Here is a 134,810-nt window from a genome sequence, read left to right as displayed (position 1 = left end):
CTCTGTGGGGGGAAACTCCCACTAGGTTTAAATCTGGGACTCCCCACCATTTGACCTTAGAACTGAAGAAGCTTCTCGGATGAGAGGTGAAACGTCTTCAAGCAACTTAAAGAAGTCCAGACACTTTTCTTTGCAAGCTCCTTTGACTATCTGAAAAAGGTTTCTCTAGTAAACAAACAATGAGTGTTAATAGGATAACCTGTTTAAATACAGGTTAAAAAAATATTTAGGTCAGTGGTGATTTCTTGCACATGACGATGGCAAGGTGCACTTTTGTTCTTATTATACCAAGATTACTACACTCCTCAGTGACAATAATACCCATGAAGCCCTAAGGAGAGATCCCACAAACAACTACAAAAAGAAAGTCGTCAGTTGGGTTCGACAACTTGAAAAGGAAATGCCATTGTCCCCATTGAACTTCTGCAGGGAGCCACCATATTATTGACACTAGCTCTTTCGCAATGTCAAATACCTTGTTTTTGCACACATTTTTAAAAGTTATTTCCAACTTTACATAAAAATGCCTCAGCCAATGCCTCAGGTGTTGTTGGGGTTTTTTTGTACAACTATTTAAAACTATTTACAGAATAATCAGCTATCATGCATTCAATACAATTCAATTCTACTTATATAGAACCACATCACAACAGCAGTTGCATCGAGGCACTTTATATTGTAAGGAAAAGACCCCAAAAATAATACAGATAATACATTTGCCTTATCATTGTCTCTTCTCTGCAGAGGAATCCTGCGTGCTCTGAATGAGTTACAAACTGTTTTCCCCTGTAGCTCAGGATCTGTAGCTCACAATTCCCATTGTTGGCATTATTGAATTTTGCTTCAGTCTATATAAATGCAGTGTCAGTGCACCAGTGCTGCATATTGAGTCTACCCAAAAAAAAAACTATTGTTGATTGTTGTGATGAGTTCCGGTGAATTTGGTTTCACTTAATTCATTTAGCTTACTCATCAGTTGAAAGAAATAAGTACAGCATGGAAAAGTCTTCGAAACATTCAGAGTCATTATTCACAACTCTGTGTTGAGGTCTTTTAGTAAAGCTACAGTAAAAAGTAGACATGAAATATTTGAATGCCTTGAAGTAAAATGCCACTTAGATAAAACTTATAATAAATGCACTTAGGTTTTGTCACAGCGGGACTGAACAGACTCACATGCAGGCTCTAGGTCTTGAAAGCACAAGAGTCTTTATTACGATACACCAGGTGATTATTTACAAAAGCGAGGGGAAAGCCGGGCTCCGGGGGTCCACACACGAACGGGAAAGACGCCGAAAGTCACACACACACACTCCGTCCACTCACGCTCCTCTTCACACTCCAATCACTCAGGTAACACAGGGGTTGGTCCAGGGAATCTGTACACAGAGACACGAAGGGATTATAAGGCAGATCGCTGTGAAAACACTCTAGAAGTAACTCTAGAAGTAACGGTTACACTGACCCTCGTCAGTGTAACGGTTACACTGACGAGGGTCGGCAACGGTCCAGCGTTGAGAAACACAGAGCTGCGATCTTATAAAGGAGCTGGAACACTCGTGATGAGCCACAGGTGCGTGATTGCGACCAGGTGCGTGGGCCAAGGGCAGGAGCCCACAGGTGAGCTCCGCCCAGGCAGAGGGAGGAGGGAAAGAGGGGGAGGGAGAGAGCAGGAACAAAAGAAGAATATAAAAACATATGTAGCCATGCTGAGCCGACCGGGTAGGCACAGGGACCCTGACAGGTTTGGCCTTTTTGTTCAGGTTTGATCTATAAATGAGTTTGAAGCTTTGGTACATTTGTCTGAGGCTGGGATGTCTACATGACTGATTCAACATAATAATAGAGAAAACAAAGCACCATCACAATAAACTAGCTAGTCATAGATATCAGTATTTACTAAGTAATAAACGATATTGTGCAGCACGCAAGATAGACAGCGCACAGTGTGCTTTGAGGCAGCAGCCAAGAAAGCTTTAGTCCGCGTCTGTGAATACCCATGTGTGCATACCTGTGTGGATCAGCATGCTTGCATTCCAAAGGTTTCTCCATGTAATGATCTGCTAGGGAGTGTGGGGGGGCCACAGCCCCGTCCTCCAGGGTGTGAAGTGGGTATGGAGGAGATCAAAACTCCAGACATCCAGAGGCCCCCAGAACACAAGAGACCATGGAAGACCAACAGAGGGGCAGCCGCGCCACTGTCCCAGTAAGAGCTGAGGAGAGTCCCAGATGAGGGCTCGCCCAGCAGCCGCGGAGCAGAAGTCAGGGGGAGTTGCAGTGACGCGCCCGTGAGCTCCGCCGGCCCCCAGCCGCGCCTGAGTGACCGAGCCCTAGGCCGAGAGGCCGGGGGCACCCCACCTCCAAAGGGGCCCGAGCGAGCCCCAGGCCCCAGGCCCCGACAAGCGGCCGCCAAGGAGTGAGCCGGTGTGTACCCGGACGCCCACCCCCAGACACAAAGAACCACCAACACACCGACACCTGAGGGAGTCCGCCACCGGCAGGGGAAGTGGTGGTGGGTGGAGATAGGCCTCCAAACCTTGGAGGGCCTGAGGTGTCCCCAGAGAGGTGGCGTCTGATACCCAACCTGACATATAGACACAGACATACAGGCACACACAGACACAAACATCCATTCCCACCCTCATGCTCTCATATGCACTTACTCCACACTCAACCAACGTGGAGACAGACATAAAGAGACGCTGTACACACGATCACACTCCCCAAGCGTACTCTACAAACCGGGTCTAGGTACCCTTGCCCCTGGAGGGGGGAATTGCACCCAGACCCAGGTGGTGTTACCCTTTTCCCTGCGGTGGGGAGAGGCAGACCACCCCGACTCCGCAGCAGCAGGGAGGCCCCACACCCCAGACCGCAGTCGGACGGCCAACTCCTCCTACTAGCCCTCCCGCTCCAGCAGGCCGCAGAGAATGGGGGTGGGAGAAGACTCCAAACCTCCCTCCACCCGCTCATTGTAGTGTTGATGCATATGTGTTCTAAGGTGCAATTAAAACCCAGGAGGGCATGGAGCTACCTGCCAAGGAGCAGCAGGTAAGCGCATAGTCCCTCCTGCTAACCCTCAATGACTAAGTGTATTTAAAATTGAGAGGTGGGCAACGACGTCAGGGGTGAGGTATACACCCTGATGGTGATTTGGACTCCGTGATTGTGCCCACCCCCAAGATCCTATATGTATGTGTAATGAGAGTGTGAATAATGTGAATGTCTAAGTTGTGGGATAAAATTGAGGCAGAGGCAGCCAGAAGGGGACAGGGGGGGGGTAGCCTCCTCTGCACCCTGGTGACATACCCCCACTCCAAGGCCCTGCATGTGTGGGTGGTTGTGGAGGAGCGGGAAGAGGGAGGCAGCTGGAGATGGGGAGGGAAGGAAGGGAGGGGCAGGTAACCCCTCCCTGGGGCCAGCTCCCCCGCTGACCCCAGTAGGCACTCCCACCCTCCGCGACCCGCCAGGGAAGGGGGGCCCAGGCCCATCAGACCGGGGCCCAGTGCAGTAGCGCCCCCCGGCTCCACAGAGCCCTGGACAGTCCACCCAACCCCACCACAGAGAAAACTGCACCCACCCCACCAACCACACATCTTCCAGACTACATAAGACGGTAAACGCCCAGGCTGAGATCTTCCTCCACCTCTCCTGTATCTCCCCCTCCTGCAGAGAGTTCCTGAGAGAAGAAAGCTCCTGCCAGATGTGACCATCCCCCCCACCAGTTGAAGAGCCCCCCAGGCGGCTCGATGCACCGGCGGCACCCTGCTCCAGGGCCGGGCCCCCATGCACCCACCCGCCCACAACCCCGGCAACACACCAACCAGGACCCGAGCCCCCGAGGCCCGGCCCGGGCCCCAGCCCAGAGACGGAGCGCCCCCAGAACCTCACGCCCATCCCGGACCCACCCAGGGGCAGCCAGGTTGCCAGGTCAGTAACCCACGTCCGTCAGCACAGACCCTCCCCTAGCCCCGCTGCACGCAGCCGCGAGGAAACAGTCACCTGAGAGCCAACAGAGCCCTCAACCGGACGTGACCGCTACCCCGGGTTGAGCCCCCCAAGGAAGATGCCTCCGGGGAACCCCCCGACGCCCTAAGCCTGTCCCTACCCCCTCACCAATCACAACAGTGAAGGCGGGACCAAACTATGACCCCCCACCCCCACTAGGTGATGGAGCTGATAAAAGGGGCCCAGAGCAATTGATCTAATGTGGTGGCAGAGGCTGTGTCAAGACTAATGTAATCTAATAGATAATTTCTATATTGGTTAGAATTAAGATTATTTTTATTTTTCCAGTTCATGAGGACTGTTTTCTTGGCTATGCATAGGGCAGTGAAGATCATATGGGCTATATTCTTTTCTGAAGTGACATTATCTAAGCTGCCCAACAAACACACTAAGGGGGAGGTTGGAATGTTACATTTCAGACATTTTGATAAGTCTTCACATATCTCGTGCCAAAACTTTTGCACTGGTGGACAGAACCAAAGAGCGTGGATGTAATTGTCTGGTGTATTGCCTTGACAGTGTGAGCAGTTGTTGGAAGATGTAAAGCCCATCTTGAACATCCGATGACCTGTATAGTGCACTCTATGAAGTATTTTGTATTGTATTAATTGCAGACTGGGATTTTTAATTAATTTAAAAGTTTTTAAGCAAATCTGAGACCAGAAGTTTTGGTCTAGGTTGACTGATAAATCTGCTTCCCACTTTGCAGTAGGAAGGGATATTGATTCATCTAATTTAGAAAGTGTTCTGTATATTTTAGATAATAATTTGGGGGATTTAAGAGTAAGAAAATGTGCCGCACTTAGTGGTGTTTGTAATTCAACTTGACTGAGGTTAAATTTCTTTTTTACTATGGATTTAATTTGTTGATATTCTAAAAACCTTGTCTTGTTGATCCCATATTGTTCAACTAGTCTGTCAAATGGAATAAATTCTGTTCCCTCTAATATATGTTCTAAGTATTTAATTCCTTTACAACTCCATTCTGGGAAATTAATCATATTATTGTTTTGTAATATGTCAGGGTTATTCCAGATAGGTGTACGTTTGCATGGGATTAATGAAGACTCCGTTATTTTTAGAAACTCCCACCATGCTGTTAGAGAAAAGCTGATGTTGATACTTTTAAAGCATTCATGTCTTTTGATGTTTGAGCTAATAAATGGTAGGTCTGAAATCTCTAGATCCTTGCATAGTGCCTGTTCAACATCTAGCCAGGGCTCAACTAAGAAGGTATGTTTTAACCATTCTGAGATGAACTGAAGCCTGTTGGCTAAGAAGTATTGGTGAAAATTAGGCAGATCTAATCCTCCTCTATCCTTGGTTCTTTGTAGCGTTTTTAAGCTGATGCGCGGGGGTTTATCTTTCCAAAGGAATTTGGAAATATATGAATCCAGAGATCTGAACCAATCTTGTGATGGTTTGTTAGGGATCATCAAAAATAAGTAATTTATTTTTGGCAAGATCATCATTTTTATAGTGGCGACCCTTCCCATGAGTGATATGGGTAAAGATTTCCATCTAGTCAGATCGCCTTCTACTTTCTTTAGAAGTGGGATGTGGTTTAGTTTAGTTAAGTCTGAAAGCTTAGGAGAGATATTAATACCTAAATATTTAATATTTCCGGATTGCAGTGGGGCAGAGGAAGAATTATGGAAGGAGCAGTTAATGGGGAGAACTGTAGATTTTGGCCAGTTAATTGAATAATCTGAAACTCTTGAAAACCAGTTTATTAAAGTAATTACCTCAGAGAGGTTGGTTTGTGTGTTTTGCAGAAAAAGCAACACATCATCCGCATAGAGACTGATTTTATGTTCTATGTTCTTACATTTTATGCCCTTAATTGTTGTAGCCTGTCTAAATGCTGCTGCTAGAGGTTCGATAAAAATTGCAAAAAGTGAGGGGGAGAGTGGGCATCCCTGTCTGGTGCCCCTCAGGAGACAGAAGCTGGAGGATGTCTGGTCATTTGTTCTGATACGAGCCGTTGGGGAATTGTATAATATTCTTATCCAGTTTATGAAAGAGTTTCCAAAACCAAATTTGTGTAAAGTTGCGAATAAAAATTTCCAATTAACTCTGTCAAATGCTTTTTCTGCATCTAGAGATAATATTATGGCTTCGATGTTTTTATCGTATGAGTAGTCTATTAAATTAAGTAATCTACGAGTGTTTGTTGAGGAGTGCCGACCTTTTATGAAACCAGTTTGGTCAGGATGAATTAAGAGGGGGGTTATTTTCTCTAATCTCTTTGAGAGAGCTTTGCAGATTATTTTAAGGTCTACATTTAAAAGAGAAATTGGACGATAGCTTGAGGGAAATAAAGGGTCTTTGCCTGGTTTTAGCAGGAGACTAATGTTGGCAGAATTCATATTTGGTGGTAGTCTGCCCTTTTCCTCGATTTCCTGCAACATGCTGTGGAATACTGGTGCCAAAATTGTCCAGAATTCTTTGTAGAATTCTGCAGGGAAGCCGTCTGGACCTGGAGCCTTATTATTGGGCATACTTATCAGGGCTTCCTGGAGTTCACTTGGCGTCAGTGGCGAATCCAGTTCCATTGCTTGACTGTCTAGTAATTTTGGAAGAGTTACGTTGTCAAGAAACAGATCAATTTCATTTTTAGATGGGTTTATTTGTGGTGAGTATAAAGTTTCATAGAAATCCCTAAAAATGTTGTTTATTCTTCCAGGATCATATATTGTGTTCCCTGATAAATCTTTAGCAGCACATATAGTTGTTTTTTCTTTATTTATTTTTAGCTGGTTAGCTAGAAATCGACCTGATTTGTTACTGTGTTCAAAATTCTGCAAGTGAAGTCTTTGTATAAGGAATTGTGTTTTTTTATTAATAGTTTCATTTAATTCTAGTTTTGTTTTGCATATTTTGTTCAATGTTTCCTGATCTTGGTGGGACGCGTAGGCTTCTTCTAGTGATTTGATGTTTTTTTCTAATTCCTGAATATTTTTGTTTTCTTCTTTCTTTTTGTGTGATGAGAAAGAAATTATTTTACCTCTCATCACAGCTTTCCCTGCTTCCCATAGAACAGAAGCAGATATTCCGGGAGTGTCATTAAAGTCTAAATATGAAGTCCATTCCTTTTTAAAGTATTTAATAAAGTCTTCATCTTTAAGTAGTGATATATTAAATCTCCAGTTTTTACTTGGCGTAGTATTATTCTTGTGCATTAGTGTTAAAGATACAGGAGCATGATCGCTGACAGCTATAGGATGAATCTCAGTGTCTGAAATGTCACACAGCAGTGAGCTGCTGACCAAAAAATAATCCAGACGAGAGTAAGAGTGATGAACATGCGAGAAAAAAGTATATTCCTTACTGGTGGGGTGAAGAGAGCGCCATGCATCGCAAAGACCAAAGTCGTTCATATACTGTTTGATTATATTTGTGGACTGCCAATTACGCTGAGTTCCTGTTGTGTTGAGCCTATCCATTTCTTCATTTAGTCCAAGGTTGAGGTCACCGCCAAGAATGAGTGTGCAATCAAGGTGTTCAGAGAGTGCACTAAAAAAACCGTGGAAGAATGAGGGTTCATCAACATTTGGACCATATATACTAACAATACATAGGAATCTGTACACAGAGACACGAAGGGATTATAAGGCAAATCGCTGTGAAAACACTCTAGAAGTAACTCTAGAAGTAACGGTTACACTGACCCTCGTCAGTGTAACGGTTACACTGACGAGGGTCGGCAACGGTCCAGCGTTGAGAAACACAGAGCTGCGATCTTATAAAGGAGCTGGAACACTCGTGATGAGCCACAGGTGCGTGATTGCGACCAGGTGCGTGGGCCAAGGGCAGGAGCCCACAGGTGAGCTCCGCCCAGGCAGAGGGAGGAGGGAAAGAGGGGGAGGGAGAGAGCAGGAACAAAAGAAGAATATAAAAACATATGTAGCCATGCTGAGCCGACCGGGTAGGCACAGGGACCCTGACAGGTTTGGCCTTTTTGTTCAGGTTTGATCTATAAATGAGTTTGAAGCTTTGGTACATTTGTCTGAGGCTGGGATGTCTACATGACTGATTCAACAGCTTTCACAATTTTATAAACTGAACTAAAACTAGTTTTTCAATAAAAACAATAAAAAAAACTTAAAGAAGAAATCTGGAAACTAACTGAATCCAATACAATTTTATTTGTAAAGCACTTTAAAATTAAAATAGCCCTATATTAAAAAAAGAAAACAAGATAAAACAACATAGAATCAACTAAAATAAAAATAAAAAATAAAAACCAACATCTCACGTGGTGTCAAAGGCCAGGGTAAAGAGGTGGGTTTTCAGGAGTGACTTTAAAACAGGTATGGAAGTGGCCTGTCTAATCTCTAAAGGGAGATCGTTCCACAGTTTGGGAGCTGCTACAGAAAAAGCACGATCTCCTCTAAGTTTACGCCCAGTCCTAGGTACATTCAGGAGCAGCTGATCAGCTGACCTGAGAGAGCGGGTGGGTGTATAAGGCTGTAACATGGGGCTAGGCCATGGAGAGCTTTAAAAGCAAATAAAATAATTTTAAAATGAATCCTAAAAGAAATGGGCAGCCAGTGAAGTGAAGCTAAAACAGGGGAAATGTGCTCAAACTTTAGAGTGCCTGTTAAAAGACAAGCTGCGGTATTTTGCACCCTCTGTAGATGGGTAATATATGATGTGCTGAACCCTATATAAAGTGCATTAAAGTAATCCAGCCGAGTGGTTAGGTTTAACTGAAGCTAGACCAAAGTGATTTTTTTAAATAAAAATTAATAAACTGAACTAATAATAAACTTATGACCCAGTATTGTAGGCCTCTTTTTGTTAAAAGGGAGTTTTTCCTTCCTATCATCGCCAAGTGCTTACTCACAGGGGATATTTTCAATATTGTAGGTCTTTACAACTGCTGTGAATTGGTGCTATATAAATAAAGCTCAGGTGAACTGAATTAGGTAATGTCATGTTTCGGCTGTGTGGCAGGCAGGAGAGGACCCAAACGCAAACTCACAGAGACAAAAGGTAAACTCAAAAAACACAGCTTTATTGCTGGCGTGAAGTGGGACACGAAAAACAATACAAAATAAACTAAACTGGGAAAACTAAAGCACAAAGAGCCACAGGGAAAAATCACACAGCTATGATGGAGACTACGACACTGACAAAGAGAAACACAGGGCTTAAATACACAGAGGGATAACGAGGGAATGAGACACAGAAGGAGGGCACAGCTGGGAGAAATCAGGACTGGACGAGACAGAGACGCAAAACTAGAAACACTCACATGAGGCATGGACCTTCAAAGTAAAACAGGAAGTATCACACAGAGACGCGAACTAGACACAGTGGAGACAGCAACTAAGAAACAGAGACAAACCATAAGGCAGAGGTCTAAGAACCAAAATACACAGAGGGAAATACTCAGCTTTGAACACAAGAGACTAGACTAGAGGGAGTAACAAAAGACCAACCATGAGAACATAATGCACAATGCAGGGTGACAGAAAACAAGAAACTCAAACATGCAAAGACACACCATAAACAGAACAGAGGGGGCACAGAGAGACATGAAGGGCAGGGCAGACTTAACATGGGTTGAAACACAAGGGGGAACTAATAAGCAAATCAACATAGGAGGCCTAATGAGCTAAACATACTATAAACATCAAAATGAACTAAAACTCAAAACACTGGGTCCTAAGACCCAGGATCGTGACAGGTAAACAGCAATCAGCATTAGTTTATCATCAGGAGCTCTGTGTAGCTCTGAGCATGCTCACATGCTCTCAGAAATTAGGCAGCATATCAGTTTTTTAGACCCTTCATTTCAGTCGAGTCTCAGAAACTTAGGTGTTATATTTGACAGTTCAATGTCTCTTGAGAAACACTCTAAACAACTTGTCCGGAACTGTTTTTATCATCTAAGAAACATTTCTAAACTCAGGCTACTGGTGTCAAAGGCAGAACTTGAGATGATTATTCATGCTTTTATCTCTTCTCGTTTGGATTATTGTAACGGTCTTTTTACGTGTCTTAACAAATCAGCTCTGGATCGCCTTCAGTCTGTACAGAATGCAGCGGCAAAACTTTTAACTGGTACAAACAAGAGGTCACACATTACTCCAGTTTTGGCTTCTCTTCATTGGTTGCCTGTAAATTTTAGGGTTCATTTTAAAATTTTAGTTGTAACTTTTAGAGCTCTGCACGGTGAAGCTCCCCAGTATATCTCTGACCTGTTGAAACCTCATGCTTCATCCCGAGCACTTAGGTCTTCAGGTCAGAGGCTACTGGTGGTCCCACGTACTAGATTTAAAACACGTGGGGATCGGGCTTTTCAGGCACTGGCACCTAGGCTGTGGAACTCTCTGCCGTTGTCTTTACGCTGTCTAGACTCTACTGACTCCTTTAAAAAGCAGCTGAAGACATTTTTATACAAACAGGCTTTTAACTAATTTAATTAATTTTAACTTGTATGTCTGATCTTACTGTAAAGCACTTTGTGATTTTTATCTGTGAAATGTGCTATATAAATAAATTTTACTTACTTACTTACTTAGCTTCTTGTAATTGGTGGTTTGCTTTAGTCACACAGGAATGTGCTCCCTTTCTGTCTGGAAGTTCAGAATATTGTAACAGAGTAGATACAACATTGGCTCAGTGAATGTGTACGTTATTGCTAAGATCAAGTACTTGATACAAGAAAATGTTCTTTCTACTTTTTTACAAGTGTGAGACGATCGCTTTCATTTAATTTGCCAGGCTGCAGAATTTAAAACATTATATATACACAATATACTCTGCAATGTCTTGAATTATAATTAGTTAACCCTAATCCAGCCAACAATTATTGTAATGTTTCATTTAAACCTTAAGTATGCATAATATTAGCAGATTCAGCTGTAGCTGGAGGGCATTTGCATGTTAGTTTCAGGGGCCATAAAGCTCAAATGTGTGCGTGCTCTGAGCTCTCTTCCTGTTGCTGCTTAAGCTCCTGCTGTACCTGACTGAACCTGCCTAGATGAGGGATGTCTTCAAAGAGTCTCAGAGCAAAAAAGAAAATAAGGTTCTTGTAAATACGGTATACTTGGAACTTGCATTAACCTCCTTTTTACAATGCTCCAGGAGGGGTAAAAAGGAGGCCACATGATTGAATGAATGAATTGCATGTATGACCCTGCTCATTCTCTCTATCAGTTGGACTCTGCTTATCACAGAGCTTTAAAATTTATAACTCACAGCAAAACCTTCAAGACACTGCTGTACTTTATATTCTCTAGCTGACTTGTCTTTAACTACACAGGATGGTTCACTGGTATTTTATCTATAAAAATATGGTTTACTCACCTCTTATCAGATTACATGTTTAGTCATGCTGTGGTCTCCATGACTTCATGACATTCGTTGTAAACAGTTCATACAGAGTTTAGAAAGAGGGCTTTCCCCTTACCCTGCAGAAGGATTTACAGCTCTTTTAACTGATTTTTGTAAATATTGTGCAATTTTCATTATTTTACTCTTTCTAGTTTATTGCTGTAATTATGCTAAAACATCTCTCCTGTAAATGAAACATTGAGTCTTAAGTGTTATGGCTGCGGCGGCAGTTGTGTGGGGCTAAAGGGAAAAGGACCCAAAAGCAGGCATTGACGTAGATGTGATGAGTGAGCTTTATTTATATGATGTGATAATTCAGACAGAAACAGAGGTGGCGAGGATAGAAACTAAGATAAATAAAGTCAAAGGAGCTTGCAAAGAAACGTCTTCAAGTAAATGGCCTGTATTTATATAGCGCTTTACTAGTCCCTAAGGACCCCAAAGCGCTTTACATATCCAGTCATCCACCCATTCACACACTGGCGATGGCAAGCTACATTGTAGCCACAGCCACCCTGGGGCGCACTGACAGAGGCGAGGCTGCCGGACACTGGCGCCACCGGGCCCTCTGACCACCACCAGTAGGCAACGGGTGAAGTGTCTTGCCCAAGGACACAACGATCGAGACTGTCCAAGGCGGGGCTCGAACCGGCAACCTTCCGATTACAAGGCGAACTCCCAACTCTTGAGCCACGATCGCCCGTATGTAACTTAAAGAAGTCCAGACGCTTTTCTTTGCAAGCTCCTTTGACTACGATGACCTGGATGACTGAGAACCTTCACAGACATAAGATAAATAAACTAGGAAAACTACACAAACTTGAAACCATGACTCGCAGAATGATATGCAGGATGACACATGGAGGTAAAACAGAGTGCAACATGGGAAGATGCACGGAGGTAATACAGAGTGACTCAGGGAGTCAAACACAAAACACTGGATCACTCCCAGTACCTTGACAGAAACCCAGGTGGGTGGTGGGGGGCCCAGGACTTGAAACAAAATCAGAGCTCACAAAAACAGTTCAAACACAGTTCAGGGGGTCGCCCTGGGGGTCGATGGCTCAATAGCTCATAACAGAGCAGGTCTGGAGGCCAGCCGTGCGGAAGGCAGCGACGGTGAAAATACTGTATAAATGCTTTTTTTTTTTTTTTTTTTTTTTTTTAAATTCAGCAATTTAGCCTGGTGGTGTTGTAACATTTTGGGCCCAACTTAGTACCAACTGAGCCTTGTAGCCACAAGTTACTTGAATATTGTTTCTGGCTATGTCGTTTCCTTTACAACTGCAGTGCACCCATCTTTTGATGGGTGCCTTCAGCAGATACAACAAAGAGTTTTAATATGACAATGACTTCACAGTATGAAAATGGTCACAGTTATCAGATTCAGCTATGATGAATGGTGAAAGATTGAGAACCCAAATGTAGGACAGGGTAGATGAAGGTTGAACTTAAAGTTGAGCATTGTTTCCAGGAAAAGAGCCGACGGTCCAGACACTGGAAGCCAAAATAAAACAGGAAGGAGAAAATCACTGGTCGAGACTTGACCCATAAATCTAGGAAAAAATATAATATACAAGACTAAGGACTGAGAACAGAACTAGCGCACTAAGTTAGCACTAAGGGAACATGAATATAAAGCCAAGAAAAACCAAGAATTAGAGATTTACTAGATATTTACTAAAAAAAAGTCCAAACAACTCAACACCGCTGAATAACATAACAAGACCCATAACTATTGTCACCAGTGAATGTGGGAGTGAATGTGAGTGCGAATGGTTGTCTGTCTCTGTGTGTTAGCCCTGGCAACCCGTGCAGAGTGTACCCTGCCTCTCGCCCTTTGGCAGCTGGGATAGGCTCCAGCAGCCCCCGCAACCCTAAGAAAAAGGATAAGCGGAAGCGAATGGGTGGATGGTGTTAAATGACGCTCTGTATAATGCAAAGTCATATTATAGTAATGAGAGCTGACAAGATACCATACAACCCCCCCCCCCAAAAAAAAAAAAAAAACTAGAAAATAATTTCTACAACGGAAACCAGAAGTGTAGGATGGCCAACATTAAACAACAGCCACTGTAGAGCGGGAAAAGATTAACATAGGATTTACAGGATGTGAGAAACGAGTAAGAAAAACGTGTCTGTAATGCTATGAATTCCATCTGTGGTCATACACACACACTGTCACAAAAACTCGAAGGAAATCCAAATACAGTGAGAGGTCTTCACAGACACAGAGTTTAGCTCCAAAAAATAAACTAAGGGCCAAAGGGCAGAGCACAATCTAATGATGGCTGAGTATTTACTTTAGCCTTAAGAAGCCAGCTTGATAACCAGATGAGGAACAGGTGAGTTAATTAGTAGAGCTTTGGCAGGTGAGCATTTTACAGGGAGACAGACAAACACAGATTGATCAACTCTGAGGTAAACAGAACATGCCCTCAAACATACACATGCATATAAGACAGAAGAGAGACATATTTCTAAAAATAAATAAATGTCTGTATGGTAGAAATGCAGGAGTTCTCTCAATTTTTTTTAAGCCAAAAAAGCTCAGAGGCTGAGACTTCTTTAAGACAGACTTTAACAAAAATCAATCACTAAAAAAAGTCATGATTTGTTCACAATAATATCAGTTTTCTTTGACATGTTTTTTTCTGACTGAAATCCTGTGAAAATATCTCTTACCTTTGTAAATGAGACGAGGAAGTTTCTTAGAATAACTGTTCTGTCAGAACTTGCCCCTACAATTTCTTTTTATTTACTCAGTTTAGTGGGAGTGTCCAGTCAGTTGCATCAATCATGTATTGTGATGAAATGCCAGATAAGGTTATCCAAATAATAAAATCTGAAGGAAGTGTTATCTTATTCATGTTAAATTAGCTCTGCCACTGTGGAATGTTGACTATAAACTGCACCACTCTTTTTATTGAGCTGTCAAAGCCCTTGACACTGCTGATTTGTCATTTTCCTAGAGGTTATTGGAACTAGGCCTTTCAGATGAAGGCTGGTTTACTAATTACCTTTCTGACTGCAAGCAGTGCGCACAGTTTAACGGTCTCTCTTTGAGGTTTTAAAGTGTCACTAATGGAGTGATCTGTCTTACATTATTTGATATTAATGTTAAGGCAAAAGCTAAATATATTTTATCATTTATATGTAGATGACACAATTATTTTTGTGCTCATACCACCAACATGGTTTTCCAACAATTACAATTAGCTTTTGATGAAAAACAGATGCATTTGCATGAAAAATCAATCACTAAAAAAAGTCATGATTTGTTCACAATAATATCAGTTTTCTTTGACATGTTTTTGAATGGATGGGACAGTTTATTGAAAATCAGAAGAGGTTTTAAGTTTCTAATCTATAGAACACATCACAGCAGATGGATAAAATTCACAAATCAGCATACAATAATTAGAAACGTTAAGTTCTATTTCAGCTATTTCATCAGTAAAAGTCAGAACTTTCTTTGGCTGCTTTTATTTGAAGAGGGAACTGAATTTTATCTCACAGCTGAGTCTTCTAATATTCAAATGGCCACGCTGTTTTCTACCTCTGCTGGATCCATGTAGGTGTATGGCACTTCTAAACGCTTGTTTCTGGCTTTAATGACTAAACTCAAATCTTCCAGCTCCATCTGAAAATCCTTTAATATCTTGCGGGGAATCTCCTCAGTGAAGTGGTCCTCTGGGTACTGGCCAAGGGGAACCTAATAAGAACAATGATACATTCAGTTTTTCTTCAACAGCATTCAAATTATTTATGAAATTAGCCCCTAAAAATTATTGCATACATATGTATTTTTTTTTTCACAAAACTTGAATTTAAACATAATTTCTGTCATTCTTAATGAAATCTTTGCTCCTTACAAAGTCACTGGACTGCTTGCTGAGCAGCCACATGGTGGCCATGCCCTGAGCTGTTACATTGACATCAGGGAAGGTGGCCAACATCGTGGCCTCGCTTGTCGTCCCTTTTGTGGTTGGTGGTGGGAGTTGCAGGGAGATGGGAGTGTTGGGCATCCAGCCACCATAGTCATACTGCATTTAATCAAGGAGTAAAGGATAACTGATTAATAAGAGCAATAATCATGGTGTTTCATCTATCAGAAGATCATGGCTTCATAATGCAGGCCTTTCAACAGTTGAAAACACATTTGATGCATCATGAAATGAAACACTAACACAGTAGACCCAGGACTGTTTAGCAGCTAGAATCATATATCAGACGAGAATGGGACACTCCTCTCTCAGATCTCCTCAGTTCCCAGATGTTTGTGGACTGTTGGTAAAAGAAGAGGGGATGCTACAGTGTGTCAGAGTAGTACACAAAGCCCCGTCCTACCTTTTTTAAATATATTTTTCTGCCATCAAATACAAAATGAGGCATTATTTTTCTTGTAAGGTTACATTTTCTCAGTTTAAACATTTCATATGTTTACTATGTTCTATTGTAAATACATCTACAAATCAATGAATGATTCTGTTTTTATTTACATTTTAAATAATTAGGTTGAATTAGGTTTTATATACCTGTCCACTGTTCACAGCTGCATGCTGGGCTGAGCAGGTGAAGATCACCATGGTGACAAATTTGGCCAACGCAGTCACACAGGTAAATCTCTGAGGAATTCCTGTTAAACACAGAAAAATAACTGCGTCACTTAAATATATTTAGGCGAACAAACAAAAGTTACTTATTTTTGCAATATAATCCTAAATGGATAAATCACCATTATCATCATCATCGTAAATATTCAAATATTGTATAAAGCCCACCTGTTTCTGCTTGAGAAAGGAACCCGTGTTCAAAAATGTCCAAAATCCACTTCTGAAGTTCAGAGTCCTCCTGGACCTCACGGTCACTCTTGTAGTAGTAGCCGAGCATTCCCTGCACAAACCTTTGAGAAATGGGAATACACTGAGTAAAATATATTTTCGATTCTTCGATACCCAAGATGGCAAAACAACTAATAGCTCAGTGTTCCAACATTTGAAAGAAGGGACTGCTCTCACAGCTAGAGATTGACGAGGTACAACATAAATGCTATGGCAAGGGGGAGCCAGGACGCCAGGTCAGGGGGGAGATATCATCACCCCCACCCGAGATTGGGTACAAAGCCCCAAGTGCGATAGGAGAAGGATTGTTGAGTGCGAGAGGAACTGACCTGAAAGATAGGATTACAGCCAAGCTTGAATAGCCGGTTACCAAGATTACGTGAAGTACCCTCAGAAGGTCTGCTAGATGATGTTAATGCAGCACTACGGACGATACCTACAACCACGATTACTGACACTAACAAGCTGATCTACAATACGGCAGCAGTGATCAGTGAGATGCTTGGCTACAAGTTGAACAGCCACAAGGGGCAGTACCCTCCATGGAGAAGGAGGCTAGAGGGCAAGATCAAAGTAGCACGGAGGGAGGTTAGCCAACTAACGGAATTGCAGAAAGGTGCGACAAAGAAGGTGCATAAAAAATACAGCAAGCTGTCCATACCTGAGGCCTTGGAAACTGCCAAGCAAAGACTCACAGCCTTGGCCAGCCGCTTGAGGAGGTACACCAGAGAGATAGAAGGCAGGAGAATAAACCAGCAAAGGTGTACTCTCAGTGGCAAGGGAACAATAAGAGAACAGCACCACCAAGGCTGGAGATGGAGCAATACTGGAAGGGCATATGGGAGAAGGACGCAACCCATAACGGCAATGCTCAGTGGCTAGTGGATCTGAGGGCAGACCATAGCAACCTCCCTGAACAGGGTCCAGTAACCATCATGGTGGCAGACATCCAAGCAAGGGTCTCTAGTATGAAGAGTTGGACCAGGCCCCGATATGGTTCACGCCTACTGGCTGAAGAAGCTGACTGCACTAGGAAAGCTGCAACCACCAAGTACCTGCAGAGGGTCAGGCAAGTCCTGAGGAGTCAGCTGAATGGTAAGAACAAGATCCGGGCCATCAACACGTACGCCCTGCCCGTGATCAGGTACCCTGCTGGGGTAATAGGCTGGCCAAAGGAGGAGATAGACGCCACTGACATAAAGACAAGAAAGCTCCTTACCATGCATGGAGGGTTTCACCCCAAGTCCAGCACCCTGAGGCTGTACGCTAAGCGGAAGGAAGGGGGCCGGGGACTGGTGAGTGTCAGCACCACAGTCCAGGATGAGACAACGAACATCCACGAATACATTGGGAAGATGGCCCCAACTGACCGAGTGCTCAGTGAATACCTCAGGCAGCAGAAACCCAAGAAAGAGGAGGGAGACGAGGAACCATCATGGAAGGACAGGCCCCTGCACGGTATGTACCACCGGCAGATAGAGGAGGTGGCTGATATCCAGAAATCCTACCAGTGGCTGGACAAAGCTGGACTGAAAGACAGCACAGAGGCACTAATCATGGCAGCACAAGAACAAGCTCTGAGCACAAGTTCCATAGAGGCTGGGGTCTATCACACCAGGCAAGACCCCAGGTGCAGGCTGTGTAAAGATGCTCCAGAGACAATCCAGCACATTACAGCAGGGTGCAAGATGCTAGCAGGCAAGGCATACATGGAACGCCATAACCAAGTGGCCGGCATAGTGTACAGGAACATCTGTGCCGAGTATAACCTGGAAGTCCCGAGGTCAAAATGGGAGATGCCCCCAAGGGTGGTGGAGAATGACCGAGCTAAGATCCTGTGGGACTTCCAGATACAAACGGACAAAATGGTGGTGGCTCACCAACCGGACATAGTGGTGGTAGACAAACAGAAGAAGACGGCTGTAGTGATCGATGTAGCGGTTCCGAATGACAGCAACATCAGGAAGAAGGAACACGAGAAGCTGGAGAAATACCAAGGGCTCAGAGAAGAGCTCGAGAGGATGTGGAGGGTGAAGGTAACGGTGGTCCCCGTGGTAATCGGAGCACTAGGTGCGGTGACTCCCAAGCTAGGCGAGTGGCTCCAGCAGATCCCGGGAATAACATCGGAGATCTCTGTCCAGAAGAGCGCAGTCCTGGGAACAGCTAAGATACTGCGCAGGACCCTCAAGCTCCCAGGCCTCTGGTAGAGGACCCGAGCTAAAACTAAACCAAAAAATAGGCACGCAAAACATTTTGGTGAACTCACATAGAATAAACATGAAAGAAAAAAAAATCTATTTAGGCTTAGTATTTTTCTGTTATTGATCTGATTTGATGAATACAATAGTTTGAGAAGGCACTGGTGCATTTTGGTGCATTGATGCTGGGATGCTTACATTACTGCGATTCAGCTGCTTTCAATACTGAAATAAAAATCTAAAACTAGTTCTTCAACAAAATAAACTGAAAGGAGCAATTTGGAAACAAAAAGAAGTTACACCAAACTGAAAATAAATTTTTAGATTAAAGTAACTAAAATAAAAATAATATGTAAAATTTTGACCCAGTATCATAGGTAAAGTAACAGATGCATTTGCATTATTTACAAACTTTGAATTGCAGCAGCTTGATGGAAAAAAAAGAAAAATATATTAATGATACCTGTGGATGATATCCCAAACCTTTAGGCCATCATCCCCGTAGAAGAAGTTTGGCACATCCTCTAGGCCACGTTCAGCAATGTCATCTGGCATACAGAGGGAGCTGTAGGTTAATGAGCACACTGACCTCTGCAGGATCGTAAACATGCCCTCTCCACCTGACCCTGCAAACTACACAATAAGCAGCTCCTGGTTAAAGACAAATGTTAAACATGAAATAAAAAAACAAAACATTCTTTAAGTAAAGGTCTAGTGCTGTTCTTTGCATACCTGAGTGAAAGCGCCAGTGTCAGAAATGAGAAGGCGTCGAGCTAAGAAGTTGATCTGCAGAGTGTAGCGTGTGTGTGGTTTGAGGAGCTGAGGGAAAGAGGGAACTCTGTTAGTGACATGATTGGGGCAACACTTTAGTATTTATTATGCTGAGGTACTCTGTTGCACAATCAGTGGTCCTCTGTGGACACATTGATAAGAGACTCAAATTTTATTCATCACACACATAATCATACAAATTATGACATGTAGTGAAATACCTATTAAAGTACAATAAAGAAATTTACAAAATTTACAGATTTTAAATTTTAAAATTTACAGTTAAAAAAAAAAGAATATTTAAATAACAATTTAAGAAAGAAATTATAGGAAGAGTTCAAGTAAACAGTGCGTGCAGTGACATGATTTATGAGAGAAAACGGAGTTTCAGCAAACGTCAGTTACCTTGTACAGAGGATGCACCATGGGCACGTTGCGCAGCAGTGACACTGCAAAAATCTCGGCCAGCAAATGTGTGCGCAGCAGGTGAGCATTGAGCTGATGCTCATTGAAATCTGCACTTCTCACAAAAGTCTTGGCGATCAACCAGTCGTACTCAGAATCAGTAGGAAGAAAGATCGGATTGTCATCTGATGGAGTCTGCTTCAGCTACAGATGGACAGGGCAGAGTAGGCCATATTAGCGTATTTTGAGTTGTATTATCTCTGTCTGCTACGTAAATACGACACCTACTGCTTGGCTGTTGTGACTTTTGGGGTTTATAAATTAAACCTATTTGATATATTCATATGTCAGACTCTGGTCTCAGCAATGTGGGTTAAACTTTTCCACAAGGTTATGGCTCAGGAAGGGGAAAAAAATTAGGTTGCACAGTAACCTACACAGTAGTGTAATCATCAGTTAATAATCAATTATGTAATTATTTGAATTACAAAAGTTAAGGTTGAAAGAACATAAACATCAAATGAACGTGTGTTTTTAATTCTCCCTGCACTCATGCTACAATTTCCCTCCCTGTGTGGGAGGAGTAAAATGGTGGAGCGGTACAGTAACACAGCTTTTGAGGAGTGGCGATATGGATCAGGGGCGTAATTTCCAGGGGGGGTTATGATCCCGCCCAGTAATCAGACCCAACAAATACAACCCCTCCAGTAATATTATGAATTATCTTGCATAAATAGGCTGTTGATTTTCTTTATTCATTTCAGGTATTACCAGCAAAATAGTTGCATGTCTATCCAGGACAGAAACAACCGTGTTAATTATTATGAATTACCTGAATAGCAATCGGCATTAGCTTATCATCAGGAGCTTTGTGGAGCAGGACGAGAGGAGCCATCAAGTACTGCTTCTTCCCATTGATGGTGTTTGTTTTCACCCCTTCCAGATGCTTGTAGTCACACAGGAATATGTTCCCTTTCTGTTTAAAAGTTCAGGTTATTGCATCAGTGTGGATATAATATTTAGTCAGTGACTGTAAAAGTACAATTATTTGACAAAACATCAAGTCAATCTAAGTTGGGTGGTTTTATTGTCATTTCAGCCATGTGCAGTGGTACAGTATACAGTAACATGAGATAACGTTCTTTCAAGACCATGGTGCTACATAAAACATATAACAGACAATCAACACAGGACTACTTTTTAAACTGTGTGACTTGCTCGCTTATCATCTTGACACATCAGCAGCAGTTCTGCGACAAACTGCTCTTTTGCAACCCCGAGCAAAACATGATTAAACTTCCACCTATAAATGATTCTCTTTAACTAAGTGTGTGTGTGTGTGTGTGTGTGTGTGTGTGTGTGTGTGTGTGTGTGTGTGTGTGCTAACCACAATTGTACCCTATTTCACCTCGCCGACTAGCTCCTGACCTCTCACCAGACAGAGAGACAGAAGCCACTCTCATATATGTAATAACCGAACTGAAACTATGTATATGTCATCTACTAAATAAACGTTTTAATCAAGAACCTCTACTAAAGGCTTAATACAAGAATATGACCTTATAAACGATAATAAAAATGACCTGATATAAGTGTTTTGTAAGCATGTATTGCAATTCCTTTAATATGATAACAGTATGCATAAACATCTTAAGGCCATCTTAAAGCTATCTCTTACATTGTTAAAAGCAATGATCACACCGCAGATTATATTGTGCTGGTAAAATACTTTTGTTCATCCCCACACTACATAAAGTACAAGTTTGCAAAAATTGCCAAACCGCCCCCCCCCCCCCAAAAACAAAACAAAGAAAGAGCAGGCGCAAGACAGTGCAGACATAATAGTGCAGTAAAAAGTGCAACAATGACAGTGGGTCGTGGAAAAACGTGCATTTATTATAAAGAGTTCAGATGATCACCTTAATTTCATCTCTCAGGCTGCACTGGCCACGGGGAAAGACCAGTGACAGGGAAGTTACTGGGCAGGTTTGCACAACACTGGATCAAAATGGGGTTGACACCATTTAGAAACTGGTAGCCAAAGAAAGCATCTTCTTTCCAGTGTTCCTGAACATATTCTGTTTAAAAGAAACATTTACCTTCACGATTTACAGTTCATCATTCAGTAAAATCTACCTGGTATAGTGGTATAGGGAAAATTTTAGGGTAAGAGTTAATTACACATTACTATGCTATGATGTTAGTACAGTACCTGATATTTCAGTCTTTTTGCAGCAAAACACTCGATTGATGCTGTCAATATTATCCCACTTCTTCTTACAGTTATCCAGTCCCTTCAGCTTCAGCTCAGTCAGTCTGAAACACATTCATCTTACTTCATTATGATACTTAACATACTTTTGATAAGTAAAGAGAAAAATATGTGTAACAGAACTTCACCCTGTGGAAGCAGTGTAGAGAAACTCTTTAGTTTTGGTGAAGGAGAACTGAACCTCATACGGGAGTGAAAATGGGTTTTCTGCCTTCATGGAGTGAGGTATTTTCTCTGCATATGCATCCCAGCTGATGAGACAAAGAAACAGCAAAGTGATGAGGAAGTTAGTTACAGTATGACATGATATACTTTTTATCTGCAACATATGTAATAGTTTAATTTCTTTTCATTAATGCCAGCAGACAAAGAATATGCTGCAATGCTTAATTTTAAGGTTAAATATCATTAGTATTAGGATATTCAGCTATAACTGGACAGCATTTGTATTCTAGTTTCAGGAGCTGTAAGGCTAAAATGTGTATAAGCTCTGAATTCTCACCGATAGTCTTCCTCTCGCTGCTGAATCTCTTGCTGCCGACTGTACCTGCCAAGATGATGGTTGTCTTCAAAGACTCTCAGAGCTATAAAAAAAAAAGAAAACAAAGAAAGAAAGAAAAATGGTTTCAAGTTGTTCTTGTAAATATGGTATATACTGTATTAGGAAACTGCTTCAGCCTCATTACAACCTTTGTTTTACATCTTCAATGGTTTGAACAAGATTTAAGATGAGCACAGTTTCCCAAACCTTTTCCATCCCTGAAGCGGTGCACCTTGCTATCAGCAATCCAGCGGTAGATGGGAAAGCTGTAGATGTCTCCTTCAGGGGATTTCACTTCCACCTTGGCACAAAACCAAGCGTCCTCCGGGAACAGTGGGAGAGATTGTTTGTCTAACTCTATCAGCACAAGATTTCCAAGCGAAGTGGGGCAGGACACCTTAAACTTTGATACCTAAAGAATGACATAGCAGTTTGTGCTGAGCTGTAACACTCGAGCATACAATTCCTGTTATAATTTACTGTGGTCCATGAAGTGAACTGTTTGCTTTGACCATCTTCATGGTGATAGATTCCCCTTATTTCCACAAAAATGATTTCATTTGTGTATCATCTCATACAGGAAACCTGAGATACATTTAATCATGAAGATGCATATTTCAGACTTACGGCTCCTATAACGAAGGATGTAGCCCCTTTCAAGCCCATGAGCCATGTGCGATCACTCTCCCCATCTGTGCCCACCAGCTTAATGAAGACATTGTTAAGAGTAGTGGAATTAAGGCGATCACCAGTTGTACTGGAACTGTTTGTATGTTATTTCTCCAGGCCTATAGGGGGCGCAGGTTTGCACAGTTTGCTATGTTGAGCCAATTAGTCACTAAAAGAAGTGTGATAGGAAGTGTTTGCTCATGAGTGAAGCAAGACATGGTGTGTTTTCCTCCGATCCAAAGCCATCCACTCCGTTAAATCCCTTTGAGTGGCAATATGAGTAAGTTTCTTAATTGTGTTTACCTTTAAGAGAGGGTATATGACATTATTGAAGTGATTTGGAAACTTTTGATGTGTTTTATATGTCCACTTAAGTTCAACCCAAGCTAATGTTTATGTGACATTTCTGTATTCTGTATCATTTCAGTTTCACACTTTTTGCATTAAATCCTGTCCAAATACAACACGTGCCTGTTCCTTGGAGGAAGTGATGCAAGAGAGAGTTTAGCTGGCTGTGAATCTCAATATAGGACACTGGGTCACATTGGGTGCAACAGTACAGTGAAATCATAGCGCTCTGCGAGGGACGTCGAGTGATAGATCTACTCTAACATGGAGAAATCAGAGGCTGAAGGTCAAAACGACGAGGAAGCAAGGTCCACTCGCTCAAGAAGGTCCTCAAAGTCTTCAGGAAAACTGACTGTTAGATCATCTGCAGCATGTTCAAGCAGGTTGTCAGCATCAACCCGAGCCAGTATGGCAGCAGCGCGGGCACAAGCAGAAGCTCAAGCAGCAAAAGCCAGATTAGCTTACGCTGAGAAGGAGATGAACATTAAAGTAGAAAAGGCCCGTCTAGAAGCAACTCTGGATGTAATCAACCTCCAAAAGGAAGCAGATGCAGCCTTGGCTAAAGCAGAGGTAATGGAGTCAGCAGCAGCTCAATTTGACAAAGCTGAATCAGGGGAAGAGTGGCCATTGTCACCCCTACAAGTAACCCCAGAGCAAAAAGTGAGTGAATACATAAATAAACACAGCCACACTGACCTGGTTCCAGACATTACATCTCACCATGATGACAGTAAATATCAGAATGAACAATCCAAACAACCAGTAATGTACACACCTCTTTGTCCCAAACAAGAGCCAGTGCAGTACTCATTCATGCCACAAGATGGGGCAGAGAGACGACTACAAAGAGATGTAAGTCCACAGACTCTCCATGATGCATTACAACTGCAGCACGGATTAAGCTCAAATGATAATGCAGACACCATAGCAAGCGACCTCGCCAGATTCTTAGCCAAGAGTCAGCTAATAACTGGAGGGCTGTCTAAATTTGACGACAAGCCAGAAAATTACCTTAGTTGGAAAGCCACATTCCAGAGCACTGTTAGGGACCTTGGTCTAACAGCCACTGAAGAAATCAACCTACTCATTAAGTGGTTAGGCCCAGAGTCTTCTGAACACGCCAAGAGATTAAAAGCAGTCAACATAAAGCATCCACCTGCCGGTCTGAACATGATATGGTTGAGACTAGAGGAATGTTACGGCTCACCAGAAGCAATAGAAAACTCCCTGTTTGCCCGAATACGAGACTTTCCAAAGCTCTCCAGTAAAGAACCACACAAGCTTCGCGACCTATCAGATCTGCTGTGTGAACTCCAAGCTGCAAAGCTAGATGGTTATTTGCCTGGTTTAAGTTACCTCGACACAGCTAGGGGAGTACATCCAATTGTGGAGAAGCTGCCCTTCCATCTTCAAGAGAAGTGGACAATGGTAGGGTCAAAGTTTAAAGAAGACCACAATGTTAGCTTCCCACCATTCTCATTCTTTGTCGAATTTGTGAAACGTCAAGCAAAAGCAAGGAATGATCCAAGCTTTACCACACCTTTCAACACGACTCTTTCCTATGCCAACCACATGTCCAGCTACAGAAAAGAAAAACCGTTAAGTAACCACAACCAAAGGTCATCGGTTACAGTGCACAAGATGGACATATCATCAGAGGGATCAAAGGTAAAAAAAGCAGACGAAGACATTGAAAGACAGTGCCCCATACATCACAAACCCCACCCACTCAAAAGATGCAGGGGCTTTAGAGCTATGCTGCTTGAGCAGAGGAAGAGGTTCCTCAGAGACAATAGCATTTGTTACCGCTGCCTTGCTTCCACCGGCCACCAAGCCAAAGACTGTACAGTCATGATTAAGTGTGAAGAGTGCAATAGTGAGAAACACCTGGCAGCTCTTCATCCTGCCCCAACACTGCAAATGCTCAGACCTCCTTCATCTCCTGAAGTGCACGGCGGGGAGCAAGCAAATCCACAAGACCCGGATGTTACTGCCACATGCACAGAGGTATGTGGAAATAAAATCACAGGGAGATCCTGTTCTAAGGTTTGCTTAGTGCAAGTCTATCCCAAGGGTCAGCGAGACAACGCCAGAAGGATGTATGCAATAATTGACGATCAAAGTAACCAGTCACTTGCAAAGACAGAGTTTTTTGACATATTTAACATACAAACCACACCTGAACCATACATGCTGAAAACTTGTAGTGGTGTAACACACACGACTGGTAGAAGAGCATGTGGCTACATGGTTGAGTCATTAGATGGAAAAATGAGTTTCCCTCTCCCCGCGCTCATTGAGTGCAATGCCATCCCCAACAACAGGGAAGAGGTGCCAACTGCAGAAGCTGCCTTACACCACCCGCACCTGAAAGCAATAGCTGCTCAAATACCACCTCTCGACCCAAGTGCAGACATTCTGTTGCTGATAGGACGCAACCTTCTGAGAGTTCACAAAGTGAGGGAGCAAATCAATGGCAGAGATAATGACCCATTTGCACAGAAGCTTGACCTGGGCTGGGTTATCATTGGCGATGTGTGTCTTGGTAATGCCCACAAGCCAAGTAAAGTGAATGTTCTGAAAACCTATGTATTGGACAATGGGCGCCCAAGCTATCTCACTCCCTGCGACAGTCACCTTAGTGTAAAGGAGGACTTCAGTCTGAGCCAAACCAAAGCCATCTCCAGTCAACCGCCATCTGCTCTCTCACACCAAAAGCCCACGGCTGAGAATTTGGGAGACTCTGTGTTTTGTCACACCAGCAACGACAACCACCTTGCTCATTCAGCTGAAGATGTAATCTTTTTGAAAAAGATGGCAGGCTTCTTCAAGGACAATACAAACAGCTGGGTTGCACCACTCACGTTCCGAACCCCCAGACGCAAACTCCCGGATAACCGGTCCTACGCCTACCAACGGCTGATGTCGTTACGACGTACGCTCGACAAGAAACCAGAAATGAAAACACATTTTGTGGAATTCATGCAGAAAATGCTAGATAACCAACATGCAGAGCTCGCACCACCTCCCAATAGAGACAAAGAGAACTGGTATCTCCCCATTTTTGGTGTGTACCATCCCCAAAAGCCAGGGAAGATACGCGTTGTGTTTGATTCGAGTGCACAGTTTGATGGAGTGTGCCTCAATGAGGTGCTGCTTTCTGGCCCGGACCTGAACAACACACTTTTGGGTGTGCTGCTTCGCTTCAGGAAAGAACCAGTCGCAGTCACAGCTGACATTGAACAAATGTTCTACTGCTTTGTGGTCCAAGAAGACCACAGAGACTACCTTCGCTTTCTTTGGTACAAAGACAACGACCTTGGCAAAGACGTAGTAGACTACAGAATGAGGGTGCATGTCTTTGGTAACAGTCCTTCCCCTGCAGTGGCAATTTACGGGCTGAGACTGGCAGCAAGGGAAGCAGAAAGCGAGTATGGAACTGATGCCCGAGACTTCGTAGAGCACAACTTCTATGTCGATGACGCATTAAAGTCTTTCCCAACTGCAGCTGAGGCTGTTGATGTCCTACAGAGAACTCAGAAAATGCTTGCCCTCTCAAATCTACGTCTCCACAAGATTGCTTCCAATAAAGTGGAAGTGGTGAGTGCATTCCCCCCTGAGGATAGGGCCAAAGATATCAAAGATCTCGATTTAACAACAGATGAGCTTCCAGTCCAGCGCAGCTTGGGGGTAAGTTGGAACCCCACAACAGACACGTTCACATTCCACGTTCCACAAGAGCAAAAACCCTTCACTCGCCGGGTCGTACTCTCAACAGTGAACAGCTTGTTTGACCCTCTTGGTTTGCTTGCACCTGTAACCATCAAAGGCAGACTTCTTCTCAGAGAGCTCTCCAGCGGCAACCTTGAGTGGGACAGTTCCTTACCCCAAGACATGTACGACGGCTGGAGAAGGTGGCATGACTCGCTACGAAGTCTCACAAACCTGCACATTCCCCGCCCCTACGTCACGTTCTCCATCTCACAAGCCACATTCATCGAACTTTGTGTTTTCTCAGACGCTTCAGTGAAAGCCATCGCTGCGGTAGCTTACCTGAAGGTCACACATGAAGATAGGCACAGTGAGGTCGGATTCGTTATGGGTAAGGCCAAACTAGCTCCTGTACCAGAACCGACCATTCCTCGATTAGAGCTGTGCGCTGCAGTGCTTGCTGTGGAGATGTCAGAGCTTCTCACAGTAGAACTAAACGTAAAGATTGACAAGACAACATTCTACACTGACAGTAAAGTGGTGTTAGGATACATTAACAATCAAAACAGAAGATTCCATGTATATGTGAACAATCGTGTACAGAGAATCAAGCAGTCTTCCCTACCAGATCAATGGAGATACGTCCCATCAGAGCACAATCCTGCCGATCATGGCTCTCGGTCTGTACCAGCAGACAAACTCTCTGGTACTTCATGGTTGTACGGCCCAGCATTTCTTCTCAATCACGAGACTCTCTCCCCAGAAAAGGGTCCATTTGAACTCGTCGATCCAGAGTCGGACATTGAAATTCGACGTAACGTCAATGTGCTTGTGACCACAACTGCTCCAGGTGCCTTGGGTTCATCACGCTTTGAAAGATTCTCAAAATGGACTTCCCTTGTCCAAGCGGTGGCCTACCTTTGCCACATCTCCCACAGTTTCAAGTCTAAAGATGGTGGTGCCTGTAGCGGCTGGCATCTTTGTAAGGCTAGTCTCACAGATGAAGCGTTATATGAAGCAGAGCACACAATCATCAGGTGTGTCCAGCGTGAAGCCTATGCAGAAGAAATAAAATGCATCATGGCGAAACGAGACTTACCTCGCAACAGTGCTCTTCACAAACTTCATCCCATCGTCGATGGCAAAAACTTATTGCGAGTAGGAGGTCGACTTGCAGAGTCTGGCTTGCCGAGTCATCAGGCTAACCCTCTTCTGATACCAGGGAAGCATCACATTGCAACACTGCTCATTCGACATCACCATGAAGCCACCCAGCACCAAGGAAGACACTTCACTGAGGGGGCTGTGAGAGCAAGTGGCTTATGGGTAGTTGGTTCTAAGAGGTCTATCAGCAGTGTAATCCACACCTGCAGAAAGCTTCGAGGTAGAACAGAGCAGCAAATCATGTCTAACTTACCTGCCGAACGCCTTCAGACGGACCCCCCATTCTCTTATGTTGGCCTCGATGTATTTGGACCGTGGGAGGTTTCAACACGCCGCACCAAAGGTGGTCATGCAAACAGTAAGAGATGGGCAGTCTTGTTCACTTGCATGTCTACACGGGCTGTTCATATTGAAGTGATTGAAACTCTCAGCTCTTCCAGTTTCATCAATGCTCTTCGCAGGTTCTTTGCGATCAGAGGCCCTGCCAAACAGTTGAGGTCAGATTGCGGAACCAATTTCATTGGTGCCTCCAAGGACCTAAAGTTGCATTCCCCAAAACCTGGTGATACAAGTGTGGATGACTACCTACGCAAGCAGAGGTGTTCCTGGGTGTTTAATGCTCCTCACTCATCTCACATGGGTGGCGCCTGGGAGCGTATGATAGGCATCTCACGACGCATCCTGGACTCAATGCTCCTACAAGCAGGAAACCCTACTCTAACTCACGAGGTCCTGACAACGTTAATGGCAGAAGTCACGGCTATTATCAACGCAAGGCCACTTGTACCCGTTTCCTCGGATCCAGACGCTCCCTTAATCCTGACCCCCTCACCTCTGCTCACCCAGAAGTTCGATCCGATTCCAACTCCACCTGGGGAATTCACCAAGGCCGACATATATACACGGCAGTGGAAGAGAGTTCAAGCCCTTGCCGACACATTCTGGGCCAGGTGGCAGAGGGAGTACCTCCACATGCTCCAAGGTCGTCAGAAATGGCAGCGCAGCAAACCAAACTTGAAGGAAGGAGACGTTGTTCTTCTGAAGGACAAGCAACTAAAAAGAAATGAGTGGCCTATGGGTGTCATCGTGAAGACACTTCCAAGCAGAGATGGAGTTGTCAGAAAGGTGGAAGTGAAGGTGACACGCGACAAGATTGCAAAGACATTCTGTAGACCCATTTCGGACTGTATCCTTCTTCTGAGAGATTGGTCTCATGTGTAAATAGGGTCTAGTGGCAATCTTAAAATAATGCCAGGCGGGGAGTGTACTGGAACTGTTTGTATGTTATTTCTCCAGGCCTATAGGGGGCGCAGGTTTGCACAGTTTGCTATGTTGAGCCAATTAGTCACTAAAAGAAGTGTGATAGGAAGTGTTTGCTCATGAGTGAAGCAAGACATGGTGTGTTTTCCTCCGATCCAAAGCCATCCACTCCGTTAAATCCCTTTGAGTGGCAATATGAGTAAGTTTCTTAATTGTGTTTACCTTTAAGAGAGGGTATATGACATTATTGAAGTGATTTGGAAACTTTTGATGTGTTTTATATGTCCACTTAAGTTCAACCCAAGCTAATGTTTATGTGACATTTCTGTATTCTGTATCATTTCAGTTTCACACTTTTTTGCATTAAATCCTGTCCAAATACAACACGTGCCTGTTCCTTGGAGGAAGTGATGCAAGAGAGAGTTTAGCTGGCTGTGAATCTCAATATAGGACACTGGGTCACATTGGGTGCAACAGTACACCAGTGAATACGGTCACTTTATACTGCACCATTTTCCCTCTTGAATGTGGTCAAATCCTGGTAGGGGGAGAATTCCAATTATTCTTAGCACTGATTTGGAAATGTAAACATTTAAAATTATTGCATTACAGTGAAAAGGACAATGTAAACAATTATTTTAACTCATTATGCTAAATGACCCATAATTTCTGACTGAAATCCTGTGAAAACATCTCTTACCTTGAGATGAAGAATTTAGGTTAGAGAAACTACTCTGTCAGAAGTTGCCCCCCCAAATTTTTCTTTTTATTCACACAAATCAGTGGGAGTGTCCAGTCAGTTGCATCAATCATGTGTTGAGATGAAATTCTTGATAAAGTTGTGCAAATAATGACGTCTATCCTATTCAGGATAAATCAGATACTGATAACTGTTGTGTGTTTTTGGCCAGTCACTTCGGTTTTTGTCCTCCAGTTTCCTGAAGGGCTTTTGGAAACACCTCACACCATGCTGATATCTGCCAAATGTTTTGCTAATTTGAAGCTATTTGGAAATACCTTTGTTGGTATTAAATACTATTTTCTGTCTGTAAAACTTTGAGTTAGGTGCCTTTTTCAGTTTTAAATTGCTTAACAAACAAAAAAACATTCTTCTGAAATTTATCAGGTACAAGAATTGCACTGAAAATGAGTGAAAAACCAGCCAATGGCCAAAGAAAAACTTTAAAATAACCATCAGAAAGCACTATTGAACTATTGCTCATCACTTAAAAAAAATTAGAAGTCTTGCTGTTTGGTTGCAAAATACAATTAAATAAGGGGTGGCTCAAGCCTTTTGCACAGCATGGGTCAAATGAACGTAGAAAAATATGAAGAAAATTCATTAATAAGTAACTGCAAAACTGTTGTATGTGTCTTTTTTATTGTTTCTCACACAAACACAGTGATCACAGGCAGCTAAATTATTAGTGTAAACTAATACACTACATACAGTAGCAGCTGCTCTAAACAAGCAGGTTTTGATAAAGGCTGGTTTAGGGCGCCAGCAGATTTATAAGCACATTTTTAAGCACATTTTTTCAGTCTGTGTAATGCACTTCTACATGGGATCATTACCTTGTTAGTCAGTTATTCTTGTTTAATAAGCCAGAACAATAACCACATAATGGCTCTGTGAGCATGATCATGAACCCAAAATGAATTAAAAAAAAGCAGATCATTTCAATGCAGTTAGTCATTTTGCAACAATTAACAGTTAGATTATATAAAAAAGTCCAAATGCAATGGTGATGCTTGTTCACTAATTTCCCTTTTTACTTCAGTGTCAGCTCAAAGTACTATTTACAATCTTTTCATTTTCCCTTTATTTTAAAGTCAAGCTAAGGCAGAGGCTCAGATCTGCGGGGAAGGGACCGTCAGGAGCCCGGTGGGCTTCAGCTTGTTGATCCCTCCGTCCAGGTTACAAACACGTGGAAAACTCATCTTCACTAGATGTGCAGCAAACTGCAGAAAAAAAGAGAAAGTTCCCATCAAAAACTGAATACTTCAGATTTATTGGTTTTGTTCAACTTTTTCTGTCTGCTGTATTACTAATATTTAGGACTTAAACAAACCTCCAGGTTCATTATGACATTTATAAAGAGAAACTTCACAATTATAATTTACAACTGAGGAATGCAAGGAGGTCCTACTTCTCTGACATCATCACTAAAAACAGCCATAATGCTCGGGTCTTATTTTCTACAGTTGACAGGCTAACAAACCCTCCTGTGTCAGTGGCAGCTGAACTTCATTCGACCATGGCCTGCAATGACTTTGCCAAATTCTTCACTGAAAAAATCCAAAAAATTAGACAAGCAATTGGTACATCAACAGCAGATCCAGGATATGTACTGTGTCCACCAAAAAACTGTTTAAACACCATGAAACAGTTTCAACCTATTAACAGCAAAGACCTGGAGGACATCTTAGGTCAACTGAACTCCTCCTCCTGCTGTTTAGATGTCCTGCCAACAAGTTTTTTCAAAAAGGTCTCAAAGACTTTAGAGTCAGACCTGTTACAGATCGTCAACTTTTCTTTATTATCAGGTGTGTTTCCAGAATCACTAAAAACTGCTGTAATCAAACCGATACTGAAAAAGGACAATCTTGACAAGACACAAATGAACAACTACAGGCCGATCTCAAATCTCCCGTTTTTAAGTAAGATCATTGAAAAAGCAGTTTCTCAACAGCTCAGTTACTTCTTAAAACAGAATAATTGCTACGATGCCTTCCAGTCAGGTTTTAGACAGAACCACAGCACTGAAACTGCTCTGACCAAAGTGTTTAATGACATATGTCTGAATACAGACAGTGGAAAAATGTCAGTCCTAGTTTTACTGGATCTCAGTGCAGCATTTGATACAGTTGACCACAACATATTACTCAAACGACTGGAGAACTGGACAGGTCTTTCAGGAACTGTACTAAACTGGTTCAAAACATACGTAGAAAACAGGAAATACTTTGTATCAATAGGTAACTTCACATCTGAGCAGACAAGTATCACATGTGGAGTTCCCCAAGGTTCCATCTTGGGACCCCTTCTGTTTAACATCTACATGCTCCCACTGGCACAGATTATAAACAACAACAAAATAAACTATCACAGCTATGCAGATGACACACAAATATATATCACAATGTCACCAGGAGACCGAGGCCCTGTACAGGCTCTTGGTAAATGCATTGAGGAAATCAATGACTGGTTGTGCCACAATTTTCTCCAGCTAAACAAAAACAAAACTGAGGTAATAGTCTTTGGCGCCAAAGAAAAACGATTACAGGTCACCAGAGAACTTCAATCTATACATCTAAAAACCACAAACCAGGCGAGAAATTTGGGTGTAGTGATGGATGCAGACCTAAACTTAGAAAAACACATTAAGACAATAACAAAGTCAGCTTACTATCACCTCAAGAATATATCAAGGATAAAAGATCTGATGTCTCAACAGGACCTGGAAAAACTAGTCCATGCATTCATCTTTAGTAGGCTTGATTACTGTAACAGCATCTTTACAGGTCTACCTAAAAAATCAGTCAGACAACTACAGCTCATTCAGAACTCTGCTGCTCGAGTCCTCACTAAGACCAAAAAAGTGGACCACATCAGTCCAGCTCTGAGGTCCTTACACTGGCTGCCTGTCCGTCAGAGGATAGACTTTAAAGTTCTGATGCTGGCCTATAAAGCTCTGAATGGTTTAGGACCAAAATACATCAATGACCTCCTGACCCAGTATGAACCATCCAGATCCCTCAGGTCATCTGGATCCGGTCTTTTATCAGTTCCCAGAGTCAGAACCAGACACGGAGAAGCTGCATTCAGCTTTTATGCTCCTTATATCTGGAACAAACTCCCAGAAAGCCTCAGATCAGCTGAAACACTCAGTTTATTTAAATCCAGGTTGAAGACTCACCTGTTCTCAGCTGCATTTGAATAAAGCACCAAATCCACACTTTAAGCTTAAATTTCAAAACTTACATTTAACTACTGATTTTATCTACTGTTCTGATTTTATCTGTTTTGATTTTATATACTGTTTTGTTTGTTTGTTTGTTTGTTAATTAGTTAGTTTATTTGCTTGTTTTAATCAATTTTAAATCATGCTTTTTATTTGTTCTTGTTTCTAATGTCTCTGTAAAGCACTTTGAATCACCTTGTTGTTGAATTGTGCTATACAAATAAACTTGCCTTGCCTTGCCTTAAGTAGTTCTAGTTTCTCTGTAGTTATAAAAGGCAAATCCACCACTGCAAAATACTCCAATGTAAAATTGGTTTATCAACCTCTCTGAGACAAGCTCAGCATAAATTTACACATCAGACTGCGGGATTACGCCTTAACATAAAAATGCACTAATTCAGTACATTTTTAAGTTTAAGAATTAAACATTTTATATTTCTCTGTGACTCCTCATTGAACCTTTGTTGTGTCAGTTACATGGTGAAACCAAGGAGGGGAATATGATTGCAAAACCTCTTCCTCTGCTACTCATGCAATTATAAAAAACAAACAAACCCTGATACCCGCTGAACTGGGGTTGACCTTATTCTAACCAAATTATTAACCACAGTAAAATGGTAAGGAAATTAAATTTTGATAATTTCATTTCATAACCTAGGTGATTAAAAGGCCTTATGGATTTCTTATGTCTCTGACATTAAGTAGTGTGTCTCTGACATTAAATCCACAAATTCTTCAAAAACAGCTTCTTAAAACCTCCTAATTAAAAATTTCAGGTGATCCTGTCACATGAATAATTGTCAAATCATATATATGATGATAATGACAAAAAAATCATTATGTTTGATACTTGGCTTGAAATGAAAGAACATGATTATCACCATGCAAAACACGACAGGGATAAAGCCACAGCCACACGACTGTATACTGATCATGTGGACCATTAAAAGGTTAAACGCAGCAAAGTTCTGATGCTTCCCTTTAATAAAGAAAATGCAGGATTGTCTTCTCAGTTAATAAGAACTATTTCTTTTTCACTTTCTAACATATGGAAGGGGGACATCTTTTCTAATGTGTGTGTGTGTGTGTGTATATATATATATATATATATAACAGTTCTGTAACTGTAACTTCGGTCGTTGCTGTGCTTTTTTTGGAAGTCGAATTTCCCAGAGGAACCCACCCGAGGGATTAATAAAGTTCTATCTTATCTTATCTTATCTTAAATTGGGATTTTGCCTGAAGCACTATCCCTGCTGAGTTTATAAATGCCAGCTTGGCTAATTTATTCCAAGAAGAGCACGAAAGGAGAATGTACGATGATCAGTGTAGTTCTCTCTTGTGTTATGCTGAAGTGGGCAAATTTATTTTTGTTCACTGAAATATCAGATGGTGATTTATGTAAAATATAATCTGCTAATGTTCAAAATGTTCCAATGAACTATTTATTACATTGTACGCCAGACCAATAATCTCAGTGTGGCTTTATATAACAGATGGCTGAATTTTACAAGACAGAGGCCTGAATTTAAAGATTATTGCCTTCACAAAATATTTAATATCGACAAGACTAAGTATAAATTTTTAGTAGTCGTGAAACAGAAGATTGATTGTTTTATCTTATTAAATATATGCTCAAACAAATGCTCCTATGAACAAAAACAAGTTGTCAAAATGCTTGCATCAGTTCCAGAAAGCAGTTTTTAAAAAACTAAAAACTGGACCATAATGTTAGCGATGTAGTAGCTCATCTCACTCACAATCCATCACAATTCACAGGTTATTGTAATGTGTGAAGGACAGAAAGAAATTGATAAATGTTGTAATTGGTTAACTTTATTGCACAACTAATGAGAAATTAGATCCACTTAGAAGTCAAGGAGGGTCACAAACAGTTAAGGACAAATTAATTTCATCCACCACTAAATTAAAGTTTAAGTTCAGGACTTTTTCTGACTCCTGGTGATCGACATTTTCATGGCCATGAAAACCATGAATATAGTTAGTTACTTTGTTTGTTTATTTGTTTGTTTTTGTTGCAAGGACAAGACCGTTACTAGTCTATCCCCATTATAACCTAACAGTTATACATAAGGATCTATACACTTTTACCTCAAAATTTCTTAAAAGAGTAGTTAGAAAACTGCTAACTGATCATCTGCGAAGGAACGATTTATTTGAAGGGTTTCAGTCGGGATCCAGAGCTCATCACAGTATAGAAACAGCTTTAGTGAAAGTTACAAATGATCATCTTATAGTCTCTGACAGTGGACTCATCTCTGTGGTTTTTCTACTAGACCTCAGTGCAGCATTCGATACTGTTGACTGTAATATTTTATTACAGCAATTAGAGCACGCTGTACATATCAAAGGTACTGTGCTGCAGTGGTTTGAATCCATCTATCCATTCTCTTTTGTTTATCCTTATCTGGGTCACGGAGGGCTGGAGCCTATCCCAGCTAGGTTAGGGTGAGACGTGGGGTGCACCTTGGACAGGTTCTGAGTCTGTCACAAGGGCTAATACACAGGGACAGACCAACCATTTGCAGTCACATTTACACCTGCAGTTGTTTGCATATTTGTCACACTTACATGTTTCAGATCATCAAACAAATTGAAATATTATTGAAAATACTCTCTGGACTGACGAGACAAAAGTTAAACTTTTTGGATGGACCAGTTCTGTTTACATTTTACCTGCTTCATACATACATTTTCACTGCTATGCAGATCATACCCAGTGTTATCTTTCTATAAAGCCAGAGACACACACACAGACATAAAGACCTGGATGACCTCTAATTTTCTGCTTCTAAATTGAGATAAAACAGACATGATTGTACTCAGCCCCCAAAATCTTAGATATATGGTGTTTAACCAAATACTTACCTTGGCCTCCAATAACACTGTGAGGAATCCTAGAGGTGTTTTTGACCAAGATCAGACCCCATCTTATCTTAAAGAACTCATAATAACATATCATACCAATAGAGCTCTTCGTAGTATGAGAGGCAGAGCCTACAGCTTTCAGGCCCATCATCTGTGGAACCAGCTCCCAACTTGGATTCAGGAGTCAGATGTCCTCTCTGCTTTTAACATTAGGTGTAAGACTTTTCTTTTTGACAAGCATATAGTTAGGGCTGGATCAGATGACCCTCCTTAGTTACACTGCAATAGACTTAGGCTGCTGGGGCTTCCCATGATGCACTCTTTCTCTCATCCCTTTTCACTTGCCATGTGTTATTCACCACTCTGCATTTAATTATGAGTTATTATTTATCTCTGGCTCTCTTCCACAGCATGTCTTCTGTCTTGTCTCCCTCCCCTCACCTCAAACCAGTCACGGTAGATGGCCGCCCCTCCCTGAGCCTGGTTTTGCTGGAGGTTTCTTTCTGTTAAAAGGGAGTTTTTCCTTCCCACTGTCACCAAGGTGGTTGCACACAGGGGTCATCTGATTATTGGGGTTTCTCTGTATTATTGTAGGCTCTTTACCTTATAATATTAAGTGCCTTGAGGTGACTGTTTGTTGTGATTTGGCACTGTACAAATAAAACTGAATTGAATAACCAGAAAAGTCAATAGTGATTTCAGCCCTTGAAACATTATGCTTCTGTGTTAATTCATATTTTCTTCATGTAAAAATACTGCGCATACTGAGGTGCTGCACACATATACGTGGATGACTGCTTTCTCACCATAGCAGCACTCTTCATGTTGTGGCTGATGACCACAATGACACGCCCTCTATAGCTCTGGAGGCCTCCTGCAGCGGGACACTGCACCACCTCATTTTCCGAACCAAAAGTCGTGTTGAAGGGAATGTTGATGCTTCCAGAAATGTGGCCTCTGTTGAAGCTGGAGGCAGAGGAGTTAAGGAATAATGGCGAAGAAGCAAGGCCAAAAATGTGTTTGTGTGTAGTGTGTGTGCTTGTGTGTCATTTCATGGGAGTCGCTGTATTACTGAAAAACAGCAGATACACCAGTACATAACAATATTGCGTAAGTTCAGTGAGTGCTTGTTATAATTCTGATCAGGCTGACTTTTAGTACAAATCATATGTAAGACAAACTTTAATGCAGAGGTGTGGAAAAGCGAAGAGGATGTGAAGAATAGAAAGGGCGAAAGATGAGAGAAATAAAAAAAGAAACGTAATAATAAGGATATAAAAAGAAGAAGAAAAAAACAGAGGAAAGGTCCCTCATTGAACAACCCCAGATTGATATACTGAATAAAAACCAGACAACGAACTTTTTCTGAGTGCATTAGCTTTGTTGCAATACGTTTCTACGTTTACCAAATCAAACCATACCATTTGCAACTACATAAACACACAAAAAGGGTTTGCCAAAGACCATAACAGAGGTGAAAAAGGTTTGCCAAATCCTGTAAAGTGGCCTAATCCCTTTTGACCATGTGAGCTGGGCTGTGGAGCCTATCAGTATGCTCCAGAGAAGAAATTTTTGTCACAGAAACTGCCAATTCAAAATCTCTAATCTTGCCACTAATCCTTATTGATTAATGGCTCTTTAACCTCTTAGCCAATCAGCCTTTCCACTGATGAGCTGAACCGTTGAGCCTCACTCTTTCTGGTGCTTTGAATTTTCTGTGTTTGAGGGTTTCTGTGTCTATTGTACTGCATCCTGTAACAACAAAACGAATGCCTTTATGCAATTCTGTAATTATATTCAGAGCAAAAAACAAAAACAAAAAAATAGAAAAGAGGGCATTGATTGTGACAAGCTTCATTTTTAATCTGCCGGGGATGTTTTATATAGACGACTGCGTGCATTTATGCACATCAAGGCCATGGATACGGCTGCTGTTCTGGGAAAAGGCTGCATCTCTAAAACATCAACTTTTCATGAAAGAAACAACCCAGGTTTCAGCTTTCTCTTTCATTTAGCCCAGTGGGTCTGTAAAATGATTATAGCTTAAGAAGGAAGAGAATTTACACATAAAATGTGACATACAACATTAACCAGGGTAAACAATCTATTGTGCAAAATACCTAAAATAGCTTCTGCTGCTGCCCTTAGGGCACAGCAGATCATCTGCCTCCATCTTACTCTATCCCTTCTAAATTTTTTTGTCAGACTTCTCTGTGGTCTTCCTCTTTCCGTGTTGCCTGACAGCTCAATATTCAACATCCTTTGTCCACTGTATTCACTACCCTCCTCCGTTTAAACCATTCTTCACCCTCTTCATACCTAGCCTCACTCCCTCCTTACTAATCCCTCTGCACTTCATCTGTCCTCCTCTCTCTGTAATGTTCTTTATTCATGAGCTCCTTAAAGTACTCCTTAAATCTTATCAATACACCTACTTCACTTGATAACAAATTTCCATCTCTATCCTTAATCATTCTAGCTGCTGCACATCCTTTCAAGAAAAAAAAATCAAATCTACTACTTAAGTAAGAATTTCAGGAAACATGAATGTCAGTAGGTCATCCAGCTCACAATCCATCATAGTTCCGAGGTTATTGCTCCTCAAGGCTGCTAACAAGACTTTGACTACAATTCAGGTGACGACTTAATGGATGATCACTGCATGTGAGTTTAACTTAATTATGATCAACAGTATAGGAGGAGTAGTGATTGTCGTGAAATGTGGACTGATGGAGAGAGGCCTTGCCATGGCATAAACCCATCAGTCCTTAGGCCAGATGAGCTAATAAAGTGGAAATGATCATGTAGCCAAAAGGCCAGATGAATGCATTTTACTTAAACTAAACGCTGCTGCTTTAATAGCTCGTCACTTCTGGATATGGTGGGGCAGTTTGGAGGAATTTCAGGGGGCCAGCTGAATGTTGCAGAGCCTGGATGAACTGCAACTGATGGGGACCAAGCTGTTTTAATCTCTTTGCCTGTGGTTTCATTAAAAACAAGGAAAAGCAAAGCACTGCCACCACATAAATAGGTAACCAAAATATCCAAGGCACTGAACAGAGAAAGACAAAATGTTTCTTCATGTCACAAATTCAAAGTCTTTTGCATATCATTCACATAGGAAGTGAATCTTACATTTATCAACATGGCACAGAAAGCAGGTCACTGTTCAAGGCACAGGTATTAAATAATTTGAAATGACACCCTGTGTAAATTCAAAGATGCTGTCACACTGGGCTCTGCCAAACCCTCCGACTCCCCCTCAACATCACATTCTGGGTCAGGCTGAACTATCATGACTCCTGGATTTGCACTTTCTTTCTTTTCTTCCCCTGTGTATTGTGCTGAGTGTCTTCATCATTGTAGAGAAGCACAGACAGGTGTGATGAAAACCGCCCTTACCAGCTGCACCTTATGTCATCATGCCTTTGAAAATACCTGGCATCTCTGGTGCTCTACCAGATCGCAGACCCTGCTAACTCTCAGTGTGTTTACATTTCCAAGACAACCCCATCTCCAGTCACCCAAGCTTCCTGCACACCCTCTCCCACGGCTCTTTAGCTGCCAGCAGGAAGTATTCTCCAATCACCTTGCCACTCTCAGTTGCTAATAAACCAACTTTTGCTTTTAATTTGCATCAGCTTATTTGTGGTTTCTTTTGAGTTTATTTATTCAGTGTGTGGTGTTAAACAGATGCATGAATCAGAGCTTTTGCAGGAGTCAGCCATGAACTAAAGTACTTGAAATCTGCCTTTACTAGAACCAGTGTGGTATACGTTTGACACTGAATAACAGCAGTGGAATATTTACATGTTAAAACTGATTTCCCAGCTGCACAAAAATGGTAAGGATACTCTTCCGCAGTGCGGATATCGACTGCAACAATTTTGGGCTTGCCAGTTTTGTTCCTTTTGGAGGACCCGGACAATGACAGCTCACAAAGGTCAATTAAGTCCTCCGCTGAGATCCTGGGAGATACTTCTGCTTTCAGGTCAACCAGTGACAGAGGCTCCCGAGACTATAAGAGGAGATGAGATAAAGAGAGAGAAAACAGCAGTATATGCGGTCAGAGAATTTATGGAATAATGATTTTGCAAAAGTTACTGTAATGAAATAACACAAGAGAAAGAAAAACAATTTTGTCAAGTTGGATATTTATTTAAATCACACCAACAAGCTTTCATTAAATAAATCCCCTCTCGATTAGTGCTTAATGTCTTCCTATAAAATGAGCCCAAACTACCATTATGAATTTCCATATAAACTATATTACAGCGCCACAGATGAGCAGCAGTAGTGGCCAGAACCTGGTCCTTTGCCAGTTTCTACCTGAATTGCCAAATAGGTTCATTAAAGCACCCAGCCTGAGGCATGGCTGCAGGAGGCTGAACTCTGCTCTGCAACAGTGACCAAATGTTATACAATTCCCAGAATCCCTGAAATACATTTTAAGTATAAAGTGGGGAAAACCGAGGGTGCCAAGAGTTTTGACCAACTCCTTTAAAAAGACTAACAAACAAAAATATTGTCTTGATGATGAGAGTTCATTTGTAGTCTGCAACTTCTGTTCACTGATATGCAAATTAAACTGAGGAGAAATACTAACCGCATTATCTAGGAATTTCAGCACACTGTGCAGGATAAAAAGAGCCGACTGCAGGACCAGTAGGTTAAATGCCAAAGTGCTGCCAACCATGAAATAAAATGCTTGAAAGCAGCTCACTAAAACTGGTCAGAAGAACAATCTATGGCCCACCCCAGAGCAATAACTCAGGGCTGCAGACCACGGGTGTTCTGTTAGCTCAAAAGCGATTTAAAAGATTTTTTTATTCTCCTGTTTTTTTCTTTGTAAAAGGACTATGCAAAAAAATTTGCGGTTTACTTACTGTTGTTAAATTACAGCGTTATTATTTAAACAGTGAATATTAACTAAGTGTTTCTGCTTAACATCCTAAGAACTTGCAATTTTCAAGTATGTGTGCTACAGTTTAATAATTTCTATTTTATGCTCATTTACATAGTAATTATTACACTTTTACTTCACAGAGACAAAGAAATGGTCCACCACAGATTGTAGAATTAAATATGAGGACAAACTTATTACCCCCCCCCCCCCCAATGAAAGTTTCTGTCAAACATTTCCCCAAGTGCTTTTTTAACAAGGAAGGAATTTTTAACATAGCAATTATAAACATACAAGTTTTCTTTAGAAAGAATAAATGATTTCTATATGCACACAATAACAGATTTATTTCAGAAAAAAAAAATCCCTGGGTCAATTTTAGCCCCCTGAAAAACTAACCACTGACCAAAGCATAAACGACTGTTGTTCAATAACGTGCTAACTTTGAAATGGTCAAAAACTTTAAAATTAAGTGAAAACTGAGGGTTACCTTTGAATTTGCACACAGTATAAAAACCTCAACAGAAGAAATCAGTTTAGATTTGAGAAAAATAATTGTTGATGCTCACAAAGCAGGAGATGGATATACATAGTTATCACAGCGCTTTCAAGTGTCAAGAACTGGAGTCAGAGCTGCCATCAAGAAATTCAAAGAAAGCCACACAGTACAGAACACGCCTGACAGAGGTAGGAAGTGAAAGATTTCAAATACTTTGGAAAAAAGAAACTAGTGAGAGATGTGTCTAAAGACCCTAGAACAACTGCCAAGACAGCAGTGAGTGACTCAGCCAAGTTGTATTGTAGTCTCAAAGACGACAATCACTAGAATACAGCATAGGATTGGACTGCCAGGTTGCAGACCAAAAAAACCCATCCATATCTGGAAAGCTTCAGAAAGAGAAAGCTTCAGGTCAGAATGGTCAGGTAAGCTAAAGACAGCCTGAAGAAAGATACCGGAAATGCACCCTTTGGTCAGATGAGAGGAAACTAGATCTCTTAGGCCACAGAGATGTTGCTTATATTTGGAGAAAGAAGGGAGAGGCATACAACCCAAGGAGGTCATGTGAAGATTTGGAAAGAAAATGTTGAGGAGTCAGCAGCAAAACCGAGTCTGGGTTTCCCCTTTGCCTTCTAAAATGATGGCGACCCAAAACAAATGTCCCTCCTGGTAAAGAACTACCTCCAGATGACAAAACTGACTAACATGTCTGTACAAAGCCTGACTTGAATCCCCCTGAAAATATGTGGGGTCAAAGCCAGAAAACCATCACATTTTGTTTATTTCTCTACTTCCCTAGGCTATTTTGGATTTTAGCTAATTTTGCTTTGATTTTAGCTTCTAACTTTTGATGGAACGACATCAGTTTATTAATTTAGTATTTCTGCTTCTATCTCAGCAAATGATTTGGATTCAGGAATATGCAAAACAAACAAAAAATGTATCTGTTCTAGCATCTGTCAGTTGATATGTATGTATATCAATCAGTCAGACAGGAATATGGACGACTGCCTGACAACTACTGGTTGCTGGGGAAAAACAAGTATTCCTCCTGTTGAATCAACCTGCTGTGAGTGGTCGTTCGAGGGTACTGGGAGTCACTATGAAATCAATCGTTAGGCCACAGCAACCAACTGGTTTCTAGACCTATGTGACTGAGGCTTTGAGACAAAACAGTGAGCTGCCACAAAGTAAATAATTTATCATACAGGGCAAATTAGTAATCGGTAAAACATCCTCAGAAATTCTGCCCAGTGAATTATAACAAGGTGTAAACATTTTGGCTCTACAGTCTCATTGTGGGGTGTAACAGGAGACATTCAAAGCTTTTCTACTTCAACTTTTTAATATTTCTGATACAAGTGGGCTGTTTTTGTTCTTAATAAATATTCATAGTTTGATTATTTCAAACTAGGTACCTGATTTCAAATATAATAAAGGCTAGTGTAACAATACCTATTTGTTTGGAGTTTTCAAAAGGTGCATACTCACTGTGTTGCATCAACACATGATGAGGACTGGGAAAGTGGGAGAGATTTGGGGAGATGTGCATTGCTTCCAATAAATAACTTTGTTCTGCTCTTTTAAATTATCTAACAAGAGCCTGACAGCTGCAATTTGAAGAAACATACAATAAGAGAGTCTCAGCAGGTAGGAATCTACATACTAATGAAATCTCGCACCATTTTGATTTGCTGCAAAGAAAACTGTCATGGTCCTGGGTCGGTGACCCAGCGCTTTTAGTTTAGTTTAGTTATCATTTTCTAGATGATGATTGTTTAAGTTCTGTGTTATATTCGGTCTGCCTCTGAGTCTGCGTCTGTATCTGTCTGTCTATGGTGTCACCCCATCTGTTTGTGAATCTGTCTGTTTAGTTCAATGTCTTGTCTGGTTCCATGTGTCTGAGTTTCCTGTTTTATTGTGAAGGTCCGTGTCGTATGTGAGTGTGATCAGTTTACGTTTCCCCGTCCCGTCAGCCCAGATTCCTCCCAGCTGTGTTGCCCTCCTGTCTCTCATCCCCTGATTACTGGTGTGTGTATTTAAGCCCTGTGTGTTCTCCTGCCTGTTGCCGGTTCGTCTGTATTACTCAGTGTCAGTCTGTGTATCCACCGTGTCTTCTCCCTGCTGTTCATTGTCATCCTCCTCTGCTCGTTTTCATTCAGGTTTGTGCTCTGTAGTTTAGTTGTTTCCCAGTTTAGTTTAGTTCGAGCCCCGTTTGCTGTTTGTCCACATTCTTTTTGTGTTCAATAAATCACCTTCACTTCTCCACGACTGCCTGCGATTGGATCCTCATTTATTCCACACGGCTCGCCTCGGCAGCCGTGACAAAAACATGACTAACACTCTGGATTAAAAAAAACAAAAAAACTTTTAATCTTATATCCACCAACAACAAATAATGTACAGACAAAAAATGCCATGGCAGTGAATACTATAGTAATAGGTAAATACTTTTACCAAATAAATAATATATTCTGTGTGAATTGCTGTATTGAAATGTATACAAAAGTACTGTGGCAGACAACCTCAAGAATTTTACCTTGAAAGGGTTGTTGTGCCCTAACAAGCCATCCAAATTCTGATCCATGTTATTGCAGTATAGTAACATGTTATAGTAACTCTATTATTAGATGCACAGCTTCAACAACGGCCACACTGATTGAATATATATATTCATATTTTCCCCTGATAATTTAATTACCAAATACCCCCAAGCCAGGTACATTTTCCAAGCCTACCACAAAATACAGTCAATCTTAGTCAATATGATGCAAGGAAACGATATACAAACAGCCACACAATGGGACTCGATCAAAATCTCTAAGTGATAGTGACAGCATGCGACCAAAGAAAATACTGAATTATTCTAATTAAACTAAAAAAAAGAATGAAGAAAGCAAAAGTAAGATTAGTCTAATCTGTGTAAACCACTGTAGACAATAACTGAAGTAACTATCGATTACTACATTTATGTAGAGGTTAACACGTGAGGAGCGGATCGAAATTGTGTTGATATCTGGTGACTGCAGTAACCGGGTCATTGCAGCAGATTTCAATGCAAGACACCCTGCGAGTCCACCCATCTCCCATGCTACAGTCAGCAAACTGCTTGCTAAGTTTCGTGAAACTGGTTCAGTGTTGGATTTGCCAAAATGTGGATGCAAGAAAACTGTTACTAATGAAGAAACATCAGTGGCTGTCCTAGCTTCATTCAGCAAGAGCCCACAGCGTAGCACTCGCCGCATGTCACTGGAGAGTGGCATTAATCGAACATCCCTTCGGTGGATATTAGCTACTCACAAATGGCACCCTTACAAACTCCAGCTACTGCAGCATCTCAACGAGGATGACCCAGATCGGCGCACAGAATTTGCAGAATGGGCAAAACAAAAATTGGAACAGGACCCACAGTTCATGCAGAAGATTTTGTTCAGTGATGAGGCAAACTTTTATGTAAATGGTGAAGTTAACAGACAAAACCACCGCTATTGGTCTGACACTAACCCACATTGGATGGATCCCTCCAAGACTGTTGGAACAACAAAAGTGATGGTTTGGTGCGGTATATGGGGTACAATGATAGTGGGTCCATTCTTCATCCATGGAAACCTCAAGGCCACTGGATATTTGAAATTGCTACATGATGATGTGTTTCCCTCTCTATGCACTGAAGCTGGCACGTTCCCTGAGTTTTTCCAGCAAGATGGTGCACCACCACATTATGGTGGATTGGTCGTCGTGGGCCAGTTGAATGGCCCCCAGGGTCTCCCAATCTGACCCCCTTAGACTTTTATCTTTGGGGTCATCTGAAGGCAATTGTCTATGGTGTGAAGATACGAGATGTGCAGCACCTGAAACTACGGATACTGGATGTCTGTGCTGGCATTTCTTCTGCGGTGTTGCTATCAGTGTGTGAAGAGTGGGAGAAGAGGGTTGCATTGACAATCCAACACAATGGGCAGCACACTGAACACATTTTATAAGTGGTCAGAAACTTGTAAATAACTCATGACGTTGAAACCAAGCACACCATTGTTTTTCTTGTGACATTACCAATAAGTTTGATGTGTCACATGTAGGGATGGGTACCGGTGTCCGGTGCCATGATGGCACCGGTTCTGACATAAACGGTAGTAACCAGACCGAAAAGCAGCGCACATTTCGGTGCTTTATTTCGGTGCTTTATTTCGGTGCTTTTTTTTTCCTGAGCTGTGATACACTTTAGATTCTAGCCAATCATTTTACGTTTCCGAGGATAGTAGGCGGGGCCAGGTACGTGCGTTCTTTTAGAGCAGAGCTACAGATTAAAAATGTCCAAGGCGAAGCGGTCAAAAGTCTGGCTGTACTTCACAGCAAAATATGCAAACTCAGCAGCCTGCAACAAGTGCTTTAAGCTGATACTGTGATACTGCCAAAGGAGGTAACACCTCAAATCCGATGAAACACCTGGCGACGCATAGCGTTTTTTTTAAAAGCCCAGAAATGCGCCGTATTTGATAGCTTGCTGCGAGACCTCACACCGTGCACATCTACTGCGGGTGGGTTGCCTGTTATCGGACCTGGAGAAACATCCCCCAAAAACACGAAGAGGAGAGTCCTGGGCCCTAGCCCTGCCAGTGTAGCAGAAATGATGACGGATGATAATGGCAGCAGCAGCCGTTCTTCTCTGCGTGAGTAGCTTAATGTTGTTCGTGTGTAATTTACGTTGAGTAGGCTAACCACGTTATTACATTAATGCATGTAAGGTGAACTAGCAAACATCATCATAGCTACATGCGGCTGTCTTCTTGTTTGATGGCAGATACTCCCTTCACCCTGGCCAAAAAGGCTAAAATGACCAAAGAAAAAGTGGAAAACAGCTAAACATGAGAGGTTTGTGTTTTTTCCATTGTTTAAGCACTGCTTCCAGCCAAGAGTGATACCATATATGCCCCATAGCTGCAGAAAAGGCTAACATTGTTATCTTTTTACAAAAAAACAGCTGAACATGGGAGGTTTTTGGACCAATTTTGTGTTCTCCAGTCTTTAAGCACCGGTTTGAGCACCGTTTAAGCACCGGCACTGTTTCAAAAGTACCGGTTTGGCACCGGTATCGGATAAAACCTAAACGATACCCATCCCTAGTCACATGGCCCTCTTCCTATTGAAAAAACAAAAGTTGTATCCAAGATGGCCGACTTCTAAATGGCCACCACGGTCACCACCCATCTTGAGGAGTTTGCCCCCTCACACATACTAATGTGCCACAAACAGGACTTTAATATCACCAACCATTCCCATGTTAATAAATGGCCTACCCCTATATATATATATATACACATACACGCAATGCATATGAACTAATGACTCACAAAATATAGTGTTGTTCTTTATCATAGTGTATCAATCAGTGCAATATTCATAGTGTAGTGTAGGCTGCAAAAAGTATGTGCATTTTCCTATTCACAAGAAGCATCTGCTCATGTAAATCAGATCTCAGGACAAAGAACTGTTGATTTGCATAAAGCTGGAAATTTCTTAGACAGTCACCTCAAAGAGGTCAGGTATTTGTCAGTGTAGAGTTTAACAAATTCTCCTAATGGAAATGATTGAGTGCTGTGCCAGGCAGCCAATGCCCAGCTAAGGTGACCCAAAGCCACTGGCAGAATGCTAAATCAGAGGGGGAAAGGAAGAAAAATGAAAATGCGAGAAACAAAAACAAAAAAACCCAAACAAAAATCAGAACAAAACAAAACCAGAGAGTAACAGCTAAAGGCTAAAATGAATCTTTGGAGCTGGTTAAAATCTCTGTTCATAAAGTTATTGAACTGGCATGTTGCCCATGACTTTAGAAAGACTGGCACACTAAAAACAAACAACACTGCATGCCTAAGGTTACCAAAGAGCACCTTGGCAGCTCACACACAGCAGGACTGAGAAAATATTTTGTAGATAAGGTTGAAAGTTGAAAACACAGCACCACATAAATGGTGTAAATGTGCCAATGTATACCAAAATGATAACATCATCCCAGAGGTAAGGGAGAAAGGACTTTGGGTTGTTTTTGCTACCTCTGGTTATGGAGGGGTTGCCAATAGACGGCAGGAGGGAATTAACTGTGCCTTTTGGAGATTTTGTGGAATGACCTTAAGTCAGCCATTCACACCAGAGAGTGTGGCTGAGCTGAGGCAGTTTGGCAAGGAAAAGTGGTCCAAAATTCCCCCTGAATGTTGGACATGTCTGATCTGCTTTTGCCTGTTTGAGGTTACTGCTGCCTGGCCAGTTTCAGTTGCAAGTCATCAACTATACTCCCCACAAGCACTGTGAATGTTTGATAGGTATGCTTAATAAGGAGCTTAAGCCGACTGTGTTTGTCTATACTTCTTAGGTCAAAATCTGATGACACTGTATGAGCAGGTCCTGCAGGAAATCAGGTGCAATGGTCATGCATATATCATTAACAAGGTGCAGTAGATGCACACACACACACACACACACACACACACACACACACACACACACACACACACACACACACACACACACACACACACACACACACACACACAAAGTCAGTTTACTTCTTTTCCAATGCAGACAGTAACTACACTGCCTACATTTTTGGATAATGAAACACTTTTGTAGTATTCCCTCTGTATACCACCACAGAGGATTTTAAATCAAACAATCAAGATGTGATTCAAGTGGATACTTTTGAGGATTTTAATGGTTTATGAATTACAGTCAGAACTATAATTGGACAAAGTAATATTATTTTAAGTATTACATTTTTTTATTATTTAGACAGAAATCCTTTTCAGGCTACAATCTCCACGCTTCTGTGTTTCCTCCCTTGAGATTCTCTGCTAGGTCTTTACTGTGGCTGCCTTCAGTTTCTCAGTAACTGAAAAGGATGCTCTGCTAGGCTGAGATCAGATGACTGACTTGGGCATTTCTTTGCTTTGAGAAAGTTTCTTTTGTAGCTTCCTCTGCAGTATTCTTTCGGTGTAGCATTTAAGATAAGATAAGATAAGATAGAACTTTATTAATCCCTCGGGTGGGTTCCTCTGGGAAATTCGACTTCCAAAAAAAAGCACAGCAACGACCGAAGTTACAGTTACAGAATTGTTTATGTTTCTATATATACATACATATATATATACACATATACATACATATATATATACACATATACATACATATATATATATACATATACATACATACATATATATATACATATACATACATACATATATATATACATACATATATATATACATACATATATATATACATACATATATATATACATACATATATATATACATACATATATATATATATATATATATATATATATATATATATATATACATATATATATATATATATATATATATACATATATATATATATATATACATACATACATACACATACACACACACACACACACACACACATATATAAATACAGAGACAAATATAAATAAAGTATACAAAGGGGATAAATAGAATAAATAGGAATAAAAAATAAAAATACAAGTGAATTGCACATTTCAAGTATTGAGTCTATTGCACTGTTGACTATTTACAAAAAGTATTGCACAAGGTATTGTACAGTGAGGTGAAGAGGCACTACAGCTTAGTTGTTCCCCCCTCCTTTGTCCTCCTGTTTCCTGTTTCCCCTCCCTCTCCCCTCCAGAGAGGAGTTAAACAGTTTGATGGCGTGTGGGACAAAGGAGTTTTTAAGTCTGTTAGTTCTTGTCTTGGGGAGAAGCAACCTGTCACTGAACAGACTCTTCTGGTTGTTAATGGCCGTGTGCAGAGGATGCCCAGCATTGTTCATAATGTCCAGCAGTTTCTTTAATGTCCTTTTCTCTGCCACTGTCACCAGAGTGTCCAGCTTCATCCCGACCACATTTGTCCAAATCTGAGCAATACAGCTTCAGAATTTATCCTGATTTATACATTTATAAACTATCCGTTAATACTGCCTCCTCCATGTCTGACAGATAATGTGGTACACCACATTTCTTCATTTGTTTTTCTCCTTCATACTTTTCCTATCATTCTGCTGATGCTGATCTTGGTTTCATCTGTTAAAATATTTTTTTCTTTTCAGGCTATTTTGTTCAGCAAAGTTTAATCTGACCTTCTTATTCTTGAGTGTAACCAGTGGTTTGCAACTTGTGGTCAACCTTCTGTATATTCAGGGTTCCATATTAGGACCATTGCTATTTTCTCTTTACATAAACAACCTTTGTGATAATTTGTCAAATGCAGCATTTCATCTTTATGCAGATGATACAATTATTTATTGTTCATCCCCTTCAGTAGCACAAACCCTGCAATTTCTGCAGTCTGCCTTTGATGTCTTTCAGTCCCATTTAACTCAAGTTGGTGTTAAATCCAGAGAAATCCAAGTTCATGTTATTCTCAAATGGCAAAGAGTTGTTAGCTACGTCTCCTAAGATTAAAACAATTCAAGGATCTGAAATTGAAATGGTCACATCTTACAAGTATCTAGGGATCATTATAGATCAGAATTTGTCATTTAAGACTCACATTCAAAGGCTTGTGTCGAAGTTAAAACTAAAACTAGGTTACTTTTTTAGAAACCACCTTTTTACCTTTATTGGATTATGGTGACCTGCTTTTTATGAATGCACCTGCCCAATACCTAAAGAGGTTGGATACTGTGTACCATTGTGCTTTACGTTTTATTACTGGCTATGGAAGTCGTGTACATCATTGTTCTTTGTATGCTGCTACTAAATGTCTATCTTTGCATATTCGTAGACTCTCCCATTGGTTGATTTTTATCTATAAATCTCTCCTTGGGCTGGTTCCATCTTATTTATGTGTTTATATGTGTAAAAACCACAACCAATACAACCTTCGTTCGAACAAAATCATACAATTGATTGTCCCAAAAATCAGAACAGAATTGGGCAAAAGGGCTTTTAAATACGCTGCCCCTGCTTCCTGGAATAATCTGCAGAAGGAACTGAAATTATCAGAATTGGTTACCTTGGGAGAGTTTAAGTCTGTCTTAAAGGAACGAGAGAACAGCTCTTTTACTCAGTGTGATTGTTTTTAATGTACTCTTAATTTGATCTGTTATTGTATATTTTACACATGTTTGTATGGGATATTGTATTTGTTTTAAATGTTATATACCTATGTGGTATGTGACTTTTGTTGCTATGATGCCAGGTCTCTCTTGTAAATGAGATTTTTAATCTCAATGAGATTTTTACCTGGATAAATAAAGGATTAATAATAATTAAAAAAAATTCAATCAAATTTTATACAGCGCCAAATCACATATTGTAAGGTGGACCCTACAATAGTACATATAGAGAAAAACCCAACAATCATATGACCCCCTATGAGCAAGCACCTTGGCGACAGTGGGAAGGAAAAACTCCCTTTTAACAGGAAGAAACCTCCGGCAGAACCAGGCTCAGGGAGGGGCGGGGCCATCTGATGTAACTGGTTCAGGGGAGAGAAGGAAGACGGGACAATATAGAGTGCAGATGTTAATGTTATGTTTAACTCCTCAACTGTTTTCTTAACTCAGATGTTGTGAAGTTGTTATTCTGGAAATAATTCTGCCATTATGCACTTTAGTGATCTTTTGTGGTCTTTCAGTGGTTTTGATGTCTCTCTCTAGTGTATTCATTCTTTTTAATAATGGTCCACATTTTTCATTTGATCACTCTTAAAGTTTTTGCTATCTCTCTGATAGGTTTATTTGAGGTTTTCAGCCTAATAATGGTTTTCTTTACTTTTATCAACATCTCTTTGGATCTCAGATTATGAGTTCCAGTGAAAAGGAATCAAACGCAAGGTCAGTATGTGGAATCAACAATCTTTAATCTGCTTAATTTGTAATGAAATGCTAAGGGAAGATGCCTCACCTGCTATGACCATTAAACTGCTTGCCAGTCAACTTTCCAATAATATTTGAGCATCTACAATCAATCAATCAATCAAGGCTTTATTCACCACATGCAGATTGCCCCTAAATGGGGTCTATGCACAAAAATGGCTGTAATCCCTAAACAGTTAATCCAGAACGTTTGTTAAACCCCTTAAATTCAAGCTGAAAGTCTTGCTGACAGCTGAAAATTCACTGCCCTGGTGTACCGAGGCAAGATTGCAAAAGAGCAAAACTGTCTAAAACATAATAAACAAAAAGTACAGAAAAAAAGTAGTGAAAGGACAGAGTCTGCTTTTAAGGAATGATTTTTAAAGATTAGTCACTGGATTAAAATGCCCTTTAAGCATAGGCTTTATAATTCAGAGAAGATTGCAGACCTGTAGCTATGACAACCCAACAATGCTAAACTCTCCTGTGCACGTCACAATGAGCGCCCAAATTGCTGTGTATCGTAACAAGACACTTTCTGTTCTTCAGAGAGGGTTGGAGTTAACTTTAGAAAATGTGGTTTGGTCTTCGATAATCATCCCCCCCCCAAAAAAAAAAAAAAAAAAAAATGGAAGCGACTGAATGAAACCTTAGCCTGACAATACTGCTGTATATCCAGACATACAGACATACAATACAGTGGCAGAAATAGAAATTAATATGGAGCCCGTCTTTGGTTTGGGCTGATGAACCACACTGTGAGTTAAATGTCACAGTGAGCAATGTGAGGCATCCAAGAATGGCTTAATGACACTTTGGCATTTCACTGGCCTGGCAGTGATGAGCCTAAACCTGAGCCACAGGAAAACTTCAGCACTGGATTTTCATGCTCATCTATCCTCTAACAGTTATGGTACAAGGCTGGAGAAAACAAACAAGGAAACGCCAACGCCCACCCCACCCTCGCACCGCCGCTTAATATACTCACTTCAGAACAGCAGCGTTGTACATCTTGGAGAAAGCTTGATGACAAGGTCAGTGAGTGCCTTGACTGAACATGATTATTACTGTGCTGGGATGCTCACATATCAACCGACAGTCTGTGGTGTTTGAGCATAATTTCGAAAAGAGAATCTCATTTCATCTGCAAAGTCTGCACTCAGACAAAGAAAAGACAGGCATAATTGAGGTCATGATCTGAGAAAAACACTGACAACAAATACCCAACAGAGCAGACACACACATACACACACACACTCAGAAGATTTTAAAACGGAAACTTTCCAGCTTCTCACGTAATTCCTGTTTGAATTTTGGCGACACAGCAGTTGCCATCATTACTATTGCGCTATTTGTGCTGACACATCTAGACGTGCACTTTAACAACTGACCCGACCAGACATAATGCATTATGACCACCTGCCTAACAACTACCAACTTAGTTTATGTGCTAATGCTGCAGCACTGAAGGTCAAAATTTAGACATAACATAATTTGTCAACAACTGATTGCAACATCCACATTTCTAATTGTTTCATAATCTAAACTTCCTTAAAGTTGTTAAGTGCACAGCAAAGTTCTGAGTCTGCAGTGACATTCACTATTAATGAAACTTTTGCATAAGTCCAATAATAATAATAACAATAATACCAATAGAAATTTAATTTTCCTCAGCTTGAGAAGTTGAAAAGTATGTGTCAACAGTGGCCCAGTTAGAAAGTAACCTCAGGAAACTGTGTGAGAAGAGAAGTAGAGCTTGTTTTCCCCTATTCAGTCACTCAGACCAAGCTGACTGGACAGCAGCTGTCGAGTGAGATGGATGTCTGTTCACTATGAGGGCTGAGAAACTGCTGACAGAGCCTCCTGCTCTCTTACTAAAAAAAAAAGAAAAAAGAGGGCAACAGAGAAAATCATATTTGGAACTGCAGGTTACAACCAGGAAACCGCCAAACTGACTGCATGCATCATTTTTATTAGATTTTAAGAGTTTTACTTTGGATTTGGAAGAGATTTGGGCTTGAACTTCCCTCCATTCAGACTGTAAACTTGGTTTGGCATGTACTCAAAGTGTTAGCAGTCCCTTCATTTATGAGAGTGACATTTCAACACAATGCACTCACGCCTGAATGTTTTCAGAGCAAGAGGTGGGGTACGCGTAGATGCGGTCACAGATCAATGCCACCACCCATACAAATGAGCCTGGGCTGAATGAGAAAGATTAGAGCAATCACTTGGGCACACAGCAGATAGGGCTGACAAGAATGTTTGTGAGCTTTCTGGACATGATGCATTCATGTGTGAAAGGCAAACAGGATTGCTCCACAAATACTAAACAAAGACAAAAGACCCACGTGAAACACAGGATCACATCAATAAACACTCGTCAGAAAAGCATCAACACTTTTTATGGTGAACACGACTGGTATACGCTCACTGGCCACTTTGTTGGGAACACTGTACTAGTACCAAGTTGGATTCTCTTTTGCCTTCAGAACATGATGGAGCCCTCCTTGGATGATGTTTACACCATATTCTGACCCTACCACCCTAATGTGGCAGCAGAAATTGGCAAAATGTTGCCTAATCCGCTGAGTAAATTTTTTAATTTATTATTTATTTATTTTGGTGAACATGTGTGAATTTTAGCCTTAGCTTCCTGTTCTGACAGGAATTGCACTCGATGTGGTCTTCTGCTACTGTACCCATCTGTTCCAAGGTTTGATGTCATTTGTCGTATTTTCAGAGATGATCTTCTGGTTGTAACGAGTGCTTATTTGCATTATCAGCTGGAAGTAGTCTGCCTATTTTCCTCTGGCCAGAGAACTGCTGCTAGCTGGATATTTTCTCTTTCTCAGAACAGCCTGTCTAGCTTCAACAACTATGCCATGATTAAAATCACTTAAGCCACTTTTCTTCCCCATTCTGATCTTCATTTTGAACTCCAGCAGGTTGACCTTGTCTGCATGTCTAAATGCACTATTGCTGTCATGTGATTGACTAATTAGAAACTTCTATTAACAAGCAATCAGACAACTGTAATAAAATATTAAAGTGCATATGTTTCATGTTAATTATCCATACCTGTGTTTTCCTATATCCAAGAAGAAAAATAACATATAGCACATGCTCCTGGGTAAAGTGAAAGAGTTTCGTTTGAGCCTAATATTGTGTTGGTCTCCCTTTTGCTTCCCAAACAACCTTGGTTCATCGAGGAATGGACTACATTAGACCACTGAAGGTGTGTAGTGGTATCTGGCACTAAGATGTTAGCAACAGAACTTTTAAGTCGTGTTTGCGAGTCGGGACCTCCATGGATCAGAGTTGTTTGTCCAGCACATTTCTCAGATTCTAGATCACGGTTTCACCACTGTTCCTTCCTTGGAACGCTATTAATAGACCATTGCAAACTGGTAAGACCCCAAAACAGCCACAGTTTTGAAGATGCACCAGTAGTCTAGCCATCCCAGTTTGGCCCTTTTCCAGTTTGATCAAATCCTTCCGTTTGCCTTTTTTCCTGCTTCTAACACATCAATTTTTGACTAAATCTTTACCTACTACCTAATATATTCCACTCACAAACAGGTACCATAATGCAGAGATAATCAGTGTTGTTCACTTCACCCATCAATGGTCATGTTTTGCCCAATAAGTAAATACTGCAAGACAGTTTGTAACAACATTTTAAAAGGAATCCTATAAAAAAGCTGTTGTGAATCATGCATCAAAATGTATTCATAACTTTGGGAGAATCTGGATATCAAAGATTGGGTTGTCATGAACTCTTTCTGATCTTAAAATAATTCCAGAGGGCCTTGCAGTTGATATGAAAAATCACACCAAAGGCAAGAGCTCCAACTTCATGTCCAAGGTGTAGAGGCAAAAAAGCATGGACATGACTGAGAGGTTCAGGCTCAGTGTCAAACTGCTCTACTGCCATTTGAGTCACTGTAGCCAAAATGTTACTATTTGTCAGTGCTGGTAAGATAAGTTCATGTCGGGAACCAAGTTGCTTAAAATGATGTGCAAAATATAAAGAAAACCTGCATCCTATGATTGTCTCACAATAAAGCAAAACGAAAGAACAACAAAATAAAGAAAAAAAACAACAGCTGAAAATAATAAAGAAATATACCAATTATTTAATCTTAGTCTGGGAAATAGAAAAATTTAAACATTATTATAATGTTTTTTATATTTCACAGGATAACCTTTACATTAATGTCACAGAGCGGACAGTAATGATTAAAAAAGGATGGTTCGCTGGTCTGCAACTTAAACACAACATGGGCTACAAAGTATGCCAGTGTGCGTGAGTGTGGGGTGAACAATTTCCCCAACTCTTGTTAAAAGGTCAGCTGGAGTCATTTTGCTTCTCTATTATCACATCCTGATTAGTTAAGACAACTGATGTTGAGTTAGTGAGTCAGTTTAGTTTCTCATGCAGTGTGGAAGTAGCAAGAATCATAGAAACATAGAAAAGTTTTTCACAAGTAAAATCTAACTCACAGTCTAATTACACTGCAGATAAAAGTACAAGTCATACACTGATTTTGACCTATTACTACAAAAATAATATTACTCAATATATCACTGAAGCAGATTGTTAGTCTGTATTTTCTTATATAATTACATTTACATAATTTTTACCATGAGACATTTTCTGTATTATTAGTATTTTATTACAAAATTAACTTAACAAGGCAGCAAATGAGCAGACACAGGGGATGCGATTAATTTAATTAATTAGTACATGCCCTTTTTTGCGAGGCCCCCCTTTGTTTTACAAGAAAAATGTTTGTGCCCCCGGGCGCACGCCCGCGTGCACGCACGAACACATCCTCCAACCACACACACCCATATTTTGCTCCACTGCGGATTATTTCACATGTCAAACATTTAGTAAACAATTAAGCAAATACAAGTAATCAGCAATAAATTAGAGGTAGTAATAAAATAAACTAGGCCTACTAACTAATTTGCGCTACTTCCATAACTACAGGGGTATTTTTGAAAACGCAGCTGTTTCGTCCACATGTAAACGGCGTTTCGAATCACCAAAAACGGAGATTTTTTGCGTTTACGTGTGGACGAGGAATACAGAGTTCGTCATGCAACGTCAAAGGTATGTGCCTTTTTTCACGTCACGCTGTGCGCCACGTTATTGTTTACATGAGATAAATTGCAGAATGGCAGATAGAGACAAAATACTGTTAATCTGACTATCTGCAGGTTTTACACGCTTACATATACACGCAGTTACTGTCCCTCTATTTAGAAAGGCAGAGGCATCACGTTGTGATTATTTTATGTGCAGTTGTTTTTTTCCTGTGTAATAATATTCAACATTGCTATCAATACATTTTTCTTTTTTTTTTTTTCTTTTTTTTTTTTTTTTAAATGACATCAGAAACAGCAGTATGCGACATTACGTGATGGCAGAGCTTCAGTTCATCCTTTGTCATTTTTTCTTTTTTTTTTTTTTTTTTTTTTTTTTTTAATAAATAGGACAGGGGGAATGAATGAGAGAGAGAGGGGGAGAGAAAGAAAGAAAACCCAAGGGGAGAAGAGACGGTGAGAAGGGGGGGGAAGAGAGACAAAAAAAAAACAAAAAAAAAAAAACTCCTGGGTCACCTGTATGGAGAAAAAACAAACAAACAAACAAACAAACAGAGGAGACAGCAAACAACAAAGAGCAACATAATAATAGAGAAAACAAAGCACCATCACAATAAACTAGCTAGTCATAGATATCAGTATTTACTAAGTAATAAACGATATTGTGCAGCACGCAAGATAGACAGCGCACAGTGTGCTTTGAGGCAGCAGCCAAGAAAGCTTTAGTCCGCGTCTGTGAATACCCATGTGTGCATACCTGTGTGGATCAGCATGCTTGCATTCCAAAGGTTTCTCCATGTAATGATCTGCTAGGGAGTGTGGGGGGGCCACAGCCCCGTCCTCCAGGGTGTGAAGCGGGTATGGAGGAGATCAAAACTCCAGACATCCAGAGGCCCCCAGAACACAAGAGACCATGGAAGACCAACAGAGGGGCAGCCGCGCCACTGTTCCAGTAAGAGCTGAGGAGAGTCCCAGATGAGGGCTCACTCAGCAGCCGCGGAGCAGAAGCCAGGGGGGGTTGCAGCGACGCGCCCGTGAGCTCCGCCGGCCCCCAGCTGCGCCTGAGTGACCGAGCCCTAGGCCGAGAGGCCGGGGGCACCCCACCTCCAAAGGGGCCCGAGCGAGCCCCAGGCCCCAGGCCCCGACAAGCGGCCGCCAAGGAGTGAGCCGGTGTGTACCCGGACGCCCACCCCCAGACACAATACATTTTTCAAAAAAATGCCTCTCTGTGCAAAATGGGTTCAAAAACAACTGTAGGATACTGTTTGTCTGTGATTTGAACCGGGGGAACAAATCGTGGCAGAAACGGCCTGATGTTATTTGGATCCCGCTCTAACTTTACTGTACAAAGAGCTAACATCTCCAAAATGTCAGGAGTAGTTAGTCGTTACAACAACTGTTTCTGAACTAAAAATCAAGAATGTGGGATCCTGTTTGTCCGTGATTTAAACAGCCCAGCGCTGCTCCCGACGAAGGGAAAACCAATTCTGCAGGGGAGACCTACACAGCAAATTCAAAAGTGTTAAATTTTTTGGTGTTAATAGTCTCCTTGCAAAGGTAGAGTTAATTTTACTCTAAGCAGAGTCACATTCTTTTAATGTAACTCTGAGGTGTAAAATGATAGTAGTTAAAATCGAGTGTTAAAAATGAGTGTTTCTCTGTCAAATCTGGAGGTGTTACAATGGAAACATTAACTCTTGACCTCTTAACTCTGAACTCCTATGTGGGCTATGACACCAACAGAGTAAATTCACAGACTCCGCCCCCAGCACGGCTCCAATCGAAGCTGAAGTGAAGCCGTTTCAGAACATTTTGCTCTACATATTTGAGTTGTTTGCCATGCTTGGTAAGTCATTTTTTCAAAGATTGTTTCAATTATTATCATGAGCTTTTACTTCTGTGGCTCTTTGGAGTTGAGACAAAGCTGTGTGAAAGGCATTAGCCATGTTGCTCGCTGATAGCATAATATTCTGTTTTAGCTAGCTGAAAGGTATTGTTTGCGGGCAAATACCACAGCCTTGAAAAAAAGCTTGCATGTGAATTTTCAGTCAAACTTTTGGTCAAATACACCTAAAACAATGTCTAGAATGTGAAATGTTGGTATAATGGTGCTACTTGAAGCCTGAAAACGATCGCCCATAAAAAAAAAACGAGCAAACAGCAGTAGCAGACGTCCTGACTGGATTCTACGGTAGCATTTAGATCCCTCCAGAGTTTTGTGCACACGGTTTAGGTAAAAATGAAAAAAGTTGAGGTTTTACATTTAGTTCAGTATTACCTGTTGCCTGTGTCCTTGTTTTTTGGGAAAATACTTTACACAAGTAATGGCTCAAAGAGGATTCCTTTTTTTTTTAAACTGTGCTGCAATTGTTTACTGGATTATTTGTGCCATTAATTACTGTCAACTAATTTTTATTCGATCTCCGCACAGGATATGCTTGTGAAGATGGAATATGGGGGAGAGCAGAAGTGCGTTGAAGTTCCACAAAGGGATGAATGAAGGACATGCATATTGTATTGAAGAAATAAGTGATGAGAATGCTGTTATTTGCATTTACCAGCTCATCTATGTCAGACCTTTTGATAAACAAAATTCTAATGAAAGTGAGAACATGTACACTGTTACATCTTTCAGAAAATGTTTTGAAATTGTGGTGCACAGTTCAGAATAAATGTTTTTCAAAAACCATTGCATCTTTTTAGTAAATGTTTATTTCCAAAAGAAATTTCTAGAAGTTCAGAACAGTAAAATTAACGCTTTTTAGAATGAATTAGAAGATAACTCTTACGTAGTTAAACTAAAATACTCTTTGAGAGTTAATATATAAACTCTTAACACCAAGTGTTAAATTATCAACTCCAGACAGATTTGGTGTTTAACACTAAATCAGAGTTAACGTACCAACTCTCCAAAAAGAGTTAAATTAACACTCTCTGGTGTGGACCCATATAGACACTTTAATAGTGTTGAAATCAAATCCGACAGTGTTAATTTGGACATGCTGGATTTGCTGTGTACCTTGGCACTTGTGCAGGTGAAACCAAAGGGAAAACATGCTTCACCAGATTTTCTAGTCTGGCTTAAAATGAAGTTGGTTTGGAAACATATTCAGCGATGCTTCATCTCCTACTTTGCGTTTGTGTGGCCGCTCCGTAGCAGTGTCCAAGCGTTTTTGTTTTCCTTTTCATACCCCCCCCTGCGATGGCTCTGCACCCCCCCCCCAGTAGGGGTGCAACGATATTCGTATCGATATTGAACCGTTCGATACAGTGCTTTCGGTTCGGTACGCATATGTATCGAACAATACAACATTTGTAATTTATTTTATCAACTTTCCTTCTGACGATGCTGTCTGTGTTGAGCGCTCAGTGAATCTGCGTTCGACTACTCCGCCTAGGCTGCACTGTTGAGCGCAGATCCACTGAGCGCTCAACACAGACAGCATAGTCAGAAGGAAGAGCGCAGGGCAAGCTAGCAAGACAGAAGTTAAGCTCTCCTTGCAACATGGACCTCCCCCATTCAGATCTGGCGTTTGGAATTATTTTGGTTTTCATGTGACGTATGACCCTGAAGGTAAGCGAGTCATGGACTAAAGTAAAACAGTATGTTGGATGTGCCGTGCAATGCTCAATTACATGGGTGGGAGCTAGTGTGTTAGCGTAGTTAGCTCGTTAACGTGTTGGCCGTCTAGCCCCATGCACGGGGCGATCGGCGGTAGCTCGTTAACGGAGATTTGCCGTGTTGTGGCGTTAAGGTCATTTCAACGAGATTAACCTGAAAGCACTAGTGGGAACACAACGAATATGACTGCACATTTACGCCGACATCATCCTAGTGCAAAGACAAAAACAACAAGCATGCTACTAACTTTAGCCGAGTCATTTAGACAGCTGTTAGCACATGATTCTCCTTATGCTGCTGAGAATATAGCCCAGAAGAAGCGGATAGTATAGCTTTTATTTTGGAAAGAGACATTTCTCTGTAATAAACTCTCTTTTCCAAAGATGAGTGATTCCTCAATCAGATACAGGGCTTGCAATATCGCTAGCCCGACGTCCTGGAGCTAGCGATTTTTTCAGTCGGGCTACCAAAATCTATCTCTTCCCTGCCCGTCGGGCTATTGTAGGAAGGAAAAATATATGTCAATGCTTTTGCATTCTTTCAGAAATGTAGCTGGGTAATTATGTCATTGGCATCGGTGAGCCACTGTCAATATGTGACATATTGAAATCGCGTTTGAATTTGCGCTTGTTTTTTTCTTTCACTTTGCAATCGTGCGAACTGTGTATAGAGAGCGACAGCACTGATCTGTGAGTGATGAAAATTTGTGCACCAATTCCTCTGACATCGTCTTATTAATCGTTAGCTTACTATGCAAACATGACAAGTGAAATCTCCCGCAGCTTAAACATGTGAGAGGTTGATCGCGCAGAGAATCGCTGAGCTTATGTGAGTGCGTGTGTAAAAGCATTTCAGTTCTGCTGAGCCAAATAAGACAGGTCAGGGTGAAGAAGTGACAGCCAAAGAAAAGCTTACCACAAAACGGAGAAGTTATGACAAATCAGACTATAAGGCAAAAAGAAAGTGCAGCTTTATGGTTTCATGGACAAAAGAATTTCTGTGGCTGCAATATGACGAGCTAAATAACCAGGGCTGCACATAAGTGGTCCGCAGGTGCGCATTCGCTGTCAAAATAAAAAACGCGCACAAGGGTTAGGGTAAAATTTAAAAACTGTACTTTTGAGTTAAAATATATATTTATAATTTTAATAAATGACAAATTAAAAAGGCATGAACATTTTTTTTGTATCGAAAAAATATCGAACCGTGACACCAAAGTATCGAACCGAACCGTGAATTTTGTGTATCGTTGCACCCCTACCCCCTAGGGGCCGGGCCCCACGCTTTGGGAAGCTCTGCCTTAAGGTATTGTAGGTACATCAAGGTTAAAAACATTTAAGTTAGTCAATTGCTAGGCAGTTGCTAGGCAACTTTAAATTTAGACCTTTTGTCCCCCTTGCAATTTATGTGTATGAGAGTAAAACTCACCAGGTCTGTTTTGGGCATGTCCTGGTAGTCAGACGAGTAGTATGTTGACGTTTTCGCAAAGCCATTGTCGCCCGCAACCTTTGGAGGCTGAGCATGTTGTCGGTATGTTGCACTCTTTGGGGTCCAGCAGAACAGGCTGATGGACTCACGGACACAGCGCTCAATGTCAATTTCTGCACACCACAAATAACAGGAGACAAACAATATTAAAAAAATGTTACTTGTCAGTGCATGAGGCCCTCCCAGTCAAAGAGTAATATACTTTTGAACAACAGAGTACTCTTCATATACTTTCTGATGGATTTTGTATAAGAAAAATCATATATTCTTTATGCTCACCCAGCTAGCCAAAGAACTGCTGATGTATACATGCAGCCTAATCATGATCAATGCATTTTTTTTTTTTTGCAGTACTTAGCTACTAAGCTGCTCTGTCAGGCTCTAGGACAGAGCATCGTGACACATGGCTAACATAAATAACACGTATCATAGTAAATTATTCATATTTTACTCTAATGTTGTCCTGCCCTTCGGAAAAAGGTGCAGATCCATCAGGTGCAAAACCAATAAACTAAAGAACAGCTTCTACCGCCTGTCAGAACCATTAATGCAAATTAAGAGTGTGAACAGACTTTATTCTGTCGCTGCAATTGACTCTGTTGCTGCCATTCCCTGTGAAATATTTTGGTCCTTCCTTTTTCTGTGCAATATTTTGGTTTCTGTGCAATATTCTAGCAGATGTGCAATTACCATCCCCATCCTTAATGGCCATAGCCCTTCCACCCTATTTATTATATTATATTATTGCCCTTGTACATACCCCCCCAGAATGTTTCTGTAACTCATACACTGTGTATATAGTGTACTTCCATTGTTGTACTTAAATTGTTTTTCTTCTTTGTATATTGTTTTCTGTACTTCACACTTTTGTGGTCTTGGTACCTAATTTCCTTGTGAAGGCAAATGCACAATGACAATAAAAAGGTTCTAAGTTCTATTTAGTTTATTATTATAGAATCACTATATTTGACACTATTGGAAATTCTGTGTAGTTCTGCAGGTCTTAAACTGGGCAATTGGCAAAAAACCCCATTTAGAATATAAATATCACTGCTAAATAAAATGCCAAAGCTTTACTATACTCAGCCTGAGAAAACATGAATGTTTGTAGTACTTGCCTTATTAATAGTAGTAAGTTAAGCATTACATGTAAAACAAATCAAAGAACTGCTAATTTCTGCATTCTAAGTTAACACCAACATCTTATTTAAGCAAACTGTTTAACTCCTTTGTAAGAATATGAATGAATTATTAAAAAAAAATAAGTGGTTCTTTCTCTCAACTCACATATAAAGCCTGAGAGATTATGTAAATGTAGTGTGGGAGGTTTGGTCAAAGAAGTGAGCAGTTTGACCTTGGCATTTTGCTGCCATTAATAGTCTTAAGTAGTCATCCAGCAGCGCCAGTGGCTCCTTCAGATAATAACTGCCCCTCGTTTAGCAGCCGCTTCTCATCTGAGCTCTTGTCTAGCAAAATTTCTACTCTTCCTCCCGATGCCTCTGTACTATTATAAACCCTTTCTGCTTCTTGTGTTGAGAATAGAGAGGATTAGGGAACAGGGAGTCACTGGATTAGCCAAGGATTTGGATAAATTAGGAATTCTTTCCCTTGCAATCTCTTACACTGACAGCCTCTCTTTTTCACCCCTCTTTTCCGTGGCTAATAAGCAAGACTGGCTAATGAGCACTCCTTGCTATGACCTGCACCTGGCCAAGGCTCAAGTGAAACTATATACAAGATATATCTTTTCCCCTCATCTGTCCCGCCGCAGTGTCAAGGTTAGGGGGTCGTTAGCTCTCCTGGGCTAGCACCTCAGAAACTCAGTTACAAGGTCCATTCTGGTGAGAAAAAAAATGCTCGAGGTCTGAGATTCCTCACCGACAGGCTTGCAGGCAGTTCTGGGAAATGCATTTTCCCTCCCTAGAGCTATGAATGCTGCATCCAATCACTCCTGCTACTAAAAGAGGCAGAAATGAAGAAGAGGAGATTGATAGCTGCTTTAATAAGCCCTGGGCTCAGCTGGGGCATTTTCACACAGCCAATTTTGTTAAGAAGTCAATTTTTCTTTTTTGTCAGAAGAAATTACATTTATGTAATTATGTATAGGTGTTGAGTGTGGGCTGTGACTTGTTGCCACAAATGGAAGAGTAGCATGATTAGTTAAGAGCAACTCAAAGGCCTTTTGGAATTGGACGATAGCTAATGTAAGATGGAACTTACAAGCATGAAGATGAGAGACCAGTCATTTCAAAGAAGTATAGAGCATTTGTTTCAACCCATTATGTTGTAACGAACACACTATGAAATTGATGAAATGATGAATCCCAGTGCATCCCAGGTAGTCCCCAAGTAAGCAATGCACACACACACAGCCGTCCAACTTGATGCCTTCGCTCTCCACGTTCACCAATGACACTGTCGCTAGGGACTCATGACGGGGGACATGGACCCGTACAAAGCCGCGTCATATAACGTGCGGAGGGCGGTGAAAGAGGCGAAGCAGCGCTACGGGAGGAAACTAGAGTCACAACTCCAACAGAGTGACTCTAGGAGCCTGTGGCGGGGACTAAGGACAATAACGGACTATAAAGCACCAACAACCGGTATGACGAACGCGGCCGTGACTCTGGCAGACGAGCTGAACACTTTCTATGCTCGCTTCGAGGCTGCAGCTAAGGTCTCCAACAATGCTAGTGTTAGCGGCGCTAACGGCTGCAGACAGGAAGATACTGCCAGCACCGGAAACGTGCTCGTCATCTCCGAGCATGAAGTAAGGTGAGCCTTCAAGAGAGTGAACACCAGGAAAGCAGCAGGACCAGACGGCATCCCAGGTCGTATCCTAAGAGACTGCGCATACCAGCTAGCTCCTGTGTTCACTGAGATATTCAACATCTCTTTATCTCAGTCGGTGATCCCCACATGCTTCAAAGAGTCCATCATTGTTCCTGTCCCGAAGAAACCCCACCCTGCTTCTCTCAATGACTATCGCCCTGTAGCCCTCACCTCAGTAGTGATGAAGTGCTTTGAACGCCTGGTCAGAGACTTCATCATTTCTTCACTACCAGACACACTGGACCCACTACAGTTCGCTTACCGTCCAAATCGTTCCACAGACGATGCCATCTCTCATCTCCTCCACACATCACTCACTCACTTGGACACTAGAAGGGGGAATTATGTTAAAATGCTCTTCATAGACTACAGCTCTGCATTTAACACCATAATTCCCTCCACACTCACCAAGCTGGAGCATCTGGGACTCAGCTCATCTATGTGTCAGTGGATCTCCAACTTCCTAACTGGCAGACCACAGGCAGTAAGGATGGGCGGACATGTCTCAGCCTCCACCACTCTCAGCACTGGAGCCCCCCAGGGGTGTGTTCTGAGCCCCCTGCTGTACTCTTTGTACACATATGACTGTGTGGCCACTACCAGCTCCACCACCATCATCAAGTTTGCTGACGACACCGTCGTGGTGGGCCTGATCTCTGATAACAACGAGACGGCCTACCTGAAGGAGATTAGGAATCTGGAGAACTGGTGCCAGAGGAACAACCTCCTTCTAAACGTCAGTAAGACAAAGGAGCTGATAGTGGACTTCAGCACTAAGCAGGAGAGGAACTACCAGACCCCCGTCATCAACGAGTGCCCAGTGGAGAGAGTGGACAGCTTCAAATACCTCGGAGTTCACATCACGCAGGACCTGTCATGGTCCTGTCACATCAACACCGTGGTGAAAAAGGCCCGACAGCGTCTCTACCACCTCAGACGCTTGAGAGACTTCCAACTGCCCTCCAAGGTGCTCAGGAACTTTTACTCGTGCACCATAGAGAGCATCCTGGCGGGAAACATCTTAACCTGGTTCGGGAACAGCACCATGCAGGACAGACGAGCTCTACAGAGGGTTGTGCGGTCAGCTGAGCGCACCATCCGCTCCGAGCTCCCTGACCTGCACTCAATCTACAGCAGGCGGTGCTGGACCAAGGCCAGGAAGATCGTGAAGGACCTCAGCCATCCCAACAACAGACTGTTCTCTCTGTTGAGGTCAGGAAAGCGATTCCGCTCCCTGAAGACCAACACAGAGAGACTGAGGAGGAGCTTCTTCCCGCAGGCGATACGGTCTCTCAATCACACCACCACACAGTACTGACCCACACATACAGTTCTTACACACACACTGGACTTTATGGACTTTGTTTTTGCACAACACTGGTCACTATATTCTTCATTTCCGGTTAATACTTGTACAGCTGCTGTTATTGTGTATATATTTATTTATATTTAGATTTCTTCATACATTCTTATATAGTTCTATATTGTGTATTTTGTTGTACAGTTATTTTATTTTCAACTTTAATTTATATATTTATCTTTATCTTATTCTTCCCAGTTAAATTTACCCTTCATTCTAATTTGTGTTGTACAGTTATTTCATTTTTAACCTTAATTTATATTTTATTCCTTCCTAGTTAAATTTACCCTTTTTAATTTTTCATATTTATTTCCTATCTTATTCATAGCCTTTTCCTTTTTTTGTTCTCTTTAGGTCACGAGCAGTTGTCCAAGCATTTCACTACATATCGTACTGTGTATGACTGTGTACGTGACAAATAAAATTTGAATTTGAATTTGAAATTTAGTTCACCACTGTTCCTTTCTCGGATCACTTTTGATAGATGCTGACCCAGTCAACTAGCCATCACAATTAGGCCCTTGCAAAACTCGCTCAAATCCTTGTACTTGCCCATTTCTCCTGTTTCTAACACATCAAAATGTTCACTTGTTCGTTATTATCAGTAACCAATATCTCAGTATACAATTTAAACTGAGATATTGGTTGACTGTATCTGTGAATCCTGCATCAAAACTTATTCATAATGTTTGCAGAATACAGTGGGGCGATCGTGGCTCAAGAGTTGGCAGTTCGTCTTCTAACCTTCTAATCGGAAGGTTGCCGGTTCGAGCCCCGTTGTGTCCTTGGGCCCCCTGACCACTGGTGGTGGTCAGAGGGCCCAGTGGTGCCAGTGTCCGGCAGCTTCGCCTCTGTCAGTGCGCCCCAGGGCAGCTATGGCTACAATGTAGCTTGCCATCACCAGTGTGTAAATGGGTGGATGACTGAATGTAGTGTAAAACGCTTTGGCGTCCATAGGGACTAAGTAAAAGCCCAATACAAATACTGGCCACTTACCATTTACAGAAATCAAAGATTGGGTTGTCATGAACTATTTTTGTTCTTAAAATGTAACATGATTCCAGAGGGCCTCACGCTCATATAAATAATCACACCAAAGGCAAGCCTCCAGAGGCTTTCTGTTTATGCCTGATGGGTCAGAGCCGCTGCTTAGGCTGCTGCCCCCGCGACCCGGCCCCGGACAAAGCGGATGAAAATGGATGGATGGATGGATGGATGGGTCAGAGCTCTTCTGGTAGTGCAATGACATCTACACAATAGTGAAGTAGTGTAGTTTATTATTGTGATTACTTAATGTACACTTATAGCAGTTGCTTAGGTCCATGATTTACACTGTGAGTATATAGCTGTAAGTTGTTCAGATATCATTATTGGAAAGTTTGCATAATTATTTCTTTACCCAGTCAATATATGTCACTACTTACCCACCATCTCGCACTAAGAAATCAATCTTAGCTGATCTGAAGTGTTCAGTATTACTGGTATTATTCAGTATTAGATTTAGAAGAGTTATAGAAGTGCCTATCTTGTAAAGACAGCTCAGTATTGACAATAATATCCTGCAAACAAGTGAGCTCACTCCAAGTTGTGTCACAAGAATGAGAAGGATTCTTCAAATGGTTTGATTGCACTGTTGCTTCTTGTGAATCAATCTGTCTGAGATATTTGGCTGAAAACAGAAGAAATACTTTTGAGAAGTAAAGCCTTGATTTCTTTTCTTAGACTTTTAGAAGTCTAGAAAATTAGAAAATCAAATCTAAACAAGGTATAAAAATGTTTAGTTTTGAATGAATCAATTGCAATTGTGGCTACAAAGTCAGGCTGCACTTGACACACAGAAATATTGAGACAAAAGAAAAGCAGTGAAAGACAGTGGCTCAGATATTGCTGATTGGTCACTTCATTAGGTACATTCAACTGTTTATTAATGCAACTATCAAATTAGCCAATTACAGTGCACCAACTCAATTTCATCATGTAGACATGGTTGAGCTGATCTGCAGAAGTTCATAGTGAGTATCAGAATAGGGAACAAAGGTGGTTTAAGTCACTTCAAATGTAGCATTGTTGTTGTTCCTAGACGTGCTGGTCTGAGTATTTCAGAAACTGCCGGTCTGCTGCATTTTCCCACACAATCCTCTCTAGTGTTTACAGAGCATAGTCCAAAAAATAAAAAAGATATCCAGTGAGCAGCAGTTCTCTGGCTTTATGGTACCAGAGGCCAGATGAGAATGGGCAGACAACTTCCATCTGGGAAGGCAAAAATAACTCAAATAACCACTTGTTACCTGCCACCTGAGTGGTGTTGATGATCATGTTCATCCCTTAATGACCACAGTCTAACCAACTTCTGATGGCTGCTCCCAGGAGGATACTATGCCATGTCACAAAGCCCAAATCATCTCAAACTGGTTTCTTGATCATGACAATGAGTTCACTGTACTCAAATGACCTCCACTGTCACCAGATCTCAGTCCAATAGAGCACCTTTGGGATGTGGTGGAACGGGAGGTTCACATTATGGATGTGCAGCTGATAAATCTGCAGCAACTGTGTGATCCTTTCACGTCAATATGCACCAAAATCTACAAGGAATGTTTACAACCCCTTGTTGAATCTATGGCATGAAGATTTAGGGCAGTTTTGAATTTTAAAAATGGAGTCCAACTACCAAAGTGTACCGGTAAATATAGCCAACGCATGTTCACATAAGCTACAATGCAGCATATTCTTTAATGTTTTTTTGTTTATGTTTTAAATATACTATAATCTATGTTTTCTGAGAAGTCACAGCCTTCAAAATTATCCAGCTAGTTAATCATGTAAGTGGGACAATTTTTTTATTTTTATTTTAAATCTGACTTATTTTTACAGCATGAAGTTTTTATACAAACCGACTAGCTGCCCACAGCCTGTCAGTCTGTGGGCTGCTAATTGCATACTGGTACCAGTTGGAACAAAATTATATAACAGCATTATTTATTTTATTTTTGGTTCTAAAATTAAATAAGTAGCGTTGGTAACTCACATAGAAACTTATCCACGCTGAAAGTACGTCTAGGAAACGTAACTTTCAGCAGGATTCCTCATCCATAAATTCAGATGTACATCCATTAAGATACTTTACTTACTATCCAGTACCACCTTTTCATTTTTTTATACTATTTTAAATAGCTCCACATCAGGCGATTGGGCTCATCCTAAAATGTAAATGAAAATGTAATTTGTAACATGGCAAATTTGTCCTAGAGACATTGTTTTTTCCATCCTCTACATCTCCTTCTACTAACGTTCAAGGTGTCTGTCTGTGCTGTGTTTCCATAAGCAGTTTCAGTAAGTCATGGTTGTTTTTCTCAGAGCTAAACATCTATAAGTAGAGCTCATCAGTTCTGTGCCCATCTCGGCTCATTGAAGCAAATGCTAATGTCCCGTGAAGGCAAATGCCTCTGCATCATCAGTAGACACACGGTTCCCCCTTCAGCTGGGGAGCCTCTCTGGGCCATTGTGAATCAATGATGTCTCCAAACAGGACAGAGTTTTATAGATTACCTGAGGATACGAGACTAATCAAATGGGAATCACAGAATCCGATTAATTGCAAACAAATGGGAAGCTGAGATCAATGTCCCGCTCCGAGTCTAAATGTTGCACAGCAGGTCACCTATTTCACATGTTATGTTATACTCTGATATATACCTACTCAGTTAAATCATTCACAACACTTAAAAGAAAACTATTCAGGGTCCTTTATCCCTTTGTCTTTTTTTAATCTGGAGACTCAAACAGGCGTTTTGTGGAGATAAGTCTGTATTTGCATGTATGAAGATGACTTACAATACACACCACATGATTTAACTGACATCATGAATACTTGAAAACATGACAGATTTTTCTTTGAATCTAGACCTCCCTTCTTTGTTGGAAAATTTACAACTACAGACTTCCTGTGTCATGCATAATAGGCTTGTCACTGAGAATTAATGTCTCTACTCCTATTTACTACCAAGAAAGAGGAAAAGAGAGGAGTGTGTCTGAACCATTTAAGGGCTACTGTCTTGCAATATTATCTTGACTGTTAATTTTTATTCTGGTAGCTGCGTATTTGAACAGAAAGGCAGAAGACTTTTTTTTTTTTAATTTCACAACTAAATGTCAAGTCTGCTTATAGATCTCTCCAATGTTCATCCAACTCACTGAATCTCAGAATAAGTCATATGTGTAATGTAAGCTCTCTGGGTTCACAGTCATAGTCACGACCACTAAGTATAGGCTTCCATCATGCACAAGCTAAAATTAACAAAATGAACAGAAATCAGTGAAGTGGAGATTACATGAATGCTGCAAAGTAGCTTTCAGTAAACTGCATGATGGTTCAGCCTGAAGTTATTTAAATTAATCTAATATCTAAGAGAGTTTAAACATATGCAGTAAAATATGTAATATTCGATACTGCATCCAAACGATTCTGTAATTTATCCTTCCGTGTGTGCTGCAGAAGCTGGACAGACTATTTGTCTTCTCTTATAATGTCCAGCCAGCAGCATGGTATATATTTTCTGCCTCCATACATGCAGCTCCAGTAGTTACAAAAATGTGACGCATGTGGACTCTGCTCTGAAACAAATGAATGTGAGCTTCAGTTGTATGAGGACATCAATTCTGCACGCCTGATGGCAGAATGGAGCAGGTGCGGTACACAAATCACAGGATGTCTACCATAACTCACTATGTGTGCGTGTACGTGTGCGTGCGCTTTCATGAACATGAACGTGGTGAGGGAAAGCACACACTGACCTTCAAAACCATATTTTTTTCATCAATTGCTGAGAAGCACTATTAAAAAGAACTTCAAACATAACGCTAAGCCTTTGTTTCTGTTCATGTTCTCTGCATTTCCCTCTATGCTATTTACTATATTTTACACGTTCATAAAATGTATGATTTAAATGCTCACATCTATAAATCACTTGTTATTGTATTTCTGAAGTAAAAACTAAAACCTCCTTTGATGTTGTGATGATTTATCATAACAATTATTTAGCTGCAGTTTTCATTCTTACAAAATAGGAAGCTCAATGTGTCCTGCACTGTGTCATCACTTGCTGTCAGAGCTGATAGCAGTCAACTTTTCAACCTGCTAACACACTTGAAACCAGGGAATAGACCATCACATATTCTGCACTATGATTCATAAATGTTAAGAATTCAGTTTTTGTTGCTCAAGAGACTAAATTTTGAATTTATTGTAGCTTCCTCTGAAATAATACTGCAGTCTTTGTACAAATACTTTGTTTGCAGCAGCCTACAATGCTGGACTTGCTTTGAATTAAATGCTAACATGCTAAAGTATTTTGGTACACTGCTGTTAAAGACACACTGTACACAGGTCAGCAGACCAGATGCTTGTACTTGTTCCAAAGATGGACAGCAAATTAAGAGGTGAAAGAGTTTTTGCAGCTGTGAAACGACATCAGGCAAGCTCCTTCACTTCTGTCTTTAAATCTCGCTTACAAACACCCTTCTATTTCTTGCCTTTCGACCCACTGTGAGATGTTGACTGTGACTTTATTTCACTTTTTATGTACGCCTTTATTGTTAACGTCTACAGTTCTTATATGTCCCCGTATCTTTTTACTGTCTGGTCTGTATTTGTCTTTTATGTTGTGTTTTGGGTTTTGTTTTTTTTAGTCAGTCCTGCTGTTGTTTACTTTGAGTGCTTTTTAAATAACGTGGTGTGGTATGGTAAAATATAAAGATATGATGATTGCTGGCTTTTGCACTGGACTGCACTAACATTTGATAACCTCCCCCTAAAAGCACAGACAAGTTTAATGGGGATTTTTCACAAATGAGAGGTTTGAAGCTTTAAAGCAGTGAAATTTTAACCTGATAGTGGGGTTAGTAGAGACAAAGCACCAAAGTTAGAAGGATTCATCATGTTGAAATATCACAGTCTTGACCATTACGGTGGACTGACAGACCCACAATGGCATCTCAAAAGCCACACTACTGTGGGGCTAAAGAAAGAACAATAAATCCATTGAAGATAGACCCATGCTGTCTTAGAGGTGATAAATATTGTGCTGAAGTGTGCAGAACTTAGGAGTCTGTCTTTGTAATGTATATAAAACTATTGTGAGTAGGGACCAGATTGTGGCTCGAAGCTTAAGTAAACAAGTCCTGTTTGAGGTCTTGCAGCAGCCTAGATTTCAGTCCTAATATAGTTTAGAGTGAGTGCCAGATACTACACTGTAACTACCTAGGTATACACAGGCTGCGCTAATGGGGCTGGCAGTGATATACAGAAACAAGCTGGCAGGAGAAACAACTCCAAGGAAATCTTGCCAGAGAAGCTGACTGCAGCTCTAGCCCAACATATTTTACCTTTATAAGGAGAACTGGATCTCCTTTTGCCTTCTGCCTCAATCACATGAATCTCCTGGACTCGGGCAGTAAAACAATGACGTATTGCAACCACTAAAGTTTGTAGAAGATGGGGCTCAGTTTACAGTCAGCTCCAGTGTCCCTTTTGGACAAATTGTTCCTGTCTCTATTGTTTTTTTTTTTTTTAATCCCAAAGTCATTTTGCCTTTCAGCAAGAAAAAAAAGGGCTAAGCACCATTTGGAAATATAGTTTTAAAGGAAATTGTTTGAGCTATCCCCCAGGTGAAACTTATATTCTGAAGACATGCATTAAGAATGCCGCTTGCTGACTTTATGTCACCGATACTTTGCTAAGTAATCGCTTTGTGAAAGTGAAAAGGAGCAGTAAAGTGGATGCATAATCAGAGACACTGTTAGGACTCGTCACTGTACGGCAACATGCAGTCAACGGAAACAGCAAAATCCCAAATGCACTCTGTCACTGGCTGCCCATAACACATTTATAACTCTGACCTGGAGTGAGTCTGTGAAAAGAATTGAATACATTTAACCAACATGGTTAATAAGTATGCATATCCATTAAGCCTGTATGAACAGAACAAACCCGCTTAATTCCTCCCTGATTTGTTGGCCCTCCTCCTGCTTCGTACAAGAAAGGAGTTGGAATTGCTTCTTTTGTCTGTAAAACACTGAAATCTGCAGGGATTAACAACGATACTGCAAAGTTAAAAGACTAAGTATTTGCCATCCCGACTTTTCAATATTTCCTCCTCCTACGTCTCATTCTTGCTGCTGCACTGACAATGGTGCTTAGGTGGTGTAATGAGGTATTAACGAATTTGAAATGTCTGTCCACGTGCAGGTGTATGCATTCAATTCCTAATTCTTTTGCCTTTTGTTCTTTTTTTTGCATTTCAGTAAATATGTCTGTCTCTTTGCTTTCTCAAAGAAGGAAGGGGCCTCAGGCAACATGCTACTCTCACATCGCTATCGCTGACTTTATTTGTTTGTATCTACCTGGAATTTTGCAATTGCTCATTTAATGATATCATACAAGAGATGCTAAGACAAAAAGAGTTTAAACTCTGAATGAAGATGATGTAAATGATGAAGAAGCAAACAGGCTGCGAGCAGACTAATTCCAGGGCGCAGCAATTGACTGTTCAGTAGATGCAGAGCAGAGCGCGGCAGCGCCGGGAGCACATCAAGTATCAAGTATAAGAGTGCAGAGCTGTCTGCTTTGAGGATATCATTAACTCAGACACATGAGCGCACATAAGTACTCTGAGAAACTGCCTCCTAGAAATGCACGCTTCTTTAAGATGGAAACACTTCGAGTGAGATTTTAAAAAAGGCAGAAAAAAAGTGTTTTTGTTTGACTTTTCTTTGCTTACATGAGAGATTTTAAAGCTTTTCGGGAAACTCTCATATATACTGTTTGGCTGTAGGTAATTAAGTAACACTTGTATGGAACAGAATTGTAAAGAGGGAATAGGGAAAGTCTGTGTAAATACACGGATGTGCATACCAGATGATGTTCTTACCTGGCAGGTCGGAGAAGAGCAGGATGCATTCATTGAAGCCATTAGCCAATAGGCGGTCCCTGAGTTGCTGCAATATAGCTACGCCAATACAGAATGGGAATGAGGAGTTACCCAGGAGCAATGTGTCCCACAGGTGGAAGATCTTGTGCAGTGGAAAAACATCTGTATTGTGGGTACATAAAAAAAAAAAAAAACACAACAAAGACAAAGACAAGATTTTACAAAGTAAGTGAATATGAGAGTGCCTGAAAAGAAACATGCCTCCAGAGATGCTCAATGGGATCCTGCAAATGGGACAATACCATGTAGCATGCACACAGTGAGAAATAGATAATCAGTTTGTGTATAATGAGGATAATTTGCATGTGCACAGTGCGTTTACTTAACATGGCTTTATGGGTTTAAAACGGGGAGCTCACTAAACAAAACTGTGCACTGTCAATGCTGCCTGGAGGGATATTTGATGTGGGGGAGGCAGCTGGAAAAATGTTTCAAGGTGGGTGTTGTTGTGGAAAAATGACAGGAAGAACATCAGGGGGCTGAGGAGCTTTAGAGCAAGAAACCTGCACAGGTTATTCCAAGCCAAATAAAACCACATCCTGATAATACGTCTCAGAGCAGTTATTATTTCAGTCACATTACTCTCAGTGTTTTAAAATTTAAGGTTTCCCTTCTGTATAGATTTATGCATGGGAACCAGCATTGTCCACCTGTTTATATCATCTCGGGGGTTTGTTAAGGTGGATACTAGGCAAGCTGACATGCGTGTGTGTGTGTGGGCAAAATGTGACTGTGGTGAGAGCTGTGAAAATGCCTCGGAGGATCTGCACCGCATTAGCAGTCAGCCGAGTTGGCCGGTGCATGTGAGTGACAGTCAGTGTGTCTGTGTGTGAATGGAAGATGACCCTCCAACCTTGTCTCATATTGGATCGGGGACATTAGCAGTCAGAAGGGCACACCTCGTGAATACTGGACTCACACACAGCCTCAGGGGGAGGATAAGGGTTAAAAGGGTCACAACTCACACTTCCCACACCAGAACTGGTATCTGTGTGTGTGGTTTTAACTGAAGATGTATCACCGAGCAAGGTGAAGGGTTCAAAAACATCAGTGGATAGTGCACATGCAGACTAATCTGGCTTCAATTAGTGTAAATTACAAGTTGTGTAATGTCTGTAACAGTCTGCACACTACCACAGCTCTAGTGTAACGATCAAAATTTATATCGACAAGGTAGCAAGTTATTAAAACAGTTGCTGTAAATGACGGTTTGCCTAGAGGGAAACAGGTTAATTGCATATCATTTAATTTTGGGCCCCTGTTAATATGATCTTTTTTCTGCGCTATACCTGCACTCAGTGAAAGGATCAAAGTGTAATGCTGCCATCCGCTGACAAACCTCATGCTGGGAGCATGCCAAATCCCCACCCCCCACAAAAATGTTTGAAAAAATGTCCCTTTAATAATAATGATGATAATAATATATATGTTTGATGCTACACCGGTAAAGGAAGCATACATATCACAACTAAAACACAAAGATATCTGCCAACCACCTGCATCACTGTGAAGACTGCAACCTGCTAATTTTACACTAAAAATGATTTTTATGAACATTTTCTTTTCCTTTTAATCTAATGCTTAATATTGCTGATCTAAATATCTACATCTAGATCATCCCAAAAGGCTAATAAGACTCCAATCATTTGGCAGTAGTTCACTGGTTGATAAGTTATGCATTTCTTTTGAAGTACATCAGAAAGTGAGTTTTCACCTTCTCTGTACTTGTTGAAGTTTTACAAAGGCCCCTTTATCATGAGGCCAACTTCAAAAACATCCAGATCAGCACTATCAAAAATTTTAAGACTATAATAACTTTCCAACCCTCTCAAAGTACAAGTTTATAAGGCCACATCTGCAGTAATATGACTTTCATATTAATTTTAAACGATCTCGGTCCAAATTAGCACTTCAGGACCCTTTTCTGAAATAATGCCCATACATACTAATGCATACAGTATAACACATCTTCGGGCATGTGTGAGCTGGTCTGAACAGAAAGTGGACGATTAGTTGCTTTGTTTTTCAGGGAAGCGCATGTAGTGACTAACAAGGGTTTGACCTTAAAGAAAGTGACTTAATCTTGTGTTTGTGTGTACAGAAGGGCCAGATGTGTTAAAAGCATTAGCAAACTATTAGCAAATAACGTTTCTTAGGTGGTGTCCTTTGCATATTTATCCATGCTTGCAGTGTATGCACAGTAAGTACACACCCTTGTCATAGTGACCAGAGGAGACAGTAGATGTCCCCAAGCTCCTCAGACATTGTTTCTGATGTTTTTGATTCTTTAGGAAGTAGGGCTGTGCGATATGACCAAAATCTCATATCCCGATATAAGAATTTTATCGTCCCGATAACGATATAAATCACAAAAATGTAACATTTTCTGTAAATTCTGTGAATCTCGGGCAGCTCGACTTGCGGGAAGTGTTTTCAGCTGCGCGTCATGTAGCTGGAGTCGAGTGTTTTACCAGATGCATGAAACGATAAATTTTTAGACACAAGTTGTAACGGCCGCCGTTTTCTTTGTGAGTATTTATTACACGGCGTGCTGCGGGGAAAAGCCTGTTCTAACGTTTGAGTCTAAGGTTTACTTTTTAGCACCTGGTGGCTCTTTTTTATTTCTCATCCGTAAATAATCTGCTCTTTCACGTGATTCAGTTTATTTTGAAAAGTCTAAACAGGATCTTGAGCTTTATTGTGAAAGGTTTATGTGGAACATAAACAAGCGGAATCGCGATGGTGTTACCGTCGTTGTTGCTAACGACAACGCATAAAAATAGGCGCTTGTCCGTCAGTAGTGTGGTTATATTAAATCGTTGGGATTTATATTAGAGAATGTTTCTGACATTATATTGTTGTCTTTTGTTGCAGACACCAAGTGCCGAGGTCCTGCCTCAACCTCCTTCAGACCAATTGGTGAGTGACACACCCACTTCATTCTTCCAACAGGTTACACATTATTTTTTTGTATTTGGCATCAAGTATATGTGTCAGTTGGGCCTAGTGCATAAATGAAATGCACTTTAATTGTACTAAAACAATCAGTTTTAGTCGAAGTTAACCAAAACCAACATTAGCATTAGGATAAAGTAATTGTCTATACCATTTGTTAGTCCAAACTTTCCCTTAAAGCATCAGCTTGATCCTGACAAAATTTGATATTTTTGTCGTTTTACACATGTTTTTGTCAAAATAAGCTCCCGCTGATCAGTTTACATGATTTAATTTCTGGGGAAATAGATGGCTGTACATCAGTGTTGGGTTTAGAGCTTTTATTGACAACAGCAGGAGAAGTTAGAAGTCAGGAATGTGAACTCTACACGTGTTCAGTCGTCATGTCCTCATATTGTTTTAAGCTGTGAAGGACAGGAGTGTGTTTCAGTTGCCTTCCTCATGTGGTAGGCCCAACAACTCTAGTGTGTGTTACACTGTCCTCATATCGTTGGGTAGCAGAACTGTACAGTGTTAAGTGTCTATAGAATCTGGTATAAGGAAGTCAGATTCTTCTGTAATAATATTCACTGATACAAATATGATCTGTAGTTAATTAAATATAAGAGAAAGAGAGAAGTTTAAGAAATTAATATAGCCACTGCAGTGACCATCAAAACGATGAAAAAATATTGCTGTAAACAGTTTATTTTGCGACACCACGAAACAAACGATAGCGTAAAATGAAACGATAGACGTTTTTATATTGTCATCCGATATATATCGTTATATCGAACAGTCCTATTAGGGAGGTTAGATTCTTGTTTTGTTTTTTTACTCTACCACCTGCATCCTTGGTGCCCTTAAAACTGGAAGAAACTCAGAGGTAAGATGGATTATACAAAATCCAAATCCAGCCCACCAAAACAACATAGAGATACCATTAATAAATATAGAAGAGTTTTTTTTTAAAAAGCATCATGCTCTCCTCAAGGTTCTCTTGAGGGAGGCAAGCATGCCGATAATTGTTAATGCATTTTTTATCATTTTTCAAATCCATATTCATTAAAGGATTTTTATTTTTATCATCCTGCAGTCGAGCGCCTGGGATTGATTTTGTTTGCCACATCCTACCCGTGTTCTACCACATACTGTATTCTTTCCTCTGTCTCATATCACCTCTAAAATATTTTCAAGGCCTTCATGTACAAATGTATTATTGATCGCTTTAAATTCATGCACTCTAATCAATACTTTTCCAAACAGTCGTCACTCTAACTGGCTATTTTATCTTTATTTCATGAAATACTTCAAGCAAAGCTGGATGTTTATTTAGCAAGTTTGTATTCTTTACACAGACAGGCAGAATTGCAGTTGTAACTTCAGATCGTTAGTATGGATTTTATACATTCTGGGCAATTACTTTATTATTTATTCCGACGTTCTATTTCATTATTAAATGACTTTACTCTGTGCAGGCTGAAAAAAATGTACTCAAGTAAATCAGGTCCTTTCTCTGGCAGATTTTATAGATTCACTGCAAACCCAGCTCAGCAAAACAACTGCACCTGAACTGTGAGCTGTCATATTTCATGTTATAAATTACTAAGTAATAACTGAACTCCCCTCATGTGAGATGAAATTGAAAGTTCTGAATAAAGCCAGCAGTGGTTGATAGTTTTCATCAGAATATGTGTTTTTTGTTCTTTTCTCGCTTTGAATACAACACACATTTGAGCAGCTGATTTATCTTGTTGGTCACAAGTTGGATTTTTTACTATTTATCCGGATAAATACAAAATAAAAAAAAAAAAAAGAAGAAGCTGTGCCGGTCAACATCTCAGCTGATGCCGGACTGAGCGACTCTGTTCTTTCCCTACAGGACTGGAATTAATTAGCAGCGATAGTAAAGGTCACCATGACCAAAATAAATTTAAAAAAAACCTACAGAACTCGAAATTTGAGCCAATGACCTTTTCAGTCCTTTTTATTTGCACTCAGACGAAAAGCTGACTTCAAATATCCTGTGAAAGTTTTTGATTACACTCAGTGCCACATCAAGCCAGGGCATTGTGGGTGAAAAAAAAAAAAAAAAAAAAAAGAGTACTTACGTGTAAACATTGTTAGGAACCAGGGAATAGCATAAAGCTGTGCGGAAAAAGAAAAGAGAAAAAAGATGATGACATAAGCATAACTTATACATTGGGGAAAATAATAATATGATCCCCTCCTGAATTTTTAAGTTTGCTCACACACACATGGTAATAAACAGTCTTTAAGTTTTATGGTAGTTTCATTTTAATGGAGAGAGACAGAATGTCAACTAAAAATCCAGAAATAACACATAACAGCATGAATTTTGGCTGCCACAGGTTGTGTGCCCATATTGCACACAGATTACAATCGATTGATCGATTATTCAATTATAGATAAGTTGTTATATGTAAGTACACCTGTCCAAACAATTCATTTCGTGGGTAAGACCAAAGAACTGTCAAAGGACGTCAGGGACAAGACTGTGAACCTGCACAAAGACCATCAGAAAAAAGCTTGGAGAGAAGCTGACAAATGCTGGTCCAATTATTCAGAAATGGAAGAAATTTAAATGATTTACAGAAGACTTGGGAGAATAGGGCTGGGACCAGATGAAACCAAAATCGAGCTCTTTTGCATCAACTCATCCTGACTTGCTGGGAGGAAGAAAAATGCTGAGTATGACCCAAAAAACACAATCCCCACGGTCAAACACAGAGGTAGAAACATTACTCTTGGACTTTTTTCTGCTAAGTTTACAGGATGACATCACCACACTGAGGGGCCAAAGGACAGGGCCATCTACTGTACCATAAAAAGAAAAGGCAAAAAAGAAAAGCTGAAGCTTTGAGCTGCCAAGCAGCAAGTAAGAAAAGGATTTAGAGAGTCTCTGTCAAGAGGGGTGGGCTAGAATCCCTCCTGAGATGTGTGCAAACCTGGTGACCAGCTAAAAGAAACGTCTGACCACTGAGCTTGCCAACAAGGGATTCTCCTCCAGTTGCTATGTTCTGCTTGGGGATAAAATACTTATTTGACTCTCATTCAATTAAAATGAAACTAGCACAAAAATTTAAGACTGTTCATTTCTTTGGAAGAGAGCAAACTTACCAATTCAGCAGGGGATCACATACAGCATTCATGTGTGCGTAGTATTCAACACATCAACTCAAAATAACACGCTAAGACTCAATCTCTGAGAAAAGCAGCACACATGGCTGTGAATCTCCACAGCTAAGAAACCGTAACAGCAATAAAGAGCAAACTGCTGACTTTGGTTATAAGTCGACGGGAAAAACGCTAACAATGAAAATGAATCTCAATATACTGATCTTGTCATTTGTCCTTTCTTTCTCTCTTATTTACTCTCTGCACTTCCCTGGGAGGAAAAGCATAAAATTGAAATGAAATAAGGCACACAGACAGATACAGACACACACACACACACACACACACACACTACGCCATTAACCAACTGTTCTAGCAACTGCCAATTGCTGGCCACTGTCACCAAGGCTTTGTAAATTTCAGCGGCAAAAGCTCTGGAGCAGCAACAGCGGAGTTATCTCAGCCAGTTTACTGATTGCTAATTGCGAGGGAGCTGGTGACTGTTCAGTGGACCTCTTGTGTGCCTAAGTGTGACGAGACGGCCACTGCACTCAGAGTCTCATCCTCAGCCGCAACAGCCCAGCAGCAGGACTGCGAGTACAGCCAGATTGGATTAGCGTAGGTGTAAATGGCAGACTCAGGAGAGGCGATGTAGCCAAAATTGAAAGTGGCCCTGAATTAAACCACTGGCAACATGCAATTTGACTCTGCTGGAGCGGAGTCCAGGAACTCTGCAGCATTTCCAAAGATTACTTGTGGTTTCTGCATGTTTGCACAACATTTTTGGTTTTTTCTTTCTTTCTGAAAGACAAAGTGTGTTGAACTAGCCATGTTCCGGTTTGCATGTATGAGAAATCCATTCATACTGCAGTGACATTCGGCCTTTTAGTGCAGATGGATTTACTGCCTGAGTAAAACAACAGCTCAGAGTGTGCTCTGCAGTTCACAAAGGGAAAAGGGATTTATTATATATAAAGTCTGATTACTGGGACTGAAATCAAGCATGAAAGCTGTATCAACAAAGAGTGTTCCAGTATTGCCCTGGCCTAACAACAAAAGCAAGCATACAAAGTCCCCTTTGAAATGGTAGTACTGTACATGCTCTAAATGACAACCCAGAATGATAAGCAGTTTTTGGAAGGCCCAAGTCTGAACAATGAAGGCGCAAAAGACTAAAATAATTACAACAGGGCATCTGTTTAGCATAAAAACATGTTTAAACAGCCAAAAAAAAAAAGCAAAATCACCTGCAGGCTACATTTTTTTCTCCATACACTTTCATATTCTGACAATCAACAAGCACAGTTTGGTGCTTCACTTGCTCCATTTTACAGCTGCAATATCAGACACTGAGGAAATAGAAACTTAAATCCCTGACTCCTCTGTGATAAAGACCCCACTTTTCATCGGGTAACGTCTCAGAGGCCGGGCTGTGGATGACACACATTCATCAGCACACAAACTGAAACCCTGGAGAGACGGTGGAGACTTTAACCTTGTCACTGTCTGAGCAGAGCCGTAAGAAGGAAAGCAAAGGGCGAGGAGAGGTGGCGCAAAGTAAGAGAAATAAGGTAAGCCTGACAGAGGACAATCATTAAGTGTGCCTTGCAGACATTAGCCGCTGTATAAATCATTACCAGCGGACTATGGGGAAAACTTGACCCTGGCCACAAATTCTGGAAACGGGGATGTGGAACAAAAAATGTCATTGACTATGAAAAGATATACGTAACAATCTATGGATGGTCATTTTCTTTGTCCCCTGGCAATGAGACACTAAGAATATTTTTGTACTATTTTTGACTTGCCATTAAATATACATTTGCAATAACAAAAAAATGTTAATAACCAGGCATGTCCTACACTGCTGACTTTTATTTTCATCACTCTGCCAGAACACTTGCACTCTTGGTAACTTACATCTGGGATGAAGCCAATCTCATTTAGATGGTTGCTTAGCTCTGGGTCATGGAAGGCAATCATTTGAGAGAAGACAGTCAAGTACTCTGAAAAAGAGGCAAAAGGTCCATAAAGAGTGTACTGAGTAGTTTGAGTGTTCAGGCGTGAAGAACAGTAGGTCTGACCAAACAAAGCTCTATAGTAACCAGTAGAAAATACAACCAACAGTGTTGAGCCACCTCTCGTTTCTTTATAGTTTGCAAGAAAAATTAAACATAGGTGCAGCAATTTATTGAAACATATGCAAACATAAATGAAATAAAGTATATAAGGTGATTTTTTACAATTTTAATGAGCTTGAAAGTCAATATTCCCTTCAATAGGCAAGGCAAGGCAAGTTTATTTATATAGCACAATTCAACAACAAGGTGATTCAAAGTGCTTTACAGAGACATTAAAAAAACGAAAACAATAAAAAGCATGATTTAAAATTGATTAAAAAAAACAGTAGATAAAATCAGAACAGTAGATAAAATATACGTTTTGAAATTTAAGCTTAAAAGTGTGGATTTGGTGCTTTATTCAAATGCAGCTGAGAATAGGTGAGTCTTCAACCTGGATTTAAATAAACTGAGTGTTTCAGCTGATCTGAGGCTTTCTGGGAGTTTGTTCCAGATATAAGGAGCATAAAAGCTGAATGCAGCTTCTCTGTGTCTGGTTCTGACTCTGGGAACTGATAAAAAACCAGATCCAGATGACCTGAGGGATCTGGAAGGTTCATACTGGGTCAGGAGGTCACTGATGTATTTTGGTCCTACACCATTCACCAGTGGGAGCATGTAAATGTTAAACAGAAGGGGTCCCAAGATGGAACCTTGTGGTTCTGTCTAAAACCTGACTGGAAGGCGTCATAGCAGTTATTAGGTAATAGCCTCCCCACAGTCAAAATCTCAACATTACTGAAGCAGTGTGGGCTCATCTTGACAAAGAAGAGAAGAAAAGGCAGCCAACATCCAAAGAAGAGCTTTGAAATGTCCTTCAAGAAGACTGGAGAACTATTCCCAACGACTACTTACATAGAATAGAATAGAATAGAATAGAATAAAATTCAACTTTATTGTCATTGCACATGCACAGGTACAGGGCAACGAAATGCAGTTTGCATCCATCCAGAAGTGCTTTAGTGATATAGATATATTACAATATATATTAGCAATAATATAGATATGTAAGTATATTACAGAAATGGGTCTATTATGGTATGTTATAATGTACACGGTATGAAGTATGTTGTGAATATTCTATAACTATAAGTATGTACAGGCTGTAGTGAGTACAAGCTATGTACAGGATATGAACAGGATATAAATATGAAAAACTATACAGAATATGAAATAAATAACTTTACAGAAATCTGAGATATAGAGTTATACAGAAATGGGAACTATGCAAGTTGTAAACAGTTGTAGGGTTAAAAATTATCGTATGTACAGAATGATTATTTACAGAGCTATACAGTAGTGCAGTTAAGATAAGTGAGATATGTGGATAATTTCTACAGAGGTGTGTGTATGTTCAGTCCATGTGTTAACGTGGGTCAGATGTCAGGAGGCAGAGTTCAGGAGTCTGACAACTGTGGGGAAGAAGCTGTTCCGGTACCTGGTGGTCTTAGTCCGGAGGCTCCTGTAGCGCCTCCCAGAGGGCAGGAGGGTGAAGAGTCCATGTGATGGGTGACTGGGGTCCCTGATGATTTTACCAGCCCTTTTCAGACACCGCTTCCTGTAGATGTCTTTTATGGCAGGAAGTGGTGCTCCGGCGATGCGCTGGGCAGTTTTCATGACCCTCTGCAACGCCTTCCGGTCCGAGGCAGAGCAGTTCCTGTACCAGACTGTTATACAGTTGGTCAGGATGCTCTCGATGGTGCAACGATAGAAGTTCACCAGGATGTCTGAGGACAGGTGGTTCTTCCTCAGAGTCCTCAAGAAGAAGAGGCGCTGGTGAGCCTTCTTGACCAGCTTGGAGCAGTTGGTCGTCCAGGTGAGATCCTCGGAGATGTGGACTCCCAGAAACTTGAAGCTGCTCACACGCTTAATGTGGATGGGTGGATGTGGGTCAGCATTCCTCCTGTAGTCCACGATGAGCTCCTTGGTCTTCTCGGTGTTAAGCAGCAGGTTGTTTGTGTCGCACCACTCAGCCAGACGATCCACCTCCGCCCTGTAGGCGGCCTCATCGTTGTCACTGATGAGGCCAATCACCGCGGTGTCATATGCAAACTTAATGATGGTGTTGGAACCATCAGCCGGTCTGCAGTCGTGGGTGAAGAGGGAGTAGAGGAAACGGCTCATCACACAGCCTTGTGGTACACCGGTGTTCATCGTGATTGTAGATGAGCAGCGGTTATCCAGCCAGACATGTTGGGGGCGGTTGGTCAGGAAGTCCAGTAACCATTTGCAGATGAGGGAACTGATGCCCAGGTCTGTCAGTTTCCTGATGAGTTGTGAGGGGTGGATTGTATTGAATGCTGAACTGAAGTCTATAAACAGCATTCTGGCGTAGGTGTTGTTGTTGTCCAGGTGTGAGAGGACAGAGTGCAGTGCGATGGAGACTGCATCCTCTGTGCTCCTGTTCTGGCGGTATGCGAATTGGTGGGGGTCCAGGGTGGGGGGGAGACAGGATTTGAAGTGTGCTAGGACCAGCTGCTCTAAGCACTTAGTGATGATGGGGGTGAGTGCTACTGGGCGGTAGTCATCGAGGCAAGATGGGTTGGAGTTTTTGGGTATCGGGACGATGGAGGTGGATTTGAAGCAGGCCGGTACCACAGCGTGGGCCAAGGACAGGTTGAATATGTCTGTCAGCACTCCTGCAAGCTCCCCAGAACACGCTCTGAGAACACGCCCGGGGATGCCATCAGGACCTGCAGCCTTGTGGACATTGATCCTGCTCAGCACCGCTCCTACATCGGTGGGGGAGAGAGTCAGAGGTTGGTGGTCTGGCGTCACGTCTGCTTTGGTTGTGGTTGTGGGGTTCCCTCGCTCAAAACGAGCATAAAAGTTGTTGAGCTCGTTGAGGAAGGAGACATCAGAGGATGCGGGGGAGGGTTTAGTGGTCCTGTAGTCTGAGATGGTCTGGAGTCCTTGCCACATGCGTCGGGGGTTGGAGTTGGAGAAGTGTTCTTCTACCTTCTTTTTGTAATGGTGTTTGGCTTTTTTGATGCCCTTCTTTAGATTAGCCCTGGCTGTACTGTAGGCGTGTGCATCTCCTGACCTAAAGGTGGTGTTGCGGGCCTTCAGGAGGAGACGAACATCCCGGTTCATCCAAGGCTTCTGGTTGGGTTACATGGTGATACATCATGGAGAAGCTCACGGCTCTCCAATGGGAGATTGAGAGGCCAGTGTTGGACTGTTAGAACAGCTTTGAAATTCATATGAGCTGTTCGCACTAAAGTAAAAAGCACCATCACTTCATGCGGATACCCTTTCGGCGCCAGCTGCGGTCGCAAGGCTGCAGCCGAACAAAAACACATGCTGTCCTCCCAGGAGCCCAGCATGAGTAGAGGTCTCTTTTTTTCCCTCTTGTACTTTCCCATTGTAGTGTATATTTCAGTGTTTTTTTCTGTAACGCTACCGAAACCACATCGAAAGGAGCCAGCTGAGGTGGTTCGGGCATCTGACAAGGATGCCCCCTGGGCGCCTCCTGGGTGAGGTGTTCCAGGCATGTCCCACCGGGAGGAGGCCCCGGGGCAGACCCAGGACACGCTGGAGAGATTATATCTCTCGGCTGGCCTGGGAACGCCTTGGTATTCCCCCGGATAAGCTGGAGGAGGTGGCTGGGGAGAGGGAGGTCTGGGCCTCTTTGCTTAGGCTGCTGCCCCCGCGACCCGGCCCCGGACAAAGCGGATGAAGATGGATGGATGGATGGATGGCTACCGATCTCCGACCTGTATCCTCATCTGATGTCTGTGTTGTGTGTGTAAGGTCGGAGGGGGGGGTCCTATTTCACTGCAGGGCAACCTGCACGTGGCAAATAAAGCCTTGATTGATTGATTGATTGATTGATTGATTGATTGATTGATTGATTGATTGAAATGTAAAGCAATCAGACTAAGAGAGTTCAGGCTGTGCTGAAGAATAAAGGTGGTCATACCAAATGTTGACTATTGACTCAGTTTTTTCCTTATATACTGCATTGCTATGTATATTTGTACACGTTTCAATAAACTGCTGAACCTATTTCTCTTTTTTCAAGCAAAATATAAAGAAATGAGGGGTGGTGCAGTATTGTTCATCAAAGAAAAACATACACAAACGTGACTCAGAAAAGCTTGAGTGTAGTAATTCCATCAAGTGAATCAGTTTTATTGAAATTTAGTCAACTCTTATGTGTTACCCACATGTTGCTCGTACTCTCCTGATCCACTTTTCAGCCTTTCTCAACCTCAGTACATAGTGAATGTAAACTCATGCTGCACAAAGCTGTGCAAGCCCCATTTCTTCACACAGTTCATCTACAAAGGAGCTCTGACCAGAAAGATAAACATTAGACAGCTCTCTCCAGGGCATCTAGCAGGGGAAGAAATGATAATAGTCACATTCCCCATGGAGTTCAAGAGGTGTATGGTGCAGCTGTTTATCAGTCACGTACGAATTGCCTGTGACATTTCTCTGCAGGCACTTGCAGTTTCATTTGTTTCCCTATCTCTAAATGATGCGACTCAGCTGCAAACTCCATTAAGAAGGACTGAAATTAGTTTTCAGAGCTTAGAAGCAACATGGAGCCAAAATTTAATCAACATTGAGCTGACGGGCTGATGCTCAGTGCCAGCCGATGATAATTTGCTTTTGAACTTAACTGAATGCTCAGACAACGTTTAATGCTTATTACTTAACTTGCAGTTGACTACATATGATAACCGGTAGAAATGACAACAAGTAATAAAATAATATGGAACAGCGTCTGCTCGAAGAATGAAAACTGAATATTTCATTAGTGCGTAAGTAACTCTCTGAGTTGTGCGAAGATTACTCAAGTATAGCTTACCTTGGATCACATGAGAGTTGTCCTTCAGAAAAAAGTTGTACAAGTACTTGGGGATGAAGGCAGACATGCAGGCATATGCCAAAGCTGGGAAGAGAATCAGATAAAAATGAAAGTATGAAAAGTATGAAAATAAAATGGAGATAAAATACTAGTTAGCTACTTGAGTTCACATTAAAAGTCTTGCCTTCATTGTTGAAATTCAGATATAGAAAGGGGGCACAAAGCGAATCCAAACCTGAAGTGAAAATCAAGTCAGAACAGCTCATGATCTTCACACAAATTCAACTGTAGGGTCAAGAAATTTAACAAGGAATTTGAAAAGTGTGGCATGACCACCACCTAGTGTCTATTTATGTACAGTACAATAATAAATAGTGCGAGTTACAAGAGAATGACTGACCCTGCCAGTAGACCAGGTCAGGGTGAGACACCACCCACGCTTTCAACACACGTCTGAACTTGATGTGGCCCTGGGGAGATGACAGCAGCTCATCATATTGGTGGCACCGTGGGATGTCCACTTCAATCTGTAAGCATGTGCACGAAAAGACAAAAGAGATTGAATGAAGTTAGATTAAATCCACTTGTATACACGGCGTAACATGCATTTTTAAACAGCTGTGTACCTGTCTGTCAGTTGGTATGGGAGTATCCTTGTCTATACCTTCATATTTAGCTTGAATGTCACCCTGTGCAAAAGAAGGAGAGTAAGCGGTACCACAAACAAATATAAAAATGCAACTTTTCATGATTTATTTTGTACCTCAATGCCCAGCAAGCCAGCCCACGCCAGCCCTCGTACAAGTGGGGGAATGTCCACTCTGGCTTCTTTCCACACTAGGGTCTTCTTGTACGGGTAGGCCTAAAGTCAAAGCAATACATTATTGAGTCCCAGTCTAACAATAACACGTTTAAACAACAAATACTACAAATACAGGACAGAAACTGAGGAAATGCTTTTGCATGCTGAGTGCTGCATATGAATTTGTATGGAGCCCAGACCTTGAGCAATCTGTCAAAGAGGATGATGCGGATGAGCTGGTACTCGGTGTCTCTTTCACGGATGATGAGTGGCAGCGTGACGGCGGCCGACAGTTCATTGCTGCTGTTGGACTGGGGCAAACTCGACTGTCTGGAGGAGGGAGAAATAAGCAGAGGGGGGGTATGACATTTCTCAAGCTAAAATAAATGATGAAGTAAGGTGTAAAATACTAAAGGGGAGGAGAGGATGACAAGAGCAACTTCAAGATTGAGAGCACTTACTCGTCTTCGAGGAGAGGGTAATAGGCTTCTCTGGCTACATCTTTCAACCTCTGGGGGAAAAAAAGACCACTTATGGTAAAAACAGTAACAGAAGTTTATAGTTTCTATAAATATCTAGTCTCTATAGTAATTTATAGTTTCTATTGCAAGTGCAATTTTACTGCAGTTGCAATACAGCAAGGCAACATTAAAAGATTTTGTCAACTAATAAAAACACACTTATTAATACAGAAGTACGAGTGGCATAATGACTGCAGTTGTTTTCAGTATATCAAAGGAAGCCCAGAAGGCTGCAGATAGTGCAGGAGTGTTCATAAAGAAATGTACACATTTTACGGTCTTACATTTCTGAGTTGGCACAGAGACAGCGTCACTGTCGTGTCATCGAGCAAGAAACTCCGATCCCTGCCCTGGCCAAACGTCTCCCCATCCTCCAAGACGAAACTGAAAAGGAGATGCAATCAAGATGCAGACAGGCTCAAAATTTAAATAAAAACTGCCAACCGCTCAGTCTTTTGTGTTTGTGCATATGTTGTTTTATACTTGGGCAGTGTGGAGATCGGTGGTTTGGACTGAATGATTTCCTGGTTGGTGAGCTCCTTTTCTAGGTCTCCACCTGCCAGACACCACAGATGATAAACCTCATCTATGGCCCGCTCCGACAGGTAATCCTCATCGTCGTCTAATAGCACACACACAAACATATACACACACACAAAAAGAGTAAAAACCCAACAGGCACAGGTGGCTCTACAACATATGAAAATAAATGGTGAAAGTAGTGACTGTTTGAAAAGGAAATGACACTAATAAAGTCTTTTTTTTTTATTATTTCATCTGGCCTGCAACAAATAAAATAAACAGCGTAAATCTAAGGAAATTGCTTCCAGAACTAGAAAGCAGGAAAAAACAAAACTTTCTCATTTCTACTGTCAAGATGTTCTCGACAGTGGAAAGCTGTTGGCGTGGTGAAGAGAAAAGAGAGTTTGGAATTAAATACAGGACTGTATGGTATGTGAAAAGGAGGATAAAACAATGCTACGACTTTATTAGTAAAGGAACACTTAATTAAAGCAATTTCTGGATAATCTGTTCTGCTTTAAGAGTGTTTTTAAGGTTTTTAATCAAAGGAAAGTAGTTCGACATATGGTTTGTGTATGTCCGACGTTGTTGTGTGTTTCAGTGTCTGTGTAAGTCTGCATATTTGTTTGTGTGTAAGTGGGTAAGACCTTTGCAAAGGTCACTGATGTCGTCTGGGAGCACCAGATGTGCACAGCGCAGGGATGAGGAGAACAGGCTGACAGGCTTCTGGAAGGGTGTGTAGTGGCAGGAGATGCTATTAAAAACAGGGTCTTGCAGTAGTTCTGCAGGGGTTGGCCTATATTATGTATAAAAGTCAAAAGACATGATTATCATGACACCAAAAAAGATTTTCTTTTTAACTTAATGTCTAATGACCTGCAATAGGATATGAAATCCAACAGAAACTGGATTTACCTTTTAGATGGAAGAAAGGTCAAGCACTTCCTTAATAACTCAAGAACACTGTCAGGCAGCTCCTGTAAATATTATACAAATATGATCAACGCTGTCATAAATGGAACAGACACACCGCATTGATGCTTCCCAATAAGAGTCAAGAAATATTAGTGAGCATTTGCACAGTTGTTTAAGAGTGTCCATCGCCAAGACAACCTGGTTAACCTAGCAGTGTTTTCCATGGTGGAAGAAACCAGAACTCCAGGATAATGACGTGTACAAGCACTGAGAGAACATGCAAACTTCACATAAAAGGGCCCTGGCCATATTGAAACTGCTTCCCAACTTACATTATGTCACATTTTCAAATATAATAATGCATGAAATCTCTTTCTGTTTCTTTGTTTCTTTGTCCATAAACTCCTAAAAATCCATAAAATCTACTACCCTTTCAAAAAAACTTTTTGTGACATTAAGTACAAGCCAAACAAAACCGTAGCATGAGCATGTACTAGTTACAAAACTTCTAGGGATTTGCATGTAACAGACAGTGCTTAAATAAGCCACAGAGTGTGCAGAAGACGTCAATAATGACATCTGCAGAAAAGACCATTGCTGCTAACTTTCCCTCAATTCAGGATTTGTACAAATCCAGAATCAGGAAACGAACAGGCAATATCACTGCAGACCCATCACACCCCACACAAAACCTGTTCTAACGCCCCTCCTCTGGTAGGCGCTACAGAGCACTGTACGACTAAACAAGCAGACAAACACAGTATCTTTCCACAGTCCGTCACTCTGATGAACACTTAGAATGGTCACATAGTGTCCGTACATAAACATCCACCATACCTGCTGCTGGATGAAAGCATACTGTATATACTGTTTTTGTTTGTCTTTTATATCCATTCATCATCATGCATACCTATATAAGATATTTTTGTTTGAATCACAAACTCCACCATTTATGTAAAAAATATTCAATAATTATTTGAGTGAAATCAACCACCCAAACAACTAAAATAATTTAGGTGAGTAAACAACAATATTTTTAGACTGAATATATGTACAATCTGGTTCGTGCTGTTTTGATTTCAGAACCTACATTTAGGTATCCAATTAGCATGAAGATCAAAGACATCAAAACACAGCCAACCTAGAGATAAATGTAGGTTTTACACGTGACTATAATACTGTGATGATAAATCCAACTTTAATGACTCTGTATTTTTATCAGAAAACAAAAACCTAACTGCCCATCGTCACAACATTTGTCTGCATGATTCATAAGTAGGCTTATTCACGTCGTACTCAGATCACGCCTATATTTAAACTTCTCTTTGATTTCATCTGCAAACGCTGAAAGTATATCTTGAATAGTTGTGACTTTAATGTGTTGACAAAATCTGGCCATAGACAGACAGAAAGCATTCAAAATGTCTTTTATGGAGTTTATGTTATAGTAGGTTTCACACACACACATACAGACAACACCAGCTATGACATTGCTGCCGGTCAAACAGACATTAGGTTTACCTTAATGGTATCCAAGCAACCATGTTCCTCAGCAAGGACAGTGACAATGTCATCCATGCAACCTAAGGAGGACAAACAACATCGCCACTTAAGCCTAAACGAGACTAGAGGCACAATTTTTTCTGTGCTCTGAATAACCCAGATGACCTTTGTACTCACCCAGGGTTAAAATGAATTTCAGCCTCTCGCTTATATCAATATTCTGCAGGAGTCTTCTGCCCTGCAATTGATTCGATTTTAAGATGGAATTTCTAAACAAAAATCCAAAATCTTGCATGAATGTTTATTAAGAATTCTTACCGCACACAATTCAAAGAGCAAAATGCCGAGCGACCAGACATCAGACTTTGGTCCCGAGGGCAGAGGAGCTTCATCACGGGAAGGGTCACTGGGGTGGAAGGAGCCCTGAGCGATCACCTCTGGAGCAAGGTATGATGGGTACCTGAGGCAAAAATGACAGAGCAGATAAGTATTGCACTTTTATAAGCCTCAGAATAAGACAAATTATAAACAGCAAGTTAATTAAGGCTTTAAACCCCACAGGGAATTTGCTGAATTTCTGTTTTATATCTAATATGACATCTTCTTTATTACTCTATGTAAAGTGTTGTTATTGTTCTTGTTAATAAATGATGTCCAAACAGCTGTTCCTCAAAGCGAAAGCTGTTTGTCAGTTACATTTATTGAACTTTCAACACCAAATGTTTCATGAAAGTCACAGGAATGTGCCATCATTTCTCTTCTCAGTCTGCAAAAGGATATTACACAGATACTTGGTAGAACATGAAGACCTTTGGATTGTGATCAAAGCCCAAAGATCTGTTACAGTTCCTTAATCAGGATGCCCTAAAAGCTGGTTTCTGTGAAAAAGGATATGAGCCAATTATGCATCATTTTTACGGTCAATTGCCTGTTTTTTGTTGAGTAACAGAAACCAGATATGCGTGAAGACTTGACCCTTTACACTGAGCTAACTGAAGGAAAAAAAGAGAAGAAAAGGACATACCCAATGGGAAAATCCACATCTGCCCCGTGATCAGTCATGTGATAAAGGCCGAACTTTGCCAGCTTGACGTTCCCCTGCAAAGACAAGCTCGACATTAGAGTGCAAGACCTTTTTTTCCAATTTCTTTAAAACTAGACAGTAACTCAGGCTAGCGTAAACCTGATGACTTTGATAGAAACAGTACCTTGCAGTCCATGAGGACATTGTTTGGGCCGAGGGCTCGGTGCACCAAACCATTTTTGTTCATAAACTCCAGGCCTTCAAGAACCTCATAGGCTATTTGCAGCACCTTTTCTGCACTAGCACAAACAGAAACCTTTTTTATTGTTAATGCGCTGAAAAGTGTACATCACATGAAAAACCTTATGAACAATAAGGTTTAAAGGGAACTGTTCAAAAGTGAAAGTAAAGAAAGGTAAAATAACAATGAATCATTCACATCAGTCACATTCACATTTTTTGTGTATTGCTGTCTGGTTAGTTTTGGTCGTTTTACCTGGGTGCGTTTTCTGGTTTTTGGAAAATGCTTAAACAGTTCTCATAGTGTTCAGCAACAACGATCAGCCGTTCTGAAGAGCAAGAAAAAAAAGATAATGATTATTAAAACCAGCAATAGGGTCACTATTGATAATACACCTGGACTAATTCTCAGACTAATGTAACTAATTCTGGACTAATGTAACTGTAACTTCGGTCGTTGCTGTGCTTTTTGGAAGTCGAATTTCCCAGAGGAACCCACCCGAGGGATTAATAAAGTTCTATCTTATCTTATCTTATCTTAATTCGAAATCTAGCAAGAAGGATAAAAGGTTGAGATGCAAATACAATCAAGACTTTTGCTGTCGGAAAGGCAAATTTCAGAAAGAAAAACAAAAAACTTCTGGATTTGTATTTTCCAAATGTTCACAACCATTATGTAAGGATGGTGTTTGAAGGACTCCTTAATGACATACTATGTAGTACATGTCATGTTTCCCACTTGTAAATACATAGATATACATTCAGTGGCCACTTTGTTAGGTACAACTAATTAGAAAAATCACATAGCAGCAAATCAACACATTTAAGCATGTAGAGTCAAGCCAATCTACTGAAGTTCAAACTGAGCGTCAGAATGGGGTAGAAAGGTGACCTCAGTGACTTTGAACATGACAATGGTTGTTGGTGCCAGATGGGCTGGTTTGAGTGAGTGGCAATTCTCTGGGAGAAAATTCTTTGTTGATGTCAGAAGTCAGAGAAGAAAACTCTAATAACGACTTGGAGCATCGCTGAATACGCAACATGTGGAACCTTGAAGCAGATGGGCTTACAGCAGCAGAAAACACCAGGTGCTAATCCTGTCAGCAAAGAACAGGAAACAGGCTACAGTTTGCACAGGATAAGCAAAACTGGAAACAAGAAAACTGGAAAAACGCTGCCTGATCTGATGAGTCTCAACCTTCAGATGGCAGGCTCAAAATCTGACATAAACAACATGAAAGCATAGATCCATCCTGCCTTGTATCAACAGTTCTGCCTGGCTGGTGTATTGGTGGTGGTGTGGGTAATATTTCCTTGGCACACTTTGAACCCCTTTGCTTACAGCAGAGTCATGTGCTTTATAGGTATTCCCAAAATTCATAAATCATAGCAAACATGTATCCAACACAAGCGTGTCATTAAACATGTTATGTGTCACCACTTTAGTAAGTTCTGTACTGAAAGCCCAAATTAATAGCTTCAATTTAGATAAGTTGTTTAAGTGCTTAATATGAAATGTGATGACAGGTTACACATTTTTATTTTAGCACTACAAGAGACAAGACAGAAAGCCATACCGTGCTTCCCTCTGGAAATGTCCACATACTGGCAGAGTCTGGGGTGAGTGATGGTTTTGAGAATCTGGAAACGTCCCAGGATTTTGATGGAGTTGGGAGTCAGAGGGAGTCCATTGCTTCCACAGACATCATGTGGAAGAGCTGAGGCAAAGAAGGTAAAGGCTCCTAGCTGGGCGTCTTTAAGGGAGCGCATTGTGCCACTGGCTTGAAAAACAGATAAAGGGAAACAGCAAGGGGAAATTATGCGTAAAACATGAATGAAAGAAACATTAATCAATACGGTGATGTGGTATATTATCCAACTTCACCCTTAATGTAATTCAACACAAAACTGAGGTAAAGCCCATGATTGGAGCAAAAGGGTTAACACTGACTTTGTTATTGCAACACACTTACACCAGTTAGTTAACAGAAATATCGTTTCGGAAGCAAAAGACAGAGTGCGAGAGGGCAACGATGCTACTGAATGTATGAAGTTATGAAAATAGCTGTTATGTCAGATATGGAGCCGTCGTTTAGTATGCATTACCTCAAAAAATGCGTCCTCTCTAAAGACGAAGCTGCATAACCATGTAAACGAGTAACCTGAAATTATTATTGAAATGAATTATTTTTCCTGTTTCTGCGACGCGATGAAAACAGCTGAGCGAACGTGATCGACGACGTTTATTTCGTGCGACGAGGGGGGGGGGGCGCACAGAAAATACTTTGCACGAGCGAGATAACGGTGTTAAAATTTCATCAATGAAAAAAAAAGACAGAAAAGTCACTGAAGAGTAGTTTTATATGTACTTTTCCTGTTTGTGGTCTATTTTTTTTTATCTGTTAATTATACACAGGCAATTGCCGAGACAACTTTAAGGCTTCCCTAATGTCCGAGCCATAGAACATATGGCTAGCGACAGCAAACTAGCTAACTGCACCTGCTTCCTATCCGTATGCTGCTGCGATCTACACAGTGGGGCCTGAACTGGCGAATCTGCGGCTGCCTGTTTGCTAGCTCCGTTAGCAAGGAGGGATAGCAGCTGTCACGCTCCCCAGTTGAAATCGTGCTGGGTTTGCTGCCGCTCAGAGTTCATGTAAGTTTAAAAAGGCTCTGTGCTATATTTTCTGTTTCAACCCACCATTGTTGTATTTTTTATTGTCAATGATGTCTAACCCGCGCTTATACTAAGTAGCTTAACTACACGAGAGCTAGCCTAAAGTGGAGTTTATTCCCAAGTTGGTCGAGAAAACTGTATTGTAGCTTACCTCCTAACTGATGCAACGTTAGCTCATGTTAAGCGCACAATAGTGAGCTGTCACGAATACACAGTTAATCCAAATATAGGAATAAACACACCAAAGTGTCTTAACATTTTCATTTTGTTGTAATGCTGGTGACCTTTACTGTTCTAACACGGCAGCCATGGTTTTATTTTCATTATTTTACCTTTTTCTTAAATCTGTAAAGTGAATTTAACTTTATATACACACACACACACATACATACATACATACATACATACATACATACATACAAATAGTGGGATTAAAAAAATCTTCACAATAAGAAAAATAATTTTTGAGTTATCATATTAAACCCTTAAATGTATGGGGCATTTGAGATATATGGGACTTTTGAAATTCAGATCATTGCTTGTATTACATCGTTATTTTCTGTAGCATATTAATAGTAACAAAACCAAAGCAATACAGGATTAGTTTATGATCATGTTACAATGTAATGGTCTTGATTTTGATTGGTTTTGTAATTCTTGAATATTAATGTGAGCTAAATTTACTCTTAGCCTATCACAGTTTGCCGGCCTTTATCATACCCATGCTTAGACAACTGCTGCAGGATAACTGTCATTGTTCACATACTTTCATGCATACTTTTCTTTTATGTGAAAGGTTTAAAATGTGCATCTGTGAATGTTCTCGAGGGCAAATTTAACACATTGTTGTAGTCATGAAACTGGGGTATTACAGCAAATACATTTATCACCTGATGTACGCTGGCCCAAAGACACATTTTCCCCAGAATTTAAGCCATTTAGTCAATTAAGAATTGGAAAGTCTAGAACCCCCATATGTTTTCTGTTATTATTCATATTCATTTGTCTCTGGGCTAGCCACTGGGAATTAAGCTGGCAGAAATCTTTGTTACGTGCTCAGCTCAGTGGGACCCCAACGCGCATGCTCTATGAGCCAAAATTGCAGAAATGTGGAGAACATCTGGGTACCTCATGGAGGAAGCTTGGATGCCTTTTTGGATCACTGAGCAACTTTTATTCAAGTTTAAGAACCGTGAACTGTGTTGTCTCTGGTATCCAGTTCTCATTTAGGCCTGTATGATACAGAAAAATATCTTATAACTATCATTTTTTTCATATCAGTTGTATATTAATGTGTAAATATGTAAAATTTAACAAACTTTTAAATATAAACAAAAGAAAACATAACAAAAGACATATTCACTCTGTTGTAGTCCACTTTGTCTCCCACAAAGGATTGCAGTAGTGTCCCACTGAAGTGGGAAGTGAGGCTCATGCATGGATCAGATATGTGACTTTACCATTTAACTACAAATTTGATGTGGTAGTGAAGTATGACACCATTGTCTCTCTACACTCTATGTACAGCTGGGAAAGTGTCGCTTGAGAGAGATGTTATGTCCATGAATTTGGACGTTGGATGGGTCAGTTAGCTGCTTAAATCTGATGTTTTTAAATATCCTTACTGACATCATGTCTTGTCATGGCGTTATCTGCCTTTGTGGGAGCATGGTTTTGACACAGTTTGCAGTGCACCCAGTTCTGCTTCTTTTTCAGACTTTTAATGGCCAAAATATCTCCACACTATCAAGTTACTTTGACATTTTAGCCATGTCGTCTTGCTTTGAACCTCTGGCTGTGTCCATTGGGTTGTCACTCGAGTTTTCCTTAATGTTATCTCCCTCATGCTTAATTTATGGTGCTGCGATTATGTCCGTTTGTGTACATATTTTCTTACGGAAAGCCAGTAGAGAAGGGCTTTCAACCAATGCAAATGTGCTCAGTGCCGTCAATTGAATGCTGAGTGGTTGACAAGTCTGCAGGAACAGGCGAGGGAGTGACACTGTCTAAGACAGCACGAAAACTAAAGACAGTGGCTGGAGTGGACACTTTTCATTGTCTTTAACACTCTGTTTGTCTTCAGCTCTGGCTCAAGGACCAACAACACGAACAAGAGTAGGCTATAGACTAGTTGTACCACATATTTTCGACACTGCACCATTTGACAACAGATGCTCTCTGCAGGTAAATGAACAGCCCGTAGCTGTATACGGACTGCCAACGTAGTAACACTGCTGGACCATAATTTCTTTTTCACACTCCTAACATACTGGTGTGCACGACTCCAGTAGCCTAAACATTAGTACATATGCTGCTGCGAGGAGCTTCTCCTAATATGACATCGCTCTAACTCTATTCCAGCCACACCATTGCTGTTCTCACTGGCATTGGCATTTTGTGTTGTCTGTCAAATTATAGAATGAGTTCTGTTGACTATTTATTGACCATGTCCCATATTGCTATTGAAAAAAGTTATTTCACAATTTTCTATTTTTATCCTTTTATCGCTTAGGCCTGTTCAACTTAATACATCCATGGTGGAAATACAGCCTAATCAGATGACACCAGGGAACATGATGCACTCACAATATATAGACGAGCTCCATTATATCTTTTCTAACAATGTGATTGTCAGTGTCCAGAGAAGCAGTTCTGTGCCAGAATGTTTCTAGTGGTGCAAAAGTTTATCTTTAAACTTTTCTGCGAATGTTGCTCCAACTTGTGATGCACTGATGCATCGTGAAATGTAGTGTTAGGGCATTTGCAATGTCAGAAGAGCAGTTTTGGGTGACTCTGGTTTCTAAGTTAGAGTTTTAAAAAAGTCGCTTAAAGTAGCTTAAAGTTGGAGCGCTTTTGTGTTACTTCTGCCAGCCTAGATTGGTATGGCATACTTTTTTTTTTTTTCAAGATAACTTTAACCGTTTCCACACATAAACAGCAACTCGTAAATTTATCATTTTTTTTATTTCCACTGCTTAGAGCAATGGTCTGTGAGAAGACAAATGTCCACATTGGTTTGCTCTGCCCTTCCAGCTGCAGTGCGTGGAGAATTTACATTACTGTGGACATCATATCTTAGCCATGCCACAATAAAAGCCACTTAGTGTACTCCTAGTGCCAGTCCCAAGCTCAGATAATTGGAAAGGGTTGAGTCAGGAAGGGGTGATAAAGGGCACCATTAGAAATGAGCGTTAGAACTCTAACTCTAAGAAATTGCAGGGCAGCAGAAAGGAGGTGGAGGAAAAATAAAAATACTATCAACCATCAAATATTTTGCGAGCAACTTAAAATGTACAATAATACATTAAGGAACTCAAGAAATTCATACTTCGCCAAAATAATCAGTAATAACAAAAATAATCCCAAGGTCCTCTTTTCCACCATAGATCACTTATTTAACCCTGATTTTAACAGCTCCCAAAGAACCCCCACAGACTCACTCTGTGAGCAGTTTGCAGACCACTTCAGGGGAAAAATCAGCGCCATCAGATCTGCTATTTTATCTAATCGCGATATGTTTGTAAACACATCTGATGGCTCGATTGTACCTGAGGAGACACTGGACAGCTTTGTCCTGGTTAATGCTGAGAACCTTCAGAAAGTTTTCTCCACAGTGAGACCCACCACATGTCTTTTAGATCCAATCCCTTCTTCACTCTTTAAAACACTTTATGGATTTTTTGAGGCTGAGCTTTTATACATGATGAATTGCTCTCTTCAGTTGGGTGTCTTCCCTGCTGCCTTTAAAACGGCAGTGGTGAGGCCCCTTCTGAAGAAGAGCAATTTGGATTGTAATGATTTTAATAACTACAGACCTGTATCCAACTTACCATTTTTAAGTAAAATCTTAGAAAAACTTGTTTTTACTCAGATTACTGATTTTCTCAATGATAGACAGATCCTGGAGATATTCCAGTCTGGATTTAGGGTGAACCACAGCACAGAGACGGCTCTCCTAAAGGTTTTAAATGATCTTAGATGTAACTGGGACTCCCAAAAGCTCTCAGTCCTGGTGCTACTGGATCTAAGCGCAGCCTTTGATACAGTAGACCACGCTATTCTTTTAAACAGACTGAAACACATGGTGGGCCTCTCTGGTGCTGTACATAACTGGTTCACTTCCTATCTCTCTGACAGAACTTTTATGGTGAGTATGGATACATGCTCCTCTAAGATCCATAGAATGACATGTGGTGTGCCTCAAGGGTCGGTTTTAGGCCCTGTACTTTTTAATTTGTATATGCTCCCTCTCGGCAGTGTCATCAGGAGGCATGGAGTGAACTTCCACAGTTACGCTGATGACACGCAGCTGTACATCTCTGTGTCTCCTGATGACACCAGACCAATGGATGCCCTTTTTAACTGTATCTTAGATATACGATCTTGGATGGCAGAAAACTTTTTACAGCTTAACCAGGACAAAACCGAAGTTTTAATCGTCGGTCCCGAGGCTCAGAGAGAGAAACTCTTGTCTAAATTACAGGCATTTTCACTATGTCCTTCGCTACAAGTGAAAAACCTGGGTGTTATTTTTGACTCTGAGCTTGGTTTTATCCCACATGTTAAACATGTAACCAAAATTGGATTTTATCATCTAAAAAATATAGCCAGAGTCCGCCCTATTCTCTCTCGGGCCAACACGGAGATGCTGATGCTTTTATTACCAGTCGCATTGATTACTGTAATGCCCTGCTCTCTGGTCTTCCTAAGAAGAATATTTCAACTTTACAACTTTTGCAAAACTCGGCAGCTCGTGTGCTGACGAAGACCAGAGGGCGGGCCCACATTACACCGGTTTTAGAATCGCTGCATTGGCTCCCCGTGTGTTTCAGGATCGATTTTAAAGTTATTTTATTGGTTTTTAAATGTCTTAATGGTCTTGGGCCTTCTTATCTCTCAGATCTGCTTTTACCATACGAACCCTCGCGGACCCTGAGGTCCTCTGGTACTGGCCTTTTAATTGTCCCTAAAGTCAGGACACATACTCACGGAGAGGCAGCTTTTCAGTGGTATGGTCCTCGTCTGTGGAACAGCCTGCCGGAGGAGCTCAGGGCCGCAGAGAACGTACATGTTTTTAAGAACGGCTCAAGACCCACCTTTTTAATTTAGCTTTTACTTAGCGTTTATTTATTTTATGCTTATTTATTCTATCCTGTTATTCTATTATTAATTTAGACTTTACCTAATATTTATTGATTTTATTCTTATTCATTTTTTAATCTTCTTACTCTATTTATATTTATATTGTATCCTGTTCTTATTTATTTTATCATTTTACCCTGTATATATCCTATTGTGTCATATCTCCAGTGTTTCCTCAGAGGGCGCTCTCTGCACCGGGGCTGTGATCGACTGTGGCTGCTGGGTCTCTGGGGGTCCTCTCAGCCTGGCTGGGGGGCTCCTTGGCCTCCCTCCTGCTGTGTGCCCAGCCTGGAGGCTGCGGTCTGTGACCGGCTCCCGGTGCAGACGGCTCCCTGTTATAGTGTTTCCTCACTTGGCTCATGCGAGCCCAGCCCAATTTTTACTCTTTAAGTGTGTGTGTGTGTGGTGTGTGTGTGGTGTGTGTGTGTGTGTGTGTGTGTGTGTGTGTGTGTGTGTGTGTGTGTGTGTGTGTGTGTGGGGGGGGGGATATGTGTGTATTCACATCATTTATGTTAGTGTGGGGAGTGAGTTGGAGGGTGGGGTGGGCTGCTTTTAACTATGTAAAGCACTTTGTGCTACATTTTTTTTTTTTTTTTTGTATGAAAAGTGCTTTATAAATAAAGATTGATTGATTGATATATTTCTAAGCATGTCCTTTATTATTATAATAATAATAATAATAATAATAATGTATATAAACTATACATTATTATTATTTTTTATAAAGGGAAAGATTAGAAATGAGTATATCTGAGGGACAACTCAACATCACCCACTGTCTCAGATCTTTCTTTTAAAGGGACATTTTCATAAAATCATCCAATATAAAAGAAAATGCTGTTCTGGAATAAACCATCAAATTTGTGCATATTTTAGTAAATGAGATTCATTCTAAACTGACAGGTTTGTGCAATCTGCATATCATCTGCATACTGCCCCACCTCGATTACTCTATATAAGGAAAGTTGTTTGCCTCCAGGTATAGTGGAGAAACTGGTCATGATATTGCAAGATAGAAACCTGCACCTATAAGGCAGGGAAAAAGTCAGATTTAAGAAACTCAGGCTGAAATAATGGAGCTTCTGAATATTGCAGCACTCAGTGTGGCTTAAGTGAGGAAAAAGTTTGGGCATCAAATATGATATAAAAAAAAGACTAGCACACTACAAGAACACAATATCATATTTGGCATAATACCAAGAAAGTAAACATAGTACACGTATTGTCTGATTGATGTTGTACCCAAATAGATTCATATCACATACGCAGGGGAATGATGAAATTAACATAAACACTCGTATGAATGATTTATGTACAGATTTTTGAGTACCCATTGTTAGTAAATGGGGACCAATGGATCTGCATTGATTAAAAACCAATAGTGTGAGAGAATACACAGAATTTTAATTTTCTTTATGTAATCAGTTAATCAGTCAGTCTTTTTTAATTATCTCATAAGGTGTAAAGCTTTTGACAAAATGTATATTTGAAAATGCATAATCTGCTATAGGGCTGCACGATTTTGCATAAAATGAGAATCACGATTTTTTTTTTATTAGAATTGAGATCACGATTCTCTCACGATTTTCTTTTCCAGTATAAATATTTATTGCACTTATTCACTGCACATCAACTTCGTAACAGTTGAGACTGAACATAAAAACAATAAATAAACATAAAAACAATAAATGTCTCACATTTTGTCGTTGCCGCAAAATGTTGTACTGCTTGTAATTCCGTCTCCACCGTTGCTCGACACTGCGTGTATAGAGCAGGTAGTGCAACAATAGAAAATAGTTGCAGGACAGCACTGTGTAGCGTTTGTCTAGGGTGTTGATCATTTTCCTAAATCCCTCGTTTTGAACAGTGTTGATGGGAGCCATATCTTTGGTCAGGTGATAAGTGATAGCCTCCGTAGTTTCTTTGCCTGCGGGAGTTCGACGGGTATGGGGAAGCGCTGTATAAGGTTCCCATTATTGATGTTTGGGTGGTTGACCGGGACGGATTTTCTCCTGTCACTTTCTTGGCCTTTACAGCTTCCTCATCTCTCAGGTGCTCTCCGTTGTTTTTTCAATGCCAGCTGACTTCTGTATCACGTGGTATAAGGCTCCGCCTTTGTCATTTGTTGAGCAGGAAGAGTGAGTGCTTGTTTTCATGCAGCTTATGTCCCAGATCAAAATGCGGTACAATTGTCATCTTTTTCTTTTTTAGATCGTTGTCACTTGGAAATGAGAACGCACATAAGTATGAATTGAGATCGTGATTTTCTAACGACTAATTGTGCAGCCCTAATCTGATATAATATACAATGATTGAAGCATTGACAATAGTGGAAAGCCTTAGTATTTCTGTATTGCCATGCTTTCAGTTGATCTCTTCTTCTGGGCAAAATTCATTTCAAACTTTCTCACAATACAATTATTGCCGAGATTTTTTGTGTTTAAAAAAATACATAGAAATCACTATTTAGGGCAAATATGAGGAAGATGATTGCATTTGTCTTCATAACCAGTAGCTGCATCTGGTGCTAAAGAGTTTTACATCTTCATGGTGTCTTTTATTCTAAAATCTGTAGGGCCTTCCAGTTCCTTCAGATGGTGCTGCCACACTGCACTCTTCTTTTAATCACAATGTTCAGGTTGGCAGACAGGTAAGGAAGTATCCTCCCACAGTCAATTTCAACTGTGGGAATGAACCATGAAAAGAGGAAACGTTTGTATCCATACTGGTGTGCTCACACACCAACACCATACCACAGAAAAATGGTGGTTAAATGATAGATTTACATATGTGATTCAAACCGCCTGTGCTGCCTGTGTCTGTGCAGTAATAGCTTTGATATTTTCATTTAAGAGTGGGTGTACAAGCAATATGTGCATCTTTAATAAGATACAAGTGCACATAGCTGGAAGTGCTTGTAACTTGTTAAATACATGTATTTGCGAAACAGAAGGAGAATTGAAGCTTTTGTAATTATGTCAGGTGGATAAGTGAGACTGCGTTGCAGGTAATAGCTCACTTCACTCTTTTTCTTTTTTGTTTTTTTTTTCTAAATCGATAACGCATTTCAGTGTAATATCCGTCGCTCCAGCGCCTTGATGCTGCATGCGGTACCTCTGCCTCAGGATACATTTTCAGAGGTTATCCAAATGAGATCTGCCTTTTTGTGGCTCTTGTTATTACTCTACCACTGGTCCTGTTTAAATCAATTCAGTTTCTCAAAAAAACAACGCTTTGATCCTTGATTTTATCAACTCCAGCTTTTTAGTGTTTCTAATTTCCTCATCCCCCAACATTTTGTTTTCATCCTGGGCCAGCTGTTGTTTTCCAGTGCCTCCCTGTAATATGTGTAAGACATTTTCTTCTTCATGCCTCAGCCTTGTAAAAATCCTTCTTTTCCTCTTTCCTCAAGAAGTAATTTGCCAAGCGCAACATTATAAAGGAATATTAGGATAAACAAGCTTAGTATCATTTTATCCAGTCTGGCTTGGAACGTGTCAAGTATTTATTACTTGTTCCTCTCTCTCGGTCAGCATACCTTGTGGATAGAGCTCAAAGACTCTAGACAACAGAGTAAAAAGCCCATCAAAATCACATTAGGACTTGGTTTATACTCAGTGACGCTGTACTTTATAGAAAACATGTGAAAGTGATTGTTCTTTTTGACATATTGCTATCAGGCAATCAGCACATTATATAAGATTTATGCATTATTTATAATTATTAATAAACATGTTCTAACTCTGCCACAGCATTATATTATGATACATTACACAGAAAGTACAATGGAGTGCCCTTTTGTCCTGCGCAGAAGATCTGCGGCACAAACCACCTTTGAAATTGCAATGTTCTGTTTTTGTTGAGACTGTCTGAGACCTGTTGACTTAACTCTGTGGTCATTTTGGAAGCTGTAGTTTGCGGTAAAGTTGTACTGGAAAGCAAACCAGTAATTCAAACAGGTCTTTGTTGATGTTTAGCATGGTACTACTACTACTTTAAGGGTGTACTCACACTAGACACTTTTGATTTGCTCCCTGCCTAAGCATCAATGTCCCCTTGTACCACTCCAATACTGGCTTGTGCTATATTTGCCATTAATCTGTGCCTGATTGCACTTCAGTTTATCTTTGTTTGTTTTCATACTCCATACATACTCCTGTTCAGTACCTTTAAATTGAGCTCTGGTTTGTTTTTCTCCTTTGTGCAGTTCATATTTTGTAAGGTGCACTCTATATTTGCAATCGGACCAAAGCAATATCCCCAGACTTTTTGGGCGAAGTGGTCTTAGCTGAGTTCCAAACAAACTCCAGAGTGGTTCATTTAAGATGAAATTGTGATTCAACCTTAAGCCAAACCAACTACCAGGTGTATGTTACAGACTTGAGCTAAACGCCTTTCCATAACTATGTATGCTTTGCATTTGGGGTGGCTGTGACTCAGGAGTTGGAGCAGGTGATTTACTTATTGCAAGATTGATGGTTCAATCTCTGGCTGCTCCAGTTTGCCCAGAGTTTTCTTGCACGGTGCATTCACTGGCGTTTAAATGTGTGTGAATGTGTTCCTGAATGGGTAAATGAGACATGTCGTGTAAAGCACTTGGAGTGTGGGTGCTATGTAAGAATCAGTCCATTAACCATTGGGAGATGCAGCAAAGTACCATAAACCGCTTATTTGTTTTGAAAAGTGCTATACAATTAAAGTTTTTTGCCCTGTCCCAGTGTTGTCAATAAGTGGGCTGAACAATCTTATGTGGTTTGTAGAAATGCAGGAAAATTGGTTTTCTTTGAGTTTACTTGCAGTTTCTTCTGTGTGAAAAGAAACCAAGGCACTTAAAACAGTTAAGTGTACAAATATATCAACTGATTGAGAGCAGAGTAAATGAACTATAGGTGTGCAAACTCTTCCCTCTTTCATACATTTATGCTTTTGAGAATTGCACTTGCACAACGCAGTGAGATCCATTATTTTATGACATTTTGCAGCCTAATTAAAGCAGTTTTTGGAAGTAGTGGCACGCTGTCCTGTCCTTATGGGTATGGCTAGCAGGACACTACATGCGTCTCAGGGCCAAGTTACACTTGTCAAACAAACTGGAATTTAGGAGTCAAATGTGCTCAGTCACAGTGTTGTGAGTACACCGTGATATACCTGTATTCTTACTTTGACCCACTAACTTTTATAGTGTGAACAATGTTGGAGTGGTTAACACATCTGCCGAACATGCAAAAGACCCCTGATTTTAGACCAGAAGGAGGCAGAAACCCAGCCTCGGGGTGTCTCAAGCTAGTGTACTCACAGAGTTGGTTCCAAGCCTGGATAAAAGGGAGGGTTGACTCAGGAAAAGGCATCCCACGTCAAATTTGAGGATCCAGCTGCTGTAGCAACCCCTTAAAAAATAAAGGAGTAATGTGTAGTAGCCAAAAGGTTGAGGTACTTGACCCTAAGTTACTCAGCAGTGCGTCCATGCAGTCTGAACCCAAGTGAAAACACTTGGGTAGAAAAAGCACAGAAAATTTTGCTTGTATGAATTGGTGTGAAGGGGTGAATAAGTCAAGTTTTATAAAGTCCTTTGAGTGCTCAGAGTAGAAAAGAGCAATATAAGAACCGTTTGTTAATCACTTCCTGCAGAGCTAACATGTATAATATTGAATTACAGCAATCTCAGGATGCTGGCTGCCCTCAGTATTCACCAGAAGTCGTCATATTGCATTTGTGTTTTTGACTGTATTCTTGTTGTTTTGTTTTTGTTTTAGGTTTTTAGTCCGCTCATTGATCAAAATGAGTCACAACCCTTTGTTGAGGCTGGAGCAGCGGGCAGCTGAGGCCGATCAGCTCATTGAGTACCTCAAACAGCAAGTCCAGCTACTGAAGGAGAAAGCCAGTAAGATACGCTCATACACTTTTGTTTAAAGAAATTTCTCAGCTACTTTACATATGTAAGGATTTATGTTTATGTTTGTTTTACATTCAGTTTTTCCGTTATTTATTACACGTACTTGCAATAAAAAAAAATAAAAATAAAAAAAGCTTTTAAATAGTTTCAGCTTTTTAGGGAAATATATTTCCACATTTAGCCTCTCCAACAATGATGTTCTGGGCAAACAAAAACATTGGGCACTGCCATGCCTAAATGCTAATACCAGTATTTGGGGTGGTAAATTATTGCATACTGGTTGATAATCAGAAATCAGAAATCAGAATGGGTTTATTGCCAGATGTTGAGGTTTACAACATTAGGAAATTGCTGCGGTGCTTCAGTGCAGACAATAAGAATTAAAGTGCTATGTAGAAAGAAAGATATGTGCATGAGATATACATGAGATATATACATGAGAATAAGAATTATGAGTGCTACGTAGAAAGATATATACATGAGTGCAGGTGGTGATCAGTGCCAAACATGAAATGATGCAGTTACACAGCGTAGGGTCATGTGTTAGTGGCGGGGACAATCATGTGGTTATTGTTCATGTGTCCAACAGCAGAGGGGAAGAAACTGTTCTTGTGGCGAGAGGTTCTGGTGCGAATGGACCGGAGCCTCCTGCCTGAGGGGAGCAGGTCAAACAGACTGTGTCCAGGGTGATAATGAAGTTTGTTTGATTTTCTAATTTGTTTAGATTGGCTACATGCAAAAAGTCCCTGCACATGCCACTCCAGTGCCATTAACCTGTAATAAATAATAAAATGTTGCATTTCTTTTTTGCATTTCTCCTTTGTTATTCTCATGAAATAAACAACGTTTTGGGTGGATGCAGATGTTTACAAGAAACGTCGAATGAGCATTACATTTTTTCTCTTCTGTTAACTCATAGGTGCTGCATTTATTTATAAGGTTTGCCATAAATGTACAGTCTCAAAACTGTGAAACTCTATGTTAATTTTGTGGGGATTTTACATTCAATTGTGTGCTGACTAGTAACAAGAATTTACTGCAGTTCTCCAGGCCAGCGTCAGAGAGGAGAAGAAACTGATGGTGGAAAATGCCAAATTAAAGAACGACATAGAGGAACTTAAAAAGCAGCTGCTGGAGAAAGAAAAGAGAAGAGGAGGTATGTTGACTTTTTGTTCCCGGCAAGGCTTCCATCACAGATTAAATGTTTGTCTTCAAAAAGATTGATGTTGTTATCCTTTATATCTAGTTTTTGAAGCAATTGTGAGCACCGCCTGACCATTTGATGTTAGTTGTTGCTCATTAGAGCGTTTGTTTGGTTTGTGCTATCAATGATAACATCTTGTGCATTCTCGCCTTAGCCTATTATAACCAGCTCTTTTTTTTGGGGGGGGGGGGGGTAATAAAACAACCATACTGCTTCAAAAACTCCCCGTTATATTGTGGGAATAACATGTGTGTCAGCCATTGCACTTATGACATATATTGACATTGAGAGGTAAACAGCTGAGGCCATTTAATGCTTTCCAGAAAAAAGATGCAGGAATAAAAGAGGGCTGGAAGAAATAAGTAATTTATCCTTGCTCAAAAAGCTGGATATGTTTTGGAGAGTCGAAAGATTGTGTTCCAATAAACTCAAGACAATGTTTTTCCACACAGTATATATGATTGTGATGTTTAGCTTTGGGGTTTCTTGTCGATGGCTTTAAGGTGACTGAAAATGGCTCAATCAAAACGTGGATAAATATAAAGGTTATTGAAAGTCAAAGAAATTCCTCAGCTTTGGATATCTGCCTGCAGCGGAGTTATGTTTTCAGTGCCTTTTGTCTGTTTGTTTTGTTCTGTCAATGAGATTACACAAAATCTACCAAGCTAACTTTAATGAAGCTCAGTGAAGAGGTTAGGAATGACCAAAGGAAGAACGTGTTCAATCCTGATGAATTGATTGAAAATGCTCATGTGAAGAAGGATTTCAATGAGAAACTCAGCATATTGCAGAAAAATAAATGTCAGCCTGAAAACCAGATTTCTAAAATTTATTATGAAATGTGAATGATATGCAGATAATTACCAAGGCGTCTAGAAAGGTTACATTTCAGGTAATCGCGCACACATTTTTTTTCTTGGTATTGATATTTCACTCAGGGATTGTATCTTATGTAATATTTTGATAGAGAAAGGGAAAATTGGTTTAAATGTGGAAAAAACCTAGAGAGGAAACTTAATGGGAATGTTAAGAGTTTTAGAGGTTGTTGCCTGTAATTCCAAGGTAAACCGGAAAGGTCCTGATCTCAGGTCCCAACATAGAATTAAGGTAATTAAAAGCATTATGGTGACGGTGGTGTGCCTGCAGACCGATGTTTGTCAGACATAGACACTGGATTTTGTAGGAATTCAAACATCAGGCGCCTGAAATGAGGGGTTACTTGTTCCTACAGAGTTATTGTCGGACATTGTTCCCCGCTTTATGGTTCCTTTTCCTTGTTTCCATCAACTTGGACACTGTGATTTTCCCATCAAAACAGTTTGCATCAGGAGAGCAATCCTCCCACTGGGTGTGTAAATAAAGCACCCCCCTATATCATTTCATCATATTATGTTGATGCAACCAGCTCTGTGCATGAAAAGGGTCAACCAAGAAGTTGTGTATGTGAAGTTTGAATATTCTCTGTTTTGTTCCAGTGCAGCTTTGTGTTCGTTCATTCATTCACATCGGATTTGGGAAACATGGAGTGCGTTCAGATCAGCCACAGAAAAAATGAGTCAATTATTAATCATGTACATTTTACTAATATTTTGCATCTGTTCTTTCTGTAGTGCTTGATGTTCCCATGCCATCAAGTGCCACCACTGTCGAGTGCAATTCAAAGCCCACTCCTCCTAAACCCTCTGGTCCAGCGCCTTCTGGTTCAGCACCATCTGTTGCTGCCGTCAAGGACATCTCTCCTAAAGATGAGGCTAAAAAGAAGAAGCCTGAGAAAAAAGGTAAAAGGAAAAAGATCAGCAGATGTCAAGCTGGCTCAACTATTTAAGTTGCTTTAGCTCATCTGCAGTTGCTGGACATGTGCAAGCTGCTTTGCAGCCCACCTCCACCCATCCATCCATTTTCTTTCACATGTCTAATTCAGGGGCTGGAACCTATACCAGCTGTCATAGGGCGAAAAGCCAGGTACACCTGCACAGATCACTAGTCTATCCCAGGGCTAACATAGAAAGACTGATCATATAAAAGACCCTCATATTGTTCACCCTCATATTCAAATCTATGGCCAATTTGTAATCACCATTTAACCTTACGCCATGCATAAGTTTTTGGACTGTGGGAGGAAGCTGGAGTACCTGGCGAGAACCCACGCAAGCACAGGTAGAACATAAAAACACCACATAGAAAGGCCTCAGGTGGGATTTGAACCTAGGACCTTGTGGCCGCGAGGCAAACCTGGTAACCAACAAACATCTTTCTCTATGTAAATGTCTAATATCAAGTGAAAATGAGAATTATCTGCACATGTGGTCTGTTTTTATGCCTTAATGGTTCCACAAAGCACTTTACAGTATGTTCCCTACTGGCCCATTCATGCACACACTGACACGTCAGGTACAACTGGATGCAAACCAACTTGTCAAAGGACTTTTATTACGTAGTTGGGTCTGGGATCACTCCCATTAGTGGACAACCCACTCTACCACCTGTTCCATGGCTGCCTCATCGCCACAGCCTGTTAATGGATCCAGGATTTCAGGCTCCGCAGGACAATATCCAGTGACGTTTGATTTGTTTGGAATTTGTAAACCACATATATGACAAGTCGTCTTTGTGCAATGTCACAGCTAATTGGATCTAATTTGAGCGTAATTTAATGTTAATGTTTCATTGATGTGCATCATTTGTGTACTTTATTATGAAGTTAAACTGTTTTACGTTTATGACAAGTTTACAGTACAAAACAAGAAAATCCATGCCATAAACCTGGATTAATTAGCAGTAAAACAAATATTTATTCTTGTTTCAGGAAATCTTGTTTGACCTAATTGCGAGGGCTGCAGCATACACACAGGCAAGAGTCAGCTCTGGGTTTGTTTATGAGGTTACTATTTAAAAAGACACTGACAAATTCATTGGAGCTTCTGGCTTTTCTCACATCCAGAACTGTTCATAAAAATGGTGACTTGGTCTTTACTTCATTCAAACACTTATCTATATAAGCTCATGTGCAGCTTTGGAGGAGTTTAAGTAATGTTACATGACTGTCCTGTCCTCACAGTAGAGAAACAATAACATGGTGTAAAAGCGATGAATTTAAATTAAATGCAGGTTGCAATTTCAATGCTTAAGAGCTAGTTTGGCCTTTGAGGAATGATAGAAGACTGAGATGATTTCATCACAGCATGGTGAAGGAAAGCTGCTTGACCTCTAGAAAGTAGCATTCAGTGGCACTTTTCGTAAACCAAACTTGGGTATTGATATTGTCAGTAGGTCAAAATATGTCCTCTGTAATCCTGCAAGTATGTGAAAAATATCCCCTCGCCAAAATTATTTCCGAAGTAAAGGAATTTGCAACACAGCTTTTCCAAACATCTTGGTTTTATTTTGGATGCTTACATTATTTTACTTTGCACATAGAAACAAAATGATTTCAGCCTACAGTTGTCTGTTGTAGTTTTAAACTACAGGGAGTGCAGAATTATTAGGCAAGTTGTATTTTTGAGGAATAATTTTATTATTGAACAACAACCATGTTCTCAATGAACCCAAAAAACTCATTCATATCAAAGCTGAATGTTTTTGGAAGTAGTTTTTAGTTTGTTTTTAGTTTTAGCTATTTTAGGGGGATATCTGTGTGTGCAGGTGGCTATTACTGTGCATAATTATTAGGCAACTTAACAAAAAACAAATATATACCCATTTCAATTATTTATTTTTACCAGTGAAACCAATATAACATCTTCACATTCACAAATATATACATTTCTGACATACAAAAACAAATCAGCGACCAATATAGCCACCTTTCTTTGCAAGGACACTCAAAAGCCTGCCATCCATGGATTCTGTCAGTGTTTTGATCTGTTCACCATCAACATTGCGTGCAGCAGCAACCACAGCCTCCCAGACACTGTTCAGAGAGGTGTACTGTTTTCCCTCCTTGTAAATCTCACATTTGATGATGGACCACAGGTTTTCAATGGGGTTCAGATCAGGTGAACAAGGTGGCCATGTCATTAGTTTTTCTTCTTTTATACCCTTTCTTGCCAGCCACGCTGTGGAGTACTTGGACGCGTGTGATGGAGCATTGTCCTGCATGAAAATCGTGTTTTTCTTGAAGGATGCAGACTTCTTCCTGTATCACTGCTTGAAGAAGGTGTCTTCCAGAAACTGGCAGTAGGACTGGGAGTTGAGCTTGACTCCATCCTCAACCCGAAAAGGCCCCACAAGCTCATCTTTCATGATACCAGCCCAAACCAGTACTCCACCTCCACCTTGCTGGCGTCTGAGTCGGACTGGAGCTCTCTGCCCTTTACCAATCCAGCCACGGGCCCATCCATCTGGCCCATCAAGACTCACTCTCATTTCATCAGTCCATAAAACCTTAGAAAAATCAGTCTTGAGATATTTCTTGGCCCAGTCTTGACGTTTCAGCTTGTGTGTCTTGTTCAGTGGTGGTCGTCTTTCAGCCTTTCTTACCTTGGCCATGTCTCTGAGTATTGCACACCTTGTGCTTTTGGGCACTCCGGTGATGTTGCAGCTCTGAAATATGGCCAAACTGGTGGCAAGTGGCATCTTGGCAGCTGCACGCTTGACTTTTCTCAGTTCATGGGCAGTTATTTTGCGCCTTGGTTTTTCCACACGCTTCTTGCGACCCTGTTGACTATTTTGAATGAAACGCTTGATTGTTCGATGATCACGCTTCAGAAGCTTTGCAATTTTGAGACTGCTGCATCCCTCTGCAAGATATCTCACTATTTTTGACTTTTCTGAGCCTGTCAAGTCCTTCTTTTGACCCATTTTGCCAAAGGAAAGGACGTTGCCTAATAATTATGCACACCTGATATAGGGTGTTGATGTCATTAGACCACACCCCTTCTCATTACAGAGATGCACATCACCTAATATGCTTAATTGGTAGTAGGCTTTCGAGCCTATACAGCTTGGAGTAAGACAACATGCATGAAGAGGATGATGTGGATACTCATTTGCCTAATAATTCTGCACTCCCTGTAGTGTCACACACGTCTCCTGAGCAATGCCAGCCCATTCTTCTTTGGCGAATCTCTTAAACTCCTCCAGATTTGATGTTCCTTTGGCACGGACCTTGATCTTAAGTTCACCCCACAGCTTTTCAATGAGATTCAAGCCAGGGCTTTGTGCAGGCCTGTTAATACCATTCACGTTGGTCTTCTGGAGGTAGTTCTTCACCAGGAACCACATTTGTTTTGGGTTGTTGTCGTGTTGGAAGACCAATTACAACCCAGACATAGTTGTGCTGCTGACTGCTCAAGGTTTTCTTTGAAAATCTTCACATATCCTTCTTTCTTAGTGATTCCTTCCAGTTTGACAAGATTCCCAGATCCAGACATGTGAAGTGTCACCACGGCATAATATTCCCACCGTTGTGTCACAGTGTGGAGGCGGTGTTTTTTTCTATGCCTTTTCCTTTTTCTCTATATAAACCTAAACTGATTCCTTTTGTTTTTGGCTTGATGTTTCATCAGATGACAGCTTGAACCCTTGAAGTCTTTTATACTGTATGTTATTGGAGGATTAACCCTCAGTTTTAACTTGATTTTTAAGTATCACAAAGTTAAAGTTCATCGCTGCACAGCAGTTTGTTATTTTATGGCTAAATAGATATTGTCTGTTTTACCTTTTTGTGACTTGTCATCTTATGTGCAGCACTTTGTGTTTCTGTCTAGAAAGGTGCTATATAAATACAATTTTATTTTTTATTTATTTATTTATTTAATAAAAGGGTCTGTTTTTCAGCAGGGTAAATAATATCGGCACCGGTCATTTTTGGTTTTTTTATTAATATTATTCTGTTTTTGTGTGCAAATAGAAACTATTTATGCTTTGTAAAGAAAACTGCTATGTTTAGAAATGTTATTTCATTGGGGGGCTAATAATTTTGTCCTCATCTATATGGTTCACACTTTGTGGCGTCTGACTTCATTTCCTTCTATGGAAATGGAAACATACATTGGTGATATTGTTTCAGCTATGGTTTGTTTTCTGCAAGATTCCATGGGAAGTCACCAGTTGGCTGAAAATATTCTCAATGCTTTTAAATAAATATTTCCTGTCATATTATTCACATTTATTATAATACCATGAAAACTGTGACAGATGTGTTTCTTCAGCAGATGTTTCTTTTAATACATGATGAGTAGCTACTGACTGACTTTCCTTTTAAAAGCATTTTTGGCACTGAAATGTGCAATTTTAAATTAAACCATGTTCCTGTACACTCTTAGCGTGAATTTATTTATTTATTATTTCTGCAGGAGAGAAAGCTGAGAAGAAACAGGCTGCCCCCAGCCAAGAGGATGCCAAGGTGGATGTGTCTCGTCTGGACCTGCGTATCGGCCGTATAATCACAGCAGAGAAGCACCCGGACGCTGACAGTCTGTATGTGGAGCAGGTTGATGTGGGAGAGGCTGCCCCCAGAACAGTGGTCAGCGGACTGGTCAAGCACATACCTCTGGACCAGGTACAGTATTACTCCTTCAGACAAGATAAAAGTTTTCCTGTTATAAATAAGATTAGAGAAAATACGCATTTATGTTAAAGTTTAAGGGGTTTTATTTGCTTACAAATTATTTCGATTTGTTTCATTACAGATACTAGAGATGGACCGATCCGATATTACGTATCGGTATCGGTCCGATACTGACCTAAATTACTGGATCGGATATCGGAGAAAAATAAAAAATGTAATCCGATCCATTAAATATCACGAAAGCACCTCACAAAACTTGCAACACGCCGTAACTCACCTCAGAACGTTAGCAGTCGGAGCAGTATGCATCACGTGATAGAGCGGCTGTGGCATGCGGGACCTGTCGGTGGTCTGGATAGCATGTGGAGCTTCGCTAGCAACCCAGCATTTCATCTCCGACAAAGTTATCCCGAGAGAAGTAAAGCAAGTGTGTAAGTCCATCTCTGAATGTTTGTAAAGCATTCCCACGTTAAGCTTAACAAGCGACTGCCTCTCGCTCTCCGGCTGCTACTTCAATCGTGAAACTGCTTAAATGATCAGCTGATCGGCTTTTCTGTCGCGAGTCCGTGTCTCTTGTTTGTTTTTGGCCCACTTTGCACCAGAAAGAGGAAACCAGCGGCTGAACAACAGCAGAACGTTTAAGCTTGATCAGCTGTTGTTAGAATTTATTTAATATTACTTTCTACTCGAGGATCTTTTTCTACGTAGCTGACGCTGGTAACTGTGCAGGGGCAGATCTAGCAAAGTTTAGCCAGGGGGGCCGATAGGGCATGAACAGGGAAAAGGGGGCACAAAGACATACTTTTCTTTCTTATTCTCATTTAAAATGTCGAGCTTTTAATAAATAATTATCTGACACCCAAAGTTTTAATTTGATGTAAAATGAATAGAAGTCAATTACTGTATATAGTGACTATTAAGTCTAATATATACCCTAGTAAGCTATAGTACTTTTTACTTTGGGAAGGTACCATCTGTGCAGTCTGCAATTTTGTTGAAGAAAGATGTTGAATCTATTTAATATTTCTTGAAAAATAATTGATTTCTGTGCATTTTTTTTCACACTGCATCAAATTAAGGTTGATTACGTCGATTAAGCATCATGAGGTGGCGCGTGAGGGGTGGTTCCTTATTTTTTATTTATTTCTTTTTGTTGTTGCTGGGAGTTGGAACCCTATTAGTTAGGTTGCTTAATATTTGCGCTAAGTACTCTTTAAAATACCAGAATAGGGAGGATGGTGTAGGTCTAAGTTTATTAGATTGATCAGTATTGCTGAACTATGAAATATTTTTTTTGTATACAGGTATAACAGAATAGCTTTGGTGTAGTTGTTGTTTTAAACTTGAGTATGAACTTGCAGACTTGCAAAATGCAGCAAGATATTTTAAAAAACAGTTTTGTTGATTAAAAAACACTATATCGGATTCATATCGGTATCGGCAGATATCCAAATTTATGATATCGGTATCGGTATCGGACATAAAAAAGTGGTATCGTGCCATCTCTAACAGATACTAAAGTAAAATGTTTATTAGAATTTTATTAGATAAACAAAGGTACAACAAACAACGAAATCCGACATGTCGAAATATCTTATTACTCTAGAAGTAGAACATGATGGAAAATTTTCAAATTAATTTTGCATAATGTGTGGTGTTAGTTACACTAAAATAAAAGCAAGTATTGAAAAACGGAAACAGACTGACGGGCTCATCGGCTGCATCTTAAATTGAACTCACAGCTGGCTACAGCAAAATAATGTATTAAAATCTCTTTTTTATTATTGCAAAAGTACAACAGTGAAAGTTTCTGTGTGCACTTCACTGGACCTGCAGCGTCTCGTCCACTCTGCTCCACCTCAGTTTGCAGCCAATCACGTACTAAACTTTGTTTGATTCAGCCTCTGTGCTCCAGATTTGACTCCTTATTTGCTCGGATTAGCTCTCCACACTCTGGATTCTCTTCTCAGCTCAGCTACAATTGACCAGTCTATTATGGAAATGCTGTTTTATAACATTTCTGTACTTTCTCCAGCTTTCTAAAACTCCAGAGACATGAATCAAAAAACTAAATGCAACAGCACAATGAGTTATTTTTACATTGATATAGCAGACCTTATTATTGTAGGATCTTTACCTTATAATGTAAAGCAGATTGAGGCAACTGCTGCTATGATAAATTAAGTTGAATTGAATTTACTAAAAGGTGTCCTACATTTTTTTTTAGAAAAAGGTCTTATTTTCTTAGATCTGGGATGCATCATCTCATCAAAATCCTTTTTTTTTTTTTCTTTCTTTCTTTCTTCTTAGCTTTTAGGGAAACTGTCTTCTTTTAAATCGTGGTAAACCTCAGAGGTCTCCTGGGTTTTTGCTTCCTTTGGTTATTGAAATGAGGCAAAGAGACCATAAAGCCTTGGATGCAGTCATTTCGAATTAGAGCATTGGAATTAGCATTATTGTTTCTGATGTATTATGAAATTCTCAGTCCTGTCCTCAAACAAATCAAATTCCTTTCAACCAAAGGAATTGGATATAATTTGTTTTTCCTCTTTCTCTTTGTATGCAGATGCAGAACCGCATGGCAGTCCTGCTGTGCAACCTGAAGCCAGCCAAGATGAGAGGAGTAGTGTCCCAGGCTATGGTCATGTGCGCCAGCTCGCCGGATAAGGTTGAAATTCTTGATCCTCCTAGCGGAGCAGTGCCGGGTGACAGAGTTACTTTCCAGGGCTTTCCAGGTACGGTTACTCTCGTCACTTTAATTTACCTGCACAAAAGAATATGCCGACCCATCAGAATTGAGGATTTTATCTTTAAACTATTTCCAGACAAGCAAGCACCAGGGATCACTCGCTGATTACCAGTGATAGTCACTGACATTTAGTTTGAAAAAATTTCCCAGACTCGTATCCACAAAATGACTCTGTGTTTGGGAATTGAAGGGTGTCGCTGAACCCTTTCACTGCCAGAAACAACATGGCGGTTTGAGCACTCATTCCTATGAAGACACTAATCACAATTTGTTTTTAGACCCCACTGAAAGCTCTCATTAGCTGACCCCTCGTTTCTGTTTGGTGGTAGCTAAATGGCCTGTGACTGCTGCTTCGGCAGGCTAATCAACACTCCCTGCTAGCAGCGTAACGTGATCTTTTTTTATTGTCAGTTGAAAAGGTAATTACCTTGTTAAGCCCAAAGGATATAAATGAGTTTAGAGAAGAGAACACACGACCCCCAGTTCCTATCTATTAACTAATCAGCAAGACCATGTAGGAGTCAGGTTCCTTTCCTCTGAAGTTTCCCAAACACTTTCCAGGATATATGACCTGAAACGGCAGAAGAAGAAAAAAAGCCATCACAAAATACATTTGCAAAGCTGAATATGATGAAGGGGTTCACAATAACAATATTGGGAGTTCACTTTTTTGAAATGAGATATAATCAGCCTCAGTCTATGGTCCAAGAAAGGGTATTAGGCTACGTTCACACTGCAGGTCTTGATGCTCAATTTTGATTTTTTGATCAAATCCGATTCTTTTTGTCTGCTTGTTCACACTACAAATAAAATGTGACAGCAAACGCGCTCTAGAGTGAACCCTCAAAGCGGCCCGCATGCGCAAAAGAAGACGTCATACACAACGCGCTCAGTTTAGACCCAGACCAAACAGTATTGTTCGACTGATCACAATTAATACAAAGACTTGTTTCGGACTTTACGTTTCCCAATTTTGCTTTATTTTGTTATTTACATATGGCCTAATAATTATCCTTATTGCTGTTTTAGAGAAGAGCGGTGCTTCAAGGATAGTTGCAGATTTCTGTCAGAATCTGCAGATTATACAGTACAAATAAAATGTTCACGTTTCTGCAACGTTGTCTTCCCAACAGTTTCACTAACATCTACACGGGATGGCCAGGAAGCGTTCGCGATGTCTTCTCGGGTGCTTCTCCAGAGCTGATAATTGCCGTCTGTCTTGTGTCAGTGACGTAAAAGCCGGATTTAATGCGACATGACCGTTCAAACAGCAGTCACTTTCTAAAACATCAGATATGTATCGGACTCAGTACCACATACGAAAGTGACCCAGATCGGTCAAAAAAGTCAGAATTGATGTGCTTTCGCCTGCAGTGTGAACGTAGTCTTAGAGGTAACAGACACTAAATACTGCAACATGCACGGGATGTGAACATGAATGGGTGTCTTTCTCTAGCGCTGTAATTGGCGTCCTGAAGGGAGGGGCAGAACTTGACACTGACAAAAAAATTTAAAAAGGAAATGTATATACAGGAAAAATCTTTAGTTTTTCATCTTTGGTGAGTTTAAAATCGCAAAGTCATTGGTGCATATTCACAACTCTACTGCCTGCTTGACTAGTGCAAACGGGTTTGTGTTGTTTTGAGCTTTTTTAATTGACACTAAACGGAAACATGCAGACACCCTCCGGAAATAAAATGACACAAAATTGAAAAGAAGAAATATTTTTTAAAAATCTGAGACTTTAAAAAAAATAAATAAATAAAATTAAGAAAAAAGAAAATATAAAGAACTATAATAACTCTTGCCTCAAGTGCAGCAGGCCACATGCATCCGCACAGGCTTTCAGCTGTACCACTTGAAAAGCGTTCTTATTCATCGTGTCCTCTTTTTAACCAGAACATTTTTATGGATGCTACATTAAGAGTCCTGTTCTAACCATCCTCTAAAATGTGGTTAATAAGAAAACAAAAGGAGTGGAGAACGGGAAAAGATGGGATTGGGATTTTTTTTTTTTTTTTTTTTTTGTAATAACGTTTTGTTAAAAAAGTCAGGGAAGTTTTTAAAATACAGTGAAACAAAGGTGAAAAATAAAGCTGTCCTTTATTTTCCTCCTATCAAAACTCTTATAGCAGAGTTTCAGTTGAAGACAAACGACTCCTGGTGTTGGTAGATGGTTGGCAATTGTTAACATTTCCCCCAACTAATGGGACCCAGTACTTCTGCTTGAACTTAAGAATGTACACAAGTGGCTCATCAAAACCTCTTTCACGCTTCTGATCAAAAACTGATTGTTGCCACTCTTGGGTTGTAAACCAACAGAAATTGCTGCCCTGAGAAATGAAACTCATTTGTGTCCTCATAGCACGAAATGGTTGTGTAGAGTGGAAAAAGTCATCACCAGACAGAAGTCAGCCAGTACCGGCTATAAATCTTCCTCAAATGCCAAGCAACATCAAAAACAAGGGCATCATAAAATGAGAACCTCACCTAATTGTTTCCCTTGGATTCATATTTTGATTCTGAGAAATTCGGTTTAGATGTTTTGAATTACAAGACCAAATGGCCTTTTTCAAAAAGCGGATGCTCTAATAGCACATGACATAAAGTCAAACCATTCACAATTCATGTGGTAGACATAAAATAAGGATTAGCTGGATAAATCATGAAAATACATATTGTTGGTCAGTTGCTCACACTTTCATGGTTTCAAGGTCTCCAGGGCCCGTTTTTATATTCATAAACGAACCCTCATAATCTCAGAGAAATGTGCTTGCTTATTATTTGTATATGCAACCACAGAAACCCTGTATTTTGTATTAGCAAAAGTAGACTTACTTTAATAACAGAACCCTCTGTATGTTTCAGGAAAGGTGTCAGCTGAATGATAATAGCTTTTGAAAAAAACAATTATGAAGTTCTTTGTTTTGTTTTCGTGTCATCGTTGCCGTCTTCAGGGCCAATCTGGCATCTTTTGAGTAACAGCTGGTGTGTAATGCCACATAGGAGACAGTATAAAAGATGGATTACCACAGCAACTTGGTGAAGTCCCATTTAAAGGCCTAAAGCTGAGCGTTTTTGCTGTAGCTTTCTTGATGTTTTGAGATGTGAGGAAAGAGGGTTGGATCCGACTGTTAAACCACAGATTCATTTGGTAACTTTCTGACTTCTAATGGCTTGTGATTGACAAGCCGCTCAGCATAACCGCTTCTTTTTCTCTGGCTTTAATAATGACCAAACTTAAGACTCAGTCACTTTTATTCATTATTTATTATTCATATTTATTCTCACTCCAAGCTCTGCACAAGATTCTCAATGTACTCAGACATAGTTTATGCATACGAATGGAAAAATAAAAGATTTGATCTTTATCCATCTTTATTTAGCATTTCTGGAGGGGGCTTGAAAAAATGGAAATACCAGTTTAGCCCATAATGTGTTCTGAGTTCTCAGAACGTGGGAATCAAGTGCCCTTTTTCCATGGACTCCTGTAGGCAGTTTTTTGCAATCGGAGAGGGTTGCTTCGGGCTCGCCTTTACAAAAGATGCAGATTTAAGCCAATTCTGATTTGTCTTCATCATTCCTCAGGGTAAATTCATTTGTTTTCAACTTTATATGTGCTCATTAAGCAGTGCAGAGGCCAACATGTTCTTACTTGGATACAATAAAGCTCCTGGATAATGGGTTTTGACAGAAAGTGTGGGTCTTCACACATTTTTCTCCCGTTTTGGATCAACCTTTAAAGCTGACATGAGCAATCACGTTTAGAAGTGATTAGATGGGTCACAGTTTGCAACAGCTTTAACCCATCTGGTTATAAGGGATACCTAAAAATCAAATGCAAAGAGTTGGAACATCACAATAAAAACATAAACTCGTAGTGTTGGAGAATGTCCTTCACATGAGCAGAGAATAAAAGGTGAAGTCTAATATTTTCTTTTGATTGCAGGTGAACCTGATAAAGAGCTAAACCCCAAGAAGAAGGTGTGGGAGCAGGTGCAGCCAGACCTGCGCACTGACGACCAGTGCGTCGCAACCTACAAGGGAGCTGCGTTTGAAGTCGCTGGTAAAGGAGTGTGCAAAGCTCAAACAATGAGCAACAGTGGAATCAAGTAAACTAACAGAGCTGCTAGAGAAAAAAACCCTCAGTGTTTACTTTGCAATCATCTTCAGTGATGGATGGTGGAAATGGAAGTAAATGCTTTGAAGATGTTCAATAAAGGGGATTTGAAAAGTCCTACGAGTCTGTCCTTTGACTTTCAGGTCTTTTCTTTTTTTAATGCCTGAACTAGACACAGTCATGGTCTATAAAGTGTAATCAATATTGTTGTGTTTATGGTTTAATTCTCCAGGTTTTGTCTTCCCCCAGGCACATTAGCTTGATTGTGCTTTGATTTTGCGGATGTAACTCTACCAAACTGGACTCCAACTAGTTTTGAGCATTTTAATGAGCTGGAAAGGAAATGGGGATGTTATACTGCAAAACCTCAACATATATCAGCTGCTTAAGCGTCTTTCAGAGGCTACCTAAATGGATCTCAGCCCTGGCATTTTAATCTAATGGTCCACTATTATTAGCTCCACCGTTGCCGGTGCCCTGTGCTTTGTTTATTGCCGTCTTGAAAGTCTACCTTCCACCAGAAATTTCCGTCTTCCCAAAAGAAACAGAGCTCTGCATCAGAGCCTTTAATGTTACATCAACAGTAATTAAGGCCATCCACACTACAGAAACATCTGTCATGTTTTTAATGCAGGCCACCACAGTCTGAGTCCTATTCTCAAGCACTCCAGAAAGTATGTGCTCAATTTCAAGCACAATTTTCCGAGGTTTGTTTTGCTCTATGGTTAGTGAGTTGTGATGGAGTCAAGAATTAAAAACCAACAACAACTGGATACCAGTGGTTATTTTCTTTTTTTCATAACAATGAATCAAACAGAGACGGCATGATTCACACTGAACCTACAGCAAGATATTACATAGCTTAGCTCTAGCTAACAAACTTATTCTGTGGAGGGATGTTTGTAGTTCAGTTAGTTTATCTGCTGATTGTTAAGGGATAATTTTCATCTGTTGCCAGAGGCCAAAAAAGTCACCTGAACTTAAAATAAAATGACATTTAATTATAACAAGGAAAGCGACTGGGATCAACAGCAACTCAGCCATGAAGTGCACAGAGGTTGAGGACTTATCCGGAGTCAGTTGCTACAGACCTTCGAAATTCACGTGGCCGTCAGATTACCTCAAGAACAGTGGCCGAGCCGCTGCACCCAAGCCTTAAATCACCAAGCGCAATGGTGATGTAATGCTATAAAGCATGCTGCCACTGGACTCTCGACCAGTGGTCCTGGTGATCTTATCAGAAATGATGAATGCAGAAAAGTACCATCAGATTTTGGCCCACCATGCAATGTCACCCCGAAAATATCTGAGTAGCAGCGGCTTAATTTTTCAACATAACAATGATCCCACTGCCAATGCAGTAAAAGCATCCTGCATAGAAAAACACAGCGGAACACCGCCAGACATGGATTGTCCTCCACAGAGCACGCACCTCAACGTTAATGAAGCAGTGTGGGATCGTAATGACAGAGAACAGAACAAAAGGCAGCCAAGATCCAAAGAAAAGCTTTGAATGTCCTTTAAGAAGACTGGAGAATATACCCTATTTTCCTGGGAAATGAAATAAGCAGGATTCTTGCACAGGATTTTAGAGAGTGTAATCTGCCCAGCAGGTAAATCTGCAAATTTTACCACAGTATGAGTGGTACCTCACAGCATATAGACTTTAATGGCTGTTCCTCGATGCTTCACATTTTCTTTTTTGAGATCCAGAAAATATATTTTTGTTGAAGCAAACATCTCAGCTATTAGACAGTGTGGCATGGCGGTCATATGCTTATAAATGGCTTTGCTTGTCATATTCAGATCCCTTGTATGGCTCAAGTAAAATAACTGTTTGGAAATCCTCAAGGAGAAAAACCTGTCATTTGGGTTTAGGTGACATAGACAGCTCTACAAAGTGACCCCTGCTAAAATGTACACTCACTTAAACCACAGTGTTCTATTTGGGTTTTGTGCAGCCGCAAGGAGTGTTGCAATCTGAAGGAAAACTCTCTCTGTGTTTGTTTTCAGGCACATGTTTGCACATTTCCTGACAAAATCTTCACCTTCTTCATGAAACAGTTTATTTATTCCAACAGATTATCGTGTGTCTCTCATATCTCATTATTAGAGTTTACCAGATTGTTCTGTGTTGAGTGCATTTGGTTAACCAAAGCCTGGATAAGCAGGAATAAGAGGGGAGCGCTGTGTGGTTATAACTGTTGATATCAGAAATAGTTGGCTCACCAACTGAAAATACTTTGTGATACCTTAGCAGTAGATGTTGATGTTTTATTCTTTATCTTCCAATGTCCTCAACCTGACCTGTGCAAAGAAAAAGAATTCTTCCTGCACCTTCAGAAATCACTGAATACACACAAATAACTTTTTGATGTGGTTATGTTAAACTCATTTATGTGAACAGACAGATAACAATAACTATTCGTGCCAATCTGATGTAATTTTTCTCTAAACTTTGTGGTTCTAAGCTTCACAAAGAGGTTCTCTACATCATAAGACAACAGGGCCATGAGGAAGATATTTCTCATTTCTGTGGCCAAGTATTTATTATTTCACCAAAGTGTCAAATTGTTACAGGTCTTTACAGAGGAATGCAAACCTTTTGGGATAAAAATCATGATTTGCTTTTGACGTGTGATTTGTATTTATATATGATTCAATCGAAAAGGCGCTGTGTGTTTCTTGATTACTTCAAGACCCTTTGGGTGTGTTTGGTGTTCTGTCAAGTTGATAAATGTGAGTGTGAGAGTGTGTGTGTATTTTAACAGCACTTTTTACGAGCCTTACTTGCAAAACTGATGTGTTCGCTGATGATCCAATTTATTGTTTGTGTGGCAAAACACTTTTTCCCATGCATTCTTGAACTGCTTGATCAACAGTTGCCTCGTGTCTACAGCATAGAGCAAGTCTATAACAGGAATCAACTTAGTAAGAAAAAAAATCACTATCGTACAGTAGCTGCTTACTGTAGCCTTGCTCGATCTTACCCGCATAATATATTTAGAACAAACTGCTTATGCTTATGTAACTGTCTAGACTCTAGATGATGGCACTGGGGCAACAGGCACAGTTTGCCATGAAGAAGGTGGCCAGGCCTTTAGAGAGGGAGGGACGCTGTAGTTACATCCCTGTCTACTCCAGTCTGCATGCTAGCTGCTTTCCAATGTGTAAGTAAATTGGAAAGCAATTTGTAAGCATGTAAACATAGAACAAAAAATAACCTGCTGGCTGAATGAGGCATGCTGTATAAAGTGCAGCATGCGTCATTCAGGCAGTAGAAAAGGGCTATTTAAGAATTAGTCCAGATTTCTGGCCCTGCTCGCCTACAGAGAAAACGAAAGTACAACGAAAGTACAAGTACACCCTGACTGCTTCCACAGGAAATAACAGGCTAACTAGTGACCTGTTGTTGATAATTGTATGCACTCATCCAACTGATCATCAGCAAGTCTGAGCACCTCTATAAAAGCAGAGCTTTTGGCATTTTGCAGCTCTTGGACAATAATCCCACAATAATGAAACAATGTCCCCAAGGTCAGACAATGCAGTGCTCAGAAGAATAACCCAAGAGTTACTGCTCAGACTCTACATCCCTCCATTAGCATGCTGAATATTAAATTTCATGACAGTACAATTATAAAAAGAGTGCGTTTCCAGGTGTTTCCTTCTTCTGACTGAAAAAGAACATGGCAGCACAGCTTAGGTTTGCAAAGATGCATGTGAAAGAAAACCACAAGACTTCTGGAACAATGTCCTTTGGAAAGACGAGATGAAACTAGACGTCTAGCCATTATTGTGCAGCATCACATTTGAAAAAAATCAACATATAATCACACAACACCTCATAGCAGGTGCTAAATATGGTGTTGGAGGGGTTGTTCTGAAACCAAGGGAGCTGAGTATAAAAAGTATTCTAGAGTCAAATGTCAGGCCTTATGTCTGCTAGCTAAAGCTTGGCTCAAATTGGGTCATCCAGCAGGACAGTGGTTGTAAGCACAGCTGCATATCTTTAAAAGAAAAGAATCAAGGTGTTGCAATGATCCTATAATTGAAATGTGGAGGGACTTTAAAAGAGCTGCCCACAACACTGACATTGCATCTCACTAACCATTGTTGATGACATTAACAATGGCCATCAACATTTCCAAACAGCTGATTTATGTATTACCTCCAGAGGTTGTAAAAGTAAAAATTTTAAGTAAACTAATGTAAAAACTTGTAGATTTGGGTAAAAAGGAAAGTACAAGGGCAGTTATATTTTCTTGCTGATTTAACCTGTGCTTCTTTTATGCCTTTCTTTTTTTTGTTGTTAATGTTTTGTGGAAATTGTTTGAAACCAGGTTTATATGTGAAAGAAGTTCATGTATATCTATATCTTATATAGAAGTAGCAAGTGTGATCGGGGAGACACATGTGAAGCCAACGTTCAGTTCACAGTCATTACATTCTTCCCTCTGGGAGACCCATCATCAGAGTGACCCCTGACAACCCTGACTAAAGAAATGTTTCTCCAAACTGATTAAGGAAGTTTTGAGCGATCGTATTTTGCCTATATTTGGAAGAATTTTGCCGATGGAGCCTTTGCTCTATGACTGTCACACACTTAAGCCTCTGAATATTCATATCTTCTTTTCTTCTTCATCCTTCCGCACTACATCACAGTTTAAGTAGTATTTACATAATGGCAAGTAAAATGGGACCAGTCAGAATGTGGTTCAGATCAGGGATAAACAAAACCTACAAATTAAACTAATCAACAGCTTTTTCTTCTTCTTCTTCTTTTTTCTCAATAATGACAATAGATGGGCAGAACTGTGTTTTGAGTGGAAAATACTTGTGAGTGTGCTGAGGGAAAGACAAACCTCCATGGACATATTTTGGCTGCAGTTGAAAGAGCAGCTTTTGCATGCTCCTCAGTGTGTGGTTTCATGCTTCACTAAGGTTCACAACGAACAAAATTATCCAAGCTTCTCTTTCAACTGGAGGAAATCTATTATCCATATGATGGGCCCCGCTGGACATTTTAAAGTACTGATTACGTATATGAAAACATGTCTGCATCTGACATGAGTGAAGGGATTTTTTGGTAGAGAGCCGGTGTTCCCAGACCATTTCGGTTGTCGTTTTTGCCCAAGCTCCTGCGCTCCTGTCTCTTCACTTGTCACACAAGTGCTGCGACTCTACTGTCATGAGACTTAAACTCATCAGTCAACACTAAAATCAATGCAGAAATTACAAAAGTAGCGCACAGTAATTCAAAACGTGGATCCAAAGATAACAGCTGGAGGCTGTAGCATCAGCTTGGCTAACGCTGTCTGACAAGTCCGACTAAAAGGAAGAAAGTGATACCAGTTATTCTGTGGACACATGCAACTGATGAACACAATGCAGAAAATTCAAATGGTTAAAAAAATATATCGGTTATTAAAAAAACATGAATGCAAATGAGACATAAGAAACGCTGCTGTGATTTAAGACTTCATTCTCTACCTTGGAAAAACCAGTTGGCAAAATACAATCTCTACTGAATGGTCCATTTAGTAGCTGTTTTGGACCACTGAGTCATATCAGATGATCTTCAGCAAGCTAATCTGCCTGTTTTCATAAAGTGTAGATGTTGTGATAAAGATAGCATGTAACAAAATAGTCAAATCTCTGAAGTCCGCAGAGTTTTCAACTGGAGCTTGCAGTCTTCATCTCATGTGTGGAGCTGTTATTACCAAATGGAAGCCCCACGTTTAGAGTAGATCAAGCTTTTAGTCAAAAGCCAGTAAATTAATCTTCAGGACTGCTGCTAATGGTCAAATAATAAAGGCCCATTCCTAAATAAACATGGCGACTGGAGAAAGATGAATCAAATGCAAGTAAACTGAGTATTTTATTTCTCATCAGTGTCATTTTACTTGATTAAAAGTACAAAAAGCATGAGCGTCAAAATGCATCAATTGGCAAAGGAACTAGAGTACAGTTATAAACCATAATCTCACCCTAACCTGCAAAGTAAAAGAAACTGAAGTTATGAGATAAAAGAAAAGGAGAGTTTTTAATATATTGGATAAATATCCATCTGTCCGTCCATTCTCTTGTGCTTTAGGGTTTAGGGTTGTGGTTGGACTGAGGCCTATCCTGCTGTCGCAGGACAAGACTTGTAATTATAAGACTCATAAACAATAAATTGTAATACTTCTAATACTTGGTTGTGATAAAAAGACGACAATAAAAGAGTGTATTCTGACGTCCAGACTTTGTCTGGTGGATCTGCGTCCATGTTAAATTGTTGCTCACATGTCTTCTCAGGATGTTTATTGTGGCTTCTTCTATGGCCTACATATAAGACTACATAATTACACCTCTGCAAAATGCACTGTTACACCTGTTCTTTACCTGCTGCTACAATCCAATGACTCCTACATACAAGGTTGTGCTTGTGCTTAGACATCCGAAAACAAAGCGAAGACTTAAGGACATTATGTCATCGGACATATTAGTCACAGTATACAACAGTAACAAGAAAAATCACTGAACAAGTAAATGTATTGTACTTCCGAGACACCTTGAGAGTTGCTTTGCTGACCACAGGAGGGCAGAGCCCCACCACAAAAAATTGCCACCCTCACTGCACAAAGAATAGGCTTTGTGCGCTTCACTGAACAAATAAATGTGCCTGATTGAGCTGACCTTTTAGTATGGTAAATTGCCTTTTTTTTTTTTGCTCTGTTGACATTTAAGCCGATTTGAAGTGGTATAAGGAAAGTCCTGCTCATGTGGAATCATTCATTCCTGCTGCAAAGTGTAAGAGGATGTAGCGGAGGAGGAAGTATTATATGACTGTATAATTACCTTTCTGAACAAAATGCTTTGTTTGTGCTTATCTGATCCATTTGTGATACTGATCCATACAGGGCTGGTACATCTAGCCATCCATTTCTTATCAGTGAGCTAAGTGATGAAAGAATATTAGGAACAGAAATTTGAGTTTAAAAAAATCGAAGTAAATAAGGATGTGGTTAGCTTTGCTAATTACTGGACCTGATGCCAAAGAATGAAAAAGGAAAAGGCTGCTGAGACATGTGTTTTGAGTTGCAACCTTCATGGCTATTCCCTCACTTGTCTTAGGAGATGGCTGAGAAACAACCCAACTGAAAACATTTTGTTAGGGCTATATGTGTTAGCGCTGACCTGTAACATCACACACAGAAGAGCACTCGCGGCAGCAACATCACACTGCCCACCTTCACCCAGTATGTGACCTGCCCAACCAGAGTCAATAAAACACTGGACTTACTGTATGCCAATGCAGAAGAGGCATACAGTTCATCACCTCTCCCTCCCCTGGGCAGATCTGATCACAACCTGGTGCACCTTGTCCCTGTGTATGAGCCCTTAGTGCGCAGGGAGCCACCAGCCACCCGCACAGTACAGAGATGGTCAGAGGAGAGCGAGGAGGCTCTTAAGGATTGTTTTGAGTCGACTGTGTGGGAGGTGATTTGTGATGACCACGGTGAGGACATCGACAGCCTTACTACATGCATTACTGACTATATAAACTTCTGTGTGGATAACACTGTACCTACCAGGACTGTACGGTGTTTCTCCAACAACAAACCTTGGATTACCCCAGAAATTAAAACCGTCCTCAAGCAGAAGAGGAGGGCCTTCAAATCCAGAGACAAAGAGGAGTTGAAAAGGGTGCAGAGAGAGCTGAGGGGACTGATAAGGAATGGGAAGGAGAGCTACAGGCAGAAGATGGAGAACCAGCTTCAACAAAACAACGTTGGTGAAGTCTGGAGAGGCCTCAGAACCATCTCGGGCCACAAACAGCAGAACTCTCTGCCTGGGAGGGATGTGAGATGGGCAAATGAACTGAATCATTTCTTCAACAGATTTGACTCAGCCATGAGGCAGTCTGCAACATCGGCTGCAGACTCACCCACCCCCACTGCTGCTGTTCCACCTCAGACACTTCACACCTCCTCTATTCACCCTGCTCACTCCCCCCACCCCCAACAACAGCATCCAATACACACTCAACACAAGGCTCCAGCCTGTCTCTCTCAACCACCCAGGTTAGGAGGGAACTGAGGAGGATTAATGGCAAGAAGGCAGCGGGTCCAGATGGCATCAGCTCGAGGGTCGTCAGGTCCTGCGCGGACCAACTGTGTGGGGTGATGGAGCACCTCTTCAACCTGAGCCTGAGGTTAGGAAGAGTCCCACAGCTCTGGAAAACCTCCTGTGTTGTACCAGTGCCAAAGACTTCAAGCCCCAAGGACCTCAACAGCTACAGGCCGGTGGCTCTGACATCCCACCTGATGAAGACCCTGGAGCGGTTGGTCCTGGCTCAGCTTCGGCACCTAATAAGCTCATCACTGGACCCACTTCAGTTTGCCTACCAGCCTGGCATTGGAGCGGATGATGCCGTCATTCACCTCCTACATCGTTCCCTCGCTCACCTGGAGACCGCTGGAAGCACTGTGAGAATCATGTTCTTTGATTTCTCCAGTGCCTTCAACACCATTCTTCCCTCGGTTCTAAAGGACAAGCTGGTGAACTCTGGAGTGGACCATCACCTCACTACCTGGATCCTGGACTACCTCACCGACCGACCACAGTATGTGAGGACTCAGGGCTGTGTGTCGGACAGGGTCGTCTGCAGTACGGGGGCCCCACAGGGAACGGTTCTGGCTCCGTTCCTCTTCACCATCTACACTGCAGACTTCTCCCACAATTCCACCCAGTGCTTCCTGCAGAAGTTCTCTGATGACTCTGCAATAGTCGGCCTCATCACTGATGGGGACGACAAGGAGTACAGAGGACTGACTCAAGACTTTGTGGACTGGTGCCAGCAGAACTACCTCCAGATCAACGCCAGTAAAACCAAGGAACTGGTGGTAGACTTCCGCAGGCACAAGCATTCTCCACTGCAACCACTGAACATCCAAGGTATGGACATTGAGGCTGTGGACAGCTACAGGTACCTTGGTGTTCATCTGAACAATAGACTGGACTGGACTCATAACTCAGACGCCCTCTACAGGAAAGGGCAGAGCAGGCTGTACCTGCTGCGGAGACTCAGGTCGTTTGGGGTGGAGGGCCCACTCCTGAAGAAATTCTATGACTCTGTTGTGGCTTCTGCTATCTTTTATGGTGTGGTCTGCTGGGGCGGCAGCATCTCTGCTGGGGACAGGAAGAGACTGAACAGGGTGATCCGAAGGGCCAGCTCTGTTCTAGGATGCCCTCTGGACCCAGTGGAGGTGGTGAGTGACAGGAGAACGGCGGCTAAGCTGTCATCCCTGATGGACAACATCTCCCACCCCATGCAGCAGACTGTGACAGCACTGAGCAGCTCCTTCAGTGGGAGACTGCGGCACCCACGGTGTGGGACGGAGAGATTTCGCAGGTCTTTCCTCCCCACTGCTGTCAGACTCCATAATAAAGACTTTAACTGATCAAGCACACACATCCATACATATGCAATAATACTAAGTGCAATAATCCTTTCTGTCATCGTTGTATTTTTACTCAGTTGTATATAGTATTTGTATTTGTATTCTATTTTTATCTTATTGTATATTTATTTTATTTTATTCTACTGTATATAGTATTTTATTTTATTCTATTCTGTACAGTTGTGTACTGTATTTATTCTTATTGTATTCTAATTTTTGCCTCATAACTTTTGCACTGTCCACTTCCTGCTGTGACAAAACAAATTTCCCACGTGTGGGACTAATAAAGGTTATCTTATCTTATCTTATCTTATCTTATCTTATCTTATCTTATCTTAAAACCGAGCTCGAGGTTTTGATGCCGTCTCGATGACCTCATTCGTCTTTCAGCAGTCAGCTGGCCCGCAGAGACACTACGACATGCCAGAGGAGATAAGACAATTGACAGAAAGCGTCTCCAGTGAGACTCCAGCGGAGCTTCACCTCCTTTTCAAACAGCTTGGGCTTATCTTCATTTTCCTTTACACTTACTGAGTCAGTCTGAGTGTGTCTTTAGACCTCTTGGAGGAGAGAGAGGAGGGGAGTTCCCAGGGGGGAACTTTTGAGGTGAGGACCATAATTAGAATCAAACAAGGACACCACTGTCCCCCTGCATCCACAAGTGAAACCCAAGATAACAAGGAGGGGAAATGTGAATGGGAGCTTTTTTGGACAAATTAAGACTTGAAGTTGAGACCCTTACCTGTTTTGGTTTATGGCTTCTTGCCTGTTAAAGGCTGATTTGTATGCCAGTGTTCCTGGGCTTGACGGCAGATGACAGTCAGAAGTGTAGGGTAAGCGTAATTTGATACCTGGCAAATCAGTGAACACAGTTGTTTGATTTACAGAGTGAGAGTTGGACAAGGGGCTCTTGTTTCGCTGTGGTTGTGTTATAAAGTATTATTATTCAGAGGATGAGATCGGTTTACCTTTCTAAGCACTGTCAAGTCCAACTCACATGAAAGCAGATGGCACGTAGCTGCAGTCAATTACCATATGGACAAGTGATATTGCGATATTAATGAAAGGCACCATGTAATCCCACGTTGTCTTGAATAACATGCGGTACGCTGAGCAGAGCAGCTGTTTTAGGTATAAACAATGAAGACAGGCATTGGCGGTGCCCACAGTCCTTACTGCATTCGCCACATTGGATATAATGTTCTTGTTTCAATGCTTGTTGAGTTCGCTTATTTACCCGTAGCATTTTGGGGAAAACCCCTCATTTACTGACGAGAGAGGAAGTGCTGATGCGGGCTTTTGACATCCTGGTGCTGAATCACTAAATAGCCACATGTGCGCACAATCAAACTGCAAACTAAACTAAGAACAGGCTGAGCAGTTCCGCTGTAAATTTTTGACACTGGGAATATGACATTGATTCATAGTGCCAGGCAGAATTATCAGTTGAATAACCCATCTGGCTATTCAGCATCAGTGTTATTGATGCTATCATGCCGTTGATCTATTCAGATGTGGAGCAGGTGACTGCATTTTGCACATCATTGCCTCTAACTCTGTGTAGTGTAGGAGCCAAATATAAATAAACTTGGAATGCCAGAGAATTTGTGTCACTCCAGTAACACAACATCAGATGGTGGAAAAAGTAAGAGGTATGACTTCAGCGTCTCCTATTAGTCAAACCAAAGTCTGAACTCCAGAGCCCTCCAATCACACCTGAAGCATGGAGTTGACTCATCCCTTTAAGTGTGTGTGTCTGTCTGAGCTGCCTCAGCAGCCAAGAGGTGCATGGTGGGCTTTGATGACATCCCTGAGTGGAAAATCAGCTATGACTGTGCCTGAATCGTGCTCAATTGAGAAGCAACACTCATTTTAAAAGAATTGCTGGCTGTTAAACAGTCATTTAATCCCTAATATGGATTTTAATGCACTGTAGCAGGATTACAGATGTTTTTCTTAATGCTACTCCAATGGATGGTCCAGACATATCTTAACAAGCATTTAGTTAAAATTATGTGCCTGTATTTGGGATAAAGAATACAAACTTTGGTTTTTCCTGTAATATCACTACAAGTCTTACTTTTTGGGGGGTATTTAGTGCGATGTTTTGACTGGTGTTCTTGCCAGGGTATCTCCTGCCTTCAGCCATGTCAACTGTAATAGGCTTCAAACCTCTTATTTAAGAATAAATGCTTAAGAAAACTGATAAATATATGAAATGTTTTGTGTAAATACTCATGGCTTCTTGATATAGTGCCACAATCATGGCAGCAGTCGCCTCAAGGCACTAAAGTAAAGTAGAGACACTACATTAATACAGAAAAAACCTCAGCAATCATATGACTGCCTTTACGAATGGCTGGGCACGAGGGGAGAAAGACAGGACAAAAGACACACATACCGTATATCTTGCATAATATATGGACAAATGTTGCACTGCACTGCATAATATCTGAATTCAGATGTTTTTACTCCCATTCCCACAGGTAAATAAAATGGGTAATTCTCAAGGTCTGACTTAATTTGAGCGTAGTGCTGTAATAGGACACCACTGCAACAGGTCAGCTCATGAAATTTCTTCCCTCTTAGATATTCCACAATTAGCTCTAAGTGGTATTATTGCAAAGTGGTACAGCAAACTACAGGAACTCAGACAAAAAGTAAAAGCCTACATAAATTATAGAGGAGGTCTCAGAGTGTTGAGGTGCACAGAATAAAAGTTGCAAACGGTCTGCTGATTCAGTAACTGCAGTTCCAAACCTCCTCTGCCATTAACATCAGCACAAAAAGGAGCCAGGAGCTTCAAGTCATAGTTTTCCATAGCCAAGGAACGTGTAGGTGTAACATGTAGCTGGCTAGTTATTTCTGTCCATTTAGGGTCTTCATAAGTTATCGTATGTTCTGGGCATTAAGCTCAGAGCACCATTGAGCCCAAGTTCATCTTTAAAAAGTTGATAGCACTGCTATAGACTTACTCTTTTTCTCCTCACAGAGAGGCCTGCCAAAGTGGCATACATAACTAGCACAGCACCTCAGCCACCTTCACAGCCCAAGTGCAATGATGTAATGTGAGTGTGTGATGTAATGATAAATCTTGAGGCCAGAGTACAACAGTGACCTTCAGTTTAAGACCTGTCGATCAATGATGCCTTATCATGCAGTAGTTGATTGAGAGATATGCTCGGTGTCACGTAGGAGTATAAAGCCTGTCTTTCCTCTGATCTTATCAAACGGAAGGCCTCAGATTATGTTACAGGAGTAAACAACAAAAAAGTCACAGAGATAAATGGAGCTCTATGCTGGCTGATTCCTCCATATAGTGATAAAGACATGAAAATCATTTCCCCCAGTAAACATGCTAGCAAGACCTTCTTCTTTCAGATGTAGATTAGTCATGCTTACAGAATAATTTCAGCATCAAATACACCACAAAGTTGTGGCTAATATGTCTGGAAGCTTTTTCTTTTGAACTTTTTAAAAAATAAATAAATCAGAATATCTACAGGAAGACTTTGAGTTCACTTTAAAGGAAATTACTCACATATAATCTGACTTTTTCTTGTGTGAACAAATGTTTGGGATTATGACACTTAAAAACTGAGCTGTCCAACGTGCTGAATTTCATGACAAAAGTATTACCAAAAAAATTAATCACTCTTTTTGGGTTTTCAGAATTTTCATCTTTTTAAAAATGTTATATTTAGTATATTCAAACATAGTACTATCTCTATATTATTCACCTGTGAGGGGATGTGTTTGTGTGCATAGACCAGCTGTTGGTTGTCTAAGAAGAAAAGATTGCATGGGAATTCAACCTTTTTTTTTTCATAGTGGAACGCTGAAGGAAGAGTCACATCAAGCCCGTCCCATGGAGACGCTTAGATAAACACACAGCTAAAAGAGAGGGGGAGTCAGGTTTCACCATGAGGTACTCGTAAGAGAAAGGAGAAGCAAAAAGCATTGTGAAAGTATTGTAGTTGCTCTATTTTCCATCCCCCGTCATCCCCCCACCCCATTGCAGACCGGACATCTACAATTTTCAGAAACAAACACGAAGCAGCTCAAGCCTCGAAACAATGGCCTGGAGACCCGATATAATAATGTGAGTTGGTCGTAGGACTCACTTCTGACTTGAAGAGACAGTTAACTGAAGGGACTTATGGAAGGGACATATGGCCAAGTGTATCATTAGTATCAGTGAGCCACCTCCAACTACTGTCATTACTTACCATCACCCATTTCACCTCAGGCTGGCTAAATCAGTGTTTGAATCAACAAGGAGCCTTGCTTTGCAACACTTTAACATCTGGGCTCTGATTTATTATTATTATTATTTTTTATGATGACAGCCAAGTAACTGCCTCATAAAATAAAACAAAAAAACTTGTATTTTTTTCGAGAATCATCTCTAGTGTTGATAAATCATAAGTGGGAATCAAGAAGTCTAATGGTTTTGATTTGGCTCCACCTCAC

General features: G+C 40.8%; 5 protein-coding genes across 6 annotated transcripts; 2 read left to right on the top strand and 3 right to left on the bottom strand.

The window, feature by feature from the left end:
* Positions 1-14,538: 14,538 nt before the first annotated feature.
* On the bottom strand, positions 14,539-21,606 carry LOC147327702 (hydroperoxide isomerase ALOXE3-like). Its single transcript, XM_086297574.1, has 9 exons — positions 21,493-21,606; positions 20,406-20,549; positions 19,574-19,777; positions 19,130-19,216; positions 18,861-19,030; positions 16,140-16,261; positions 15,894-15,994; positions 15,231-15,401; positions 14,539-15,070 (listed from the first exon to the last, which is right to left on the bottom strand). The coding sequence occupies exons 2-9, from the start codon at positions 20,466-20,468 to the stop codon at positions 14,891-14,893; spliced, it is 1,098 nt and encodes a 365-aa protein (XP_086153700.1). The 5' UTR covers positions 20,469-20,549; positions 21,493-21,606; the 3' UTR covers positions 14,539-14,890.
* A 722-nt stretch (positions 21,607-22,328) lies between these two features.
* On the bottom strand, positions 22,329-23,147 carry LOC147327701 (hydroperoxide isomerase ALOXE3-like). Its single transcript, XM_086297575.1, has 3 exons — positions 23,014-23,147; positions 22,594-22,798; positions 22,329-22,429 (listed from the first exon to the last, which is right to left on the bottom strand). The coding sequence occupies exons 1-3, from the start codon at positions 23,050-23,052 to the stop codon at positions 22,344-22,346; spliced, it is 330 nt and encodes a 109-aa protein (XP_086153701.1). The 5' UTR covers positions 23,053-23,147; the 3' UTR covers positions 22,329-22,343.
* A 4,937-nt stretch (positions 23,148-28,084) lies between these two features.
* On the top strand, positions 28,085-29,999 carry LOC147327700 (uncharacterized). The gene is made up of 2 exons (XM_086295551.1): positions 28,085-29,737; positions 29,885-29,999. The coding sequence occupies exon 1, from the start codon at positions 28,195-28,197 to the stop codon at positions 29,497-29,499; it is 1,305 nt and encodes a 434-aa protein (XP_086151677.1). The 5' UTR covers positions 28,085-28,194; the 3' UTR covers positions 29,500-29,737; positions 29,885-29,999.
* Positions 30,000-30,906: 907 nt separating this feature from the next.
* On the bottom strand, positions 30,907-94,850 carry tbck (TBC1 domain containing kinase). 2 transcript variants are annotated; one of them, XM_086295548.1, is made up of 26 exons: positions 94,699-94,850; positions 94,170-94,373; positions 92,849-92,921; positions 92,537-92,651; positions 92,353-92,426; positions 91,647-91,788; positions 91,506-91,566; positions 91,347-91,408; positions 89,826-89,887; positions 89,558-89,706; positions 88,872-89,010; positions 88,673-88,772; positions 88,329-88,378; positions 88,068-88,197; positions 87,829-87,927; positions 87,692-87,754; positions 87,466-87,592; positions 87,250-87,300; positions 87,066-87,149; positions 82,050-82,135; positions 79,103-79,139; positions 73,998-74,159; positions 61,818-61,990; positions 40,247-40,410; positions 37,199-37,358; positions 30,907-31,500 (listed from the first exon to the last, which is right to left on the bottom strand). In XM_086295548.1, exons 2-26 carry the CDS (start codon positions 94,360-94,362, stop codon positions 31,390-31,392), a joined length of 2,667 nt encoding a protein of 888 aa, XP_086151674.1. In that variant the 5' UTR covers positions 94,363-94,373; positions 94,699-94,850; the 3' UTR covers positions 30,907-31,389. The 2 variants fall into 2 exon arrangements, with proteins under 2 accessions (XP_086151674.1, XP_086151675.1); XM_086295549.1 differs by having other exon boundaries at positions 94,170-94,369; positions 94,699-94,826.
* A 109-nt stretch (positions 94,851-94,959) lies between these two features.
* On the top strand, positions 94,960-121,005 carry aimp1a (aminoacyl tRNA synthetase complex interacting multifunctional protein 1a). The gene is made up of 7 exons (XM_086295550.1): positions 94,960-95,248; positions 106,165-106,292; positions 107,347-107,460; positions 109,119-109,286; positions 113,805-114,010; positions 116,586-116,754; positions 120,718-121,005. Coding segments are annotated over exons 1-7 (954 nt in total). The 5' UTR covers positions 94,960-95,246; the 3' UTR covers positions 120,885-121,005.
* The last annotated feature ends 13,805 nt before the right edge of the window (positions 121,006-134,810 follow it).

Source organism: Aulonocara sp. 'chitande type north' Nkhata Bay, linkage group LG6 (assembly GCF_057382095.1).
Source record: "Aulonocara sp. 'chitande type north' Nkhata Bay isolate Kocher_YH1m ecotype deep benthic linkage group LG6, A_spYH_male_GT1.1, whole genome shotgun sequence".
Classification (NCBI taxonomy): Eukaryota; Metazoa; Chordata; class Actinopteri; order Cichliformes; family Cichlidae; genus Aulonocara; species Aulonocara sp. 'chitande type north' Nkhata Bay.
The sequence above is the reverse complement of the archived record's forward strand: the minus strand, read 5'-3'. Positions and strand labels throughout refer to the sequence as shown.

What these genes read in the sequence shown, in the direction of transcription:
- LOC147327702 (XM_086297574.1), bottom strand. Translation starts at nt 20,468, where the DNA reads ATGGCTCCTCTCGTCCTGCTCCACAAAGCTCCTGATGATAAGCTAATG. An exon ending in GTTTGGGATATCATCCACAG is followed by an intron (nt 16,262 to 18,860) that starts GTATCATTAATA and finishes CATTTCTCAAAG; the next exon opens with GTTTGTGCAGGGAATGCTCG. An exon ending in CCTTTCTCAAGCAGAAACAG is followed by an intron (nt 15,995 to 16,139) that starts GTGGGCTTTATA and finishes TGTGTTTAACAG; the next exon opens with GAATTCCTCAGAGATTTACC.
- LOC147327701 (XM_086297575.1), bottom strand. Translation starts at nt 23,052, where the DNA reads ATGGGCTTGAAAGGGGCTACATCCTTCGTTATAGGAGCC. An exon ending in CATCCTTCGTTATAGGAGCC is followed by an intron (nt 22,799 to 23,013) that starts GTAAGTCTGAAA and finishes GTCATTCTTTAG; the next exon opens with GTATCAAAGTTTAAGGTGTC. An exon ending in CCGCTTCAGGGATGGAAAAG is followed by an intron (nt 22,430 to 22,593) that starts GTTTGGGAAACT and finishes TTTTTTTTATAG; the next exon opens with CTCTGAGAGTCTTTGAAGAC.
- LOC147327700 (XM_086295551.1), top strand. Translation starts at nt 28,195, where the DNA reads ATGGCGAAACGAGACTTACCTCGCAACAGTGCTCTTCACAAACTTCAT.
- tbck (XM_086295548.1), bottom strand. Translation starts at nt 94,362, where the DNA reads ATGCGCTCCCTTAAAGACGCCCAGCTAGGAGCCTTTACCTTCTTTGCC. An exon ending in ACCTTTCTTCCATCTAAAAG is followed by an intron (nt 89,707 to 89,825) that starts GTAAATCCAGTT and finishes TACATAATATAG; the next exon opens with GCCAACCCCTGCAGAACTAC. An exon ending in CCGATCTCCACACTGCCCAA is followed by an intron (nt 88,773 to 88,871) that starts GTATAAAACAAC and finishes TCTCCTTTTCAG; the next exon opens with TTTCGTCTTGGAGGATGGGG.
- aimp1a (XM_086295550.1), top strand. An exon ending in GCTACTGAAGGAGAAAGCCA is followed by an intron (nt 106,293 to 107,346) that starts GTAAGATACGCT and finishes AATTTACTGCAG; the next exon opens with TTCTCCAGGCCAGCGTCAGA. An exon ending in GAAGAAGCCTGAGAAAAAAG is followed by an intron (nt 109,287 to 113,804) that starts GTAAAAGGAAAA and finishes TTATTTCTGCAG; the next exon opens with GAGAGAAAGCTGAGAAGAAA.